Source organism: Cynocephalus volans, chromosome 5 (assembly GCF_027409185.1).
Source record: "Cynocephalus volans isolate mCynVol1 chromosome 5, mCynVol1.pri, whole genome shotgun sequence".
In the NCBI taxonomy this organism is placed as follows: Eukaryota; Metazoa; Chordata; class Mammalia; order Dermoptera; family Cynocephalidae; genus Cynocephalus; species Cynocephalus volans.
Window position 1 is genome coordinate 166,429,082 of NC_084464.1, and position 144,179 is coordinate 166,573,260.

The window sequence follows — 144,179 nt, forward strand, 5'->3', positions numbered from 1 at the left end:
GTTCAAGCAGACCTGGGAACTCTCCTACCACACTATTCCCAACCAGAAATTCGTTAGGCTTTTTTCCAAACTGGTGGTCGCAGAGATGGTATCTGCCTCCCAGTAACAGGAAGTTTACCGGGGCCGGAGTCCAGGGTGTGGTGGAGTGACAGTCGGCCCGCCCGTACTTCCTAGCCCTCCCAAAACTGGTCGGGACGCCCCACACCCCCAGCCCTGCCAGAGAACCGTGGAGGGAGTGGGAGAGGAGGTCAGCCCGCAGGGTCCGGAAAGCCCCGCGCCAGGCCAAGCAAATGGGCTCAGTGATGGCCGAGCAGGGCGGAGCTGCCCGCACCTGGGAAAATGGAGGCAGCACCGGGGCAGTGAGTGGCCTGGTGGTGCAGGCGGGAGCCGCGTGGGCATCCACCCCCCGAACAGAGCTTTGCCAGGGATCACTCACAGTGCTGTGCCAGGTCGGGCGCTTGCTCTGTCTCTGGTTTGTTGCCTTCCGTGTTCTCCGCGCTGCCGCCTCGGGCTGTTCAGTCGCGGCGCCGCTCGGGCGCTCCCAGGAGTCTTCTTTAATGCCGGCCTGAAACCTCGAATCCTGGATAGGGCAGCTGGCCGCCTTCAGTGCGGCCCCAGCCTCCGGGATCCTGGCTGCATCCACAGCAGCCCTGGCGCCGTGTTCCCTGTTTCAAGACTCGCTTTTGCAGCTAAGAATCAGTTCTTTTCCTGCTCCACACTTCAAAGCTGTTGCCTGTAAATGAGGCAGCCTCTCCTGCCGGGGGCAAAGTGGCGTTGAGCCCCCACGACCGGCCAGCAGCAGCAGTCCTCCCTTAAGAGATGGCCAGAGAAAGGTCCACAAGTTTCCCGGCTGCCTGAGGCCCAGTGGCCACCTTTTCCACCTCAGCTACTCCGCGCCAGCCGCCGCAGCCGCCGCCATCTTGAAACCCTCTGAATTTTAGTTTTGATCATAGAATCACAACACCCTCCACTTTTCTCGAGGTACATGTCACTAACATCCCGCAGGACAAGTTAGGGTCAGCTACTCTAGTGCAAATGCACTATGCTGTTCCTTAAAATGAGAGCTGGCTATGCAGTTTTTAAAATTTGTCAGGGTTTTTTTTTCATTTTAAAATGAAATTTTTAAAAAATAATTTATTTTAAATTTAAGGTTAAAAATTTTAGTTAAATTTAAAGGTGATTTAAAATAATTTTTATACTGACAATCTTTAAGAAATAAAAACAGTACATAAGGGCATTCACTGCAAAGTACTGCTTCCCACACCGTGTAGTTAGGGTTCCCCAGGAGCCAACACGGGGTGCAGGTATGTGTGCATGTGGATGTCTGTGCTTACAGAGATGCAGACAGAGACAGAGACAGAGATATGGAGGGAGAGAGGGAGACAGACACAAGGACACACAGAGGCAGAGACGGAGTGTGTTTAAGTTTTCAAAATATGATGAAAACAAAGCTTACAAATCCAAGTTGTTCAGCAAACCCAAAGCAGACTAAAAAGAAAACCACAGCAAGACATCTTATAATCAAATGCTGAGAACCAGTGATAAAGTGAAAGTCCCACAAGCGGCTAAAGAAGACAAACGCCATAAACAGACCGGAATGAGAGTGACAGCAGACTTGTCATAACGACTGTGTAAGCCAGAAACGACAAAGACACATCCTTAAAGGACAAGGGGCAGCTGGGGCCTGGGGGACTGTCAGAACAGAATTCTTTATCCAGTGAAAATACCATCCAGAACTGAAAATGAAGTAAAGACTTTTTTAGACAAACGAAAGCTGAGAGGACTTGGCAGACCTGCACTACAAGAACGTTAAAGGAAAATCTTTAAGTGGAAGGAGTATGATATAGATAAAAACGTGGATCTATACAAACGAAGAATGCCAGAAATAGTAAAGATGCAGATAAATAGAAAAGATATTTCTCTTAGTTTTAACCTTTTAAAAAGATAATTGATGTTAATATGGTGTGGTCATACTGTCTGTAATAGTGTCAAACAATAAAAATGAAGTTAAAAATAAGGCTAAAAAGGGATAATTGACTGTTTAAAGGAATAATAATAACAAACATTGCGGATGTTGCAGAACTTTGGGAGGTAACACATATGACAACAAAAATATAAAGGCAGGAGGTATTGAAACCGAGCATGCTCTTGTAAGGATCTTACTCCTAACCTGAACTCGTGGTGTATTATTACCAGAATGCAGACTGTGATACGTTAACGGTGAACACTGTGAACCCTGGAGCCACCAGTAAACGGGAAAACAGAGACATATAGCTAATAAGCAAATAGTGTATTTTTTAAAAAAGGAATTAAAAAAATGAAAAGGCTGACTTCTGATTACTAGCCCATCACTCCAACCCAATAAGTAAAAAGCTGAACAAGCTGAAAACAACAACAACTCCTCTTAAACACATCAGAAAAGTGAGGTCACAGGTCAAATCATTGACCCCCAAATTGGGAAAACAGGTAGGCAAGTATAGAGAATCATGTCTTACTGGAGCAGGAACTGTTGAGCTGAAACCTCCACAGAACCTGTGCTGGGTGGAGAAACCTGAACAGTAATCAGTGGATTGCTGGAGCTCATTGTGGACAAGTCTGCAAGTTAAAAACTCAGGGGGACCAGGTCATGGGGTCCCCACACTTTGTGAGTTTTTAACCTCTTGAAGCTCAACCAGGTTCCCACAGCAAATACTGGAGAAATATTCCCTCTTGCTTCTGGCAGGAGGAGGACAAAATAAGAACCATTCTGAAAGACACCAGAGCACTCTGTCCTTACCAAGGTCCGTCCTCAGGAGAAGCTGGTTACCCATAGCCTAAGTGTCCTGGGGGAAGGGAAATACCCTCCAGCCATCCTGCCCCACTTAAAGGGAGGAGAAAAAAGCTGAGAATCACTTGTGAATTTCACAGCCCTGAGACACAGGTTCATCAAAATGCTGACACTGGTCATAGGATCACAGAACACTTCCCCTCCCCACACCTCACCCCCACATCACCAAAGGCCTATTTACAGCAGTTCCTTTTACCCAGTAGATTATATCCAGATTTCCACAAAAAATTACAAGACATACTAAAAGGCAAAACAACAACAACAACAAAACAACAAAAAATCCCCCCACAGTGTAAAAAGACTGAACAAGTGTCAGAACCAGATCAAATATGATAGGAATGTTGGAATAATCAGATCAGGATGAGGGGGGGTGAACTATGATTAATATGCTAAGAATTTTAATAAAAAACATAAAAATTGGTAGATAATCTAAGCTAAGAGATGAAAATTCTAAGAGAGATTTAAAAACAAGTCCTAGGAATCAATAGCACTGTGACAGAAATGAAGGACACCTTTGATGATCTCCTAGTGACTGGACATGGCTGAGGAAAGAATCTCTGAGCTCAGGGTTCTGACAGTAGAAAGTGCAAAACTGAAAAGCAAAGAGAATAAAAGACTAAAAAACAAACAATAATAGCCAAAAACTGTGGGACAATTACATGAACATTCGCATGGTGGAAACACCAGAAGGTGAAGACAGCCACAAACAGAGAGACATTTGAAGCAGTAATGACTGAAAATTTCCCTAAATTAATGTCAGACCAAACACAAATACAGGCAGTTCAGAAAACACAATGCAGGATAAACACCAAAACCACTCCTAGGCATATTTTATTAAAACTAAAGAAAATCAAAGATAAAGAGAAGCAAAGATAAGAATTAGATCCAACTGTTCCTCGGAAACCATGCAAGCTGAAGAGAGTGGAGTGGAATATTTAGTGCTGAGAGGAAACAAAACGTAAACCCCACCAATCGAGAATTCTGAAACTGTAAAACTATCCTCTAAAATGAAGAATAAATAAAAACTTTCTTAGGCAAGTGAAAAATACAGAAATTTGTTGCCTGTAGACCCACCTTGCAAGAACTTGTTAAAAGAAGTTCTTCAGAGAGAGAGAAAATAATATAGATCAGAAACTAGATCTACATAAATAAAGAACACTGGAAAATAAATAAGTGAAGGTAAAAATGAGAACTTTTATTTTTTTATACTTAATGGGATAAGTTTGCTCACAATAATAATAACAATGAATTCAATTAGGTGTGCTTATTTACATGTGTGTGTGTATATCTGATTATACATACTTATGTATGCTTGTGTATAAGTGACATCAATGACAGCAATGATACAAGGAATGCAAGGGAGAAATCAGAATTATTTTGTTATTGTAAGGTATCTGCACAACCACTGAAGTGGTACAGTGTTACTTGAAAGTGGACTTGGATTAGTTGTAAATGTATAATGCAAACGCTAGGACAACCACCAAAAAAAGTTAAAGAAAGAAACGAACTCGGTAGGTTAAGTAAAGAGAGAAAATGGAATCATATTAAATGCTCAGTTAGAACAAAAAGACAAAAAAAGTGGAAGATGAAAATAGAAACAAAAAAGAGCAAAAAATAGAAAACAGTCACAAATATGGTAGATATTAGTCTAAGTATATCAATAACCGCTTTAGACATCAATGGTCTAAATAGACCAATTAAAAGACAGAAATTGTCAGAGTGGATAATAAAAACAAGACCAAACTGTATGTTGTCTGTGAGAATCCCACTTTCTATGTAGACACATATAGATTAAAAGTCAAGGGATGGAGAAAGATATACCAGGCTAACACTAATCAAAAGAAAGTGGGAGTAGCTATATTAATTACAGACAGAGCAGACTTCAGAACAAGGAAAGTTATCAGGGGTAAAGACGAGCATTACACAATGGCAAAGGGGTCAATTTTTCAGGAAGACATAACAATACTTAATGTGTATGTGCCTAAAAACAGAGTGTCAAAATGCATGCAGCAAAAACTGGCAGAACTGAAAGGAGAAATAGACAAATCCATTATTATAGTTGGACACTTCAACACCCCTCTCTCAGACATGGACAGATCAGCAGGCAGATAATCAGTAAGGACAATGCTGAACTCAACAAGACCAACAATCCGCTGGTCTGACTGGCATCTGAAGACCAAGATAGACCACATTCTGGATCGTAAAACATACCTCAAAAATTTGGAAGATTAGAAGTCATGCCAGGTCTGTTTTCAGACCACAGTGGAATTAAACTAGAAATTCATAACAGAAAGATAGCTGGGAAAAAAAAACTAAAATACTTGGAGATTTAACAGCACACTTCTTAATAACACCCAAGTCAAAGAAGAAATCTCAACTGAAATTAAAAATATTTTAAACTAAATGAAAATAAAAACACAACTTACAAAATTTGTGGGATACAGCAAAATCAGTGTTTAGAGGGAAACTTATAGCATTGAATGCATACATCAGAAGAGAAGAAATATCTAAAATCAATAATTAAAGTTTTCACCTTAGGAAACTAGAAAAAAAGACAAATTAAATGCAAAGTAAGAAAACGGAAATCAATAAAATTGAAAAGAGAAAATAAAGTCAACAAAACCAAAAGCTGATTCTTTGAAAACTTCGATAAAATTAATGAACCTATAGAAGGCTAAGGAAAACAAGAGAGAAGACATAAATTACTAACATCAGAAATAAAAAAAAGGGAACACCATTACAGATCCCATGAACATTGAAAGAGTAATAAAGCAATGTTATGAACAACTCTGTGCGCACAAGGTTGATGACCTAGATGAAATGCAATAATTCTGTGAAAGATACAGGTTGCCAAAACTCACACAAGAGGAAATAGACCATACGAATAGGTCTATGCGATGATACTTCAAAAAGTTCACGGAAAATGTAAATGAAAGATGATAAAAATCTTTCCAGAACTTTTTGAAATACCCTTGTACCTATTTTTAAAATTGAATCAATAATTAATAAACTTCCAAACTAGAAAGCAGGCCCAGACGGGTTCACTGGTGAATTCTAGCAAACATTGAAGGAAGAAATTACACCAATTCTGGGACAGTTGGGGAGGCACTAAACCTACAAGTGCCCAAAATGACCACAGCACCTCCCTGGTTTCATAAAATAGCATAATTTACCTCGTTCACCCACAGCCTTGGAAACACAGCTCCAGTTCTGTGTCTCCCGCGGGGTTTAGGGACGTCACACTGGGATGTCTGATAACAAGGATCGGGTCTGCTGAACTCCAGCTCTGTGCAGGTTGCCTGCTCCAGTCCCATCATCTGATGTCCGTGCCACCACTCCAGGCCTCGGGCAGGAAAATGGGGCAAATAAGACAACTGGGTTTTCGGAGATCTCCTTGAGTGCCAGATGGGTAAAAGGGTCTGAGTCTACTATCCGGGCCAGCTCACCCACTTTGAAGTCCCCTGCTGCCCACGGTTCTTGTTAGACGGGTGAACTGTGTGCCGCGAGGGCCTCGCTAGTGAACATAACATGCTGTGAGCACCACGGGAAAGAGCCAGAGTCTGTGTCATGCCGTTAGGAAACACAAAATGCACAAGAGGAGATAAAATCCTCTGAACAACCCTCAGAAACAGAGTAAGAACAAGAAGGGAAAACAAGATGAAGACCGCCACATGTCTCACGAGGCAGAACTGGACCAATGCCCCTGGTGACCAAGAGTCAGAGACTGAAAAGAGTCCAAACCATCTTGAAAAAGAACAAAGTTGCAACTGCAGAGATAAGCCCAAACGTTTATGGTCAACTGACTTTCGACAAAGGCACCAAGATAATTCGATGGAGAAAAGGACAGTCTTTCAACAAATGGTGCTAGGACAACTGAAGACCGACATGCAAAAGTGCGAAACGGGGCACCTCCCCAACACCATGCACAAAAATTACCTCAGCAACTCCATGGGAGAGCTGAAACCATAAAACCCTAGAGGAAAACTGGAATAAATCTCCATGACCTTGTATTAGGCAACGAATTCTTAGATATGATGCCAAAACAGTGAATAGCAATAGAAAAATGGGTACATTAGACTTCACCAAAATTAAAACCTTTTTTGCTTCAAAGTACGCCATCAAGAAAGTGAGAGGACAGCCTCCAGAATGCTAAAAAAATTTGCAAATTACATATCTGATGAGGGACTTGTATCTAGAATATATAAAGAACCCTTACAATTCAGCAATAAAATGACAAAAAACCCAATTACAAAATGAGTGAAGGATTTGAATAGGATTTTCTCCAGAGAAGATATGCAAATTGTCAATAAGCACATGGAAAGACGCTCAGCACCATTAGACATTAGGGTGACGCAAATCAAAGCCACAATGAGATATCACTTCACATACACGACAAGGACTGTACCAAAAAAGACAGAACACAGCATGCGTCATGAGGATGTGGAGGAATTGTTACTGATGGGAACGTAGGTAGTGCAGCCAGTTTGGAAAATTATACAAAATGTCAAACATAGAGGTACAGCATGGCCCAGAAACTCCACATCTAGGTAAATATCCAAGAGAAATGAAAACAAATTTCCACACAGAAACTTATACAGAAATGTGATGGTTTGGGTGTCATCCTGACGGGATCAAGGGTACCCAGATAGCTGGTAAAGCATCAACCATTCTCAATGCTTCAGTACACACTGAGCCAGGTAGGGCGAATTCCTGTTCTCTGTTCTAGAGGAGAGGAACCTTCTTCTCCTGCCCTTCGATGTGACAACCCCATGTTCTCTGGGACTAGGACTCAGAGATCCACCCTCACGTATTCCACCATCATGGTATCCACACAGCATTGCTTCTGACCAAGCACCTCACTTCACACTAAAGAAGTGCGGCCATGGGCTCGCGCTCATGGAAGTCACTGGTCTTACCCTGTTCCCCACCATCCTGAAGCAGCTGGTCTGACAGAATGGTGGAATGGGACTTTGAAGTCACAGTTACAGTGCCAGCTACCCCGCAGGGCTGGGGCAAGGTTCTCCAGAAGGCCATATATGCTCGAAATCAGCGCCCAATATATGGCACTGTTTCCCCATGCCAGGATTCACAGGTCCAGGAATCGAGGGGTGGAAACGGAAGTGGCACCACTTACCATTACCCCTACGGACCCACTAGCAAAATTTCTGCTTCCTGTCCCTATGACTTTATGCTCTCCTGGTCTAGAGGTCTTGGTTCCAGAGGGAGGACTGCTTCCATCAGGAGACACAAAACATGATCCCGTTGAACTGGAAGTTAAGGCTGCCACCAGCCACCTCAGACTCCTCATGCCTCTGAGTCAACAGGCTAAGAACGGAGTTACGGTGTTGGCTGGGGTGATTGACCCAGACTACCGAGGGGAAGCTGGACACTACTCCACAGTGGAGGTAGGGAAGACTGATGTCTGGAATACAGGAGATCCCTTAGGACGTCTCTCAGTACTACCATGCCCTGTGATTAACGCCAATGGAAGAATATGTATGTATATCAAGCCAATGTCTTTGTTTTCTTTCCTCTCTTATTCCTCCATCATGACAGAAGATGTATCGAGTTTACATCAGTATTGAAGTATTGTTAAATTTACATCATAGTATTTGAGGTACAGGATACCTGGAGAGGGGTAGACATCTCTCAGAGACTTTACCGCCTCTCCCAGGGAAGGGGTCAGTGCCTTGTTGGTTGTACACAGGACAGTTGTACCATGCTAGGCAGAACTATGACCTTGTTATTGTCTTTAGGGGAGATTAGGTATGGTTTGAGAAGATGAGTATGGTTGCCAAGTTGACTAGGGATGTACTCGCGATGGTTGATGTCGGGTGTCAGCATGACTGGATCAATGGTACCCAGACAGCTGGTAAAGCATTTCTTGCTCTGGGTGCTCCAGCAGACACTGAGCATGGCCTCTTCTGCTGGAAGAGACCCCTCGTGCCACTCAGTCAACAGGCTAAACAGGCTCAGTCATGCCACCCATCACCACAATCGCCATTTTAGCCTGTTGACCGAGAGGCATTGATTGGAGTGATTGGGCTGCTCTAGGATCTCTGTCATGGGGACTCTGGGACTCACCTGTGTCCCCCCAGACTCATGGGCCTTTGTCCTTGAACTAAACATTACACCATTGGCTCCCCTGGTTCTGAAGCCCTTGGACTTGGACTGACCCACCCTACCTGCTTCCCCAGCTCTCCAGCTTGCAGATGGCCTATCATGGGACTTTTCAGACTCCATAATCACATGAGCCAATTCCCCTAACAAATCCTTTCTCATATACGTATATCCATATCCATATCCTATTGGTTCTGTCTCTCTGGAAAGCTCTGATTAAAACAGGAAATGTCATATGGAACTATTCAAAATAAATAAAAAGTGGAAATAACCCAAATGTTCATTGACTGATGAATGGATATAAACAAAATGGGATACAAATACACACACACACACACACAGACACACACACACACAGAGAAATATCATTCAGCCATTGAAAAGGAATGATGTACTAGTACATGCTACATACATAAGCCTTAGAAACATTAGGCTAAGAATAATGAGTCATAAAAGTCCAAATATTGTATTATTCCTTTCATATAAAATGTCCAGAAAAGGCAAATCTACAGAGACACAAAGGGTGTTAGAGGCAGCAGGTGCTGAGGGGAGAAGGGAACAGGAAGTCCCCACTAAGGAGAGCAGGGTTTCTTTTGGAGGATGACAAAATGCTCTAAATGTAGATTCAGGTGATGATTGCACTAAAAGCCAGGGAATTGTACACTTTAAATGGGTGAATTTTATGGCATTTAAATTGTATCTCAATAAAGCTGTTTAAAACAACCTCATGGAATGGCATTTGTTAAATTCAAAAATATTTACAGACTGAAATTTCTATCACTGTGTTTTAAATAGAACAAGTGTTCCACCAAGTGTTAATATGGTTTTGCAAAGAAAGAACAGATCTGCATGCATAAAGCTTGGGAAGTGCTGGGTTAAGAATGACAAGCGTCTGTGGTACAATTGTGGAGAAGCGTTTGTCCTGCCCATGTGTCTGTGGCATCCAGGGCATGTGAGGGGAGGAGAGGTGGTGGTCTTGCTCTGCAGCACATAGTTTGGGACAGTTTTGTGCAATGACAGGAGTGCAAAGGGAGCCTGGACCAGGGGGCAGCTCTTTGCTTGGCTTTCACCCAGATGAACCTCCTGTTCTTTCCACAGAAGCATGTACAGGCTTAGAGATATGGATGCCAGGGACGAGAGCAAGCCCCTCAACAATACCCTGCCATCCTCTCTCAGGACAGGGATGGAGGTGCTGAGGACACAGGAAAAGAGTTTTGGGGTGGCACCAAGTGGGTGCAGAATGGAGCCAAGCCTTGGCTGTCCTGAGGGTACCCAGTGGTCTTAACCCCATTCAGCAGTAGCCATAGGGTCTCTGAAGCTTCACCAGCAGTTTCCAGGGCTGAGGGTGGCCTGTTGGGGACATCCATTTTTTGGTAAGATGACTCTCACATCCCTAGGAGAAGCCAGCTAACCAACAAACCACCCACCCAACCAACCAACCAATCAACCAACCAACAGACCAACCAACCAACAAATCAGCCAACCACCCAACAAATCAATCAACCAACAAATCAACCAACCACCCCACAAACCAATCAACAAGACTGTCCACCCCTTTTCTGCCCCTGCTCACCCTTCCAGCTGGGCCATGCTTAAGCACGGCCTCTTCACCTGTGTTCAGGTACTTCTGGTAGGCAGGTGACATTGGGACCACTTTTGTAGCTTATGCTGTTGAATTCAAATCTGGAAATCTGTTCCATGTGTTTTGAGTGGGTCCCTGCACTTTCTTTGCCTGAAGTCAGGATGCTGAGTAGCTGCTCTAGCGTGTGCCCACCTCTGAGAAAATCTGGTCATGAATACAGGAATGCAGATTCACCAAGCAGATGGTCCTGGAAGCTATCATTCAGCATGTTGCAAAATCATTTTCCTCTTCATTTTACTAAAAGGTTTTCTAAAACTCTGCTTTACAGGGACTTCTAAAGCTCCTAAATGTGTTCAGTTTCCAGACACGTGGGTGCTCCTTCCTTGGTGCTGGGTTGGAAGCCCTCAGGGTGCAAGGGCACTGATATCTCCTTGCAGGTCCGAGCCTGCCTGGCATGGTTCCCTGCGGGGCATCCTCCTCCTCTGGACAGCTGGGTCCCTGCCCACTCTTGCTCTCGGTCGGGTCCATCGTCCGCACTGCTGTCAGCGTGACCTCCCCAGGAGCAGGTGAAGCAGGTCCAGCTGCCTTGGAGTGCCCTGTGTCTGGGGGCTGTGGGCTCCCTCAGTTCTGTCCCCTCTCAGACAAGTCACCGAGCCTTTCTGGGTGGGAAGCAGGGATGCGTGGTGGCCTTTCTGTCTCCTCTTAGGGGAGCCTGGGGCTGGGGGCACTTGCGAGAGCTGCTGTCATTCGTCACCATTCAGGTGAGGCCCTGGCCCAGTGCAGGGCTCCCTGTGGCTCGGCCCGAGCACCCAGCTCCTCTCACCTGCTCATCGGGCTCACGCCTCTGCCGCCCTGGGCTCCTGATGCAGGCTGCCTCCTCACCCCAGGCCTTCCTTCCATTCCATCCTCCTGAGCTCCTTGTCCTCCAGTCCCAGCAGAATTGTCACATGCTCAGGCACCTTCCTGGGCTCACCTAAGGTCATTCCACCTACAGGCTCCCACGCACTGCACTGTCACACCCCCGACTGGGCGGGTTCTAGCAGATCTGAAGCCTGTTCCCACCCAGACTGCCCTAAAAGCAGGGGGGTCTGGCCGGCTCGGCCTGGTGCCTGCACACAGTAGCTGCTCAACAAACACTGGGTTGTGTTGCTCCTTGTGACCGGCTAGCACAGCCTGCACACTATTGAATCACCAATGCCCCCGGGGTGGGTGCAATCACTCCTGTATCCAGAGGTCCTGTTAAGTGAGTGACCGTCACTCCTCTTGCCTAAAGGCCCACGCTCAAGAAATGTGTCCTAAAGCAGTCAGTGTGATGCCGGCAGTCCCCCTAGACAGCTCAAGCCACTTAGTCAGCGCCTTCAGAGCAAACGTGCTCTTATCCCTCCTACAGCAAACCACGACAGTGCCCGGTCAACGCAGGTGCAGGTAGAATGCCGTGTACGTTACAGAAATGCAGTACAGGCCCAACATTGAAAACTGTGGAGAGCAAAGCCAATGAATGCCTGGAACATTCCGGAAAAAATACAGCAGCAGAATGGACACACCTCCCTGTAGCCAAAGGCACCCAAGCCCATGAGATGGCAGAAACCTCCTCGCAGGTACGCCTGCTGCAGAGAGAGGCCCCCAGAGGTGGCTGGGTTTAAGGGGCCGATTTGGTTCACGGTAGCTCCTTAGTAGCTGAAAGCTGTTTTGTTTTGTTTTCGGTGGGATTTGGCGGTAGAGGGAGGCTTGAGATGGTTAGTTGACTTGGAAGTTTTTCAGAAAGAAAAGATACTGCAGACAATTGGTTCTTTGAACTTGAAATATAACACAGTCATCTTTATATTACTTTTTCTTAGACAATTGAGATGGTAATAGCCCCTTTCAATTTTAAATTGAAACTTGAGTCATAGAAGAATCAAACAGACTATAATGGATAAGACCTGGGTCAGTCACACTCAGTAGGATGGTTACAATAAAAGAAGGAAGGAAGGAAGGAAGAAAAAAAGGAAGGAAGGAAGTGAGGGAGGGAGGTAGGGAGAACAGCAAGTGTTGACAAGGACGTGGAGAAATTTGGAGCTCTTGTGCATTGCTGGTGGGATGTAAAATGGAGTGACTGTGGTGGAAAACAGCATCGGGGCCCGCAGAAGTTAGATGTGGAAAACGGAATTACCACGTGATCCAGCAACATCATTCGTAGCATTGAAAACAGAGACTCAGATACTTGAATGTCACAGCAGCATGGCTCACAATGGCCGGAAGGTGACAACAGCCCACATATCCATCAGTAGATGAGTGGATAAGCCAAACGTGCAGTATCCACGCAATGTCATGCTGCTTAGCCTTAAGAAGGATGGAGCACGTGTGCTACCACACTACAGCATGGATGGACCTTGGAGACATGAGCTGCTGAAAGAAGCCAGAGGACACACAAGGGACTGCAGTGCGACGTTCTGTTTACAGAAATGTCCAGAACAGGCAGATGTACAGACACAAGGCAGACAAGTGCTTTCCGGGGTGTGCATGGGACGGGCAGCAGAAACACTACTGACGGGCGCCGAGTCTAACTCTGGAGTGATGGAAAGGTTTGGAACGAGGCAGAGGTGGTGGCTGCACGCACTGTGAATGTGCTAAATGCCACTGAGTTGTTCCCTTTAACATGGTTACTTTTATGGTGTGTGAATTTCACCTCAATATATTTTTATTATTTTCTAATGCCTGGGTCAAACCTCGGATTTGTTGCTCACTGACATGGTTTGCAGGGGGTCACTGAGATTTGACTGTGCTGGCCCCCTCCTCTGCGAAGTGGGAGGAAAAAGTCTTCCCCCAAGGAAGGCTCAGAAGACTGAGTCAAAGCGGGACCGTATCAGCAGAGGCCCGACATGCACCTGAGCACAGAACTGAGCACGAAACAGGTTCAGGAACATCCAGCCCCACATTCGCCAGCCCACGGGCTGTTACCTGCCGGAAGGGGTACCACGGGGCCCTCAGTTTTTTAAGAACTCAGCTCAGTGAACAGATCAGCCAACAACAGAGACAGCTTTTGAAGTCTGAGCACAGCCCTCCACAGGACAGCGTGTGGCAGCAGGAGCCTCGCAGCCCGCAGTGCGTTGTGGCAGACGCTTCGCGTCGGTCGCGTGGTCCCTCGCTCTCCCGCCTCCCCAGGTTCCTCCTGCATTTCTGAGCCCCTCGCTGGGCTCCCGCTGCTGTGCGCTGGTGCTGGGCTTAGCACGAACGCCGGGCGAGGTGACACTACCGGGCAGTGTCAGTGAGCTGGCTATAAATGACAGGCCTCCCACACAGCCTTCCTGTGGGAAGCCCACTAGGGTCACAGAGCCGTTTAGAGTCACAGAAAAGTGAAGGCTCCAGAAGAAGGCAGGAAACAGCAGCACTTAATCTTAGAGGAAGACACTTCTGTGAAAATCTTTTCATACAAAGGAGCAGCTGCAAGTCAGGTGGTGTGCGGTGGGAAAGGGGGCAGCTGGGTCCTGACCCCCTCCCGACAGGGAGGCCGGTCCAGGGCATGCCCAGCTTGCGGCATTGGGGAGGCCCCGGCTGCAGCCTCCGTCAAATAGTGAACGAGGCTTGCTTTAATTTTGTCCTTGAAATCACGGCAGTGAAGTTCAGCACGTTGTCACTCCTGCGTCTGAAGAACTGCAGTGACTGATTCCACCGTTTACTCACCACCAGTGAGGAAGAACCGCCAGTGCTGTTATTTCACGTTGCCTCATCTGAAAGCTCACGGCCCAGTGCCAAATGTCATCAAGGGAGGATCAAGGCCAGGTCCCTGGCCTCAGAGCCAGGACAAAAGTGACGTCATGGATGCTATGAAGCCTCACAGTCAGCTTAACATAAGAACGTCTGCCACTCCCTCCCCCGGCCCCACCTCGTCCTTCCTCGCAGGCTGCTGGAGCGTTATGATAAAAACATCTCACACAAAACAAACAAAAAGGACCTGCCAAGTGGTGACAGAACACTGAGTGCTCAGGCTCGCTGCCCAGCCCCCTCCCAGACAAACCCTACAAAGCCTCTGCTAGTCTGTACGAGGTGGGACACTGATCTGCCAGTTTCCCCTCCAGGCTCACTGGAGAAAACTCCTTGCTTGAAAATGTTTGGCTCGGAGTCTTTCATTCTGTTTTTCTCGCTGACCTAACAGATGTGACCATACAGCTTGTTCTGTGGAAGGATCTCTGTCCTGGTCCCTGTATCTCCGTGTCTGAACATGGTGCACACAAGCTGTGTGCTGCACACCTCCACGTGTTTTGTGAAGGACTCTCGATGATCCACTGTGTAGATTTTGTCTTCAGCTTTTGTTTGGAGGTGCCCCTGGGTCTCTTTCAGTCCCTAGCTACCAGCTCATAAGGACACTCGGGTGCCTTGGATAGGTCCACGCAGTGAGGACCTGAGCCTGCTGGCAGCCATGGGAGTGAGCCTGGAGCCTGGAGGGGCAGGAGAGGATTTGGGGGGTGAGGGAAACGTTTGCTACTTAGATCGTGGTGACGGTTTCTTGGAGGTATATGTACCACGTCAGTGGCCTGCAGTTGCTACTCTTCAGTCACCCACTGAGGAGGCTGCAGAAGTCGGAGAGGTGGCATAGGAGAGGAGCCAGCTCTGCAAACTGGGTAGGCGCCGGTATGGGAGACTTCGGAGCTCTATTTGGGGTCAGCTGTGCAGGGCGTTTTCCAGGTGGTGGAGAAGATGGCAGGAGCCACACCCGGCAAGGATCTGAGCAGACTTGCTTTGTGTTTGGATCGGCGCTTTGGCTGCACAGCTCGTAGATAGAGTGTTGTCCAGAATCATCACAGTGAAAAGTCAAAGGTTAAAAAGTAGACTAACTCGCCTTTTGGAAGATAGAAAGGGGCCCGGGCTTGCACACGCAGTCGGCAGGGAGAGGGAAAAAGGAGCGTTGAGGACACACAGGCAGAGAGCTGCTGGGATCCACGCCCAGGGCCCGTGCCGGGTGGATGGAGAGGGACCGGGGCATGCTGCGCCCCAGCCGTTGTTCTTCCTGGACCCACTTAGGAGGAGGCAAAGAAAGAGAGTGAGCGGAACGGCTGGGCCTCGTCTGGAAATGCTCCCCCAAGTGAGCCCAACTCTTCTTGTGCCACCGTGGACAGTGGCCGCCGAGCCCTGGTACTGCAGAGGACAGGCTGGTGGCACATGCTGCAGGGTGAGGCGGTGAGACTGGGCTGCCGCGTCTTCACCTCCTGTACATAGGACCAATCCACAGCCCGGCATACCCATCTGTCCCCAAGTCTGCAACAAAGCCGGGCCTGTGGCCTCCCGCATTTCTGCCCTGCAGTGTTCCTGTGACCCCTTGGGGACCACATTAAACTGTGTCCAACACACATATTGGAAGTTCCACTATCACGTGTAGGAGCCATTTGTATCGGTACTAAAAAGCTGCACTTTCCCACCTCGAAATCTGACTGCTGCTCCTTTTTTGGATTTTATAGAATACGGCGTGTGTTGTTACCGCTGAGCATTTATGCACAGTTGACAGGATGAACTTGGTTGCACTAGAATCCAAATATGCAAAACACAGAGCAATATCCCAGCTCCCAGAAAAAAGCAAAATCACTATTCACTAAAATAAATGAAAAGTTTTAGGCACAAGTAAAAACCCCTTTCAGAAGAACTTTGACTTCTAAAATTATCTGAGAAGAACGCTTGCCACTCAGGATTAGTTAAGAGACATTTCGTAGCTGGGAAAAATCAGCCTGGCTGTTACTGAGGAGAGAAAGGCCAGGCAGCGGAAGGAACCAAGTCAGCCATCACGGGCTGTGTGGCCTCGAGCTGGGTGCCCACCCTCTCTGTGCCCCACGGGCTGCTCGGAGGATCCAGGGAGGTCACCTGTGCACAGGACCCGCTGCATGCAGCCAGCTCAGTGAGTGCTTGTCATTTTTCTCTTAGCTCTACTTGCTGTTTCCCCTGCAACTTATCCAATTACATTTTGTTTTTAATTAATTAACATTAATGGTTATTTTTAATTTAAAACCATTTTCTCAGAATATGTTGAAAACTTTGAAGTCACTAACTACAGCTGCAGCTGATTTCTGATGGTTTTGAATGAGGACTGAGAATAGAAAATTGCCTTTTCTAACATGTTACCCTAAATCTGCTCCCCAAAACAGATGTCTTCTGCGTAGGGATGCTCCGGGGGGCTGGGTTATGTAGAGAGAAGTCGTGTAACACGATGCAGAAAAAAGGCATCTCTGGGCGTCAGCCAGGGGACCTGGTCTGTCCCTACCGCTTCCCTGAACTTCTTGGACCCTCAGTTTACCCATGCATAAAATGGAAGCCTGGAGCCCCCAACTGGAATTCCATTTCATCCTGTGACTCCAGGCGTCTTGGTCAGGCCCAGGCAGTGACGGTGTTAAAAACTGCTTTATTGCATGTTTTCTAAATTCTCTTGTCCAAACCAAAATATCAACAGTTGGACTTTTTGGAGGGAAGGACGGGAGTGGGGCTCTGGTTTATCTTAACACACATGCACATGTCCTTACTGTTCAAATTTCCTGAGATGAGTGGGCATCACCCTTGGGTCACTGGTGACAGAGAAGAGGAAGAGCAATCCAAGCTGTGCAGTGACACAAGCATGTGCGTGTTTGTGTGCACGTATGTGAGAATAGCATATGCCAATATAAGCAAATAAGTGGCAGTGTGTGCCATGTTCTTACGGGATTTGTCTCAGTTGTCATCCTTTGATGCTTCAGAAAAACCCTCTTGTCCCCTCCCCACACAAGAGGATGCTGCGGCCAAGCAGCAGGGGGCACCCAGCTCTGTCTGCGTGTCTGCCGTGTGAGGTTCTACCCGTCTTTCTGCACCTGCCCCTGTGGTGACTGACCTCGCAGTTAGTGCAAGCTGGGCAGAGCAGCTTTCAGGATCTGCTGTTAGTGGAGAGCATGGACCAGAGGCTTCTCTGCCCCTCAGTGAAGCTCTGATGGGTGAATATGTCCTGCTCCACGGGGAACAAAAAGCCCTCTGGGGAGCGTGCTGGCCTACTGGAAACGGCGTCCACTCTGGAGCTGGCAAATCTGGTCCAGGGTCCCAGCTCCATAGTTCACCAGTCGTGTGGCGTTTGGTAAACTCCTTAAGTTCTGTGAGTCTCCATTGAGATGTGTTCCCAGGAACTTCGTGGTAATAAATAAGGTTATTTAAGCATGGGGTTCTCGTCTCGGTACGGGGCAATTATTCACACCCGGTTTTCAAGCAACAGGCCCAGGCTCGCAAGACCATCTCTCTCCCTTGGTCTCTGCTGCCCCGTCCCCCATCTGTCTCATCTTTAATCCCTCACCAAATCCTGTCCATTCTGCTTCTGAACGTGCCCCAGCACTTGCGCTTCTGTCTCTGTGGCCTCCACGTTTTCCCAAGTGACTCTGACCACTCTCCGAATCTCTCTTAGAGAACCAGCTCTTCAGTAGTCTCCAAAGGGAGAGTCTCCCTCTCTCCCGTGTTCCCCTCCTGCAACCCATTGTCCGTGTGCAGTGAGGGTCCCTAAACGCTCAGGGCACAGTGGGTCTCTCCCCTCTGCGCTTGGAATAAAATCCAAGCTCCTGCATGGCCAACACCTGGGCCAGGCCGCCGTCTCCATCCTCGTGCCCGGACTCACACACTGGGTTTCCCTCCGTTTCTGCCACATGCCACGCTGTCCCCACTCAGAGACGCGTCGTCTGCCGGCTCCTCCGTCCTCGAGCTCCCCCGAGCGTGTCCACCCCCCACTCACTGAGCCTCCCAGGCCCGCCCGGTGCCCAGTGGCGCGCTCGTCCGCTCGGCTTGCTGCCTTCCTCTCTCACCCTGAGATCAGAAGCTCCAAGGGACTGCTCAGGTGCACACGGCCGTCCCTGTGCGTCCGGAGCCTCTGCGGGGTGTGGGCTTGGTCACGGCATGAGGACACCACAGAGCCACGGCTGCTTTCCCCTTTCAGTCTCTCTGGGAAAGGAGCAGCTGCGTGAAGTTCCCTGCAGCTTTAGGAAATGCTGCCCTTCTTGGGTCAAATCTCGAGGAAAGCAGACGTGCCACAGGTCAGTTCTTTAGAGACGCAAAGAACCTAATGAAGCTCTCTTCTCCTGCACGGCCACACGTTGTACTACACAAAGGCCCGACGCAGCCGGAGCAGGCGGGAGCCAAGAGCCACAGCCACGTGTGCTGAGAGCTCATGGCTCTGCACAGGCCCCCTCAGATCATCTCCAGACAGCCTGCGAGACTGAGCATAGTTACTCTTACTCAGATGCACCCTAAAGACGCGCAGTGAGGAGTGGGAGCTCGTGCATGTGTGTACTATCTGCAATCGCAGATGAAGAGAGACTTTCTGGTGGGAATTAGCTCTATGCCCCCCGCCGTGGCTGCGAGGCCGCGCTGCCGTGTGTGCTCCGTTACTGCTTATCAGGTCAATCTGAGTACAGACACATTAAAAGTGAATCTTGAAAGACACATTTGATGGCTTTGTACTCAAGTAGGCTTTGTACTCTATTTTTCTTCAAAGAAGATTGTTTGGCTACTTTCTCAGTGTCATGATAGAAAAATGGGTCACAGAGCAGCACTTGGAAAGCGCACTCAGTGGGGAAGATGACCGTGGGAGCAGACAGTTAAAGTGCAGGGCGGGAGGGTGTGCGGGAAAGGACACAGGCGGGCGGTCCCCAGAGTGCGTGGCCGCACCGTCCCCAGGGAGGCCAGGACTTGTACTCCCCGTTCTGAATTGACGCCCCTCCCTGTCCCCGCCTGAGGGCTGCTGCACTTGGCACTCGAGTGGAGTGGGGCATCCGCCGCGCCCATACCAGAGTCTGCCTGTGGTGGAGACGGGACCTCCAGGTGCCACACAGGGCGCTGTCAGATCCTGGTAGGAAAACAAAGTCTGCAACCAGCAGAGGAGAGTGGTGTGTGTCCAGGTGTCGCCCTCAGCAGATGGGAGCAGGGGACTAGCTCACACGATTATGGAGGCCGAGAAGTTCTGTGACAGGCCATGTGTAAGCCAGAGAACCAGAGAAGTTAGTAGGGTGGGCCAGTCTAAGTCCAAAGGCCTCGGACACAGGGGAGCTGATGCCATAACGCTCAGTTTAAGGCCAAAGGCCCACGAGCCCGGGGCCACAGGTGTGAGGCCTGGAGCCCAAAGGCCAGAGAAGAAGGGGGTCCCGGCTCCTGAGAAGACAGCGGGAATTCACCCTTGCCCACCTTTTTGTTCCATCCAGGACCCCAGCTCATGGGTGGTGCCCAGCCCCCTTGTGGGAGGATCGTCCCCACTCGGTCCACCAAGTCACATGCCAGTCTCCTCCAAACCCCCCTCTCAGACACACCTGGGGCAGCCCCGTCACTCCAATCAGTGCAACCACCAGCTCTTCCCGTTCAGCAGAAGAGGCCACACTCAGTGCCCGCGGAAGCCCTGAGAACAATGCATACTCTACGAGCTGTCTGGGTCCCCTTCATCTGGGCACGCTGACCCCAACATCAGCCATCACAATCCTCCTGCAAGGTTCTCTTCTCATTAGCCCTGGTTCCCCCAACAAGAAACACCCAAAGTTAGCCTAAATCCTTGGATGAGAAACTCCCATCGTAGACCCTAGATTCCCCCCAAAACTTTCCCGTCAAAAGTCTGGGTCCCCGAGAAGAAACGCCTGTTCTCAGCTCCTGGGCCAGTGGCTAGCTTGGACAAAGCACCTCAGGCCTGGGGCCTCCCGGTGCCTGCAGAGGCGGGGGCCCGTTCCCACTGTCCCACCTGTCTGGGGCGGCTGCCTTGGGGAGCCTCTGCTCCGTGTCTCTGAGGATGTGTGGGCTCAGCCCAGGTCCACCCCTCTGTGGTCAGTGCATTCATGGCTGTGCTGCAGACGGTGGCATCTCTCAGGGCTGCAGAGGGGAGGGGACGTGGCAGCAGGTGCAGGGCTGGGCCATGGGACCTCCTGGTGGCTGCTCTGGCCACCATTGCCCCGAGGGCTGGGCCCCATCCACACAGTCGCTGCAGATGCATTTGTACCGGCAGGGCCTGTGGAGGTGACGGTAGAACAGGAGCAGGGAAGGGGGCCCAAAACCACCAAGGCAAGAGCAGCCCCCAAACCGCAGCCACTTCACGTCCCCCTGTCATTGCTCTCCAGCGGCTGGCAGATCACTCCTGCCCGGCAGTCACAGGCCGCACCCCGTGCTCAGGATCCTGTCCTCACGATGCCTGCTGGGAGCACTTGTGCTCCAGCTCCATGGATTCCTCTGGGGGCAGGCAGAGGCCCCGTCCCCAGGGAGGGCTGAAGCACAGCCACCTGCCCACATCGCATGCCCTCGAGGCCACGTGAGGCGTCTCAGACTCTCCTGCCAGGCTGAGCCCCGCCTGCCCGGGGTCCCCACAGCACCGCTGGTCCCGCACACGCCTCGGCCCCCATGGGGCTTCCCCCTCCGCAGTGCAGATGAGCCCCTCCCCGTGAATTTTGGCCGAGTCTGGGGAGAATGGGGTCCGTGTGCTCCATCCCAGGCAGTCCCAGGACTGCGGCCGCCTCCCAGGGAAGCAAACGCTGGGCCCAGACCTGCCCTCTGCCGACTCTGTGGCCCCTGCCTGGGGCTGCCACTCCCTGGATTCGTCCCCGGCCCCACAACCCCAGCTCCTGGCTGGACGGAGGACTCAGCTCACATCTGTGAAGCTCCCAGCTCCTGTTCCCAGCCCTGAGCAAGTCCCCGATGGCATCTCGTCCCTCATCCCTGGTCCTTGTCCTCTCTGTCCCTCTCGCCCCCTCCCCTGCACAGGGTCCTCCCACAGACCCCTGACCTCTCTGCTCTCTGCCCATCATCAGCTTGTTACAATCCCACAGCAGACCTGGGCTGCCGGTTCCTGGACCCCCACAGTCTCCCGACACACGGAGCCCTCGCCGCGATGCCTCTGCAGAACCGGCGCAGGCCTGCTGGTTTGGCAATTCTCTGGGGTTAGCGCTGGGATGAAAGCGCCCTTTTCACTGGAGGAGACACTAGAGTGTCATTCTGGACAGGACATTCCTGAGCCCCGTGTGTGGCCTGGTGGGTCCCCAGCTATTCCACGTGTCCGCATTTCCGCACGGACACTCCATGTGTCTGCATGCTGCTCCGTCTGAATCCTCAGGCACATACGGCCTCAGGCCGGGACCCTTGAAAAGAAAGAAAAAGGGCAGACTGGCCAGGTGTGTGGGCTCCTCAGCAGCCACGCCTCACTGTTTGGGGGTTGTTTGTGTGTGTGTGAATTAAGGGAATTAGACTAATTCTTTCTGGCATGTGGACGTGGCCTAGCAGGGTCTAGGTGTCCCCAGCAGCTCTGGTTGGATGCGGTTCTGATCGTCACCGGGTTGGACGCTTCGCGGATGTGTCCACATCACCTTCTGCAGGGCCGACTAACCTTTCTGTACGGGGCCAGATAGTAAACCTGTCTGGCTTTGTGGGCTGTGCGGTCTCTGCCCCCAGCTCTCAGCTCTGCCGTTGCTGGGAAAAAGCAGCCATGGCGCATTTAGTGGAGGAGCGAGGCTTGTGCCGACAAAACTTTATTAAAGAAATCAAGCGGTGGTACCGATTGTCCCAGGACCGAGTCTGCTGACTGCTGTCCTGAAGGGACAAGGAGCACAGGCGCTCGGTGCCATGTGAGCGTGAAGCACCTTGTGGACACGATCCCATGTGAAGCGGCCATCAAGGCCCAGACAGTGACGACGTGTCCCTGGCGCTGGGGTGGCCGACGTCCAGGCTGAGCCCTGCTGGGGCCATCCTGGCAGTGTTTAGAGATGTTTTGGGGCACACTCAGCATTCTTGCCTCGTTTTGGTCTGTGGTGTGTGTGGATCCAGTGAGGGCACAGGGTCCCCATGTCAAGGCCATTTCTGCCTGTTCCACCCTCAGCTCGAGTCATGTTTCATTTCACACCCGTGTGCTTTGCACGTGTTGGGTGGGACCAGAGCCGCCCGCCCAGCCTGCTCAGCACGCAGGACATGCGGGTCGCAGACACTGTACAAATGTTGGCATAATCCTGGAAGGGGTCGCAGTGAGAGAACACAGTCTTGTCCCAAAGCTCGGGTTTGACTGGGAGCTGCTGGCCCGAAGGCCGGGCCCAGCGAGTGCCTGGTGTTCCTGTCCCCTCACGCCTCCTTGTGAGGGTGTGTCTGACCCAGCAAGAGAAGACACAGCTTGAAATAATTTTAAAATTATTTATCGAACCCCTCCAGGCTGGTTAGCTCAGTTGATCAGAGGGCAAGGTCATGACAGCAAGGTCAAGGGTTCGGATCCCCATACCGGCCAGGCTCCCAGATAAAGACAACAAGCCCTCCCTTCCCGTTCTGAAGCCGTCATGTTCCTGATTCACAAAACCACACGGGTTATTTAGTGGAGCGGACACAACAAAGGTCTCGCTCGGGTCTCATGGCGAGACGAGCTGTGTCAGGCTCGGGTCCTCCCCTGGGGAGCGGCCCTCGTTTCCCACCCCCTTAGACACAGAGTCCGCAGGACACGCACCACGGAGGGCAGGGGACAGCAGTGCGTGGGGAGCACAGAGGGCCGGGTGGGGCCTGGGGCCTGGGACGTGGTGCAGGGCAGGGGGCTGCGGGTGCCGCCTGCGCGGGGAGGAGCGTCCTGTCTGGGCCGTGGAGCGGGGTCTCCCTTCCCCACCGTGAGCTTCTGGCTCTGCCTCCCACGCAGAGGAAGACGCCTCCTTCGTGGTCTGATGTCCCTTTCAGGAGCAGTTGGGTGTTCACAGGTCAGACGCTGTTGTTATTATGCTTTTCCTCTGCCCTGATTGTGCCTTGACTGGAGCATCATTTCCTCCAGGGCTGGTCGGGGACGGGACAATCAGACAACGGGTCAGACGATGACATATTAGGGAAAATCTGACGTTGCTGAATGCCACGCATCACCTCACACAGTCCTGGAACAGCCCTGTCAGGAGGAAGTGGCCTCTGGACTCATTGGTTTTGTGTGAGTGGGACTTGTCCGGGGTCACCTGGAGCCCTGGCGAGTCTTAGCCGCTGTTCTGCCACTGAGTGTCCAGCTGCATCAGCAGGACGCTCCCACCAACCTGCCCACCGCCTTCCCCAAACGACAGGTCTTCTTGGTGCTGTGTCCAATGTCACTGTGTAGAGTATGTGTGTTCATGCATATCTGTGTAGGGGTGTTACAGTGTCACTGTGTAAGTGTGTGTCCAGTGTCACCGTGTAGAGTACATGTGTTCATGCACATCTGTGTAGGGGTGTTGCAGTGTCACTGTGTGTGTGTCCAGTGTCACCGTGTAGAGTACATGTGTTCATGCACATCTGTGTAGGGGTGTTGCAGTGTCACTGTGTAAGTGTGTGTCCAGTGTCACCGTGTAGAGTACGTGTGGTCATGCATATCTGTGTAGGGGTGTTGCAGTGTCACTGTGTAAGTGTGTGTCCAGTGTCACCGTGTAGAGTACGTGTGGTCATGCACATCTGTGTAGGGGTGTTGCAGTGTCACTGTGTAAGTGTGTGTCCAGTGTCACCGTGTAGAGTACATGTGTTCATGCACATCGGTGTAGGGGTGTTGCAGTGTCACTGTGTAAGTGTGTGTCCAGTGTCACCATGTAGAGTACATGTGTTCATGCATATCTGTGTAGGGGTGTTGCAGTGTTGTGTGTAGGAGAGTTGTGTTTATGTGTGGGTGTGCAGGTGTGCTCCAGTGCTAGCTGTAATTGTCTGTTTCCACCTGTGTGGGGTGGATTCTCCAATCTCCGGGGTCTGTCCTGCCTTTCAGCATTCAGGACCAACAGCAGTAACATTACGAAGGTCCTCAGGGGACCCAGTAGGTTGGTGACGGGGACTGGTCTCAGGCTGGGCTCTGCAGACCTTCCTCCCTGGACAGCCGTTGCTTTTCCACACAGAGACTGTTCTGTCCTCCAGGCCACAGCTGTGTCCTTGTGACAATTTTCCAAATGGGATGCTGTGCCTGACAGTGTTTGAAATGCTTTTAGCTGGTTCTTCGATTTGTTAAAACAGATCCACTGTCGAGAATTAAATATCGAGTCAAAGCATGAGGATTCGTTTCCTTTCTCCAACTCTGCTTCTGTGCTGGTTAGGTCCAGGACAAACTCTCAGTTGATGTTGTAAAGAGGTGTCATGCCTTCCTGGCACTCTGACACTTCTGCAGCCGTCAATCTCGCTGATAATCACTGTTCTGTTTTGTTTTTCTGTAGTTTGCTTTCTACTTGTGGAAAGATCTACGGAATCTACTAAAGATCTAGTTTTCTTTTTTATAATAATATAAGTTTAATTCTTAATATACATTCATTCAAGCGAAAATTGTGCTGCTAAAATTAAAACGCTGAATAAGTAGCGTTGAAGGGCAGAGGCCGGGCATGCAGGTGGTGCATCAGTGAGGGGACAATTCATTCCCACAAATCCTCCTTATGACCAGAGGGTGGCTGGGCAGTGCCTGGACCACCGCCCTGGCCTCTGCTGTTGTCCTCCATGTCCCGCAGTTATGCAGCCCCCACCATGCACAGTGCTGCACTTGTCTCTCCAGGAACGTCAGTTCCCTCAGAGTCAGCGAGTTTATGGGGTCATTTTGTGACTTGAGGAGCTGCAGGGACACTAGGAGATGGGGGTGGAGGCCCAGCAGCAGGTTGGGGTGGTGACTCCCTGTAGTGGATTGAATTACGTCCCCCCAAAACTCACTGAAGCTTGAGTTGTGTTTCCCAAGCTTTATGTATTAGAAGCTTGGCCCCCACTGTGACTGTTTAGAGGGTGGGAAATCCTATTATGGTCATTGAAAGGGGGAGCCTTGAACAGGTGACTGGATTGTAGGACCGTGCAGTAGTGAATGGGTTAAAAATGGTGGTCAGGGGCGTGGTTCTGAGGGCTTTAAAAGAAGAGGAGAGTCTGTCTGTCTGTCTCTCTGCTCTCTCTGCTTCCATCATCTTGCAATGTGAGACCCCTGGGTCACTGTCGCCACCACCAGATGGACTTTGGACTTCCCAGCCTCAGAAACTGTAAGCAATAAGTTTCATTTTCTTTATAAATTACCCAGTTTCAGGTGTTTCCGTTATAGCAAAGCAAAACGGACTGACACATCCCCACACCCAGAAGCTCCAGGTTCACTCAACGCCGTCAGTGCAGACAAGACTGGCTGCTCATGGACACGGAGACAAACAAGAATCTGGACCCAGTGATGCGTGGCTGGGCCAAAATCTCCATGTGACTCTCCCCCAAGATGAGGAAGCCCGTCTTAGGGTGGGGGAGCAGGAGAGGCGGGAGCACTGGGTGGCCCAGGGGAGAGGAAGTGGCTACCGCAGAGGGTGGCAACCCCAGACCCCTGCCGCCCGCCCAACCCGTGGCTGTGGTCATTCAGCAAAGCATAGGGCCTGACACTTCCCAGCATCTGTTTCTATAACTTGTTAGAATTCTGGGTCTCCGTCCCTGTGGAATTGCCCTGAGCAGGGCAGGCAGCCTCTGCCTCGGCACTTCTGTGGGATGTGATCAGAGCTGCTGCTCATCCCGTGCTGGTGTCAGCAGGGCCTGCGGCCCTCTCAACCTGTCAGCTGTGCACCCCGTGTCCTGAGAGCATGCTGCCCCTAAGAGCACGGCGGTGTCTCCTGGCTAGCCCAAACCTCTTCTCCAGACACTTCCAGGCCCGGGGGAGGAGAGAGAGAACAAAGAGATCTGTCTGTCCTTCTGCTGGCTGTTTGCATGTAATGGGGTTTTAATACAGACGTGCCCTGTGGCCCTGGGTTTACACAGGCACGCATGGGTGTGTACGCTTCAGACACATGCCAGACTGCAGTGAAATTCGTGCATCAATGCACATTTTTGAGCATCTACATGTCGGGTCCCTTTTCCAGATGGGCCTGGCCTGTGGTACTTGTGGGGTGAAGGTAAACACCCTTTCCTGGAGCCAGCAGGCTCCACTGTGGACACTGGCGATTTCCCGTGTCCCCTTCACTGCAGCCTGGATGTGCATGTGGAGACGCCAGGCTGAAAAAGAACAGCTTGAGACGTGCTGGGAAACCAGCACCAGGAAAGGGGACCGTGTGCTCCCCAGAGGGACCCCAGAGTCCATCAAATAGAATCGGAAGGTGCCCTGGCCAGAGATCCTCACACAGTCGCCAAGGACTGGCAAGTTCGTGGCAGTGCGCGCCCCACGCGGCCTCTGAGTCCATGCCACATATCCCGGACCCAACTCCAGGTGCAGGGAGGACACCTCCCCTGCTGGGAGACAGAAGAGCAACCCGAGGACGCAGGCCGCGCCGTTTCCTTTTCCACCGCGGCCAGTAGAGCACCCGCCTTGCCCTGAGAAAGAGCCACATTCTGAGAGGCCCACGCCACCGCGAAGCAGGTTTCCTCATGCCCAGGGCCCTGCCCAGCCCAGTGGAAGTTCCCCACCTCGCTCACCTGCCCGGGGAGTGGGGGCGGCCAGCTGTCCTTGTCACTGACTGCCTGTAAATCACAGGCGGGCCACCCCAGGGCGCGGCGGCCTCCCTGAGCCATGACTGCGGCGCTGCTGCCTGAACCTCTGAACCGCTCACAGGCTGAACGAGGCCAGGGACGGGGCGGAAGCCTCTGCAGACCCGAGGAGAAAGTCCTGTGAAGCCCCACGCCCCAGGGCACTCCCAGCAAAGCCACTGGCCTTTGGGTCTGAAGGATCCAGTTTCAAACTTGAAATTAAACTTGAAATTTTGAAGGCTTTTACGTTTTCCTTCTGGATCAACCCAGTCTGGGGTGGAAGCGAGCGGCAGGACTTCACATGTAGCTGCAAGTGGCCCCGAGAGAAGAGGGTTCAGCGGGGATGCGGCGGGTCCGGGGCCCTCCCAGCCAGCGGCCGGCCTGGGCTTTCCTGGGTTGGAGAAGCTGCCGTGAGAGCAGCGCCCGCTGGCAAGTCCGGTCCCCGAGGACCAGCTTCCTCCTCACCGAGCTTCAGCCGCCGTGCGCGGAGGCCAGCCCGGGCGGGGGAGCAAACGGGGATGTTGGTGGAAACAGAGGTGCTGCTGGGTCCCCCCAAACAGCAGACGCTGGTGCGCTGGCCAGGTAGCCCGGCCGCCTACTGGCTGGTGGGCACCTCGGTCTCTCCACCTGTGAAGTGGGAGCACAGGGCTCCCGTGTCCCTTTAGGGGTGCTTCAGGGTTAACCGGCTGGTTTCCACAAAGCTCTCTGAGGTCCGGGATGGAACGGCCCCTTCGCGGGAGGTGCCTTAGGCTCCTCATAACGCCGTCTGCTTGCTGTGTCTTTGTCCTCTCCATTAGCACTCAGGTGTGTTCCCTGAAGCCACAGGGTGCACACGCCCCAAGAGCAGTTGTGTAAGATGGAACACAGGTCCCCGTGGCTTCCCTGGTGGTGCACGATGGAATCCAGGGTTTCCTGCGTGAGCACATCTGTCCACCTGTCTAGCAAGTCCATCAGTTCAGTCACGGTGTCCCTGCGCGACAGGGCGAGGTGCTGGGACGGCAGCCCCTGGCCCAGCATGTGCGTTGTCCGGCAGAGGCAGTAAGTGTGCAGCTGTGAATTATAGGACGGAGTGAGAAAATGCCCACGGCGACAGACGACCCAACGCCGGGGAAACGAGGCGGAAGCATTCACCAGGCGACCTGTCCCCTGACCACTCTCTCCCCCGAGGCTCTTCCTAGCCCTTTCTCCTTTCACTGTGCTGATGGCAAGTGTTTCCTTCAGGAAAGGAAACGCCGCCTGTGCTCTTTGGGGTGTGGTGGAGCCTGGGGACACATCAGTTTTCGGATTCTGCAGATGACATCACAATGGCTCATCTGTGGGATGACTCGGGACTCATAAGTGAGCAACATGTTGCCCCGGGTGGTGAGTTACCAGAAGTCGTGTGGCCGTGTCCTCCGGTGCGTGGGTCGGAAACGTCAGATCAACACTCGTCTGCTTCTGTCCTCCCTGATCTCCTTCCTGCCTCCTCCTAATTCACTCCTCTCTTCCATTCAATAAACATTTTAAAAGTTCATGCCATGTACCAGGAACTGTCCTAGGGTCAAGGGATAAACAGGAATGCTGAGTTGGGGACGACTCAGCCTCTGGGGCTCAGTGTGCGGGGAAGACAAGCACCAGGCACTGCAGCGAGGCTGACGGATTCTGCACTCGGGGTGGGGTCAGAGGCGGCAGCACAGGTGGGCTGCGAGGGGCTCTGGGGCTGGGGCAGGAGGAGTCAGAAGGTTTAAGAAAAGAGACATGACAGCTGGAGCTGAGTTTCAGAAGGAGTCTGAAGTGGGAGGACCAGAAGTGAACCAGGTCGGTGACGTGCACACGCGTCTCTCATTTGGGAGGTTGTGGTTCAGGTGGCCAGATGGAGGTTGGCAGAGGAGCTGGCCAGGGTCACGGGCCCGAGGAGTCTGGACTGTATTCCTCAGAAAGCCACAGAGTGGTGTCATCAGGGGCAAGCATGATCAGAGTTTGCTTTCTAATGAGGTCAATGAAGGACGGGCCTGGGCAGAATGGGCAGCTGACAGAGAGTAGTGGCCAGCAGGGGACAGCGTGTCCCACCGTGGAGCCAGCTGCTAAAGGCCACCACCCACCCGGAGGCTTCCTGAATGGATGCTCTTTGTGGAAAGGGCCTGGCTGGTATGAGTAGGATCATGTGGGGCAAGTATCCAGGTGCCCGCGGTGGGGAGGTCACTTCTGAGAAACTTCGCCCCTCACCGTAGCAATCTGGGTCCCTGTGTAGAGTCCACGTGAGGGCCCTGAGTGCCAGACCATTAGCACCTAGACAAAAGAGGGGATCAGGAAACAGCCTGAGTGACGGAGTGAAATGTCCTACACAGCCCTGTCTCCGTGTTCATTAAAGTCAAGGACAGTTCAAGAAAAAACACTGCACGAAGTGATTGTGGTTGAATATGTGAAGTTGCTTCCCTGCGGGATCCCTTCTGTCATCCGACTTCTATTAAAGGGTTACTTAATTATTATTAAAAGTACTTCTTGAGAGGTATCAAGCTTTGGTTAGTTCACGGAAATTTAAATTTGTAAAGAATAAATAAAAATACTTACGAAGTAGTATTTCCATGTAACTACTGCTAGGTCCATTTAACTACAGCTGGATCTTTAGGAAAAAACATTTAAAAGAAAAAAACCACACAACCTTTAGCTTGAGGTTATATTGGAGCATCCCTGGGCAAGCAGAGGCAGGATGGCAGCAAAATCTGGAAATCTCACCTCCGAGTCCTGGTCTCGCCTGTGGCCTCAGGAGCAGAGGCTGATGATGCTGCCTCTTGGCCCTAAAAGTGGCTCCCTAGGGTCAGGGTTGCAGAACCCAGAGCCGGTGGCCTGCCCCGAGCCCTCTGCTAGTCCTGTTGTTCGTCGAATCTAAACACGTCTAAACGAGAATTTCTGGCTACCTCTTACTCACAAGGAGATGACTGTCATACTTTCCAGTTTGCAAATAATGTGCGTGTTTTCCTGGTGGTTTCATCTGTGCAGCATTTGGGAGGCAGATGCGTTTGTCTGGAGCACAGATCTAATCTGCAGTGTGGTTTGCTGGGGTGAAGGGCTCTGGAAGGTGACGTCCCCGGTGCTGGCTCAGGTGCTGTTTCCTGCTGCCCCGTTGCTGACCTGTCAGGGTTCTGGAATCATCTCTGTGTGTCCTCGGCAACCAAGTCCTGCCTCCCTCGGCCTCTCACTCACTGCATAGGCATTTCCCCTCCTTTTTTACTTTTACTGAAGCATTTTGATTGTACATATTTATGGGGTACAGAGTTATATGACAGGATCAAATCAGGGTAGTTAGCAATTTGATCATCACAAAAATTTGTCATTTCCTTGTGATGAGAACATTTGAGTTCCTCTTTTAGCCATTTGAGAACATACAATAAATTGCTGTTAAGTACAGGTGCCTGGGTCTACTGTATACCACCAGAGCTTATTTCTCCTGCGGAGTGGAATTCTGTGTCCATTAACCAGCCTATCATTATCCCCTCCCCCACCTTCCCACCTCTAGTGACCACAGTTCTATTCTCTACTTTTAAATATTCAACTTATTATTATCATTTTAGCTCCCACTTATGAGTGAGGACAGGCAGTATTTCTCTCTCTGTGACTGACTTTTTTCACTTAACATAATTTTCTCCAAGCTCATCTATGTTGCTGCAAATGGCAGCATTTCCTTCTTTTTCATGACAGAGTAGTATTCCATTGTGTAGATATACCACATTTTCTTTATCCACTCATCCAATGATGGACATTTGGGCTGGTTCCATTGACTGTGATGGCCAAGGACTGCAGGTATACCTTTGACATAATGATTTCCATTCCTTTGGGTATCTATCCAGTGGTGGGATCGCTGGATTGTATGGCAGTTCTATCTGTAGTTGAGAAACCTCCATACTGTTTTTCATAATGGCTGTACTAATTTTCAGTCCCACCAACAGTGTAAGAAGGTTCTCCTTTTCTCCACATCCTCACCGACATTTGTTATTCTCTCTCTTTTTGACAATAGCCAGTCTAACTGGGGTGAGATAATATCTCAGTGTGGTTTTGATTTTGCATTTCCCTAATGCTTAGTGATGCTGAGAATTTTTTCACATACATGTTGACCATTTGTATTTCTTCCTTTTGGAAATGTCTATTCAGCTTTTTTCCCCATTTTTTAATTGGATTATTTGCTTTTTTGACTGTTTGAGTTCCTTGTATATTCTGGACAGTAATCTCTGTCAGATGTATAGTTTGCAAATATTTTCTCCCATTCTGTAGGTTGTATTTTCACTCTATTGATTGTTTTATTTGCTGTGCAGAAGGTTTTTAGTTTGATATAATCCCATTTGATTATTTTTTCTTTTGTTGCTTGTGCTTTGGGGGTCTTATTTATAAAATCTTTTCCCAGTCCTACATCCTGAAGTGTTTCACCTGTTTTCTTCTAGGAGTTTTATAGTATCAGGTCTTATATTTAAGTTTTTAGTCCATTTTGAGTTGATTTTGGTATATGGAGAGAGGTACAGGTCTAGTCCATTCTTCTACTTACGGATGTCCAGTTTTCCTAGCACCATTTATTTAAAAAGACAGTCTTTTCCCCAGTGTGTGTTCTTGGTGCTTTTGTCAAAGATCAGTTGTCTGGAAGTACGTGGATTGATTTCTAGGTTCTCTAATTCTATTGCATTGGCCCATGTGTCTGTTTGTATGCCAGTACCATGCTGTTTTGGTTACTATAGCTTTGTAATATAATTTGAAGTCAGTAAATGTTTGCCTCTGGCCTTTTTTTTTTTTTTTTTTTTTTTGCTCAAGATTGCTTTGACTACTTAGGGTCTTTTGTGGTTCCATATGAATGTTAGGATTATTTTTTTCTATTTCTGTGTAGAATGTCATTGGCATTTTGATGGGGATTGCATTGAATCTGTAGACTGCTTTGGGCAGTATGGACATTTTCACAATGTTTATTCTTCCAATCCAAGAGCATGGAATGTCTTTCCATCTTTTTGTGTCCTCTTTAATTTCTTTCAACAGCAATTTGTAGTTCTCATTGTAGAGATCTTTCACCTCCTCAATTAAATTTGTTCCTAGGTATTTTATTTTTTGATGACTATTGTAAATTGCCTTGCTTTCTTGATTTCTTTTTCTGCTAGTTTGCTGTTGGAGTATAAAAACACTACTGATTTTTTTGTGTTGATTTGTATCATGTAAATTTACTGAAATCGTTTATCAGCTCTAAGAGGTTTTTTTTTTTTTGTAGTCTTTAAGCTTTTCTATATATAGGATCATGTCATTTGCAAATAGGGACAATTTAACTTTATCTTTTCCAATCTGGATGCCCTTTATTTCTTTCTCTTGCCTGATTGCTCTGGCTAGTGCTTCCAATACTATGTTAAGTAGGAGTGCTGAGAGTGGGTATCCTTGTCTTGTTCCCATTCTTAGAGGAAAATTTTTCAGCTTTTCTCCATTCAGGATGATATTGGCCATGGGTTTGTCATATATGGCATTTATTGTGTTGAGATACTTTCCTTCTATACCTAATTTTTTGAGAGTCTTTATCAGGAAGCAATATTGAATTCTGTCAAATTCTTTTTCTGCATCTATTGAGATAATCATATGGTTTTTATCCTTGATTTTGTTGATGCAGTTTATCATGTTTATTAACTTACATATGTTGAACCATTCTTGCATCCCTGGGATGAATCCTGCTTGATCATGAAATCTTTTTGATGTGCTGTTGTATTCTGTTTGCTATTTCTAGGTTTTCTGTTTCTTCTCGGTTCCGTCTTAGTGGTTTGTATGTGTCCAAACATTTATCTGTTTCCTCCAGGTTTTCAAATTTGTTGGCATATAGTTGCTCATAATAGTCTCTAATGCTTCTTTGTATTTCTGTGTTATCAGTTTTAATGTCTCCTTTTTCATTTCTGATTTTTTTTATGTAGGTCTTCTCTCTTCATTTTTTAGGTAGTCTAGCTAATTGTTTATCAATTTTGTTTATCTTCTCAAAAAGCCAACTTTTTGTTTTGTTGATTTTTTTGTCTCTATGTCATTTAGTTCTGCTCTGATCTTAATCATTTCTTTCTGTCTACAGATGTTGGGTTGGATTGTTCTTATATTCCTAGTTGTCTGAGGTGTAACATTAGTTTGTTTATTTCAAGTCTTTCTATTCTTGTGATGTAAACATTTATTGTAATAAACTTCCCTCTTAGTACTGCTTTTGCAGTATCCACAGGTTTTGGTATAATGTGTCTTTATTTTCACTAGTTTTAGAAATTTTTTGATTTCCTGCTTAATTTCTCATTGAACCCATAGGTCATTCAGGAGCATGTTATTTAATTTTCATGTATTTATATGGTTTCCAAAGTTTTGCTTATTATTGACTTCTAGTTTTAATCTGCTGTGGTCTGAAAAGATATTTGAAATAATTTCAATTTTTTATAATTTGTTGAGGTTTGACTTGTGACCTAACATGTAGAATATTCAATGTGCTGATGAGAAGAATGTGTATTATGTAGCTGTTGGATGGTATGTAGATGTCTGCCAAGTGCAATTGGCCTAATGTGTGATTTAAATCCTGTTTCTCTGTTGATTTGTTGCCTAGATGACCCATCCAATGTCAACAGAGAGGTGTTGAGGTCCCCAGTCATTATTGTATTAGAGTCTATCTCTTTCTTTATGTCTATTATTGTTTGCTTTATATATCTGGGTGCTCTGATGCAACAGATTGATTTCTATAATATTGTGTTTGAATGTGGATGTGCAAGTGTGTTTTATTGCTTTTTTCAAAAGAGTTGAGGGTGTTCAGTTTTCTGGACCCCAATTTCCTTGGGACTATCATGCTGGTCTGAGCTAGACTAGCTGCCTGCATAGTGACTTTTGCCTATTTATGGGCTTGACTTAGCTTGAGATATATATTTTCTGATTCGTATTACTGATCAGCATTAAAATATCTAGCCAGTCCAGATTAAATCTCAATTGCTCACTTTTCTTGAAAAAATGTGACAACATTGTATCCAAACTCTCACCTAGGGACAGCCCCCTTTTAGATGGGGCCTTTGCCTTCTTTGCCAAAGGCATCCATAGGGGCCTCTGGGCTGGTCTCACCCCTGTGTTAGTAGACACACAAGCCAAAGGCATTGTCCCCATAGGATGAAGGACAGGGAAAGATTGAGGCTTCTGGGTAGATGTCCCATGAGACACAGGGAAGGAAACTAGCAGGAAAGGAGGAATGGAGGGGGATGGAAAGAGAGACAGAGACAGAGATTCAGAGAGAGACAGAGGGAGAGACAGACACACACAAAGTGAGTCAGAGACAGAGACAGAGGGAGTCAGAGAGACAGAGACAGAGAGAGACAAAGGCAGAATGATGAAGAGAGACAGAAAGAGATGCAGAGAGAGAGTTAGAGGAAGAGAGAGAGAGAAACACAGGGATACAGAGGCAGGGAGAGGTAGAGACAGAGACAAAGATAGACAGAGACAGACACACAAAGAGAAAGAGAGTCTCTGTTGAGGGATGAAGAGGGAGACAGGGAGAGGGAGAAAAAGAAGCAGAGAGAGATAGAGACAGAAATACAGAGAGAGGAGAAACGGAGACACAGAGAGAGATACAGACAGAGACAGAAACAGGGAAGGCAGTGACAGAGATACAGAGAAAGAAGGAGAGAGACAGAAGGAGACAGAGAAAGATACAGAAAGAGACAGTGACAGGTAGATGAAGAGAGAGACAGAGAGATATGGAAGGAGAAAGGCATTCTAGATTTCTCCCTTTCCATCCTGGGTGTGGACTTGGGGTTTTCTGTAAGGTGCATTGTGCCCACAGACACTGCCGATAAGTGGTAATTCTTTATTTAAATGGCATTTAAGGCCTGCCCTCCTTCTTATGAAGGCATAGTTCCATTTCAAATGTCTTTACAATTCTCAAGGCAATGGGAGTTTACCACAGGCTGAGTAGGACCAAGTAGCTCCTAGAAACCCAGAGGCTGCATTTACCCTGAGGCTGTATTCAGTTGCATGGGCAGCCCCGTTGCACACATGGACAGCCCTGGCACACACAGGTAGCTCCATCATACACAGACAGTCCCAGCACATACAGGAAGCCCCATCATACACATAGGAATCCATGTTATACACACAGGCAGGCATATCACACGCACGAGTATCCCTGGCACAGACATGTAGCCCCACTGTACACACAAGACAGCCCTGGCACACACAGGCAGCCCCACTGCAGACACAGGCAGCCCCACTGTACACACAGGCAGCCCTACTGTATACACAGGCAGCCCTGCTGCACACACAGGCAGCCCCACTGTATACACACAGGCAGCCCTACTGCACGCACAGGTAGCCCCACTGTATACACAGGCAGCCCCACTGCAAACACAGGCACACTCGCTGCATTTCCAATTCAGTCTGCATGGTTTTGGAGCCATGGGCACAGCCGGGCTCTGCCCAGCCCCAGAAGACAGGGCCGAATGCACAGGCATCTGGAAGTGAGTGTCCTGGGGTGGGAGGCTGACAGCTGTTGAGTTCTGACCACCTCTGTGGCATCCGTCAGCCACGGGCGGGAGGTAAATCAGAAATCCCTAGGGTAAGACACGCCTTACATGTCCCCAGGATCCCGCAGCCCTCACCCCAGGGGAGGAAAGCAAACTCCGCATGTGTTGTCATCACTCAAAAGGCCCTGCAGGGAGAGGAAGGACAAGGACTGACCGCCCAGGGGCGGCAACAGGACACCACAGCAAGTGGCAGCTGAGTCCAGGCGGAATTTAGATCAAAGGCCTGCAGCTGCGACGGTGGTGGGGAGGGCGAGCCCTTCTTGAAGCCAGAGGCCCAGACCGGTGGCAGGGGCTGCTGAGGCTGTGCTTGGCCCGAGGAGACCCCAGAGGCCCCTCGCTGTATCTTCCCTCCCAGCCTCCCCCAAGCACAGCATGCGGGATTAGCTGCCTACGACTCCCTTCTCCTCCCCGCACAGGGGACGCTCTGAAATGCACCAGCCGTCTCAAGAACACGTTTGCAGTTCCAGGACCTCCTCACAGCCAGAAAAGGTGGTGCTTTTCTTCTGGGAAGGGCACGAGGGGACATAAGTCACTTCCCTCATGGCTGGGTTCCGGCCTCTGTGAAATCAGCTAATTGGAAAGTATCGAGTGACCACCTCTGCCTGCCCGAGTGTGGAAAGCCAGGCCTGTGGGCCCAGCCTGTAACCTCAGATGAGGCAGGGAGCCTGCCATGTCCCCCTGTCTGCAATGGGCTTGTGGCACTGCACAAGAATTAAGCAAGATCACATGCAGACGCGAAGCTTGTGCCAGGCTGCAAGCCTCAGCCAGGCTCAGGCAGGGGGCAGCTGAGGTTTCTGTTAGTGCCACGATGCCCAAGTCACAAAGCCGCTGGGCAGCAACTGACACATACTACAGCATGTGGGACACCTTGTCACGTGTGGACAATATCCATCCTGGATAGAAGGGGCCACCAGGACTGGGCATGAAAGAATGGAGTGCGGAGCTCCAGGTGGGGGCACCCTGTGTCTGTGTGCAGGGGACCTGTAGGCTGTGGGGACATTGGGCTGTGCCAGAGTCACCCACAGCCACATGCAGGGGAGGCAGAGGCCACAGGGAAACCCCTGCCCAGGTCTAGGGGGGCCGGGAGAGCTCAGGGCAGCAGCAAACTCCTGCCTGAGTGGATGTGAAGCCCCCGTCACAGACGCAGTATTGGGGACACGGCAGCCGTACTCTCTGAGCAGAGTCCACCTGCTTCCTCCAAAAGCTGCGGAGGCTGTGCAGTCTTGGTCCCATCCCAGCCTCCCTTTCAGAAGACAAAGACTGCGGCAACCCAGGGCAGTTCTGTGAGGTCGGTGATAAGAAAACAGCAGGAAATGATGGCTTGGGGTTTGGTTAGGTTGTTGCAGTAGTGACCGTGTTAGAAAACAAGGCCACTTTCAAGTGGCCAGCGTGTCCTAGGCTGCAGCAAGACAGAGTCGGGCTAGCTGTGGGTCAGCACTTCTCAGCAGAGCCATCGGTTGTAGGACACCAGGGACCTCGTTCTATGGACAACTCTGGAGGAGCCTCCCTCAGGACAAGGACAAGTCCATATGACTCATCTGATCCTGGCCAAGGATTTAAGATCCTCTAATCCCACGTCTTTGAAAGTCTCCTGAGTGCCTGGTTGAATAGGATGTGCACGTGAACTGCAGAGAGGTTCCAGACTCGCTGCTACTGAGATCACTTGCTTTGCAAATAGCTCCCGAGCTGACCCGACCACGCGAGCAGGAGGACGGCAGCATGGGATTTAAGACTGACACTAAAAAACCCAAATTTCAAGATGGCCCCAGGGGAGCTCAGCTCGACCGATGTAACCGGTCACCGAGTGGCCTCCAGCCAGCCACGCCCGCCTTGGAGGGGCTCCTCCCTGCTGTCTCCAGATGAGTCCAAAACTCAGTTTACCCACTTGCTGAGCGTTAGAAGGCTCCACTCGGCTCCCCTTGGCTTTCCAGAGGGCCCAGGGCAGTTTGCCCACAGCCGGGACTGAGGAATTCGTTGTTTCTGCACCAACTTCTCTTTGCATCTCAGCTCGTTCTGCCTGTGTCGACTGTCTGGAGGGACAGAGGGGATGGGCTCGAAACACCTCCCAGCAAGGTGACGTCCACCTTCATCACCCGCCTGTGGGACATTTGATTTGAATATGACTTTCTGAAATTTGGGACTTGAAAAGCTGTGTTATTATTGTTTTTATTATTTTTATTGTCATAGATCATCTCAGGGAGTGACACCCCAAGGTTCAGGGACCGGCCCCCTCCCAGCCTCCTCAATGAGGTCAGCTCCAGGCCAAAGGTCCCCACTTGGGCCTTGTGCAGCAGGCCTGGGGCAGTGGCGAGCCCCACACTTCCCACGGTTCCAAGTGTCTTGTGCTCTCGACAGGTGTCTCAGCGGAGGGTTTACCTCTTGCTGCTTCTGGGGCTTCTAGAGAGGTGTGGAGCCGCCTCTGATCAGCCCACATGAGCTAGAAAGGGCTCATGCCTTCCACAGTCTGCAAACAGACACCAGGAGGGGCGGGCCAGGGCTCCAGTCCTGGAGAATGGCTGCTACTGCTGGTCGACCGTGGGCAGTTGGTGACCCACCATCAGGATGGCACGTGGATGGCTATTTGCTGTCCTGGCCATCGTACTGCTGTTTCCCGCCCTTCCCCACAGCAGGAATAGACAAATGAGACCTCGCCAGACCGAGGAGAGGACGGCTCTGCTCTCGTCCTGCAGCCGTGTCACTTTAACTAAACCTTGAGCGCTTACAGGACACAAGTGCTCACACTCATCCCTTTTTCCTGCAGACCCTGGGGCCTGCAGGAGACCACGTGGCAGCCACCCAGATGTGAACTCAGGCTGCAGCTCCCGGCCCAGCCACCGACCGTCTTTCTCACCTGCACCACGGAGCTGCCTCCGGGCAGGCTCGGGCAGGGACTGGCTGTGGGATTCGGGGCCCTCCCAACGTGGCAGGCACAGGTGGTGCCCAATTCTGAGAAGACATTTCTGACTTTCACCCAACTTGAATCGAGGAAGAGAAAAGCACACCCAGGTTTACCTTTTTTCAGATCAGAAATGCTGTAGCTTTGAGCTTTTTCAGAGAACAAGGTTTCGCCTTGCTCTCCAGCTGCACCCCTGTGTGATCACGTTTGCCACACGGCCAAGGCCCATCCACTCTGCACCCGCCTCGGCCCTGTGCACCTGACAGATCCTGGCGCATGAGGTAGTCGGCGCATGTCTGTAAACGAGGACTAGAGCGAGCAGCCCTAGAACAGCTCTGCGGCACTCGCAGGGTGAAGAGGCGGGAAACAGGCACGACACAGACATCGACGTCCCCATGGGCGTCTCCTCCTTCTCCGCCCTGTGGCCTCTCACACCCAGGGGCCTCCTGTGGCCTTCCCCATACAAACCAGCCTTCTCCTCCCCCTGAGCCCAGACCTGTGTGTCTAGATGCTGCTGGATGTTGGTGTGCGTGTCACATAAACACCCCCCTGTGCACGCGGAACACTGAGGGCCTCTGTCTCATGCCCCGACCCTTCCCAGCCATCAACAACCCAGTAGGTTCTACATGAAAAACACAACCAGGGCCTGAGCTCCTCTCTATGAATCTCTACCCCTACTAGCATCTCTTGCAGGGATCAGTGCAACCCCCACCCCCGTGGCCCCTGCACGCTGGACAGCGTGACCCTTAACATAATGCAGATACGTTGTGTGGCAGCTCAAAGCTCCCCAAGGCCTCTCCTTTCACTCAGAGTAGAACCCAGACGTGTACACGCACCTGTGTACATGCACCCGTGTGTGCACACGAGTCTGGCCAGGATGTCATGTGGGGGCTTCCAGGAGGACATGCCATGGTGACCCATGCCCTGAGCTCAGCCTCAAATAGCCTGGCCGCACCGTAACATAAGCCACATGGCTACAACATAACAGCCAACAGGATCGCCCGCGCTGCACATACAGTGGAAACCAGAGACCCGAATCAGAATCAATAGACCCTGAAGAAAGATGGGCCAGAGGATCACCACTGTAGGGCCTCCAGACAGGCTGGGGCGTCACCACTGTAGGGCCTCTTGACAGGTTGTAGGATCACCACTGCAGGGTCTCTGGACAGGCCAGGGTCCCTACATTCCCCTCGAAACGGCCGACACAGTAGGGACAGACACAAATAGCCACATCTGGTCTCAGAACACGCTCGAGAGGCCTCCCCTGTCTGGTTCATACGTACAGGGTAGAATTTCAAACTCCAGATCTGATAGTTCTAGGAAAAGAGAGCAGCAATCCTAAGCTCCCTCTCAGCCCAGTGGCGATAGCATCAGTGGGAGGCGAGTCCCGCTCCTGAGACTGTGGCACCCTGCATGTGGCGGCCGTGGCAGGCCCTGGGGACAACCAGCTGTGCGGGAGGGTCTGTGTCCGGCCCCGCCTCTGGTCCCTGCTGCCCCCGGAGCTGTGCCCTGCAGTGGGCTCAGGTTTCCAGCTGCAGGGAGGCACAGGCCACTGCCCCTCCCCACGTCCCCACCTCCTGTCCCTCCTGCCACCTTCACAGTGCCCCGACCAGGCGCAGTGTCAGGAGAAGGCTGGGGAGGGGCTGCCCCATCAGAGCTGCCCCTGTGCTCAGCCAGTCACAGCAGCGAGTGGGAGTGACAAGGGTGGAGCCCAGGGCACCCCCAGCACAGAAACCCCAGGAGAAAGTGCAGGACACGCTTGGCAAGGACGCTGACGGCTGTGGGGACATTTAGCTGGTCACTGGCGACGTTCCAGGAGGAGGCTTCACATGGACTTTCTCCTGTCCCCTCTGCAGTGGGGGCCGGAAAAGGAGCCAGACTGGGCCTGTCTCCAAGGCAGCAGGGGGCGGCCACGGGAGGGAGCGGTCCAGGAAGCCCGACCCCAAGGCCGCCGAGCCTTGTGCAGCTCGGCTCTGCTTGGGGCAGCTCTGGGCTCCGGACGCTCAGTGCTGCGTGGCGCGGGGTTCTTGGGCTCGTCCACGCACTGGGCCTTTGTGTGGATCAGGTCCCTGTTTCTGTCTGTCCCTACAGTGTCGGCCATCTCGAGGGGAACGTGGGGACCCCGGACTGTCCAGTGGCCCTACAGTGCGGCGGGAAGCAGAGGGTTTTGTCAGCAGGTCAAGGAGCACACGCCTGGCGAGCACACGCCTGGCTGGCGGCTCTGGCTTTTCACCCTCCCAGAACTGGCTCTTTAGAGATGAAATGGGAATAAATACAGAGCAACAGCCCACTGTGGGCACCTTCTGACAGCATCGCGGGAGCCTCACATGCACCTGCCCTCTGGCCCTCGAGTCCCGGCCTCCACCCGGCCAGGGCCTGCCACGCCTGGCGCGGCTCCAACAGCCCCTCCACGTGGAGCCTTCCTCGATTCCCCTCCCGGGACCCTCACCAGCAGCCCTACTGGGTCCCCAGCCGCACCTGGGGGACTGGACTCCTCAGCCTCGGTGACGTATGAACCAACTCCCTCTTGCATGTGTGTGCGCGGGCCCTTCGAAAGGTCGGTGGAGAAACAGAACTGAAAGGTAATACACACCTTTCCACGACCTTTTTGAAAGACGCTTGTATGTCCTATTGGTTCTGATTCTCTGGAGAGCCCAGACTGATGCCGTGTCCGGTTCCTGCAGCATCCTCAGGGGCCCCATCGCTCATCTGTGCTCCCGCCGCAGCACAGGAGGCGGCACGGGTAGCCGGGAAGGGTACAGCACAGCACAGCAGTGGGCCGACCTGTGCCCTGCCGGCCACTGTGTGAACTTTGGGAAGCCTGATGGCCCTCCTGACCCTCCACCTGAGCAGCTGTAAAGTGGGATATTGACAGCAGCGTCCAGTTTGAGGGTCGCCATGGAAATCCACGACATGATCCTTCAGAGGCGCTTGGCCAGGGCCTTTAATACCCTTCAGCCCTTAAGCTCCCCGGAGTCAGCTGCAGGGAGCAGAGCCCTGAGCCGCAGAGCCCTGCCCCAGCCCCGAGGCCCTGCCGGATCAGACCGAGCTGGGGCGCTGGGCTCCCCAGCAGGTGTCTCTTTTTGCTCCCACAGCAAACCACCACCATTGTAGTGCTGCAAAGCCACACGCATGTGGTACCTTCCAGTGCTGGATCCCAACAGTCCACCCAGGTTGTAGGCGGCTGAAGTCGGGGTGGGCAGGGTGGCTCCTCCCAGGCTGGGGTGGGGTTGTTTCCTCACCTCCTCAGGGTCTGGAGGCCCCTGTCCGCTGTGGCTTGTGGCCGCAACTGTGTCCTCATCCTCCGTCTTCAGTGCCTTCTCACGGCAGCTCTCTGGCTCCCTCTCTGGACTCCTTCCTCCACTTTAAAGGACCCTGTGAGTGCCTTGAGCCCACCGGAATAATCCAGAACAGTCCTCCCAACCCAAGATCCTCGACTGCATCACGTCTGTGGGCGGCTGTGCCATGTGAGGTGATGCATTCACAGGCTCGGCGTGGCGGCGTGGGGGGCCAGTGCTCTGCCGACCGTGCCCAGGAGCCGCATTTTCACACAGATAGGCCTGAGGTCTCACAGGAGCAGGCACCTGATGGGGGAAGTCGGGGGACCCATCCCAGGGACACACCTGATTTTCAAAAGTGCTGAGAATTGTTTCTTATTCCCTTTTAAAGTTATTTTCTAGGGCTTTGTGCATTTCTTGGTAGTTTTTATTTTTTTGCCTTGAAGTCCATGCAACCAGGTTATTTCGAGACTGGGGTCACTTTTTGCAGGTGTCATTGGGGCAAACAGTAGCCCCCAGACCAGTGGCTGTGTGGGCGGCACATCCACCCAGGCGGTGTCTGGATTTGCTGACACCCTGAAGACAATGTCCTCTGTGTCTTGCATCCTCCCAGAAGACTTGAAAGAAAATCGATCCGGGCACAAATCACCTGGCTTCCAGGAAATGCAGGGAGGAAGGGACAATGAGTTATGGGAGTTAAGTTGAAATGCTAAATGCATAATTTATCTTTCTAGAGTGAAGAAATGGCCAGACTCTGAAGGCAAGGAGTTTACAAGCCCAGTCGGCCTCAGCTGCAAGGTGTTCCCACTCCCCTGACCACCCCAACTCTGTGCGTGAGGGGTGGCTCCCGTGGTGACAGGGGCAAGTGTGAGCTGTGCTGACATCAGGAAGTGGCAGCTCAGCTCAGCCCACCTGCCAACGGGAGGATGCGGGCCGGAGGAGCCGAGGGGTGGAGTGACAGCCAGAAGGACCCCAAGATGGCAGAGAACTGAGACTGCCACAGAGCCCAGTGTCACACACAGGTGGCCAGAGATCTAGCAGGGTGTGGGCCAGAATGTCAGGTCAGTCCAGGAGTGGTGCCAGCACTGGCCACATGGAGGTTGGTACAGGAGTAGAGGGGGTCTTCATGGGCAAGGGCACCCCCAGACTCTGCTGCAGGATTAAATCAAACAAATGTTTCCTGAAGGAGGAAAATCTCCATGGGGTCTTCCCTAATGACCTTCCTCCACCCATGGTCAGAGCCTCCCCACCGACCAGCTCTTCAAAAGACCTCTGGGGGGTCTTCCCACAGCCCCTAAGGGCCACTGAACCACAAGGCCTGGATATGGGATTCTGTTGGGTGGAACGGCTCCCTGCTGGTTTACTGATGTCTCTTTACAGAGCCTGTAAATAATTTTTATTTGAATCAGGCTTGTGTGGTGTGCTAAAGTATATTAACCTTTATTTATGTTGCAGTATTAAAAACAGATGAAACATCAATTAAGCCACTGGGGTGTCCTTTGAGGGGTTATAGACAAAATAATTTGAAAGCTCTTTTGTTAATGTTTTTTAATTAAAGCTCCAGATGGTGGTCAAAGACGTGTTGGAGGGGCTCTGTATAAATCAAAAGAAATAACAACAAAGGCACAACAACAACAGAAGACATGCGTGAATGAGTGTGTGTCAAGATTCATTTATTCAGTAAACTGATGCAGAGAGCATGGCTCTGCAGGCAGGAAAGCCCAGATGCACACCCAGACTCCGGAGACACTCGCTCTGGTGACCAGGAGGTCTCACCTGGTGAACCTCAGCTTTCTCCTTTGTAAAGTGGGGAAAACTGTTTCCTCTGCAGAGGCATTGGGGCACTCAAAGAGATAATGTCTACCTAAAAAGAAAGTTTTTATGTACAACATCAGACTAGAAATGATGTAAAAGAGCTCAGCACATAATACGTGTTCAATTAATATTATCTATTATTATTTCCAATAAGACCACTGCAAGTATTATGTTTGTTTAAAAAGTTGAGTGCCTGTTGAACCTCATAAACAAATTCAGCAAAGTTGCAGGATACAAAAACAACACACAAATATCAGTTGTATTTCTATATACTAGCAATGAACAATCCAAAAAGGAAATAAAGATATTCCTGTACAATAGCATTAAAAAGAAATAAAACACATAGAAATAAACTTAACCAAGGAGGCAAAAAACTTGCACACTGAAACTACAAAACATTGCTTAAAGAAGTCAACGAAGGCACAAACGAATGGAAAGACAGTCTGTGTTCATGGATCACGGGACTTAGCATTGCTCAGAGACCCCATACTCCCCGAAGCAACTTCTGGATTCCATGCAATGCCTATTAAAATCCCAATGGCGTTTTTGGAAGAAATAGGAAGATCCATCCTAACATTCATATGGAGTTTCAAGGGACCCTGAATAGCCCAAACAATATTGAAAAAGAGGAATGAAGCTGGAGGCTTGCACATCCTGATTTCAGAACAAACCACAAAGCTGCAGTCATTGAGACAGCGTGGTGCCAGCATAGAGGGACAGCAGAGCACCCAGAGACGAACCTCCACACATGCGGTCAAGTGATTCTTAAAAAGATGCCAAGACCACTCAGCAGGGAGCATCCCCTCCACAAATGGTGCTGGGAAAACACAGCACTCACGAGCAAAAGAGTGAAGTTGGACATCTACCGTATACTGTGTATGAAAATCAACTCAAATGGACCTAAGGCCTAAATGCAAGACCCAAAACTACAAATCTCTGAGAAGAAAACATCGGGGGAAATCTATCTGGGTTGTTTTGTTTTTGTTTTTGTTTTTGGTGACTAGCCAGTGTGGGGGTCTGGATCTGTGTCCTTGGTGTTTGTTAGAAGGCTGTGCTCTAACCAGCAGAGTTAACCAGCAACCCCCTCACAGGGAGAAATCTTAATAACATTGGATTTGGTAAGAATCTCCTGGACATGACACCAAAAGCAAAGGCAACAGAAGTGAGAATAAACAAATGAGACTATGTCAAAGTTGAAAAAACAGATTCCGTGCCTTGAAGGACGCAACCAAGAGAGCAAAAGGCAGCCTACAGCGTGTAAGGGGATATTTGTGAATCATGTGCCTGATGAGGTTAGTATCCAGAATACATCGAGAACTCCTGCACCTCAACAATAAAAAAACAGATAACCTGTTTAAAAGCTGGGCGAAGGGCTTGAACAGACGTTTCTGCAAAGATCACATACAGATGCCAGCAAGCACATGAAAAAATGCTCACCACCACTGATCATCAGGGAAATGCAAATCAAAGCCACCGTGAGATACCCCCTCACACCCGTTAGGATGGCTACTACTGAAATACAAAAAATTAACATCCATTGGCAAAGGTGTAGAGAAATTGGAGCCCGGCGCACCGTCAGTGGGAATGCAAATGGCACAGCCACTGCAGAAAACAGTACAGCAGCTCCTCAAAAATGAAACATAAAATACCGTATTATTCAGAAATCCCACATCTAAGTGTATACCCAAAAGAATTGAAAGCAGGGTCTCGAAGTGATATTTGTACAACCACGTTCACAGCAGCATCCTTCACAGTAGCTAAAACATGGAAACAACCCACGTGTCCGTGAGCAGCAGAACCGGTGAATGCAATATGGAATGTCTCTGTACAGTGGAATATTACTCAGCCTTCAAGAGCAAGAAAATTCTGACACATGCTTCCACATGGATGCACCTGGAGGACATCACGCTATGTGAAATAAGTCATCACAAAAGGACAAACACTGTAATTCCACTTCTGTGAGGAACCTAGAGCAGTCATATTCACAGAGACAGAGAGTAGAAGGTGGGGCCTGGGGCTGCAGGGAGGTGAGTCAGTGTTTAACAGGTGCAGAATTTCAATTTTACAAGATGGAAAACTTCTAGAGATTGGTTGCACAATAACATGAATATACTTAACGCTACTGAATGAACACTTAGGAAGGTTAAGGTGATAAACTTTATGTTAGACATTTTTCACCACAATAAAGATATCACTGAGTGCATGTGGTAGGCACTGGCATAGCATATGGATATAATGAAAAATCATTGTTGTCTTGAAGGAACTCACCCCGTAAGAAAGGTAAGCAGCAGGCGTGTTAGAATAAAGCACTGGTACTTTCTCTGAAGTCAACGTTTTCAAGCGTCATGGATCGTTCTGTATCAACTTCTCCTCACAGGTCTCCTCCCTTTTGTCCACAGGGGTAATGCAGTGCTGACAGACAGATGGACAGCCATCTCAGAACAACCCCTGAGAAGCTCTCTTGGCTAATCGTGTCTACGTGACTTGCTCAGCATGTGTTTCCAAACATAGTCAGGTGGGGACAAGGGGACTTTCAAAGATCCACCTAACTCCTTGGATTCAGGATTAGACATAGTCAGACACTGTGACATGCTGACGCTGTGAATATTCAGACACTTGGACATTCAGACGCTTGGACATTCAGACGCTTGGACATTCAGACGCTGTGGACATCGTCTCCTGAACCTCACGGCATCTCCAGACCTCGAGGAAGTCAGGGAGCCAGCCACATCATTCCACTGTCACGACAAATCATCTCCAGGAGTGAGAACACTTCTTCTTGGCTGGAGAGACTTTGGCTGGACAGAGAAAGTAGCTCTTGTCACTGTCGGGCCCTGAGTGGGTGGGACGCGGGAGCCGTGCTTGCTGGATCATGAGCAGCATGTGCACAGTGTGGACATCAGCTTCTCCTCCACCTGACTCTTCACCTGGGTCCTCAGCAATACCACGAGAACAACTTGGGTCACCAGCCCTTGGCCAGACTTCAAAGGCTTTGCCGAGGGGAGCCCCGGGGCAGGGACCATGTCTTTGCACAGTACCGTGCTTGCTCACCTCCTGGCCTGTGTTCAGTTACTAGCCAGTGACCCCTGAGGAAGCCCTGCACCTAGTGCCAGCTCACTCAAGCTCAGCCAAGAGCCCAGAGTAGCCTGTTCTAGCCAGACACATATTAAACCATTATCCACTTGAAAGTAGCTGTGATCTGTAGCAAGCGCTCAAAAAACTCTTCGATAGTGAGAGGACAGCATAGGAAGCGCATGCTGAGTGTGACACAGGAACTGGCTCCGCCAGAAACTGAGTGACGCGCCACTTCTCATTACTTCAGGTAAGCTGAAGGGAAAACCGCATGTCGTAGTTATATAAAGATCAGGTTTTGCAGAATGCACTCGTTCATTTATTCATTCATTAACCAAATAATTTTCCTGGGCTTATCCCTCGCCAGGCCTTGTGCTGGGTTAGGGGCACACAGAAATGAATCTGACGGGATCTTTCTTCCTCCGGCCCCCAGAAGTTGCAGAATAGGGTCATCATAACTGCAGAGCCAACTCAGCTTTAAATACACATTTCAACAGACAAGGCTGAAAATGTGGCCTTGAGTAGGTCACCTAACTGCAGGATTTGGGGTGGGAGATGAGATTGGATGTCCAGGAGAGAATATTTACGACCGGCACGTTTACGCCTCTGCAGGGCTGGGTCAGGCGGTCCTCAGCCCCCTCCTAGGGTGGTTCACCTCCCTTCTGGCGAGGCCAAGACAACACCCTTGCAGCAGCCTGATTAGTGACATATGAATCAGTGGGTTGGCACTGCATTTGTTTAAGTATTTAATTGAAAATCAAAAATGTGAACTTGGGAAAAGGAAATATGGCCAAGAGAAGTCCTGGAAGCTCAGTGTGGGTGGACACCCCGCTCCCCAGCAGCCACCAGGGCGGCCGAGCCCAGGGCGCACGGCCCCAGCCCCGAGCTGGACGTCCATCTGCACATGTGAACCGCTCTGCAGCAGTGTGACCTCACACACGCCCGAGGAGGGACACAGCCAGTCGGAAACACAGACAAAGGATGACCTCTGCCTGATGGCAATTTTGATTATTTGTGCTCTACTTTCTACTTTCTGTATTTTCTAGGATTTTTACGGTGTATCTTTACAATACAATTGGGAGGACATTACGAAAAAGGAATCATTAGATTTTTTTAAAAAAGAAGACAAAAAAGGTGTTCAAAGAAGTAACGCGCACGGCCCTTTTCTGTGTGAGGACAGACACGGCACATTTCTAAGTCATTGTCCCCCATGGGACCAAACAAAGGTTGTTAATTTATAAAAGGCAAAACTTATTTCTACTATTAGTATTTTTGTAGCTCTAATTTAAACTTTGTACTCTACCTAAAGCATGTAAAAATCACCATCTCTTGTTCTGAAGTGGCTGAAAGTTTGTGTTTCAGGGCCTTTAACATCCATGAAAAAACAGGACTCATACCCCACAAGTACAGACCATTTAACATTTACATTTTGAAAACTATTTTGAATCACTGCACTTGAGAATAAGGTGCCTCGGATTCCTCCTTGGCTGGCTCCGGGCCGACGCTGCGTGGTTTTGGAAGCTCTGCCTCAGGGTGACGTTAGGGCCTGGGCCCCCCTCTGCTGCTTTGGCTCCAAAATATCTCCTCACCGGAGCACCTCCCCTCAGGTTCCATGCAGACCCTGGGGACGCCAGAGCAAATCACCCACCGAGACCAGTCTGGTGACCCATGGTCCCCTCACACTTCCCAGTGTTCAATCCCTGCAGCAAGTTTCAGAAACAAATACAGATTCATGATGAGCTTTGGACACCCGCATGAGAAAGTAGAGGTGGTGTTCTATAAATAGCACGTGTCACAACCAGAGGTGCAGGAAACGCACAAATGTCGTGGGGTCGGCATGCATCATCCAGCTTTTGCTGTGCGTGGAAGTTTCCTGCTCCCTCTGCCTGGACTGTGAGGATGTCAGCCTTGCCCCTCTCTCCTAGAACATTCTTGGGGCAACAAAGCCACCGAGGTGGAGGTCAGCAAAAAGGGAAAAGGACAGTGGGAGGCCTTGCCTGGGTGCACCTGCCACCAGCCAACGACCACCTGCCCTGCAGCAGCCCAAGGCTGCCGTCCAACTGTGGCCCAGAGAGGCCTGGATGGGCACCCCCAGCCATGGGCTTCTCCCCAACCTCATTTCACATTTATCTCATCACGGCCAGACTCATGAGCACGAGGCCAGGCCTGAGGCAGTGACCGCTCTTCTGTGTGTCTCAGGTGTGTGAAAAGAAGCAGCAACTGGGCAGTTGCTCCAGTCCTGATGGGATCTGGTGCCTCAGACCCCCGGGCACGGCCTCCCCTTAGGGAGCTCTGCCAGGTCTTGCAGATAGCAGCCTGGACCCCGGCCCTGGCTGACCGACTCTGGCTTCCACGGGGACGGGGGGGGTCTCCAGATTGGTGGACCCCTTTAGGGGTAGGTTTCCATCAGAAACTGTCTTCTCCAGGGCTCTTGGTTTTCTGTCTCTGAGGCCACAGTTCTCTTGTATGAAGTCCCTGTGCCCACATCTAGCAATGGTTTAATCTTGCTTGCTCTGTTCTAGTGACCATGGTTTTTGTCTTTCGGCCTAATTTCTGCCCAGCTCTTCAGTGGAGACGATGAAAGGACAATCTGGCTTCATCTCTCTGCCAGGGCTCATCCATGTTTGAGGCATCTGCGTGATGGGCTTCTACACGTTTGCTGCCGTGCACCCTTCCCTGGCAAAGCTGGTGTGTGACAGGAGTCGAGAGGGCTGCGTGGGGGCCATGGGTTCTCCCTCGACTCTATCCTTGGGACAGAGCTTCACAGGTCCTGGGGCACATTTCTGTGGACTCATTTCTTCAGGCAGAGGCCACACAGGCCAGACCCTCCTTTGTGGGTCTGTGGAGAGACCCCAGAGGCCTCCCTGGTGACAAAACCACAGCACAGAGTGGCAGTGGAGGTGAGAGGCCACCCCTCACCACCCAGGCCTGGCTGCCCCAACTCTGCAGAGTGAGAGCTTGCACGGGCTTGTCCAGACCTTCACTGCAGGGGGAGGGGAGCGCCACACGAACGCCTTCGTAATCCTGGAGCAAGGGCCTGCACCCCACTTAGGCTCTGCAAATTGCGTAGCTGGTCCTGATCAGATTTCTTCTTCTGTGTCAGACAGAAAACTCCATTTGCTGGTGCAAGACTTCACAGAAAGAGCAGGCTGGTCCAATAGCTCTCCATGGGGAATTTTGCCCCTGGGGGACATTTGCCAATGTCTGAGGACATTCTTGGCTGTCAGAACTGGTGTTGAGTGGGTCAAGGCCAAAGAATATGAAACATGTTCCGCAACGTGCAGGACAGTCTCCCCCAACAAAGAATGATCCGGCCCTGGATGCCGGTAGTGCCGAGGCTGAGAGACCCTGGGCCAGGACGTTAAGTTGTCCAGGCAGCCCGAGGAGCTTCTTGTGAGTCTCACCACGGGAGCAGTGTCCTGAGCTTTCCTAGCAGGAGGGGAAGCTGAAAATTTACCAATCTGAGAGGAAAAAAAAAAACCTTACCATGACACCAAACATCTTAGCTTCCCTCCAGCAGAGCACAGGCTACAAAACAAATGAAACGCCTTCTGCAAAACGAAAGCCTCTCTGTGCCTGGGTGCGTGGCAGCGAGGCTGAGACACGGCTTGTCGGGGCAGCAGCCGCGCAGGAGAGGCTGTTCTGGAAGCGCCTCAGACAGAGGCCGCGAGGACCGGGGAGGAAAAACCACCATGTCTTGTGTCCTCCACGACGATTTCAGAAATCAACCCTTCATGCGTGTGGCTGGCAGATGGTCACAGCCGTGCGATGTGCCAGGTGTTTTAATGAGCCTCCTCCCGAGCCAGCGCTGCGTCAGGAGCCGCGCGTTCCTGGAGTTACCTAGGATACCCCATTAACCAGCAGCCGCCGCAGGTGAAAACCTCTGAAAGCTGCTCGTTAGCATGACAAAGCGCCAGCCACCTGGGGCACATTCCAGCGCCCTGCCGCCGCCGCTCAGGACGGCTGGTGCTGGGTTTTGGTTTGTTTTTTCTCTTACAGAACATCCAGAGTTTATGCTCAAAGTAGATGTTGTTTATAATTTGTCACCCCAGTTACCCGATTTCCCGAGTGATTTCTTTATAATACAAGCACGCGCGTGACTCCGGCCCTGCTCCTTGGAGGATAATGCGTGGCTGCCCCTGAGTGTCCCTCCCTGATGGCTGTTTATTGAGCTTCAGCACGGAGCAAAGCTGGCCTGTTTTCCTCTGCCTCTTCCACCATGCTGTGCATGTTAGTGGAGGAAAATGCTAGTTTACCCTGTGCAGGGTGAACCAGGAGGAGCAGAAAATGGCTGGGTGGGCTCGCTTCACAGAGGGTGGGACTGTGATAGGTGGTGCAGACGTGTTTAAACCCGGGTGGTGCGTTCCTGGAAAGGAGGCTGGTGTCTACAACACCAGGAGAGTCAGCGCCACGACCCTGTGGCCTCCTCTGCACAGTCTCCGCCAGCAGGGCCCCTCCAAACAACACAGATATGCCAGAAAAGGCGAGCCATTTCTTGGAAATATTTGTCCTCAAATGTTTTGTTCCTGTGACTGCCAGCTTGCTCACTCCAGGGTCAGGGCTGCCAAGAGACGAAGGGACTCCTTCGGCAGCTCAAAGTCCCTCCTTGGAACCCCTGGAAGGAAGCTCAGGGTGCTAACAGCAGAGACATTGGGACCCCACGTGTGGAACTGTGGTGACCCTATATCGAGCCACCCTAAGCTTCTATCACAAAGCAGGGGAGCTGAGAGCTTAGGAGATTTCAGTGTGGGGAGGATGTGACCGTTTACAGTTATAGTTCACTGGAATGTTGGGGGTTTCTGTCAGCTGAGTCACCAAGTCAGACTTTAAAGAGAGCGCTCACAGCTGTGGAGTTAGTGGGCGACGGGTGCGCTCAGGGTGCTTTAGAAAGCTGATATTCCTGGATATAAAAGGCCACAGAGAAGAAGCGACATCAGCTAATAGGGAATCAGAGCCAGTAGCAAAGAACAGTTCGCCCCTGCATTTACTAAATTTCTAGTAAAACGAAAGAAACGTCTGGAATTCTAGAGGTCAGAAAGGGCCTTGGAGGCCGCATGGTGACGCTGTCTTCAGCTTAGTTTTAGGAGCTGCCCTGGGAGAGGCAGAGTCCTCAGCTTGCCGGATCCCACCAGCCTGACGGGCAGGTCCCATTGCGGTTAAAACTCCCCTCCAGCTACCACCACCCCCTCCCCGGGCTATTGCTTTGATCTCTGAATGTGTGTTAGATATGGAATTAAAGTTCACCAAAGCAAACGTGTGTTAATGCATTGAATTCAGACCATAAGAAAAATTTCTTTTGAATTGGCTTAATGTGCCCCTGTTTTTTAGGTGAAGATTTAGCGATTTGGGGGAAATTTGAATGAAAGCTTTAGGTTAGAACAGGAGAATCAGCTCACAAACATGCAGTTGTGATCAAAGGAACCGATTTTTAAACTGATTTTCAAAAGTTATCTGTAAACAAAAATATTGTGGCACCAAACACATTTCTGTTCCTTGTAATCTGTATTACACGACCCCCGAAATGGCTGAATTTCTACCCCCCAGAATATAAGCTCCACGGGAACTAGAACTTTGTTGTTCTTACTCAGAGATGTGTTCTCGGGTCTGCAAACTCTGCTTGACACCTAAAAATTACTCAAGAAGTGTGTTGAATGAGTAACCGTATACGACCTGAACACACACACAAGCACACGCACTCATGAGCACACACACACAAGCACACACAAGCACCACACATGAGCACACACACACAAACACACTCCCCAGCACACACAAGCACACACACAAGCACACACACAAGCACACATGTGACATCTGCTCTTTTAACCATTCTGTTGCTTGTACAGCTTGGAAGGCGTAAAGAGTGAATGAACTCCCCCCAACACATTTTGTGTAGGTGTTTATGGAATATAGTGGTTTTGTTCCTAATTCTCAAATTTTTCCTAAAAGAAATGTAGATATAAAGTTGTTCACAATATTTTACCCCATGAAAAAATCAAGATGGCACAATGGGTATTATCCTATACTGGTTTAAAAACATAAACACACGCCCCCCCAAAACAGGGAGAATACATGTCCACGTGCTGGCAGTAAAGTTTTTTCTCCCAGTTCTTTATTTCCATGTTTATATTTTCTGATTTTTATCGGATGTGTGCACGGCCTTTGTATTAAGAAGCTGAAAGGCACTGAAGCCCTTTTCTGGGGAGCGTGTCTGGCGCTATAGCACTCAGCGCTACCGCGCAGACCTGAATCCCCGCTGCCAGCACCAGGTTCCACGTTCCCTCCCGGGACCTAATTTCCCCAGCCACAAATTCAGCTGCGTCCCAGCCCCGGCGCTCTGGAGGTTCTCAGGAGCTCCTGAAATACCTGCTCCAACCCACGGCCCTATCTCTGCGCGGCCTCCGCCTGCACCACCGCTCTGCAGACCCGGCCTCTCCCTCTCCGGGAGCCCCTAGCGCGGCTGTGCAAAGGGTGACGGTGCTGAAGGTAAGAACCTGCTGCTCCTCATCTGGTCTGGAGCCTGAAGCAAGAACACGGCCCAGCCATGGCGCAGGAGTCGTGAGAGCCACGTACACCTGGGGTAGTGTCCACCTGGCAGGTGCTGGGCGGACTCGCTGGCGCAGAGCCCTGGATGCCTCCCCCGAAGGCTGGGCTGCCCCTCCGTAGGAGGTCACCTCCTCCCGGGGTCTCTCCAGACCTCAGCACAGGGGACAGCCCTGCTGCGGGCCGTGGAGCCGCGGCTTCACCGACACTGGGCTCAGACCCGCTGCGCGTCCCCTGCAGTGCTGCCCACTGCGACAGGAGGAGGACGGGCCGAAGCTGTCCCTTCGCTCAGCTTGTGTGCGGGTGCCAGCCCCTGGGGTCGCAGCACCGAGAGGACAAGCGCCTGCCTCCGCGGAGAGCAGATGACCGCCGGTGCTCCTGACCGAGCGTTTAGCCGCAGCTGTGCCCAGCGCGACGGGGAGCGGCCGGGAGCGGGGCTGCGACGTGCCCCCCAGGAGCGCTTTCTGGGCCGAGAGGAGGCAGGACGGTCTGAGTGTGCTGCGGGGCTGATCTCTGCCTGCAGGAGCGTCCCCGAGAAGGAAAAGAACCCCCAGCTCAGCCCGTGAGCCCCGCAGCGCTGCCCAGCAAGGACGGCCGGCCGCACATGTGCCGTGACAGCGCTCCCCTGCCACTGCTGCTGGCGGGGCTCCAAGGCTGCACCAGGAAGCCAGCGGGTGAAGAGGTCACAGGGTGGCAGGGCGAGGTCCCAGCCGCCTTGCTGGAGGAAGCTGCTCCCTTCCAGGCGGGACTCTCCGAAGGACGCTGCCGGCTTGCTGCTGGCAGAGTGACAAGCTGCACACTGGTCCTGCCGGCTGGGACGAGGAAAGAGCCAGCTCCAATGACCAGGCCACACCGCGGTGGACGGGGAAGAGGACTCTGGTCCACACATTCCTTTACACAGTGAAGTGTGAGCCCTTGTCAGGCCAAAAATGCAGAGACGGGCAGAAGTGTCACAGCACGCGACAGCATCTTCCCACGCAGAGAGCAGCGGCAGCACAGGACTGAGAGGGGCTCGGGCCATCTGCCCCGTCAGCGGGCTGCATTGTCCCCTGAGGGTACCGTTGAGACACTGAGACATTGTAAATAGCAGTTCACATAATCGGGTTAAACACTTAGGAGGGCTCCCCGTAGTGTCAAATGTGGACGGGGGACAGGCAACCTCGGAGGCCACGAGGCCAGTCAGGAGCCTCCGAGCAGAGTCAGCAAGAGACGAGAGATGGAATAAGACGGTGTCCAGGCAGCTGTCACCCGCTCCGGCTGGACAGTTTCCACGTGAGTAGGAAGGAAGGACCCGTGGCCCGTGGAAAGTAGGAGTGAAATATGACTCTCAGGCTCCGTCTCTCGCACCGAGGCCGAAGTTGTCGCCGTCCACAAAGACAGAGAGCAGGAGGAGTGTGTGGAGGAAGACGGTCACTGGTGAAGACCACGAGCCGGGGGCACTGATCCAGCTCCATCGCCCAGACACCCCCGGGAACGACACAGCCGCGCTCAGCCCGCCCGCAGCCCGCGGCACAGCCCGTGTCTCCGGCGCTCTCGGGGCTCAGGCTGCAGCGCCGTGCGCCGTGCGCGGGTGAACTCCAGGCGACACAGAGCCAGTAGGTCCTTCGTGCCCGTGGAACTGCATCCACAGGCCACAGACAGCTGCTGGGGACGCATGGGGGGAAGGGGGCCGGTGGAGAAGAGCACGGAATGACAAGTGGACCGACGGTGACCCGTCGGAACGCGGAGCCGGCTTCGTGTGTGACCTTGGACATAAAACAGACACACGCCTTCACCCAGCTCGGAGCTCTCGCGCCTCCTGCCCGAGGCAAGGGTCCTCGGTTCAGTCACAACAGGGAATCTGAGGACCGACTTACTGCCTATTTTATTTTATTTTATTTTTTTCTTTTTTTTTAATTTTATTTTGTCAATATACATTTTGGCTGATTATTGCTCCCCATCACCAAAACCTCCCTCCCTTCTCCCTCCCCCCACCCCCCCAACAATGTCCTTTCTGTTTGCTTGTCGTATCAACTTCAAGTAATTGTGGTTGTTATATCTTCTTCCCCCCCCCTACCGTTTTGTGTGTGTGTGTGTGTGTGTGTGTGTGTGTGTTAATTTATATGTCAATTTTTAGCTCCCACCAATCAGTGAGAACATGTGGTATTTCTCTTTCTGTGCCTGACTTGTTTCACTTAATATAATTCTCTCGAGGTCCATCCATGTTGTTGCAAATGGCAGTATTTCATTCGTTTTTATAGCTGAGTAGTATTCCATTGTGTAGATGTACCACATTTTCCGTATCCACTCATCTGATGATGGACATTTGGGCTGGTTCCAACTCTTGGCTATTGTAAAGAGTGCTGCGATGAACATTGGGGAACAGGTATACCTTCGACTTGATGACTTCCATTCCTCTGGGTATATTCCCAACAGTGGGATAGCTGGGTCGTATGGTAGATCTATCTGCAATTGTTTGAGGAACCTCCATATCATTTTCCATAGAGGCTGCACCATTTTGCAGTCCCACCAACAATGTATGAGAGTTCCTTTTTCTCCGCAGCCTCGCCAGCATTTTATCGTTCAGAGTCTTTTGGATTTTAGCCATCCTAACTGGGGTTAGGTGGTATCTCAGTGTGGTTTTGATTTGCATTTCCCGGATGCTGAGTGATGTTGAGCATTTTTTCATATGTCTGCTGGCCATTTGTATATCTTCCTTAGAGAAATGCCTACTTAGCTCTTTGGCCCATTTTTTAATTGGGTTGCTTGTGTTCTTCTTGTAAAGTTGTTTGAGTTCCTTATATATTCTGGATATTAATCCTTTGTCAGATGTATATTTTGCAAATATTTCCTCCCACTCTGTTGGTGTCTTTTAACTCTGTTAATTGTTTCTTTTGCTGTGCAGAAGCTTTTTAGTTTGATATAATCCCATTTGTTTATTTTTCCTTTGGTTGCCCGTGCTTTTGGTGTCGTACTCATGAAGTCTGTGCCCAGTCCTATTTCCTGAAGTGTTTCTCCTATGTTTTCTTTAAGAAGTTTTATTGTTTCAGGGTGTATATTTAAATCCTTAATCCATTTTGAGTTGATTTTAGTATATGGTGAGAGGTATGGATCTAGTTTCATTCTCCTGCATATGGATATCCAGTTATCCCAGCACCATTTGCTGAAGAGGCAGTCCCTTCCCCAGTGAATAGGCTTGGTGCCTTTGTCAAAGATCAGATGGCAGTAAGTGTGTGGGTTGATTTCTGGATTCTCTATTCTATTCCATTGATCAGTGTGTCTGTTTTTATGTGAGTACCATACTGTTTTGGTTATTATAGCTTTGTAGTATAGCTTAAAGTCAGGTAGTGTTATGCCTCCAGCTTTATTTTTTTTGCTCAGCATTGCTTTGGCTATGCGTGGTCTTTTATTATTCCATATAAATGTCTGGATAGTTCTTTCCATTTCTGAGTAAAATGTCTTTGGAATTTTGATGGGGATTGCATTGAATTTGTATATTACTTTGGGTAGTATGGACATTTTCACTATGTTGATTCTTCCAATCCAAGAGCGTGGGATATCTTTCCATCTTCTTGTATCCTCTCTAATTTCTCTCAGCACTGGTTTGTAGTTCTCATTATAGAGATTTTTCACCTCCTTGGTTAACTCAATTCCTAAGTATTTTATTTTTTTGGTGGCTATTGTAAATGCGCAGGCTTTCTTGATTTCTCGTTCTGCATGTTCACTACTGGAGAAAAGAAATGCTACTAATTTTTGTGTGTTGATTTTGTATCCTGCTACTGTGCTGAAATCATTTATCAATTCCAAGAGTTTTTTTGTAGAGGTTTTAGGCTGTTCGATATATAGGATCATGTCATCTGCAAACAGGGACAGTTTGACTTCATCTTTTCCAATCTGGATGCCCTTTATTTCCTTCTCTTCTCTGATTGCTCTGGCTAGTACTTCCAACACTATGTTGAATAGGAGTGGTGAGAGTGGGCATCCTTGTCTAGTTCCTGTTCTTAAAGGAAAAGCTTTTAGCTTTTCCCCATTCAGGATGATATGGGCAGTGGGTTTGTCATATATGGCTTTAATTATGTTGAGATACTTTCCCTCTATACCTAACTTATAGAGGGTCTTTGTCAATGAATGAGTGCTGAATTTTATCAAATGCTTTTTCAGCATCTATAGAGATGATCATATGGTCCTTGTGTTTGACTTTATTAATATGGTGTATCACATTTATTGATTCGCGTATGTTGAACCAACCTTGCATCCCTGGGATGAATCCCACTTGATTGTGGTGAATAATTTTACGTATGTGTTGCTGTATTCTGTTTGCTAGTATTTTATCGAGGATTTTTGCATCTATATTCATCAAGGATATCAGCCTGTAGTTTTCTTTTTTGGTTATATCTTTACCTGGTTTTGGTATCAGGATGATGTTTGCTTCATAGAATGAGTTTGGGGGACTTGCGTCTGTTTCAATCTTTTGGAATAGTTTGTAAAGTATCGGTGTCAATTCCTCTTTGAATGTTTGGTAAAAGTCTGCTGTGAATCCATCTGGTCCTGGGCTTTTCTTTGTTGGGAGCCTTCTGATAACAGCTTCAATCTCCTTTATTGTTATTGGTCTGTTCAAATTTTCTACGTCTTCATGGTTCAGTTTTGGGAGCTTGTGTGTGTCCAGAAATTTATCCATTTCCTCCAGATTTTCAAATTTGTTGGCGTATAGTTGTTTATAATAGTTTCGAATGATTCCTTGTATTTCAGATGAATCAGTTGTAATATCGCCTTTTTCATTTCTAATTTTTGTTATTTGAGTCTTCTCTCTTCTTTTTTTAGTTAGCCATACTAATGGTTTGTCAATTTTATTTATCTTTTCAAAAAACCAACTTTTTGATTCATTGATCTTTTGAATTGTTTTTTTGGTTTCAATTTCATTCAGTTCTGCTCTGATCTTAATAATTTCTTTCCATCTGCTATCTTTAGGTTTGGATTGTTCTTGTTTCTCTAGTTCTTTAAGGTGAAGTGTTAGGTTGTTCACTTGCCATCTTTCCATTCTTCTGAGGTGAGCATTTAATGCAATAAATTTCCCTCTTAATACTGCTTTTGCAGTATCCCACAGGTTTTGGTATGATGTATCATTATTTTCATTAGTTTCAATAAATTTTTTGATTTCCTGCTTGATTTTTTCTTGGACCCATATGTCATTAAGTAGAATGCTGTTTAATTTCCATGTGTTTGTATAGTTTCCAGAGTTTCGTTTGTTATTAATTTCTAGTTTTAATCCATTGTGGTCTGAGAAAATACATGGGATAATTCCAATTTTTTTGAATTTATTGAGACTTGATTTGTGACCTAATATGTGATCTATCCTGGAGAATGATCCATGTGCTGATGAGAATAATGGATATTCTGAGGTTGTTGGATGGAATGTTCTGTAGATATCTGCCAATTCCAATTGGTCTAGAGTCTTGTTGAGATCTTGTGTTTCTCTACTGATTCTTTGCCTAGATGATCTATCTAATATTGACAGTGGGGTGTTCAGGTCCCCTGCTATTATGGTATTAATGTCTATTTCCTTCTTTAGGTCTAATAGAGTTTGTTTTATAAATCTGGCTGCTCCAACATTGGGTGCGTACATATTTATGATTGTTATGTCTTCTTGATGGATCAGTCCTTTTATCATTAAGTAGTGTCCCTCATTGTCTCTTTTTATGGTTTTTAGTTTAAAGTCTATTTTGTCAGATATAAGAATAGCTACTCCAGCTCGTTTTTCTTTTCTGTTTGCATGGTAAATCTTTTTCCATCCTTTCACTCTTAGTCTATGTGAATCTTTATGGGTGAGGTGGGTCTCTTGTAGGCAGCATATAGTTGGGTCCTGCTTTTTGATCCAGTCAGCCAGTCTGTGTCTTTTGATTGGGGAATTTAAGCCTTTTACATTAAGAGTTGTTATTGAAAGGTGTTGATTTATTCCTAGCATCTTATTGGTTGTTTGGTTGTCTTAGGTGTCTTTTGTTCCTTGCTCTCTGATTTACTGTTTGGTTTCTGTGTTTGTTGGTTCCTTAGGTTGTAGATAGCGTTTTTGTTTGTTTGTTTTCTCTTCATGAATGCCATTTTTATTATACTAGTGGGTTTTGACTTTTCTTGGGTTTTTATGGCAGTGGTAGTTATTTTTCAGGAACCAAACCCAGTACTCCCTTGAGCATTTCTTGTAAGGGTGGTCATGTGGTAGTGAACTCCCGCAGTTTTTGTTTGTCTGAGAAATATACTATTTGCCCCTCATTTCAGAAGGATAGCCTTGCAGGGTAGAGTATTCTTGGCTGGCAATCTTTGTCTTTTAGTATTTTGAAAATATCATTCCATTCCTTTCTAGCTTTTAGGGTTTGTGATGAGAAGTCTGATGTTAGCCTGATTGGGGCTCCCTTATAGGTGATTTGACGCTTCTCTCTTGCAGCTTTTAAGATTCTCTCTTTGTCTCTGAGTTTTGCCAATTTGACTATAACATGTCTTGGAGAAGGCCTTTTTGGGTTGAATACTTTTGGAGATCGTTGAGCTTCCTGGATCTGAAGATCTGTGATTTTTTCCTATACCTGGGAAGTTTTCTGCCACTATTTTGTTGAATATGTTTTCGATGCAATCTCCGTTTTCCTCCCCTTCTGGAATACCCATCACTCGGATATTTGAGCGCTTAAGGTCGTCTGATATCTCTCTCAGATTTTCTTCAATGTCTTTGATTCTTTTTTCTTTCTTTTTGTCTGCTTGTGTTATTTCAAACAGCCCATCTTCAAGTTCAGAGGTTCTCTCTTCAACTTCGGCAAGCCTGCTGGTTAAACTCTCCGTTGTGTTTTTTATTTCGCTGAATAACTTCTTCAGTTCAGCAAGTTCTGCTACATTTTTTTTCAGGACATTGATTTCCTTGTACATTTCCTCTTTCAGGTCCTGTATACTTTTCCTCATTTCATCATGATGTCTAGCTGAGTTTTCTTGTATCTCATTCAGTTTCCTTAGAATTATCACTCGAAATTCCTTGTCAGTCATTTCAAGGGCTTCTTGTTCTACAGGATCTAGAGTTAGAGATTTATTAACTTTTGGTGGTGTACTTTCTTGATTTTTTGTATTTCTGGTATCTTTTTTTTGATGTTTATTCATTGTGGCAGGGGGTTTCACAGTCCACCGGTTTGAGACTATTGATTAACTAGGATGTTGCTGTGGTTGCCAATTTGGTATGGCTACCTCCGTGACTGCTCAGTTGTCCTCTAGTGCCTTGTGTGTGTGGTTGCCTCAGGTCTTGGGCCTCTCCGGGGAGCCACCTCTCTGGTCAGCTTGGACTCTGCTGGGCTGGTGGATCACGTACCACAGGGTGTGCGATCACTGCTGAGCTTTCACTTCCTGTGCAGGACTTCTCCCTGTTCCATGTGCTCTGGCCCGGGCTGTTGGATCGTGCAGTGGAGACCCCACAGGGTGTGTGGTTTCTGTCGAGTCTCCGCCTCCCTTGCCGGACTTCTCCCCACTCTGTGCACACTGGGCTGGGCTGGGATGTGTCTTCTGCAACCCTCGTCTATCAGCTGGGCCTTCAAGACCCTGCTCGACACCGCCTTGCCCAGGAAGTCTACCAGGTTTCTGCTATGCACAGACGACCGGTCACTCTGGGTGCCTTTATAGCACTGTGTAGATCTTTCTCGGGACTTATCGCCTTCCTCCTGGTATCACGGTTATTTGTGTACTTGTCTTATCTCCCACACCAGAGCGTGAGCTCCTCAGGGGAGGAGCCCGCCGCACACTGTTTACCTTTGTAGCCCCCCCGGCACCGACCGAGTCCACTGCCCGCCTGCAGCCAGCTCTCCGGCAGGTTCAAGCGGACTTGGGAACTCTCCTACCACACTATTCCTAACCAGAAATTGGTTAGGCATTTTTCTGAACAGGTGGCCACAGAGATGGTATATGCCTCCCAGTAACAGGAAGTTTACCGGGGGCCGGAGTCCAGGGTGTGGTGGAGTGACAGTCGGCCCCGCCCATACTTCCTTGCCCTCCCAACACTGGCCGGGGATGCCCCACGCCACCAGCCCCGCCAGAGAACTGCAGAGGGAGTGGGAGAGGAGGCCGGCCCGCAGGCCCCGGGAAGCCTCATGCCCAGGCAAGCAAGTGGGAATGCTCAGTGAGGAGCCCAGCCAGGCGAGGAGGACAGGCTTGGCTGAGCCCCACCAGAGCTGCCACACCTGAGAAAATGGAGGCAGCCCCGGGGCGGTCAGTGGCCCGGTGATGCAGGCAGAAGCCAGGTGGGCGTCAGCCCCTGCGCAGGGCCCGGTCAGGGGTCACTCACAGTGCTGTGCCAGGTCGGCGCTCACTCTCTGCCTCTGGTTTTTCACCGTCCCCGTTCTCGGTTCCTGCTGCCTTGGGCTGCTCAGTCAGTCCCGCGGCGCAGCTCGGGCACTCCCAGGAATCTTCTTTTATGCCGGCCTGAAACCTCGAATCCTGAATAGGGCAGCTGGCCGCCTTCAGCGCGGCCCCGGCCTCCGGGATCCTGGCTGCATCCACAGCAGCCCTGGCGCCGTGTTCCCTGTTTAGAGACTCGCTTTTGCAGCTAAGAAACAGTTCTTTTCCTGCTCCACACTTCAAAGCTGTTGCCTGTAAATGAGGCAGCCTCTCCTGCCGGGGGCAAAGTGGTGGTCAGCTCCCACGACCGGCCAGTAGCAGCGGTCCTCCCTTAAGAGATGGCAAGAGGAAGGTCCACAAGTTTCCCGGCTGCCTGAGGCCCAGTGGCCGCCTTTTCCACCTCAGCTACTCCGCGCCAACCTCTGGAGCCACCGCTATCTTGAAAAACCTAACTGCCTATTTTAAACTACACATATTGTAGAACTCATTTTTTTTTCCATTGTCATTTTTGGGGATAGTAATAGGTAGGAAGAAAAACATGGCAAATTGGAGAATTCATGAATATATTTCAGCTCTGCCATGTCCTGGTCCCACCATGATTTTTCTACCAAAGGTTTTGAATGGATAGATAGATAGGTAGATGACAGCAAGATGACAGATATCAATCAAACCAGATCAAAGCCAGCACTAGTCCGTCCGCCCTTTGGCTACAACGAACACCCTGGGCAGGCTCCCTAGGCCAAGAAAGCTCGCCAGGCCTGGCCCGTTCCTGTACCAAGTGCACGCTGGGCTGCTGCTCTGCCAGGAGCCCCTTCAGTAAAACAGGCACAGGACATACCTTCCAGGGGCTATTTCTCAGCTTTCTAGTCTGATGAAGGTGCCTGGTCCTCCCGTACATGGAATTTGATTCTGTTATTGGTTTAAAAGTTATCAGTTTTGTAAAGTGATTCAACACCAAGAACTAGAAACTTCATAAGTACGTTATTGATTGTGATTAAAGCTAAAGTAGATTTAATGTTTTGGCAACCGGAAAAGAGCATTTGTAAGAAAAGCTAAGTGATCTGTGAATTGGCAGAGAACTAAAAAGAAAAAATGTTTAGATAATCCCAGATCAGCTTTCATGGACCTTAATAACCATAAAAGATTCTCCTTTTGCCTTGAGATTTTCTACTTATGTAAGTAAAAGGAACCAGTACTGTTCCTGTAGAAAATAATATTGAGTCTTATTAATCATTCAGAGGGTCACTTGTTTGCTGTCCTGGGAACCAAGCCTGCATTTCGGAAAGGCTGCCGTTCTTCCTCTGTGTTCGCCTTATAATGAATTACTCTGCTCTCACTGGGTAGGCTTAGGTTGATTTTAGGCTTAGTTTCTCTTGTGGTGCAGGGATCGTGTAGATTGTATTTCTGCCCACACAGTCATGTTGATTTACATGTATAAAATGCTTGTACATATAGAATCATAAGCCCTAGAAAAGGAGTGATCTAAAGAGCTTATTGCATCAGGATGGGCTGCGTTTGGCTGTGCTAACAAACAATTCCAGGATCTCAACTGATCCTGGAATCCTCCTCCTTCAGTAACTGTGGAGAAGATGGATCCTCCTGCTTCAGTAACTGTGGAGAAGATGGATCCTCTTCCTTCAGTAACTGTGGAGAAGATGGATCCTCCTCCTTCAGTAACAGTGGAGAAGATGGATCCTCCTGCTTCAGTAACTGTGGAGAAGATGGATCCTCCTGCTTCAGTAACTGTGGAGAAGATGGATCCTCTTCCTTCAGTAACTGTGGAGAAGATGGATCCTCCTGCTTCAGTAACTGTGGAGAAGATGGATCCTCCTGCTTCAGTAACTGTGGAGAAGATGGATCCTCTTCCTTCAGTAACTGTGGAGAAGATGGATCCTCTTCCTTCAGTAACTGTGGAGAAGATGGATCCTCCTGCTTCAGTAACCGTGGAGAAGATGGATCCTCTTCCTTCAGTAACTGTGGAGAAGATGGATCCTCCTGCTTCAGTAACTGTGGAGAAGATGGATCCTCTTGCTTCAGTAACTGTGGAGAAGATGGATCCTCTTCCTTCAGTAACTGTGGAGAAGATGGATCCTCCTGCTTCAGTAACTGTGGAGAAGATGGATCCTCTTGCTTCAGTAACTGTGGAGAAGATGGATCCTCTTCCTTCAGTAACTGTGGAGAAGATGGATCCTCCTGCTTCAGTAACCGTGGAGAAGATGGATCCTCTTCCTTCAGTAACTGTGGAGAAGATGGATCCTCCTGCTTCAGTAACTGTGGAGAAGATGGATCCTCCTGCTTCAGTAACTGTGGAGAAGATGGATCCTCCTGCTTCAGTAACTGTGGAGAAGATGGATCCTCTTCCTTCAGTAACTGTGGAGAAGATGGATCCTCTTCCTTCAGTAACTGTGGAGAAGATGGATCCTCTTGCTTCAGTAACTGTGGAGAAGATGGATCCTCCTGCTTCAGTAACTGTGGAGAAGATGGATCCTCTTGCTTCAGTAACTGTGGAGAAGATGGATCCTCCTGCTTCAGTAACCGTGGAGAAGATGGATCCTCCTGCTTCAGTAACTGTGGAGAAGATGGATCCTCTTCCTTCAGTAACTGTGGAGAAGATGGATCCTCCTGCTTCATAACTGTGCAGAAGGAGATATTTTCCTGCATCAGTAGCTTGAGGAGTCATAGGTTCTCCTACCTCAGGTACTAGGAACAGGAATGGGTTCCCCTGCCTGACTGTGGGAATAAATGACAGCTCCTGGTCAGACTGGTGTGCGCCAGGGCACAGCATGGCTCCCCGTCTGGGTGCCTCAGGACTTGGGAACATTTTTGTTTGGGGTAAAGATGTCTGGGTGCAGAGATTGGGCTGTGTTGGCTGTGGCTCTTGTGAGCTTCTCCAGAGGTGACAGGCACGTCCTGCCACTCCTCTTTCACAAATGATGCTATGACTGTGGTGTAAAGATATTCACTCACCTCAAATCCTTGTGGAGGCTGCATTTGAGGTGCCTATGAGGGAACAGGGGATAGCAACACCCCGTTTTCCCTGGCAGTGGAGTGCAACCTCTAGACACATGGGCAAGAATCATGACAATACTTTTAAAAAATACTAGGACCATGGTTGAAAATCACACCCCGGGAGAAGATATGGCAGCTTTGAATTGCGGCTAGCTGTGGAGGAGCTTGCTGGAGTTTCACTTCTGTCTCCAGAACTTACCAACTCTGTGACTTGGGTGAGTTAGTTAACATCTCTGTGGTTTCGATTTTCTCCTATTTAAAAGTGAGGTGATAAAGGTACCTGTGCAGTAGGCTTGTGGTGAGAAATAAATCGGAGAAAGCCTGCACTTAGAGCCATGCAGGGCACACAGCGGATTTGCAATCAGTGTGAGCTGTAAAAAACTCCTGTCCTGAAGAAAGTGTTGATTACATGGTGGTGGACCTAGAAATAAAGGCCCTTTTTTCTTATAAAGTGCCATTGGAGGCCCAGCCGTGGTTTCCAGCAAGCACAGCGGTGAGGCCCCTTGACTAGAGGTTTTTCTCTGCCATCGTGCAGGGCAGCTTACTGCCGAGTGTGGAAGCTTGAGGCAGCAACTTTGCCAAAAAGAAATCTTATTATCCCTTGTAATGCCAACCAGTTCCTACTTACTAATTCTGGGTTTTTAGGAAATTTCCTCAGAGACCCGGTGCCCTGTGTTTTTGGATTCCCTTCACTGAGCCATTGTATGGTGCTGTGTACTATATAAATTGTCATCGCTAAGTCCAAGACATCGTGCCACACAGGGGTCTCTTGTTTTCCTAAAGACTCAACAATCAAAAGGAGTAGAAAGTCATGTTTTCATCCAAAGTGCTCTTTTTTAGACCTGCCATAGCTCAGGTAATTTGTTGGGGACAGAGAACACAGACAAAGGTGTAGGTCGTCACCTCGAGGATTTTGCAGGGAAAGGCAGGAAAGTGACGTTAGGCTGTGCAGCACATGCCAGACCCACGGGCTCGCAGGCTTCAACCTGTGGACACAGAGCATGGAGATCACCTCCCAGCAGCCGTGAGACACTCCATGTGGCTGGAAGGTGGCTTCCCGTGGCAAGGCCCGAGGGCATTGGGGAGCCACTGAAGGTAATGCAGGCTGAGGAGAGAGGGGTCGGGTTTACATCAGGAGTGTCTGACAGGAGCAGCTGCTGCCCGTTGTTCCAGGCAGCAGATCAGGAGGCAGGGGACCAGACGCGACAGTGTTAGGTGGCTCTGGCCAGAGGTGGCAGAGACTGGACAGGCAGCAGGCAGTGAGACCAAGGTGAGGGGCAGAGTGAGTGGTCCTAGGGGCCAGAGGGACAGGCCTGGGTGACCCACAGACCCAACAGGGACATGTGGACAGCACCAAAGCCAGGAGCTGCAGGTTGGGCCTGTGACCATGGGTGCCTCTGTCACAGGCACACTGGCCTCTCCCAAGCCCACCCCGAGTGAAGACCCTCCCACTGTCTGGCTGGCTCCTGTGGCCAGGCCCACTCCCCTCACCTACCCTCACATCAGCTGCCGACCTGGGAACTCCAAACCACACAGCCACTGGGTGGCTGCAGACAGGGCTGAGTCTCGCGGCCCGACTCAGAGTCCCCAGAGCTACTTCCTGCCTCAAGGCCTTCCACGGTCTCCCCTTGCCTGAGGAGCACAGCCCTCAATTCCCCAACAGTTCGGGTCTCTGTAAACACCTCTTCTGCGAAAGGCCTTGCCCAATTGCCAAACCTAAATTAGGTCCTCCTATTATAACACCTCCTGCTGTAACATGTGCCCTCAGGGACTCGGGCGTGCGGTCATTTGCTCTATATTTGGCTTCCTACTAGACTGTGATCTCTACGGGGCCAGCATCCCATGCCCTGTGCCCAGGGCCAGCTCCCACAGGTGCATGGTGAACACTGGGGTGAAGTCGAGGCATAGCATCAGCAAGAGTGGGAAACGGGATGGGCTCCCAGGTGTCCTGTGGTCAGTGTCACCCAACGAAATTCCCAAGTCTGAGCGGGGTCTGGAGGGAAGGCACACGATGCGAGCAGGGGACGGGCAGCACATTTGCTTCTCAGCCAGCTGGATATGTCCCTCCTCCCCACCTACAAGGACCCCATGACCCAGATTAAATTCCTTGGCCAAGTCATCAAGCACAAAGTCGTGAGTGCCAGGGTGTGAGGAGCCCTGAGCCCCTGCAGACCTGAAACCACCCGCACAGATGAGAGACCTATGGCCAAGGGGCAAGCGAGTCTGACCCTCCCACAGAGCAGACCCACCAGGAGCCTTTTCCCACTGCGGGCCTCCTTAGAGAAGCACCTTGGAGAGGTCTGGGAGGCAAGAGTCATGAATCCATCTCCTGGGCCAGAGGCAGGTGTTGGGACAGGTGTCCTCAGCCAGCAGAGGTGCTGCCCACCCCAGGTGGAGACGTTGCTCTTGGTGCTGACCAGGAGCTCATGGGGGGCTGGCTTTGTGCCCACTGGGGGGCCGGGCGGCAGTCCTCTCCTGGCCGGTCCCTCCCCTCATCCCCAGCTCTCCTCTGGCATCTCCATCATTGTGTCATGTCCTCACCTGAAACTCTGTGGCCTCCACTACCCTCCAGCCAAAACCCACCCCACAGTCTGCTCCCAACTGCTCCAGCCAGAGCAGCCTCCGCTGCCCGAGGGCCGGTGACCTGCCCCATTCACTCAGGCCTGACCAGCCCCACCTTTCCCAGCGTCTGTGCCGCTTGTGGAGAGCGGGCACTACGGTGGGACCATAGGCCACACTGGCAAAACAGGCGGGAGGCTGACACAGTTAATGGTTCTATAACATTACGGTTCTGTGGCAACTGTGCACTTTCAAGGTATTTTCATGTTTATTGCTCTTTGTTAGCAATAGCTTCACTTTTTGAGCCACAGGACGGTACTGTGCTGACCTCTTGACAGGATTAGCTCAGCCTGGCAGGCTGGCATTGCTATTCTCAACTCACAGACAGGGAAGTCGGGGCTTAGAGCGGTCAAGCACGCAGATCCAGGTCAGACAGTTAATTCAGGTCCCTCTGACCCCGGAGCCCGCGCTCCGCGTACTGCACGGCCCTGCCTCCCTCGGTGCCTGCAGGAGGAGGAACAACAGCTCGCTCTGAGCATGGACCCACCCACGGACGGTGCTGTCAGGACGCCCTTTCAAGGTGACGAAGACTACACAAAGCAACACAGAGGCCAGCCTGGAATCCGTGAAGACGAAGTCACAATCTGGGATCTGTAAGTTCCCTTCCTTCCTTCCTGATACAGGTTTCGTCAATGAAAAACCTGCTGTACGCAAAGTATTGTTCAGTGAGGGACACCACGAAAGTCTTTCAGAATCCAACAAGCCGTCGGTATTTCCAGTTTTGCATGCGCGTGTTCGTGTGCATGTGTGTGTGAGAGTGTGAGTACATGGGTGTGTGCACGTGTGTGCGTGTGTGAGTGTGAGTGCGTGCATGTGCGTGTATGTGAGCGAGTGCACGTGTGCACATGCGCGCGCGTGTGTGTTTCTGCTGATTATCCTAATGTAGTAAAAACGAAGCACCTAAACAGGATTTTTAAAAACTGTCATATATTTTAAATATTTGCACTTATCATATGAATGATTTTACATATAGTTATGATATTCACATGATGACTGTAAGAATTATACACATAAATTTAGACTATTTTATTGGCAGTTTGGTCTGGTGATGAGGCTTGCATTTATAAAAGTATGTACCTTTAAAAAACCTAGTAAGAAAAATGTCTCGTAAAACTGTATTTGGAGATTGGAACACTGCAAATCAAAATATGAGGCTCTTCCTTGGTATTTGACAGAGGCCGGAGGACCTGGCTGCGCCCCACCTCTGCTAGCCCTGGGCCGGCTCGGGGGAGGCCGCCTCCACCCAGGGCTGTGTGCAGTCTGGCAGGTTCAGACAGTTGCTCACAGGGCACACAGCTGAGCATCCAGGGGGTTGTCACAGCTTCCCATGGGGGGCACATGCTGCCAGGGGGACAGTGTGTGGGGAGATGGCCTGGAAGCATGTGCAGGGCTTTGTCTAGGCGCTGCTGCCACCAACCCAGGCGGGGTTGAGCTGCAGAGCGTGGCTGGCACCTGTTGGGTGCAGAGGGCTAGAGATGCCCATGTGCTCGCGCTCTGCACACTGCAGTCCTCCTGGCTGCCGTCAGGCTGCTCTGACATGGAGAAACATGGAGTTTCTCTGCGCCTCAGTCTCCAAACGAAATAGTAACACAGCTCAGGGCTTGTGGGAGGATTTATGGAAATAATTCTATGTCTCTAGTGAACCTGAAATAGAAATAGCAAAAGGCACAAATGGGTGAGGACCCTGAGGTGGGCTGTGCCGTGCTACCACACAGCACCGCATCTAGGACACGGGGAAGTCAACAGACTTTGCAAGAGATTGCGACCCTCGCTTCAAACCCGCTCGAGAGGACAGTGAAACATGCCTTGATGGTCCAGTCCACTGCCTCAACCACCCCATCAAGCAGCATGTACCAGATCTTGTCCTTCAAGCCATCTATTCATCAGTGTGGCATCTACCCACTCACGTGCCAACCTACCTATCCATACATCCAGCTATCCGCACCTATGTCCACCTACCATACATCCATCTATCCATACCTATGTCCACCTACCATACACCCATCTATCCATACGTCCATCTACCCACATCTATGTCCATCTATCCATACGTCCAGCTGTCCACACCTGTGTCCATCTATCCATAGGTCCATCCGTCCACACCTGTGTCCATCTATCCATACATCCAGCTGTCCACACCTATGTCCATCTAGCCATACGTCCATCTGTCCACAACTGTGTCCATCTATCCATACGTCCATATGTCCACACCTGTGTCCATGTATCCATACGTCCATCTACCCACAGCTATGTCCATCTATTCATACGTCCATCTGTCCACACCCGTGTCCATCTCTCCATATGTCCATCTGTCCACACCCGTGTCCATCTCTCCATACGTCCAGCTGTCCACACCCGTGTCCATCTCTCCATACGTCCATCCGTCCACACCCGTGTCCATCTATCCATACGTCCATCCGTCCACACCCGTGTCCATCTATCCATACGTCCATCCGTCCACACCCGTGTCCATCTATCCATACGTCCATCCGTCCACACCCGTGTCCATCTATCCATACGTCCATCCGTCCACACCCGTGTCCATCTATCCATACGTCCATCCGTCCACACCCGTGTCCATCTATCCATACGTCCATCCGTCCACACCCGTGTCCATCTATCCATACGTCCATCCGTCCACACCCGTGTCCATCTATCCATACGTCCATCCGTCCACACCCGTGTCCATCTATCCATACGTCCATCTGTCCACACCCGTGTCCATCTATCCATACGTCCATCTGTCCACACCCGTGTCCATCTATCCATATGTCCGTCTATCCTCACCTGTGGCCATCTTCCATATGTCCGTCTATACTCCCCTATGTCCATCTGTCCATTCGTAAATCCCTTTGTCCATGTATCTATATATATTCATCTACCCCCTCCACACATTCCCCTGCCTATCCACACACCCATCTACCCATCCCTCCAGGAAGAAGTGTTGACAGCCTCTGCAGGTGATGCCTTAGACATGAGAGAGCGTGTGGCATGCTGTCCGGGCTGTCCCTGTCCCAGCCCCTCTCCCACCACCTTCTCAGATTGGGGGCAGAGGCCCATGAGCTGATCGTGGCTGGAGGAGCATCGTGAGGTTGGCCAAGGGAAGTGGTGCAGGTCGTCTCTTAGCGTTGAGGGTGGCCACTGGGCCAGCACTTTCCTGGAAATTGCTGTGTGCAAACCAAAGTTTGCAGCCGTCTACAGTAGACTCAGAGTCTTGGTGTCTATACCTTGCTAACGCAGTAGACCGTGGCTGCACACGCACCCACTCTGGCTGTTTGTCAGCACGGAGCACGCATCAGCACAGAGCATGCGGGGCAGCTGCCCGTAGTGACAGCGTGGAGAGCCACAGCTGGAAGTACAGGCACCACGTACACTCACCCAGACAGTCGCTGCAGCCAACAGGGCCAGCTGAGCCTCAGCAGAAGCACTGCTGTCATTCACGGGGCTTCAGGGGGCCCCAGGCAGGCAGGGGGAGCCCCTGACGGTGCAGGGTGGGGTCTTCAGTTCTTGTCTTTCCTTTGCATCATAGTTTACAAAATAACATTCATATTTGCTCAGTCACAAAAAATGTCACTTTATAGATCAAAAGATATTAAATACTGACAATTTAATATGGTTTTTATTGTTTTACCTAAGTGTGAAACTCTAGAGTTTACAAAGACCTTTCTGGTACAATATCTTTTTGCTTCAAAGATTCCAAACCTCAAATCAACCATGTAACCCGATCAGGGCAGGTATTTCTTTTTCCCACCTCACAGAAGGGAAAACCAATGCTCAGAGAGGCTAATTAAATTGCACAGAACCACTAATCCAACTTCCCGTGACAGATAAAAGTTTTTCTAATTCCAAACTAAAACTTCTTCTCTCAACTATAATGGATCAGGCTCTGGGCAGCCCTCTCCCTGCAGTGGACCTTGACATGTGACTCAGGTCTGGACAGCACCAGGCTCTAGAGCTGACTCAGCCCCAGCAGGAAGCCCTTTGAGTACTTGGCCTTGTTGATATGGCCTGACCACCCAGGACTGGCCTGAAGCTGGCCTGGTGCTCACATCTGGAGTTTGTCCTGGGACCCTTGGCCACAGAGTTCTACACACCCATCTGGATGCCTCTGCCCCTTTGTTGTGCGTCCTCAGCATCAAACTGTCTGCCTGGACTCAGGCTGTTCTGCTCCACACAGTGGCTCCTGGTCTTGCTGGCAGCTGGGCCTTTCCTCATGGCATACACTGGGGTCTGTCCTCTCGACGTGGCAGGGGCTCTCCTTCCAAGGACAGACCGTCCTCGATGCCTCGCCCCGCTCTGCAGTGAGCTGGGGCTGGCGGGATTCTGGAGCGATGCATCTCACATGTCTCTGCTCCATCTCTGCAAGCTCCACAGCAGCCGCTGTGTTTGGTGCTGTTTTCTCTGAATTCCCTCCTGCTGAGCCGTTACACTTCACTGTACATTTCACAAGCCATCCTGACCCAGGCTCTGTAATCTCTGGCTGGTGAAGACCCCCAGCCCTTCCACACAGCATCCTGTGCTGTGTGGTCTGAGGAAGAGACACTGTGAAGACCAGAGCAGTGGTTTTAGGAAGAACACAATGGGTCAGTGTGAGGGTGAGAGGAGGCCCTACACAGAAGGAGCATCCAGGACAGAGCTGATCAGAGCCTGTGTCACGTGGATGCAGGGGATGGACGTCGGAGGCCACAGCGCCACGGAGACTACCACCAGTCAGTGTAAAAGGGCAGGTCCAGGGGGTCCCCAGCCTCCCCAGATGCACTTCTCCTGTGTGCAGTGCCCCCTCCAAGGCACCCTGACACTTATCCGAGTTGGCTTCTTTAGGGCAGATGGGAGCAGAAGGTCCTGGGGTCACACTGGAAGGGTCCAGCTAAAACCAGCAAATACATCCAGATGTGCCTACTCTTGACCCTTGCTGTCTGGCCCAGGCAGCCATCAGTGACGGGTCACAACCCCTCCCAAAACCTGATAAGTGCTGAAAGTGACTTCTGCCCATTGGTCACCCTGGTCTCCTGAAGCCAGCATGGCCTCCGTGAGCTGCATGAGGAAACCTCACCCACTGCCCATGGACAGGAGCCCAGAAGACACAGAGTCCTGGACCCTGCCCTGGAACTCAGGCTTCAGAACTGGTGAAACCACAATCGAGAAGACCACGCCCGTATCACTCCGTTTCTGTTCCTTATACCAAAACACACACAACTGGGTGATTTATAAAAACAATGAAATTTATTGCTTACAGTTTCTGAAGCTGGGAAATCCAAAGTCCATCTGGTGGTAGCAACAGTCACCCTGGGGTCTCACATTGCAAGATGGTGGAAGCAGAGGGCAGAGAGAGAGAGACAGACAGACTCTCCTCTTCTTTTAAAGCCCTCAGAACCACGCCCCTGACCACCATTTTTAATCCATTCACTACTGCACGGTCCTATGATCCAATCACCTCTTCAAGGCCCCACCTTTCAATTATCGTCATAAGATTTCCCATCCTCTTAATAGTCATAGTGGGGGCTAAGTTTCTAATACATAAAACTTGGGGGACACAATTCAATGTTCAATGAGTTTTGGAGGTACATAATTCAATCCACTACAACACCCATGCCAGGCACCCCTACATAGTGCCCCAGACATGGTCCTGTGTGTTGCTTTCTGTTGCTTTGCCCCCCATGGATTTGTCACCCTTCTTCCCCTGGGTGACAAAGATGCAAAGGACTACTCAAAGCCCATCTCTTCTGAGCAGTGAGAGACCCCAAAGTGGTTAATTTCCTGCCAGGACCCTCAAGTGAGAGGCATCCCTTCCTTGGGAAATTGACCCCGAATTGGGCTTCTCTTCCTGCATTTATTTTCTAGACCAGGAAGTTACAGGAAGAGAACACAGGTGGGGTTATAATTTAACAGTATAGGCTGGTAACTTGCAGTGAAACAAGCCAGATGACATTCCAGTAGACAATTAAGTGACCTTACAGCAATTTCTCAGTATCTTTACATATCAATCAGTAACCAGTTTGTCTTTGAACCAGCAACCTTGCTGTGCCACAAATCTTTATCTTACACCAGAGACTTTATAGCCTGAGGAAAATTTCCAGTCTTCTGCAAGGTCAATATTTGAAACTGCAAGGCTTTGGAAACCAGGCCCTGTGAAGTACATTTGCTTTAAGAATCCTCTACATCTCCCCCCATTTTATTTATTTAAAAGAAAAAGCAAAAGCTATAGATCAGGTTGGCACAGATAAGACTAAAAGCATTTTGTTAAAGCAAAGTTGTATCATTTAGCATGGCAAGTCCTTTTAATTTACCTCAGGTGAGGACTGGTGATGTCATCATCTCAGAGTACCTGCAGCAGCATCATTCCAGGTGCTGTGAATTGGGTGTAATTACCAGTTGTTGAAACTGCAGAAAGGGATTTTGCTTCATATAGTAGTTGATTCTGAGTCCAGAGAGTTTGTTACTATTAGTTCACCTGTCCAGGACATTACTGATTCAAAGCATCTAGTCTTTTACAAAATTTTTGATCAATTACAAGTATTTTGTTTAAGAATAGGAGGTCTCATCCAAGTTACAAACACCCTCTTTAAGTCCAGGAAAATTTAGAGAACTGCTTTTGTGGAGAAGATGTTATTTCCCTCTTTATGATAAGGCACACCTCATAAAAGCATTGATGATCAATATATTGATCGAAAAGGTTTTACTTTTCTTTGTACAAATCTCTCGGTGTTGAGAAGGCTCTTTCCCTGGTGGTGATTGAAAGAAGCATCTTGGCTCACTTTCTCTCGGTGATCTGTCCCATGTCCGGGGGAAAGATGAACAGCCGGATGAAGCAGCAGTTTAGGCCAAATTACAGCAAACATGAAAGAAGGATCAGCAATTTGGAAGTGAGACATGCTATCTCATATCCAAAGTTTTAAATTATATCCTGTTATAAAGAGAGAGAGTGTTAATTTTCATTGAACTTATAAAAATAGCCACATTGCCATAATAATCATGAGGATACTTAAAGTTATTAAATTTGGGGGGGATCAAATAGGGAGAAAACAAATACTCTTACTTGTGTCTTAAATGACATTTTACCAAACTGTTGTTCGTTATAGATAGCTTAAGAGAGAGCGAGAGAGAGTTTTCTTACATTTGGAAAACATTAGGAGAACCAGCAGTGTTTTAAAATAAGGAAATTGTAATAACCCATAATTCTTTTTAATTAGTTCGCTAATTAACTTTTGTTGTCTTGACTTTTGTGAACACCTTCATAAACCCATCAGTTTCTTCACTAAAATTTTGGAACTTTAGTTTAAAGCTATGAACTCAAAGTTTGTTGGAAGCTGTACATATCAGAGTTTTTTCATGAAATATTTGAAGACATAACATTTTAAAATTACAATTAAACCAAGATTATGACTAGTAGCATTTATATCAAGACACAGATATTTAAGAACCTTACAAGATTTTGGAACACATATCCATAACACCTTCAGAACTGACAATGCTTTCACATATAGTCTAATTTATTTAATAAGCCAATTAATTTTGATACATCTTTTATACATCCTTTGAGAAACTCCAGGGCCCTTGGAATTCCTCAAAGTTAAATTTAAAATGTTGAGCTTTCAGAATTTGGTTTTGGAAAGTTTTGTTAAATAACAAAAAGCTTAAAACATTTAGTTGAATAAGATCACAAATTATTACAAAAAAGTAAAACCAAAGTGACAGAGGGCTTCAAAGGCACAAGAACTTATCATGAAATAAGTTTTTTAAACCAGTTATCTATGGGACAAAGAAAACCTTTTACAATTTTGCATCAAGAGCAGTTAAGTGAAAAGACCTCTAGTAATCCTGTTTGATTAGTCAACCCAGGCAATGATGTGAGCTGATAAGAACATTTTTATACATTCAAGTCAGTAAAAAGGCATCCATTTATCAGAGCAAATTACACAAAGCCCAGTTTGAGTTTTAGCTATATTTACCAAATATATATTTATGGTTTTTCAGCCAAAAACTTGGTATATTAGATCTATACCCTTATCAGTAAATGCTAACTAGGGCCCATGCAATATTTGGCATAGTTTTCCTTTCACTAGCCATTTCAGGTCCCAGGTTTCCACGTGGCATTTGGAGCCATGTGGAGCTTAAGACAGAGGGGGGTATATACATAAAAGATATTGCTTCTCCCAGCATGGCCAGGAGGCAGAGCTGAGATAACAAGGAGACATATTGACCTAGAGACAAATTTAGGTAAAAGGTTTGAATCAAATTTTGAAAATATATTTATCAAAACTTTAGAAGATTTAAGTTACGTGAACTTGAAAGGTATACTTATTTATTGAATGAGTGTGCATTAATTATAAGCCAATTTGGTACATTGTACATAACACAATAACACATACAGACATGAACATATGACATAACACACAGGTTATACACGCATATATGCAGACATAAACAAAAAGAACAAAGATCTTATAGGTTTTGTTCAAGATGTAATAAAAAGCTCACTAGTGAAAAAGACGGTCAGGTTTAGATTGTGTTTTTTTCCAAAAGACTCATTGATGAGGCCTCACCCTGCCTTGAAGAAAGCAAGATAACAAGTTTACATTGTAAAGCAAAGTATGCAAACCTTTTCAAGAAGATGCAGAGAAGACTTTCTTCCTTTAAGAAGATAGCATAGAATTCTACCATAGGATTTTATGAAGAAATACATAGATGTGACTAGAAGAGAATTTAGAAGTCTGTTTAAGATGCCAGAAAATTTGAGACCATCCAGTTAAACAGGTAGATTTTAGGTTACTTTTTGTTTCTTAAATGAGTTACTGAGCTCAAGAGCTGAGCCACCCATCAGAGATGAAACCATTTGACTTGAGGTTTCTAGGAGAAGAGCAGTAGACCCAAAAGGGGTCTGGTTGGCTCCATGGCTGCTTTTCCTCCTAAAACTCCAGAGTCTTCAGAGAAAAAGAGTGGCACAAGCAGTGAAGAAAAGAAGCACTGCTTTTAAGAGAAGAGAGAAGCATTGTGCAGATAAGAAAGAAAAACATGCTTAAATGTTGCCAACACTGTAAAGAAATATTAACTTCCTTTACTTTAGATTGTCCAATTTAAAGTTTTCCCAGTCACTGGCAAAGATTAAGTTTTATCCTTTTTTGGTGACATAAACATGTCTTTGCCTATTGCTGAGGTCTTGGATAGGTCTCAGAGTGACTTGACATAGATTCCTAGTTGTTAGGTGGGAAGCCTTAACGAGACCCATTGCATAATTAAGCAGTGACCAATTTGTTCCCACATTTTTATGTTAAGGATTCCTTCCTTGAGGTATCAAGGCCATGGTTGTTTAATATCCACTAACAGTAACATTGGAGTTGTAATGTATGTTCAGTCTCCCCTTTTGTTAATGAATTATCCATATTTTAAAAGTAAAAAGAAGGAAAAAAGTATCTCCAGGGTTGAAAAGACCTAACTTTGACCTGCAGCAGGTGTGTAATCACTAATTGAAAGCCACCTGTGAGTCCCTTACCAGGATGTTTCTCCCTTATTAGGGACTCCCTTACTGGGATGAATTGGACATCCTATTCCTCTCCAATGCTTGGCAGGTCAGTTTCTGATCGGTGGAGAACTTCCTCACATGGGGCACCATTTGGTTGCTTTCTGTTGCTTTACCCCCCGTGGATTTGTCACCCCGCTTCCCCTGGGTGATGGAGACACAAAGGATTACTCAAAGCTCATCCCTTCTGAGCAGTGAGAGACCCTGAAGTGATTAACTTCCCTTGGGAACGCTCAAGTGAGAAGCATCGCTTCCTTGGGAAATTAACCCTGAATTGGGGTTCTCTTGTAGTGTTTATTTTCCAGAGCAGGAAGTTACAAGAAGAGAACACAGGTGGGGTTGTAGTTTAACAATATAGGCTGGTAACTTTCAGTGAAAGGAGACAGATGACATTCCAGTAGACAATTAAGTGATCCACTGACAAAAGCTTGATCTAGCAAACATTCCTTCTCCCTCCAGCAATTTCCCACTATCTTTACATTTCAATCAGTAACTAGTCTGTCCTTGAGCCAGCAACCTTGCTGTCTTACAAATCTTTATCTTACCCCAGAGACTTTATAGCCTGAGGAAAATTTCCAGTCCTCTGCAAGGTCAATATTTGAAACTGCAAGGCTTTGGAAAACCAGGCCCTGTGAAGTACATTTGCATTAAGAATCCTCTACACCTGTGAGCCATGCTTCAAGGTCAGTCCATTTGCTGCTGCTTCTGTAAATCATTTTTGAATAGTAATAAAACAGCCTATTCAGAAAGAGTTCTGGAGAGAGACAGTGGTGATGACCTCACAACATGAATGTATCTAATGCCACCGAACTGTGCATTTAAAGTGGTTAAGATGCTAAATTTTGTGTTATGTATATTTTACCACAACAAAAAAATTGGAAAGAAAATAAATGCAGGCACACCTCAGAGATGTTCCAGGTTTGGTTCCAGACCATGGCAATAAAGAGAATACCGCAACATGAGTCACACAAATTTTTTGTTGTCCTTTGAAGTCAGGTATTGACTTCTCTCTAGCTATGAAAATCCTAGATTCATTTTCTTCCAATATGAGGCTCTTTTGTCGATGTTGAAAATCTGTTGTTTAGTGTAGCCGCTCTCACCAGTGATCTCAGCTAGATCTTCTGGGTCATTGGCTGCAGCTCCTGCATCAGCATCTGCTGCTGTGTCTTGCACTTTGTCTTTCTTCCTTTAAGCCTCATGAACCCATCTCTGCTAGCGTCAGACCTCTCTTCTGCAGCCTCCTCCCCTCTCAGCCTTCACAGAATGGAAGAGAGTTAGGGCCTTCGTTTGGATTTGTCTTTGGCTTAAGGGAGTGTTGTAGTGGTTTGATCCTGCATTCAGACCACTCAGACTTTCTCCACATGGGCAGCACGGCTGCTCCGGTTTCTCATTATTTGTGTGTTCACTGGAGCAGCACTTTTAATTTCCTTAAAAACGTTTCCTTCTCACTTAGGACTTGACTAGCAGTGTGGCGCGAGAAGCCCAGCCTTTCCGTCTGTCTCGGCTTCCGACGTGCCTTACTCCCTCAGCTCCATCGTCATTTCTAGATTTTGACTTCAAGTGAGAGATGGGTGACAGGCCATTGAAGGTTGTCAAGTGGCCTAATTTCAATATTGCTGTGTCTCAGGGAACAGGGAGGTCCGAGGAGAGAGACAGGGAACAGCTGGTCGGGGGAGAGGGCAGAACACACACAGCGTTTGTTGATGAAGTTCGCTTTCTTCTGTGGGAGTGGTTGGTGGCGCCCCAAAACAGTAGCAATAGTAACATCAAAGATCACTGGTCACCATAACAGACATAATAATAATAATAATAATAATAATAATAATAATAATAATAATAATAATAATAATAAAAGTTTGAAATATTGCAAGAATTACCAAAACGTGGCTCAGAGACACAAAGTGAGCACATGCTGTTAGAAGAATGGCACCGACAGACTTGCTGGATGCAGGGTCGCCACAGACCCTTGACTTGTAGAAAACGCAGAACCTGTGGATCGCGGTGACACAAGGCATGCTGCACCCCCTCTTAAGCACTTGGCTAGTCCTGAGGATATTTGCTTCGTGTGTCAATGTGGCAAATGGAATTTCAGAGTTGCCCAAAAGTCTTGGCCATTAACTAACTGTATGATTTTGAATAAGTGTCTGCGCCTCATTTCTCATGCTCTATAGTGGCAATGAGAAGAACATGGTCTACTGGGATGTGAGGACGAGTGACAAGGACAGCACGTGCACGTCTGCTGGGTACCTGCCACGTATGTGCAGAAGCCAGCAGCAGCAGCACAGCAGCCCACGCCTCTGGCTGCTCACCCCACCTCCCCTCGGAAGATTCACTGCAAGAATTGGACTCTGGGGTAACAGACACGGGACGGCTGCGTGGGGCGTCAGCCGAGAAACGCGGCTCGTCATGCGAGAGCCGCCAGGTGGGCAGGCCTGGGAGAGCGCCAAACGCTCAGAGGGCGACCACTGTGGTCCTCAGTGGCCACCAGCAGGTGCTGCAGATTTCTGCGTGTTCTCCTGTTTCCTGTGCCCGTGCAGTGAAGAGTCGAGAACTCCAGCCCCCCCCAGCTGACCTGAGTCCGTGCAACCTCTGCACAGCTGTCACCAGAGCAGACGCACACTCTTGGAGCGGCTGGAGGTTCCAGCCACCTCAGCTCCATCTGGCTCTATCTGGCTCTGTGGCCAGTCACAGAGCAGCAGTCCCACCATGGCAGGGCTGGGGGGAGGCAGGCTCAAGTGACTCAGAGTGGCAGTGGCAGTTCTCTCTGTAAATTGGGACCCTCAGGGACCTCAAGGGCCTCTGCTCTAAGGGCCAAACAAGACAGGAGCTGCAAGGTGTCATCGTGTAGATTAATTCTGCATAGTCGAGAGCAGTGAGGTGCGGGGTGGGCTGGCTTCTCTGACTTTCTGTCCTCTCAGGATGGGCAGCCCTGACCACGATGGGTCCGGGGAAGCAGAGGGGTGCAAGGGAGAACAGGGGAGCTCTGCCTGGAATTCTGGTGAAATGGAGCCTCAGGGGCAGGACTTTGAGGCTGTTTACTTCGAGGCTGGAACCTGAATGCCAGCGTCCCTTCAGAGAAGCAGGAAGATGCATTCCTGGGTGAAGGTCTGGACAGTAACGGGACCTGCCCAGGCGGCCCGTGGCTCTGCCCTGCCTCCTCCTCCTCAGCATGGGGCTCCTGGCGCCTGGCTGCTGAGTCATTTCTGTAGAGCTGGATTCCACAGCGGCATGTGGCACTGAACACCTGGCTCCTGGACCTGTCCGTTCAGGTGGAGGTGCCCAGGTGTGTTCATGTGCAAGTAGGGGCGGGCAGCTTGCTGTGTGTGCGTGAGCACAGCAGCACACGTGATAACGTGTGTGCACACACTTGGCACGTGGGCGGGCAGGTCATGGCCTCCTAACAGAAGGATGCCCACACTCACCACATTTTAACTTTTCACAGCTCTGTCATGTTGTCACCCCACAATCCCATGGCCCACCCGTGCCTTTCCCTCTGCCAAGCTCCAGGAGGGCCTTCTCCTGTGTGACTGACAGGCCCACTGCACCCACGTGGTAAAGAAGGTTGTTCTCTTTCTTTGGACCTTTGAGGAAATGGGGACCCCAGAGCGTGAGCAGCACCTCAGGGCCAGCAGCCGGGACATGTCCACACAATTGGGATGTGACCACACAGCTGGGATGTGACCACGCAGCCGGGACATGTCCACGCAGCTGGGATGTGACCACGCAGCCGGGATGGGTCCACGCAGCCAGGACGGGATGTGTCCAAGCAGCCAGATATGTCCACGTAGCTGGACGTGCACACCAGCTGGGGTGTGCCCCATGCATCTGGGGTGTGCCCCATGCATCTGGGGTGTCCAATACAGCTGTTCCCACCAGCTGCTGACCTGGCGACCAGCCCCATCCTCCATCGTGTTACAAACTTCAAACCATCTCCTTAGCTCTGGTCACAACCAGATCTTGCACACAGATCTTATCCGTCCAGACGAATCTCTTGAGAGATGGGCAGATGTGTTGCTGTAAGGAACACACCCATGAATATCCATGCATGCTGGTGGGTGTAGGAGAGATTTGTCTTTACTTGAGAAGATCTGCGGCTGAGTTGAGGTGAACGTCTCTGCTGCACACAGCAGGGGTGTCCTCAATTAACATGCATTTCCCAGTTTTACCAGGGACTCTCACGTCCATGAGCACTTGAACTTAAGATCAAATTATATACGAATAACTTACATTCTGTTTACATTCCAAGCAAATTACTGTTCACTACTCAGCTATCAGTGCCATTATTGCAGGCCGTTGATGGAGTTAAGTTAATGAAAAGGACTGAATTCCACAGAACTTAGATTCTATTCCAGGGCTTTGCCTCAATCAACATGTTATGCAGAAGATTGAGACAGGAAGCTGATCTTGTGCAAACTAAGATTAATACATTTTTGTCACATTTCTTTTCAATTGGCACATGAGTTGGTGGTTGTTATACACAATTACACACTTATAGAGTACAGACTCATTAAACAGGAAACTCATAACTAACTGGAAGGCAGTTAGAGCCCCAACCTCCTCGAGGGCTCCCCACGGCTTCCAGGGCTGCTGAGTCAGAGACACGGGCACTGGGCAGGGAGGGCAGGGGGCGGAGACAGAGGCAGAGACATACAGAGATGGCAACGCAGACAGAGAGAGACAGAGGCACAGAGAGAAAGCGCGAGCAGGGGCCGCCCTCCTGAGCCTGGTGAAAAACCAACCACATAGACCTCAATCATTTGCTTTCCCCAGGGCCATGGCCGCCCTTTGGGTGCAGGGACCAGGAAGCAGCTGTCTGGCACCCCTAGGCCACAGTCTTGGGGAGACAGGATGTGGCTTGGTGGCAGAGAGGACCCTGGAAGAGGCATGACCCTGCAGGGGCTGCCCTTCATCCATCTACCCAGTCCCCGGCATCAGCCTGAAAGCAGCCTCCACCCCAAGGGACTCAGAGCAACCAACAGCTGGGCCCCGCGGGGACAGCTCTCTGTGGGGTCTCTCGGTGCGCCCCTGGAAACGATGCCTGACAAGGAGAGGCAGCGTCCAGCACGGACACTGAAGTGGAGGATCCGGGCTCCCTCAGGCTTGTCATCAGCACCAGCTCCTCTAAACTGGGGTCCAAATAATGTTTTCGAGTGAACTGTCTATAAACAGCAGGAAAACTGTTGTAGACCTAAGTGACAATGGCCAAGGAGGCCAGCTGGGTGAGCCGGAGCAGGTCTGCAGACGCTGGCTCCAGGAAGGGGCCACGGGTCTCGTGGTTGTACCAGAGGTGGCAGGCCAGGGCCTTCATGGAAGGACAGCCATGCCCCTTCTCATGGCCCCAAACGATGGGCTGCCACTGCCCAGTCATGCCCCAAGCTGACGCCTAAGTGGCCTCTAAAACCCAGCACTGTTTCTCTGCTGGAAACGCGACAGAGGTCTTTGTTGTACGCTGGAATCTTTTGTGGAGATTTCTAAAATGCCCACACCAGGCATCGCCCCAGAAATTTAGATATAACTGGTGACGGCTGGTGTCCAGACATTGTTCAAGCCCCAGGATATTCCAGCACGGCCAGAGTGGGGACCACAACGGGGGTCCCTCCTCCGTGATCTCCTGCAAGACCCCTGAGCTAACCCAGCTGTCTCCCTAAAACAAAAATGAGAAAAAGATGCCCCCACAGGTCCAGCAGCACCACAGCCACCAAGCTGGTGCACACCCCTGTCCTGGATGCATCCCCCAGTCGCCCACATGGAAAACACTTCAACGCTGGCTGCCGAGTTCCTTCCCAGGTCTCCCTGTGAGGCGCCATCTGAAGTTCATGCTGAGATGATGTGTCAGTGTGTGTGTCTCTCTATTGACGCGCCTCAGGCTCCTCACCTCCTGGGCTGATTTGCCTCTGCTCATGCAGCGTGGGCCCCTTGCACAGCGCAAAGAGCCCGCACCCCTGGTACTGCGCAGCACACTCACATGGACATGCATGCACGCACCTGTTTACACATCTGCACACATCCACCCGCCATCACATGTCTGTTGCTGTTGGCACCTGAGGGGTTAGAATCCCCAAGGTCACGTGTGATGTCTTAAAGCAAAATGCCTCTGCGTCTCCTCCCCGAGAAAAGACCCAGATCCATGGGAAACGCCCATGCCCACAAGTACCGCCCTGTCCACTCACTGCCTCCTCCCCGTGACCCGCCTGGTCTGGTCACAGGCTTAGCAGAAGGTGGCCTCCCTGTTCCCAGAGGTCAGGGTGAGCGGTCCAGGGTGCTGCTCATGTCCTCAGTCTCACTCCCTGGAGAGGACATGCAGACGTGCTCGTGAAACGGGCAGCGCAGAGGCTTCAGGTGTCATAACCAGGACCACGGCGGAGTCCCACTGCCCTGGGACCATTCTGCACAGTGCACACAGCCCTCACGGGGAAGGCAGCTCTTCCCCCACGTCCTTCCTGGGCCGGGGTCCCTCTGGGAGGCTGGGGGGTGTCCTCCCAGTCTCTTTCCACCCCGAGCAAGCCTGGCCCAGCCCTCTCACTCCTGCAGCTGCAAAGGAGGGACCCTGAGTGGGGCCGGCCCCTCCACCAGACCCTGGCTCCATCCGCCTCTGACACCGAGTTTCTAGGAACTTGCCAGCTTGTTTTCTAGCTTGTTTTGTGGTGTGGCAGCAGCCCCTCGTCTCAGCAGCCTGGACAGCCCAGCAAATATTTACACAAACCTGGGGCTGGCCCTCTGCTCTGTGCACTGGCCCTGCTGGGGGTGGGGGCCGCAGCCCAGGCCCAACTCACCACAGATGGCCGCTCCAGCATGTGGCTCCTGCAACACAGCCATGGGCTTTAGAAGCCTGTGACAGCCCATGGCCGCTGCTGGCTGGGGCTCAGAGGCCCAGCATTTGTGCATGTGTGCTGGGAGCACCCCGAGTTTGCTTTCTCTGAACAGCAACAATCGCAACAGAAGATGTCACCAGAGAACAAATATAAACACACGTAAGTACAAGGTAGCTCCCTGAAGTCCTCAGAATGCTCTAGACCCGGGCAGCCTCTCCTGGCTGGGCTCTGGTGCTCTGGAAATCAGGAACGGTCTCCTGGGTGGCGCATTCCCCTGTTGCTAAACATTTTCACTTTTAGGTTGTTAACAACCACACAGTCATTGCCGGTCACAGCAGCAAGACACCTGGAGTCTGTCATATGAGGAGCCACCGTTCCTGCCAAGGGGCCTGTGCTACTGTCTCCCCCACCCCTCCTCCAGCACGTCCTCCGAGCCCCCGACTTCAGACTCAGAGAATAAAGAGCCCAGTCCTTGGCCCATGGTCTTGGCTCGAGGCACAACCTGCCTGTGTGTTTAGGGGCGCCCTAAAGCACTACAGGCGCTTGCAGGACAAAAACACACAGCAGACCTGTGGGCACAGATGTCGTCATGGTGAGGGGATGGACCCAGGCATCCCAGAATACCCCAGGCCCAGTCACCAGAGCAGGACAATGTCACAGGCATGGCCCGCGTGTGTGCACCTGACCAGCCAAGCTCTGACCTCCACACAAGTGATGGTGTATGGCCTTGGGGGTGGGGCTCAATGGAGACAGGCATTTGGGGACAAACGGGAGAGAGCCTGCCACTTCTCTGATGAGAGGGAGGTCCTTCTGAGCTAGACTCCCCTCGTCGGGGACATTGGGTCCCTTGCCTAGTGAGCAGATGGGGGCTGCGAGGCGCCTGCCCTCCCACAAGAGGCGGCAGGTGGCACACAGGGAGGCAGGGGTCAGGAGCAGGAGCACTGAGGACAGCCTGGCCTCTGTGCAATCCCGACCTCGCATCTCCAGCACACGGGAGCCTCAGCGGGCACACAGGCCCAGCCACGGGTGCATCCGGAAGTCTAGAGCAGCAGCTGCGAGGCCAAGGTCGCCGCCGCTCCTGGGCTCCGGGCTGTCCAGAGAGACCGGGAGGGCTGCCTCCGGGCCCCAACCACGTGTTACTTTTTCTCTCCTCTGTTCCCAATTTAGAACAAGTACACATGGAAAAGAAGAAAAGAAGTGACACTCCCCGTGCGGCTGCCCCACGCCGCCGGCCCCGGGGACACTCCCTGGGCACAGGCAGAGGTCCATCCCAGGCGCTCGTCTCCTCGCCCGACCTTCCCCTCCCTTAAGTAAGTCACGCCCGGCTCACGAAGCGACAGGTGGTGTGGGCATTGCGATGCCAGCGAGATGCACGGAGAGCACATGGAGTGCGCAGCGTCCCTACCGCTCACGGCCGGGGCTGCTCCGGGCCAGCCGCGTGGTTCTGCACGTCCCCGAGTCTACAGCGCCGAGGCCTTTCTGACACCCCAGATGGCCGGTGTTCAGTGGGATTTCTGTGTGTGAGAAACATTGCTGGAGCCGCTGAAGCTGCAGAGAATTACAGCTACTCCTCCGGGGGGCCCTTCCAGGTCATCCTGCCAGTGCCTGTGAGACCCGTGCATCCCCCGCAGGCACTGACCGCAGGCCACCCAGGCAAACCCGGGGAGGCCAGCTCGGGCTTCGACAGCGTCTGCCTCCCACCCGTCCTCTGCTGTCCTGTATCTTCCCAACTTCCTGTGAGTGTCTCCTCCAGACATCCCACCAGCACTTAAGGCTCACTTTCCAACACTTGATTTTGAGTTCCCCAAATCTTACTTCCTCCCTGGTCCCTGATTTGGAGCTGGCACCCCCAGCCGCAGGCGACCTGGGTCACCCCGAACCCCTCCCTCACTCTAATGCTCCTGCGCAAACCTCTGTGACGTCATGTCACAAATTATCTCCCCAAATCACCACTTTTCCCTCCTCCCACCCCAGCCCCCTGGGGAAGCTTCTGTTCACCTAGCACACGATGCCCACCCCGCCCACTTTGGCCAGTCCCTCTGGCATGGTGTCACCAGTGGTGTTTCCTGAAGCAAGAGCTTCTATACCTGCTCGAGAGACCGGCACAGTAAAGTCCCTTCCTTCTTGGGGTCCCAGCCCAACCCCCAGCGGACCCTCTCTTCTTATGTCCCAGACACATGACATGCCCCATGGCCTGCTCAGACATTCTGCTCCTGAAGGGACCTGTCCCCCACCTGCGCATGTGCGACTTGCCCTTCCACATCACATCTGCAGTGAAGCCTTTCAGAGCCGGGCCTGCGGGAAGTCACCTCTCCTCACGTGGCATCGATCAGTTTCTGCCTTCTAGACCGTAGCATCCACCGGCATTGGGACAGCATCCAGCACACAGTTGTCACCCAGCAAGTATCTGAGTGAATGAACTGGTCACTTACAGGCAGCTCTGCCTGTTACAAAGTTCTCCCATCCTGCCGGCTCGGCTCCCTCGTCCCTCCTCTGCCCCGTCTGTGGGTCTGGAAGCCTGATGTGCTTCTGTCTGACACGTCCCCACCGCCACGGCAGCTGTCAGAGACTGCCCGGGTCACGTGTGCCCGTGGGCTGCAGTCCCTGCCGTGCACCTCCCACGTTCACCCGCGCAACCCTCCCAGAAGGCCAGTGGGGACCCACGTGTGCTCATGTCCAGGTCGGTGCATGAAGCCCACAGAACCTCTCAGTGCACACGAGAAGAACGCGGCCGTGCAAGCTGCTCGGGAGCCCGCAGGGCCATGACTGCTTCACGCAGAAGAGACCAGGAGTCATGCCGGACACAGGGTCCCCGCAGGCTGCTATCCACCCTGTGTGGACGCGATTTCTGCCACCGAGCTCCCATGGCCCCGCATCGTGCTGAGTCGCAGCTCATCAGAGAGAAGCCGTGTCAGCAGCCTCGGAGGTACATGGATGAGGGCTGTTCTGGGAGCGTTTTAGAATCGTGGTAACAGCTCAGCCCCTGACACCCTCATCACAGAACGCTGGGCACGTAGGAGCAGGAAGGTCTGAACGGAAAGTTCCAGAGAGCCTGGGGCACTTCCCGGAGCCCGGGGCAGGCTCTAGAGCTCCCTGTCCACCAGCTGCCTCGTCACACAGCTCGGCTTTTCCACGCTGGTCAGGGGCCTGGCGCCCTGGCGTGCTCCCCGCAGCCCGCACAGGGCAGGGTGGAGGGGAGCTCCGGCCCGACGGGGCAGGTGAAGCCCTGGCTGTCGGCTCATGGTGGACTTGGGCGACCTTCTGAACTTCCCTCTGCCTCAACCTCCTCGTCTGCGCGTCACCACAATCGCGCACTATTTGTGGACGGCGCAGGGAGCTCCCGAGCGGTGCTGGGGAGACAGAGGCTGGAGCACGGCTCGTCTTGCTCCTGCCGCCTCAGCCCGGGGGACATCGTCTCTGGGCCCTGCTCAGACCGGGCAGGAAGCAATTGCCCCCGAGGACACACAGGCTGGGGGCAAGCCAGCTCTGCCGCTGACAGTTGGGTCTTCCTTATCAGGAGATGTGGGCCACGTTGAGCCCGACCCTGTCTTTACATGGCCTGTGAACTAAGAACAACTTTTACATTTTTAAATGCTGGAAAAAAAACAAACAAAAGAGGGATAATACTTTGTGGCACATGAGAATCGTTTGTCACTGAGATTTCGGTATTCAAGAATAAAGCCTTGCTGGAGCACAGCCCCGCGTGTCCATGTACTGAGGGGCAGTGTCTGCTCCACACTGGCAGCAGAGGTGACTGGTGGCAGCACGGACAACAGGGCTTCTCTGGCGCTCCAGGAAAATGCCTGCAGACATCTAACAAGTCTGTCAAGGAGCCGGCTGAGCGGGTCCCCCGCCCCCTCCACCACTCAGACCACCAGCATGGAGAGCAGAGACAGGAACAGGAGGGGAGTTTAAGATGCACGTGTCCTCCCCAGGCCCCACGTTGATGCTGCCCCCCGTGCAGCTGCATTTGGAGACGGGACCTTTAGGGAGTAACTGAGGTTGGATGAGGCTGTGACTGGCATCCTTACAAGGACAGGAAGAGACCAGAGGCCTCTGTCTGCACCTGCGCAGGGAAAGGCCACGTGGGACACCAGAGAGAGGCCTCTCTGGACCAACCCGCTGCACCCCGACCTCAGACGTCCAGGCTCAGAACTGTGAGAGACGATTGCCATTTAAGCAGCCCGGTCTGTGGTGCTTTGTCACAGCAGCCCAGGCTGACCAAGAGGAGTGAGCACTGCTGGAAAACAAACTTACAAACATTTTTGTGGCCTTGGGCCTGGGCGGGGGGCAGAGGCTGGAAACAGACGTCAAGGGCGATTGTGGTGAGGACAGCCAGGAGGAGGCTTCTGTCCTGCAGCACACGGCAGCAATCATGAGCAGAGTGCGGTGGACACGGCTGAGTGCTGAAGGAGCTAAAAGTCTAGCAGCGTGAAAACAGACGCCTGCAGAACACAGCAGCCTGCGATCCACTCTGCCTCACCGTGGGGACAGAGAGCCCCGCGGGTCAGGCCGGGAAGCGGCCCACGGACTCCGTGCTGGAAACCACCTGCCCTGATGAGTAACATGTGACTGTCATAGAAACCTTTTACAGGTGTGTGAGGGGAAGACGAGCCCGTGGCCATGTTGGCCCACTGCACGGCAGCCCAGAGTGGGAAGCCTGGCACGAGTTCCGATCGACAGCCGCTGCGGGTGCCAGTGTGGGAGGCACGCGGAGGCCCTCGCGCCAGCCCCTGCTGGGGGGAGAACTCGTCAACATGTCGGCTATTTCTAGATTTTTAAGTGGAGAGTGAAGGAGTCACCCCTACCTCTTTTAAGCACTGTGGTCCCCTCTCACACGCACAAATACATCAGTCTCCCCCCGAGCTCCCTGAGCCTCACAGAGCCCTGTAGGGAAACGTGTGTCTGTTTCATCTTTATCAGAGTTTATGTCTGGTGCTGGGATCCGGGTGCCATGCGTGTGAGATGAAGGGACACCTGCGGAACCTCCCCCAGGACATTCCAAATCTCCAGGCATCTCCACTGAGAACTCCAGGCCCCGTGGCCTCCATCAGAGTGCGAGTCCCCTTCACACCCTCAGGGTCAGATCCTGTCGGCCTCTCTTACCTGCCCTAGGCCCTGGGGCCACGGCGGGTGTCCCAGGCCCCCGCCACCCCGGCCGTCCTCGGCTCCTGCACAGGCCTCCTTTCAGTCTTGGGTTTCTGAGGGTCCATCCTCCACGCTTCTCAGTCTCCTCATGTCCCAGCAGATGAGACGTGATGAAAAGTCTTGTTTCTCCTAGCTAAGCATCTCAATTAAACATTCCATTCCAGAAACACGACGCAGCCTTCGGCACCTTTGCAGCTGCACGAAACAGCTGGTGGACGGTCCCATCCTCAGCAGCTGCCAGGAAGCCGCTGCCCCCTCGCTGCATGGGCAGGGCAGGCACGGACTGGAGCCAGCGCCTCTCTCCGTGAGGGGTAGGGCAGCCGTGGAGCTGCCGGGGCTGCCCAAGGTGCAGCCCACAGGTGAGCCTCAGGACAGGCCTCACTTTCAGTCCCGAGACCGTCTAGTGCTGGGAACTGTCCTGCGGACCAGGCTCGGCCCTCCGAGTTCACACATGGAGGCAAAACGTTCTGTCTGTCTCTGCTCGGGAGCTTTCGCTGGAAGGGGTCTCTGTGCGAAACCCTGGAGGTATGAGACAAGGCAGCCGCTGCACGCAGGCGCTGCTGCAGGCCACGGTCAGAGGTCTTCACGGTGCCGCGTGGCTCCTGCTGTGCAACTGAGGCCGGAGGAGTGGGGCAGGTGGGGAAGGGTCTCATGGGTCAAACTGAAGCATCTGGGCTTTGTCTCAGGAACGACAGGGAGGATGGACTAAGAATCTCTTGGCAAAGGTCACTCTGTCTGCAGTCTGGAGGTTGCTGGACATGGAGGCCCTGGGGTGCCACACAGGGGGTAGGACAGGATGGTGCATTAGGATTCAGCACATGGTGAGAGGGCAGAGCCAGGGCCCCTTGAAGATGTGAGTGGTGAAGGGGACCCAGGGCTGGGAGGTGGGGGCTGGCGGGGTGGGGATACCCCAGATGGTGAGAACCGGCACCACAGAAACAGTGGAGACGGAGACACTGGGGGGTTCCAGATGCGACCCCGGGGGCTAAGTGCTGTCAGTGGAAAAGGAGGCTCCAAAGGTCAGAAGAGAATGGGAAACCAAGAGGGAGTCTCATAGGAGCCCAAGGGAGAGAGCCCCCCAGGAATCCATGGCCGTAAGACACCAAGCAGGGGGACAGCCTGGCCGGGGGTTTAGTGGTGGACAGAGCTGACATGGATGGTCACCGCACCGTCTTGGCTGTGAAGGACAGCTGCTGCACAGCTGTCGCTGCTGTGGAGTGAGGCAGAATTAAAGCAGGTGTGCTGGGGCGGGGGGCAGTGGCACCCATGTCAGCAAACCCAGCCCCAGAATTTGCCCACACCATGGGCAGCACCCGCGCCTCAGGTATGTGTTGGAGGGTTGGTGCCCACTCGCCTCTGACCTGGTGCCCTTTCCCATCATAGTCGCACTCCTGAAAACAGTGTGTCACCCCCATCCTGAGGTTAAAGTGCTGTTCTGAACGTGTCGAAGAAATTGACAAGTTATTCTCCAGCAAATTTTCTTGGCACTAAGTCATGTTTTATAGAGCACGCTCCTCTGTGTCACCTCAGGAGTCTCACAGACATGTGGACGCACGATCCCAGAGGACCTGTCACTGTGGGTCTGGGGGGGTGCTGGGGGAGGCTCGGTGGCCCTGTCTGAAGGCCTCTGCCAGTCACCCCCACGGCGTCGGACCAGGCCGCACACTCGCCACCGCGGGCTCTGCAGTTGGTGTGTCGTGAGTCAGGCTGACGTGTGGAGACACGGGAGGGACTTCCCGTCACTGCCAGGCTGGGTGGGGAGTTGTGAGTGTCTTTCAGTTTCCAGTTAACATGGGAACTGTTCTGAATGATGCAACACATGACCTTTACTTTCAACTTTTTATTTTTAACTAATTTTAGTCTCATAGAAGAGTCACAAGACAACACAGGGCACTTCCCCACCCCGGGCGCCCAGCTTCCCGACGTTAGCACCTCACGGAGCCACAGCACAGCTGTGAGAACTAGGAAGCTGAAATTCACACAGTAATACCGGGGAGACGCGAGACCTCACGCGACCTCCACGAGACCTCACGCGACCTCCACGAGGTCCTCCTCCTGCTCCCAGGTCCCACGGGATCCATGCTGCGCTCAGCTGTCCTGGGCCTTGGTGTTCTCCAGTCTGACCTTCCTTGTCTTCCAGACTCAACACTTTGAAGAGCTCTGATCAGTTATTTTATTGAATTTCTGATCCTGTCTGACTGGACTCAAGTTACACATTTTGTCAAGAATGCCACAGAAATGACATGTGGCCATGGTGCACTGTACCTGGGGGCATGTGGTGTTGTGTGTGACACAGTCCTGTGACTCTGTCACCTGCCAGGTATTGGTCCTGCCATGTGTCTCTCCACCGTAGAATCACAAAGTAGGTGATAACTATCTCTGAGCCAACTACCTATCACACATATGCATATTCAGGATTTAAAAGCTCAAATTAAATATCTCGCCAGGTATGAAAACAGCCACCCACTTCTACCTCCTGCAAGTGGGTGATTTCATCAAAAGACTCTGATTGGCGAGATTGGAAAAGGTGGCTGCTGGACGTCCCCGAGTCCCTTCTCTCTGGTCATCCAGTTGGAGTGACTGCCCATGTGCTCCAGAACATTGATCTGATCTTAGGTTGAAGTGCTTTGGGGACAAGTCATCTGTAAATAAATATGTAAGCAAAAATATGGATCAAATCCCCATTTGACATGTGCCCAGACGGGATGGAAGTGCAATGGCAGATGACAGCCTCAGAAACAGTGGCAGAACCACTTCGGTCCTGGGAAAAAGAGGGTGACAAGCTGTCCAGCCCACAGGCCTGTGGCCTCCAAAGACTCATTTCCCAGGGGAAGGTATGGCCATTCAGGAAAAAAGGAAAGAAGAGCTATTTCCCCTTGGACAGCAAAGCTACAGGTTCCTTTCTTTGCTCTGATTAACCAGCCCAGAGCCCACCCTCTGGCCACCAGAGAGATTCAACAGATAAAAGTGTCCAGGGTCAGTGGAGGCCCAGTGGGCAGGGGGCTCAGCTCTCGCGTTAGCAAAAACACCAGAGTCCTCGTTGTGCTATTGAAGCCTGCCCACAGCACATGGTGCCTGCTGGAAACGCAGGGTCTCAAGCCCCTCTGCAGGCACAGGAATCAAAACTATCATTTCAGCAAGGCCCGCAGTCAGTCCTGCGCACAGGAGAGTGTGGGACACACCAGGGATCGGCACACTTTTTCTGCAGAGGGCCAGAGAGAGAGCACTTGAGGCTTTGTGGGCCGTGCTTCCCAATCCTGCTAGTGTAGCGTGGACACAGCCGTGGACCGTGTAGGAACAGTGGGCCTGGCTGTTCCAATAAAGCTTTGCTCGCAAAGACGGTGGGATGGGTCTGCCAAGCCCCGATCCCGTCGGCCCCAGCTGGAAGCAACCCCATTTCACTTGCAGGTTCAGAAAGGAGAGGTCGTGCTTCTGAACACAGAGCACGGCGTGCCATCGTTGAGTGCACTGGGAAATCTGATTTGCATGTCATCGGTTCACAGGACACTAAAACCTGCGGGTGTAGGAGCGCAGCAACGGCGATTACGCACAGGCTGCGCCAGGCCCTCGCACGGCCCCGAGACGCGCCTGTCATTTCCTCTTCTTCTCAGACAAGGAAGTTCATGCCTGGGAGAGTTAAACTACTTGCCCAAATTCACATGTTTTAATAAGTAGGACTGGGATTTAACCCTAAGACCTTTTCAATGGCAAAGACACTAAAGTGTCAGAACGATCACAAACGTGAAGCAGGTAATGAGCCCGGGGACAACTTTAGGAGTTTGTTCTCACTCTCAGCTCCTCCTCTTAGGGCTATGCTGCTTTGATTTTATAATAAGCCAAAATATTGAGATGAAATGTCTGCTTTTCATAGTGTGTGAATTTTAGACTTCACTTGGTACAACTAAAAATCTCAGTAATTTCTACCAAAGAAGAAAAGGTACTTGAAATTCACGGAAGACTTGGTTCAGTTCAGTCCTATTCACCCGTGCCAGGCAGCACCTGGGCTGGGGGATGACAAAGAAGAGGGACTCTGAGCCACGGTCACTGCTGAGCCACAATCTCTGCTGAGCCACGGTCACTGCTGAGCCACGGTCACTGCTGAGCTACAATCACTGCTGAGCCACAGTCACTGCTGAGTTATGGTCACTGCTGAGCCACAGTCACCATGTGGTCAGAAGCTCCCATAAGAGAGGACAGTCCGATGTGCCCTCGGTGCTAGGATGGCAGAGGTCGGATGGCCTGATTTCCTTTATTGACATATTTGTCAAATCAGCCAGCCTGTGAGACGGTGTCACTGAGCAAATGTCAAGATAGGTGGTGACAGCACAGCTGGAATGGTGACTCCACAGTCCCATGGCTAAGATGCTGACCTGAGGTCAAGGATGGATGAACACTGGTGGGCCCAGCCTCACGTGTCACCGATTGGGACCCATTGCTCCTCTTGTGTGTTCATTCAGGTGCCACTCACTTTCCCCAAATCTCCCCCGCGCACGTCCAGACAGCCCAGCCTCACATGACTGCACACGGGTCTGGCGTAGGCCCGCTAGACTGAGGGACAGCTTGGAGGAGGCCGGCGTGTCATCCCTGCGGGGAGTATTCATACCACAGAGGGCAGGAGTGAGGCTGTGGATGGCCCTCGGGAGACACTGCCCCCTTCCCCTTGGCAAAGCCACCTGGGAAACAGTCTCATGGTGACTTATCCCAAAGGCAGCGTCCCCACGGTCAGCTCGGCCACTCTGCACTGGCTGCCTTGTTTGGGGGTCAGAGTTTGAGCTTCACGTGGGTATGACCTCACTGCACTTCATTTGTGGCTAAACAATCGGTTCCAAATTGGTGGGCATCTTCACGTTGACAAGAACAGCCTAGGTGAGAGTGTCCATGCCGCACAGACTCACAGCGCAGCAACAGGAGGCGGTGCTGGCGATAGAGCCCAGCTCTGCACAGGCCAGTCGCTCAGGAAGCGCAGGAGTCCACCCGAGCACTGCGCAAGTTGCGAGTTGCACAGCTGAAGACATTCACGATGACAATGAACCCGGGTCAGGGAGCCACCTGGAGCCACACACTCCAGGTCATATGGGAAGGGAGGGCCCCGGGGCCTGGCCCTGCACGTTATCCAGTCAAGCCTTTTGTGCAGAAGGCTCTAGCAATGGCCAGGGTTGGGCAAAGATGAGGGAGGCCAGAGGAGCCCCTGGCCAGGGGTTTAAGGTGAGGAAGCTGGATGCATACACCTGGCAACAGGAAGTAGCTATAGCCCTAACTACAGCCAGATGCACATCCCCAGTGGAAAGGTGGCCACTGTGGCTGAGTGGGAGAGTGGCCCACATTCCACATAGTGTGCATCCATGAACCTGAGTCCATGGAGCCTGTGTTCTCGGAGCCATACATCCCACCAAGCCCCATGTTCCGGGGGGCTCATGGTCCACAGAGCCTGTGTTCTGGAGGGCCACGTTCCACAGAGTCTGCAACCATGGAGGCCCTCATTCCACAGAGGCTATGTTCCGGGGAGACCCACATTCCACTGGGCCTGTGTTTAGGGGGCCCGTGGTCCACTTCCCCTCTGCCTCTTCTTCCTGGTACCCAAAGTGTTTCCTTCAGACCTGCCTGGTACTGTGGTGGCTGCTGGGGGACTCTGGACTCCCTGCCTCGGTGAGAGCCTTATCTTCCCTGCTGGTTTAGTGGAAAAGAGCCCTGAGCATGGCTAGGAAGAAGGCAGTGACATGCCAGGAATTCAAGTGACACTGACTGGCTGACTCTCAACTCCCAACACTAAACAAACTCAGGAACTTGAAGTGATCCAAAAACCACAGTGGGCATCCGAGTGGCAGAGACGGATGCTGGGCTGTCAGCATTCGGCCGAGTTGTCTTCTTTGGTGTTTGTGATGCCTGGAGAGGGTCTGCTCTCTGGAGCCTTAACCCCAGGGATAGCGAGAGAAGAGAGCAGCCCTGGATCAGTACCCCTCGGCTCTGCTGGCCAGCACCTGAGTTCAGGTTCCTAAACTTTGCCATAGCATGCAGGTCTGCAGCATCTACGAGAGAACCAGGCCATCCAAGTTTGCAGAGACCTTGGCACAGCCGTGTTTACACAGGAGCATAAAGCCCCTGAAGGTGAACTGAGGCGACTTGGAGCGCTGGCTTGTGCAAACCCAAACATGGCATTTCAGCGTGGCTTCTGTCTGGTCTTGGACACGCTGAGCAGGTTTCTGCTCCTGACACCCATGAAATGGTCTCGGCTACTTCCCTGTTCACGTGACAGTGGCGTGATGTGGGCCCACCTCATCCTGGAAGCCCAGGGATGTCTCCTGGGTACACGGCTTCTATCTCACCTACAGCTGCAGATGGCAGGTTCCACCAGGCCGGTATGGCAGCCCGTGGCGTGGGGTCACCCTGCAGTGGACGGTGTCCTCCTCCTGTGCTCTGGCTTCTGCAAGATCTAAGCTAACGAGAGCTCCCTGGGCTCATCCCTGAGTCTCTTTCCATCCGAGACATGCTCTTGGTCTCCATCTGGACTCTGAATGTGCACTTGCCAAAGTGCTCGTCAGACAGGGCTGAAGCTGACGCTCCTGGGGCGCAGCACGCCGGCCTCCCTGCACACCTCCACGGGGCTCCGGCTCACGCTGCAGAGATGCTTCTGCTGCAGGGGCAGGATGGCTGGGGCAAGGAGACCTCAGACAGCAGGAAGCCCAGTCACCGCAGCTCCACATGCGACCCAAAATGATCGGCGAGTCCTGGCTGGCCATACAGTCTCCAGTTTGGGATCGGGCAAAGGTTGCCGCTGTGAATACACGATTCACTAGTCCCGTTGGAACGTGGCGGCACAGATCCGCTGGTGCCCCATGTCACACGGATCGCAGAGAAGAGGTTCGTTTGTCCCTTTCTGCATCGCTGTGTTGTGATCAGAGAGAAGCTGTGCATAGCCGGAAGGAAGGAGGGAGCGAGGGAGCGGGGAGGGAAGCAGAAAATCAGAAAGAAAAGAAAACAAAGCAAGAAAATTACTAAAGTGGCTCAGGGAAAGAATCCCAACCTGAAGACCGTGATGAGCGCCACAGGCCACCAGTCGGCAGGCGGGTGGAGGGGACCCTGGGACCGGCACCGCGGAAGCCCTGCTCTCTGAGGAAGGGTCTGCTGGGGCAGTGTCGAGTGCTGGGGTGCAGTCTTGAGACCGACTCCGACATGCATTTTACATTTTCACAAGAACTCGTGCTGACGATTTTTTATTATTACAAAAAATGTCCTTTGCAGAAAAACAAAATGACACAGATCAACAAAGAAGGGCATTGAAAACATCCCGTGACCGTACCACACAGGGTACCTGCAGTGGATATCTTCCTAGACCTTTCCTCTGTCCGCCTATATTGTCCCACGTATCTGATCTCCTAATGTACACGGATGAGTGTGTGGCCTTTTAAAACACAGTTAGACGCTCCATTTGATGGACTGAGTTTCCATTCCGTGAAGTGTAGCAGCAGCTCGCAGTGTGTGGGGGGCACCGTTCTGCATGCTGTGCACCTGCTGAGCAATCACAGCCGCCTGCCTGCAAGGCAGGTGCAGTGACTATGCCTGTGTGGCCAATGAGGGGCCTGCAACACAGAGAGGTTATGTGACTCTCCCAAGGCCACACAGAGCTGAGCGTCAGGGCGGGCCCTGGAGGCCAGGCAGTTGGCTTCTGGGGTCTTCACCAGGCAGGAGGCTCTTCTCATGGAACGTCATGACATTTTAGTGACCCTCATGTTTTGTCATATCACTGTGCCATAATTTATTTAAATATTTCCTTTTGTTGTTCCAAAACGTTCCCTCTCGTGGAGCGCACTGCAGTGGGTATCCTGCCGCCAAGCCTCTGTGTACACACTTGTTTCCTCACACCCTCCCTGACCTCTCAATTCCATACACCTGTCACGGTGGGAAAAGGGCTGACAAATTGCTTCCCAGAGAGGGGGTCCCCCACCGCAGCAGGTCAAGAGGCTCCCACACTCTTGCTGACTTTGGGAATATTGTCGCTAAAGGGAAATATTTGCCAGTTTGTAGATGCTGTGGTTTGAATGACGGTGTCCCCTCCAAAATTCATGGTGTAACTTAGCCCCCAGCATGACAGCCTCAGGAGGGGGACCTTCGGGAGACAAGTGGACCATGAAGGCACCACCTTCGTGAAAACGTCCGCTTGAAGGGGCTCTGTCGCCCTTCTGCCTCCCGCCGTGTGAGGACTCAGCAAGAAAGCCCTCCCCAGACACCACATGCCAGAGCCCCGACCTTGGGCTGCCCACCTGCAGGACAGAGAGAATCAGTTTCTGTTCTTTACGAATTACCTCGTCTCGGGCATTTTGTTATAGCAGCACGGGACAGACTAGGACAGCAGGTAAAAACTGTCCTTTCTGCTCTAAAATCCTGGCCTTCTAGCCTGGCCTTCTGCGGAGCCTGCCTGGAGACAGGCATGGTTCCAGTCATTTCTCGGCATCTCTGCCAGTAACATAATCCTGCAATGCAATAACTTCAGTTAACACTTCGACAGAGTTCTCTGTTAACAGTCTGAGTTTAGCTGAATTGTGAAGCTAAGTGAAGATTCAAGACAGAGTTTAGAATTTTTCTGCCTCCACTGCAGGTATTTATTGATTTAACACATAGGCTCTGTTAGGGCATCATGAAAACCCCAGGGGGCCTCAAGGAGCTTGTGCCCACAAAAGAGCTGCCTCAGACGGGGAGGTGAACTCAGGGTGGGGGCCTCAGAAGAGCTTTTCAAAACTGTGGGATTTGCATGTGGTGGGCAGGAGGGCGAAGTGCTCAGAAACTCAGGGCCTGGCGGAGTCTCCGCTCTGCCCTTCTGCCCAGGAGCCCTGAGACGTGGCCCTGTGGGGCCTCAGTTTCCTTACCTGCAAAGGGGAATCACAGCGCTCACAGCACTTGCTTTGGAGGTGCAGTGCGGGGCAAGCTCACACACGTGGTTAGATTAGTGCCCGGACAGCCCGACACGCCGCAGTGTTTGGCTCTTTCTACTGGTGTCTGCAATCCTGTACAGCACTTCGGCACCTCTCACCAGACTGAGGCGCCGAATTACAGTGCGCCCCTGGACACCGAGGGGCTGCATTAGCCCCGTTAAGGCCCCTTTAGGTGAGGAAGACATGGCACAACCAAAGCTTTGTGGGGGGTGTGGGTCTGCGCTGGGGAAGGAGCTTTGGCATCATGGGGGACGAGGCAGCAGGGTCTGGAGGGCCAGCTGGGGGGTCTCTGCTTATACCCACCCAACCTAAGAAGCAGCATGAGCCACCCCGAAATGCCACCCCAGCCTCCTCCTTCCAGGAAGAAGAAAAGACCACTATGTCCCAGGTCTCTCCAGCTGACTCAGCTGATTATGCAATGCCAGGGAGAAGCCGCTTACGTCTCCAGGATCCCACAGGGTCCCGCGCCTTGTTGGGCAGACCCTGCACAGCTCGAAGGTCTCCTCTGAGTGCTGGGCAGTGCAGACAAAGCCACAGTCCCCCCACCTGGCAGCCAGGGGCCCCGTGCTCCAGACACACGCGTCTCAGCTGCTGGCATGGGAGGGGCCGAGTTGAACGCGGGCCAGACCCTGCACATCTGCAAGCTTCAATCCCCTTCTCTGTGACGTGGGCCATAAACAACCCGCTGTACGGGCCGTTGTGAGGATGGAAGGGGACAGTGCACGCAGAGACTAACCCGCATCTAGAACGCTTAAAGTGCTTACTGATGACACCCGTCACGGGAGTCTTAAATGACCTACTACTTCAGAAAATGAACACGAGGCCTGTCTGCAGGACCGTGTTCTCAGAACGCAGTCTTGTCTCCCGTTCAAGCAGAAAACCCCTCTGCCTCAGCAGCATCTCCTGCCTGCGCCAGCTGAATCCTCACCTGTCTCTGAACCCAACGCTAGCTCCGGCCGGCCACAGACCCGCCCTTCCTGTCCTCAGCAGACACGTGGGGAGCTTCAGACACTCCTGCGCATGTGTTTGGTCTGGCTCAGACTCCCAGGAATGCCCTCTATGGTTCTGTTTCCGTTTTTGAGTTTATCTTCTCTGTAAATGGGGCATGGCTGTCTGCCAGGCAGGAGAGTCGTGCCTGGCACAGGGAGGGACCGGGTCGTCTTCCTGCTGGTGTCACACCTCTGGTGCCGTGCTGGATCGCGGAGGGTGTGCATGTGGACACTCAGTGCTCAGGACAGGCGATTCCATGCTGGATTTTCTCGGAAGCCAGAGAGCAGAACATCCTCTGGTGACTTCCCAGAAGCGTCCTGCCCCTCGCCGCTGCTTGAGGAAGATGACTAGGAGGGAAGTCGTGGGCCCCGTGAGCCCCAGCGCCGTGTGTCTTGTGCTGACTGCTGCAGATCGCCGGGTCGGCTCAGGCTTTTGCGCATCTGGAAGGTTTTAGGGCTGCAGTGGGCTTGGCTGCGCTTTGTGTTTGTACACAGAATCGTTTCATCTGACAGGCTCTGCGAGCGCCCTCAGATGTGGCGGAATTTCGGGTTTTACCCTCTTGGCTAATTCCTCATGCCTTGCTTAATTGAATCAGGGTTTTCCTTCACAAAAAATGAGTGTTTCTCAAATTTGACCGATTACCAGAGCCATCTGGGCCCTGGTCGTAAACACAGATGTTCCAGCCCCACCCTGGAGGCTCCCACCCAGCAGGCCTGGCCACTCCAAGGACCCAGAGTTGTCATGAGATGGACACGGCAGCCTCGCCCCACAGACCTCGACCTCATGAGCTTGCTCGTGAATTCCCGCACCCCCGAGATGGAATCCGAGAAGTAAGGAACAGCCGGGTCCTCGATAAGGCCCCTGGTTCCTCTGTCACCCAACCCTGTCGTAGGACACACACCTGACTTAGAAACTGTCCTGGCCACAAACAGATGCATGCTGTGGACCCATCCTCGGACCCTTGGCCCCCTCTTTCAGGGACTCAGTTAATGAGTCAACCCAGGACCTGTTCCCTTGGTGCCCTCTGACCCATGCTGAGCCCCTCATCTGTACCCCCCACAAGGTAAGCACAGACATTTCTGGAAGTGAAAATGTTGCTTCTCTTGATACGGCTCAGCACAGGGAAAAGGCCACAACACCCATGAATTTTGGCACATTGTGAGTCCAGCCTGAGCCCACGAGTGATGTCAGGTCAGGCCTAGCCTCACAAGCCACCGTGGACTGCACACACACTGCTCCCTAGCAGGCACCTCTGGACCAGCCCTAGTCTGACACTCCACGGTCCTGGGGTCCTGGCAGGGGAGGTGGCCAGGAGCCTGCCTTCAGGGCCCGCACTGGAGGGTGCACTCAGAAGACACGGGAGACCGTGGAAAGAGGAAGACACAGGACCCAGTGTTGGAGCTTCCTGCACACAGTGGGGGGAAGGGTCCTCAGGATGAGGTGCAGCCACCACTGCCCAGCTGTGGCAGGACCAGGGGCATCAGGGACGTCTCAGCCAAGCAGGCCTCGCATGGGAACATCTGAGGAGTCCATGTAGACATCAACAAATGGCTGGATGAGCAAATAAGCAGATGGGGGAGAAGAGACAGACCCCACAGAAGACCTCCAGACGGTCTGCGCAGAGGACACGTGGAGGTGGAGGCACTGGTGGCTGGTGACAGCGTGGCCTCTGCATGGGACATGGGTGGGGCAGGAGAGGTCTGGAGCCTCACCACAGCTGTAGACCGTTTTCTCGCTTTCAAACTTTATAACAAGCCCATTAAGAAGTTCAAAAATACCTTCAAAGAGTTCCTCCAGATAGGCCGTTTGCACCATTCGATGAGTGCTCGTGAAAGAAAGAAGCTTCAAAAAAATCTGAAATGCCTTTTCAAGACGCTGGAGTGATTAAGCTGGGGACAGGTGTTGGTCTGCGCGGCCACGCAGGGCGGCCCCCAGCCACCCCACAAAAACAAGACCAGTCCCTGCTCCTCAGGCTTGCTGGGGTTGTTACGAGGGTCTCGCCGCTGCCCGGCTCTGCCCGGAAAGCCGCCCTCCCCTGGCAGAGGCAAGCGGACGCCCCCTCCTCTCCAGCCAGCACCCACCAGGCCGGCAGCTGCTCCCGGCGCGTGGGGGCTGCGTTTCTCGCCTGTGCTGGTCCTGACAGCAGGAGGCTTATGAGAATGACAGAGGTCTTCGAACAGCCCCTCTTCCCAGCAGCCGCATGGGACAGGTCCGCGGGAGTGCACTTCTGAACCGTGCACATGACCTATTTTGGGTCTTCTTGTGCTTCTGAGACATCATCTCTGAAACCACAGGAAGGAGCCCCGGGCCCTGGCACTTGGCTTTGGCTGGCGACCGAGGGTCTCGGCTGAGCAGGCGGCCCTGAGATCTGCCCCGCCTGCCTCTCATCACCCACTGCACAGACCTGCGCATGGCTCTGTGCCCAGCACACCACACCCTGTGACAGTGCAGGGCAGGCCTCCCGCAGCCCACGTCTGCCCTTCAAGAACCGGGCTTCTCTCTTGTTCTCTCCTACCTGAAAGCACCCGCCAAGCAAGTGTCAAGGTCTGCCCGAGTACTGAATAATGCTGACCGCTTCACAACCCTGTGCACTGGGACTTAGTCACCCAATAATCATAGATGACATTCCATAGAGTCATACGTACCCCTGAAAATCCCTTAAAACATCTGCAGCTCACAGCAGGATGACATATCTCAACAACTACACCAGGTCAGTTTTTTCTCCAGTCTGGGACAAACCTCTGCCTCTTAGGGCACATGTTCCATGGAAAAGGTGCCCCTTCACACTCTGCATCCAGACGTGAGAGGAAGGTGCGGGACGGGCGTGGCCAGGCCTGCCCAGGACAACGCAGCTTGACCCGCCCCGCCATCAGCATGCTGAGCCAAAAGGAAAGGACAGCAGGGCATTTTGCCCACGTCAGTGTGACCAGGAATTCAGAATAAATTGCCACCTCCTGCCATCTGCAGCCACACAAGAGGGTCATCAGGAGTTGGTGACAGGTGATGGTTATGTCAGCCAAATCTGCATCAACTCAGGTCAGGGCACTCTGATGTTTGGGCTGGACAGTCTTGGTCTGGAGCCGACCTGCACATTGTAGGGGGATCTCTGCCCACTAGACACCAAGAGCACCCTCCAACTGTGATGACCAATGGTGTCCCCAAACCTGGCTGGTGTCTCAGGGCCACATGTCCCCTGAGGCCACTATACGGGGTCCTGTGTCACTGGGGCCCTGCCACCCCGGGTGCATCCCAGCCTGCTCTGTCGATTCCTGCTGGCTCCTCCCAGCCCTGATGTCCCACCTGCAGCCCAGGTCACACCCTCCACACGCCAGGAGAGCCCGTCTCCAGGCACAGCCTCTGGACAAACAGCACCTGGCACACTCCCAAACTGTGACCTCTGACTCCAGAGCCCTTCCCTGCACTGGGGCCCCCAGGCAGCCTCCCCCCTTGTGTCCTCGGAAGCCGCGTCCCCACACGCCTGCCCCGTCCTGTGCTGCTGGAAGCACGAGCGCGAGTGCGGCCCGTGACCCTTCATCAGGGCTAGAAGTGGGAATGATTAAACGGGAGATTTTAGATAAAAACACGATGCAAGTGTTTGTATCTTTGTATTTGGTCGTGTTAAAAAACCAGCTTAACAAAATAATTGCCTTGGAAGTTAATCAACCTAAATAATTACTCTCAGGAATTTTTATTTTTCAGGGACTTGAAACAAAGGTGGAATTTATTCCTCTTCTACCACCCCCACTCCTGTCCCCTCTGGGTCTTTATTTTTGCCCCAAGTTTTTCTCTTTTCCTGTTTTGTTTCTTCTCTGCTCTGAGCAGGACATCTGCTAACAGCTTTCTCTCCCCATCTCTGTCTCTCTCCCTGGTGTGTCTCTACGTCTGTCTGTCTCTGTCTCTGTGTCTCTCTGAGACTGTCTCTGTGTCTCTCTCTCTGACTGTGTCCCTCTGTCTCTGTCTCTGTGTCTCTTTCTCTCTGTGTCTGTCTTTCTCTCTCTGTCTCTCTCTCTGAGTGTGTCTTTCTCAGAGTGTGTCTCTCTGTCTCTCTCTCTGTCTCTGTCTCTGTCTCCCTCTCTCTCTCTCTCTCTCTGTCTCTCTCTCTGAGTGTGTCTCTCTGTCTCTCTCTCTCTGTCTCTCTGTCTCTGTCTCCCTCTGTCTCTCTGTCTCTCTGTCTCTCTCTCTTTCTGTCTCTCAGAGTGTGTCTCTCTGTCTCTCTCTGAGTGTGTCTCTCTCTCAAAGTGTGTCTCTCTGTCTCTCTCTCTCTGAGTGTGTCTCTCTGTCTCTCTCTCTGTCTCTCTGTCTCTGTCTCCCTCTGTCTCTCTCTCTCTCTGTCTCTCTGTCTCTGTCTCCCTCTGTCTCTCTGTCTCTCTGTCTCTGTCTCTCTCTGTCTCTCTCTCTGTCTCTCTCTCAGAGTGTGTCTCTCTGTCTCTGAGTGTGTCTCTCTGTCTCTCTCTGAGTGTGTCTCTCTGTCTCTCTCTCTGTCTCTCTGTCTCTGTCTCCCTCTGTCTCTCTGTCTCTCTGTCTCTCTCTCTCTCTGTCTCTCTCTGAGTGTGTCTTTCTGTCTCTCTCTCTCTGTCTCTGTCTCTGTCTCTGTCTCGCTCTCTGCCTCCGTCTCTCTCATCCCCCATCCCTGGCTCTCCAGCAGGCCCGTGGTCTCCCCTCGGGGCTCGTAGCCACCCTGCTGCGGGGAGGCCTCCTATGCCCAGCTCTGCCCTAATCCTGAGGGTCTCCTTGAACGCTGAGGTTCGGCTCTTCTCCCAGACTTCCGCCTCTCGGAGAAGAGCTGGCGTATGTGGAAATCCAGTTTCCTGGACGTTGGATTAGTTGATGATTAAATTGCCATTCACCACTTCAGCACACTTCTCTGTGCGGCTTTGTCTGTGCTCCTTAATGAGCCTCTGTCACTGGCAGTGCTTAGGCCTGAATGAATCATGGACAGTGACTTAAAGGCCATGCCCAAAATAGCTACCTCCGCACTGTCTGTCGATGGCGTTCATGAGCCCTGAAGCAAACCGCCTGAGAAGTGCGGATTCTTCCCAAGACACAGGACACTCCCATGGATGCAAAATGAGAAGGACACAGCTGGTAATGGCCCCAGACTGTGAGCAACGCTTCACTGCTCTGCCCCAACAGCTCCCACCTGGCCGGATGAGAACCAGGGACCAGGATAAGTGTCCCACAGACTCTGCCAGCACGAGAGCCCCAGGAGCAGGACGGGCCCCGTGCACAGGTGTGCAGAGAAGAGTGGCCCAAGTCCTCCCATCCCCGTCAGTGTGTAAATAAAGGAGCAAACACACCTGTGAGTGTTTCAGACCAAAGAAAGGGAGAGCACGTCCCAGAATAAGGGGACTGTCCACACCACTGTCCACGCCAACAAGAAGACACGCAGATGACGGAAAACGCGGGTGCTCCGGGCCGGCTGCCCCGGCGCAGAAGGCGCTGAGTGGACTGCTCCTGCGGCAGGTGTGTGACCCTCACCCCGTGTGCCCTGGGCTGTCATGCAATTGTCGTTCCTGAGCGGGCCCAGCCCGGCGCTGCTGGAAGACACAGAAATGTTCAGGGCGGGCAGGACTCAAATCTCACCATGGACAACGATACAGTAGATCATTTTCGTCCGTAGAATCAAAAGCCGGCTGCACCCAAAAGCCCAGCTGGTGGAGGCAGCAGAGGCGGCTGCATGTGGCATTTAGAACGGTGCGTGTGGCACACACAGACACACTCCCCCTCACGGACGAGGCACACGCATCCAACGCTGCATACGACGAGCGTGAAAACCCCGCGAGGGCGCTGAACGTGGCGTTGTCACCGTGTTTTCCACACGAGGCCGTTCATGCTCAGGGTCAGGCGACCCGTTCCCAGTGACGGAGCGAGTGAGCGATGAGGACGGGCTGCTCCGGGCACTCGCCGGGCTCTGCCCTCACGAGGCACTTGCCTGTCCCTCCGCCCTGCACCGTCCACTTCGCCCGCTGTCCTCCCATCCCTGTCTTTCCTGTGTCGGGCCAGGAGCCTGGACCCTCCCTCCCAGGACAGGTCTCTGCAGGTTCCACTTCCCCCCGGCCTCCGCCCTTGGACCTTCCTGCTCTTTCTCCAGGCTCCCCCCCGCAGGGGACCCTCCTGAGCGCAAGTCCCAACGCCAGCCACCTAGAGTTGGTGGCGGCTGCGAACACCATCTCATCCTGTTCCCAAGCCCTGGCCTTGACCACTGCGCCCCATCGCAGGTCGTTCAGCCCAGGAGCCCATGGTCACTCCAGACCTCTGCCCGCCCTCCACAGTGACCGTCAGAAAGCCCCCAAATCACCACCTCCCTTGCTGGGTGACTGCACACACGCCAGCACTGCCCTCTGGAGACCCCTCCCCGGGAGCTTTTGTCCATTTTTCATGAGTGACCAGGGAGCCCCTCCCAAAACTCCAGGCGGATTATGGCTTCTCCCAGACAAGGTCTGCACCACCTGCCCCTGCCCGTCCTGCTCAAGCTCCTGGGCGGCTGCCCGCTCCCCCCAGCCCACCCCTGTCCCTGCAAGTGCAACTTCACCCCCACGTGCAGTGTCTGTCCCAAGGAGGGCAGTGGGTGGCCTCAGGGTCTCTCACCTCCCCTGCCCTCTGCTCAGACGGTGTCGTCTGCACGCGAGGTGCTCACGCTGGCCCCACCCGGCTCAGGCCCAGCTGTCCAGTCCTCACAGCACATCCCTCCTCCGTGGCAGCCTGGGCTCGGAGGCCGCCAGCCAGCGTCCTGCCCTCCATGGCAGCGGGGGGCACGTCGGCAGCTGGCTGGCTGTCTCACTCGGTCCAAGGCTTCGGAGGGAGCCTGCTGTCCTCACATTGTCCCAGGGTGATGACCCAACTGCAGAACACGCCCCACCGGGAGCCCAGAGACTGCACGCTGCACCAACTCTCCCAGAACCAAGTCCCTGTGATGCCAGAGAGACTTTGCAGACCTCTGCTGTGCCCCAGTCCTGACTTTCCAGGTGGGAACAGCCGGGCCTCCCACGTCATCCCTTCTGCTGCCACCCATCCTGCAGCCCCAGCCCTCAGGGACTAATAATGTATATTAGTTCTTAAAACTGAGAAATTGAGACCCAGAGTGGCATCGCTCGTGCAGTAGCACCAAAGTAACCACCCGCAAGCCTTCCAGAATGGCGTGAGACTAGCTGGGAGCCACAGAGAGCCCTCGGAGGGCACCGCGTTGGGGGCTCTTGCTTCCATGTTAAGCCTTTTTTAATTATTTTCACTTTTACCATGACAGTTTATTTACTTGCTTAAGATTTTTTTAAAAGGTATAAATTATTTAAAAGTAAAATATATATAATGCATATTTTTAGATTGCCAGACTAGTTCAATGTTTAAACCTGCTGTTGGACTAGATCTCCATCAGGATGCTTCAAGTTCTCTGAGGCTCAAACAGCTGGACCTTGGCAAGGGGCTGTCCAGCAGCTCCGAGCAGGACCCAACGGGTCCCCTCTTCAGCCCAGCAGGAGGGCGCAGGCCTCACACCTGCCCGGCTGGCCTGAAACCCAGCCTGGCCCCATGGGTGAGCCCTCCTCAGGAGCCTCCCTGCACTTGCCCACCTTCTGTCCTGCCAGGATGGCCCTGGTGCCCACAGGAGCACCACACCAAGGCGCGAGGTGTGGAGCTAGCACAGGCTCCACCATGGCCTTGTCTATCCCCTCGCACACTCCACACAGCCAACAGCCTGGGGGTCTGTAGGACCTGGGGCCTGGAAGGGGGCAGCTCCATCTGCAAGCAGGCGTAGCCGCCATCCAGTGGGCACCCTGCTGTTGGCTGGCGTGCCTGTCCCCGTGCACCGTAGGTTTCTGTTTTCTCTGTATTTTCATGCCTCTTTCGTCCTCTCTCCTCACAGCATTACTTGGTCTTACGGGGAGGGGACCAGGCAGTGAAGAACGTCAGAGCCCCCTGACCACGAGAGAGGTCCAGCCTGACCAAGGCCCCCGTGTCCGCACTGCACCTGGTGGCAGCACTTCAGGCTCCACTGTCTCAGGCCTATGAGTGCCAGGCTTGGTCTAAATCCATCACTGACCCTCCAGTTCTCACAGCAACCCATGAGGCCAAAGTCACTGGTGCCAACCTGCTGGTGAAACTGAGGCCTAGGACTCCTGCCAGTGGAAGGGACCGCCATCATAGGTCACACTAAATGTCACTACGAGTCACACTGGGAGCAGAGCCGCCACACAAAGCCTGGGAGATATGTCAGAAACGCTTACTCTCCGAGGCTCCAGCACCACAGAAAAGTGGCTCCGCTCAAGCATTTTTCTGAATTTACTATTTCTAGCCTCTGGTACGCAGGGGCATCTGGTGTGTATGTGTCCGAGGGGAGGTCAGTGGCCGCGGTCTCTCGAGGTGTGGTCTCACTCGGGGTGACAAAGAACTTACTGAGAGGTGGAAAAAATGCAGGTCAGGATGCGGAAGACGTGGTCCTGCAGCCAAAGCCTCGACCTGAGCTGCTCAGGAGCCTCGGGCCCAGCCCACCCACCCCTTCCCCTGGCCCAGAGGGGCCAGGCCGTGGAAAAGAGGACCAGGGTGACCCTGGTGGCCACGGCAAAGCTCGTAAATTTGCCAGCACCATGACAGGCGGCCAGGACGGGGCTAAGACACTCTGTGATCCTTCTCTGTGCTCCTCCCCAGACGGCCCTACTGAGAGGGCCACAGCCCCCCGACCTGCATCACAGCAGACAACGACCCCAGAGCCAGGGGTCCGAGAGGTGGAGTGGGCCTGGGCACAGGCGTGCTCAGAACGGAGGCTGTCCAGGCTGCTGGGGACAGAGCCTGTGCCCCCCGGGCCTCTCTGCAGCCAGACTCACTGCCCCCAGTCCCTGGCCCCTGCCAGTCACTGCCACTAGCTAGAAATGCCAGAAATCACTGTGAAGATAACGACTCAAACAAGGAAAAGGCCTTTTTTTTTTTCTGTTTCCATTGGGATCCTGTCGAAACTTGGGAACTGATGTGCACTCAGGAGTGCTGGCTCCAGGGTCAGACAGCTTCTGGGGGGCCCGGGACACAGTTCTGGGGGCTATGTCCACCTCGCTGGGCTGTTGGTGGGCCCTGCGCCAGGGCGCCACTTTAAGGCAGGAATGAAGCAACCCACGGAAAAGGGGCCAGAGGCACGTGCTGCACGCATGCTCTTGTCCTCTGCTCTCATGTGGCCCCTGGAAACTGGCCCAAATGGCCCCTGCTGTCCCATGGGCCCCAAAGCTCTGGAAAGCAAGCCCACAACCGCAGCTGACACCTGCACCCCTGCCCCAGGCCCTTCCCGTGGTCCTCTCTCCTTGCTGGGAGTCTCTCTCGGTGGCCTCTGTGCAGCCCCCAGCATATTTGGCAGGGAGCGGAGGCTGCCGCCCCCAACAGCACACAGCGTGACCACCCACCAGTGGCTCTCGGGGTCTCAGCCCCCCTCGGACAGTGCTTTGCGGCTCCGGCAGAGGCAAGCCCCGGCACCCGCTTCTCACCCCCTGACAGGCTGCTGGCCCACAGCCCAGCCTCCCCCCAACCCGGGCCGCGGGGTCAGCCCGTCCGCATCCCCCCGTGCGGAGATGGCCTGGGAAGGGCGTGCAGAAGGAGCGCCGCGTCCTCAGCAAAGCCGAGGAGCGGGGCCTGAGGACTAGAGTCCAGAAGCACGTGCTCATTTGCGCCAACTCCGAAGCCTCGGAGTTTGCTCGAGGGGTGTCCTCGAGAAGGCAGCAGGAGGAGGCCTTGCGGGAGGCGTTCGGAGGGCAGAGACGAGAGCGAGGGGCGAGGCCTCCCGGAGGAGGCACGTGGGCTCAGGCAAGGTGGCCTTCGTCCTGAAAGGACCCGTGGCGTCCATGGAACGATCAGCACGTTGAGAAATCAGATGTTCTCCTGTCCCTGGGCAGCACAAAACGCTTTTCCACTGCGTTTACGGAGTGAAGGGCCCCAGCTGCCAGGCCCGCTGTCCCCTCCACGCCGCTCCTTCCTGGGCGTCGGAGGGGTCCACAGGTCTGAGGGAAACCCACCCTGGAGGAGGCTGGCTGGAGACTCCTGGATTCTGGGGCTGCAGGAATCTGGCCACCAGTGGACGGACAGATGGCGGGGACAGCCAGCCCCACGCCCTCCTCACGGGCAGCATCAGCCATGCTCGGGAACCCTCTGCACTCTCCCGGACTCTGTGCCCCAGGCTGGCCCCCGAGTTCTACAGGAGGGGACAGACCACAGGCGCAGGCTGAGCCCAAGCAAAGCTCTGCAGCACACATAACAGCCACTCGGCACGGTTTGCAACACCCAACCTTGTGTGTCTTCCCTGCACACAGTGTAACTGGGTTTCAAAGACAAAAACCCAGCACCCAGGTGTTCACTGGGTTGTCAGCAGGAGAGGCGGAGGCCTTCGGTGTGGAAGGGGCTGGGGCTCCATATCCAGATCGAGCCCCCACGCGGTGATTCCACCGAAGCTGTTATCTGGGTGTCATCACTTCTGACTGATGGGAAAAGAATCCTGACCCCAGCAGCTGCTAATGTGCTTGCCGGCCCAGCCCAACCGCAGCCTTCCTCTCCGTCACCTGTGTTTTTCCACATCATGGACACTGACCCCTCGAAGCCTGCAGCAGCCCCCCCGTGGATGGAGGCCCCTGGGCCTGGACTGAGCAGGTGAGGGGGGCGCTTTGTGGCAGGGCTGGGAGGGGCTGGCTGCAGGAGAGGCCAGTGCTGGGCACACGTGAGCACCTTGAATGCAGGGGCAGGGGTGATGCCCACAGGCACTGAGCACCTACTGTGTGCCCTGATTTCACGGGATCTGGTCACTTGTTTGAAGTGAATTTTTACTGTCCCCACATTGCAGACTGTGAGCAGCAGTTTGCGAATGTTAATGACCAGGCCCAGGGTCACCCGAACATGAGCTGCAGACCCAAGGCTGATTGCCACATGCTCCCTGTATGGCAAGTCCCCGAGTCCATACGAGTCTCACCCGCCATCCACGTGCACACGTACACATGGTCCCATCCGAGAATCTGCCGTCTACTCAGAGTGCGCAGGTCGGGCCTCCCTTCGCAAGGCAGCATCCACCTCTGGTCCAGTCTGGTTGGGAGTTCCATGGCTCGCACAGTGTCCAGCTCAGCCTCTGAGATGCCTCAGCAGCATTGCCCAATTCAGCGGATTGAAAACTGACTGGAGCGGGGCGGGAAGACTTGACCAGAGGGCCACGTTGAGATCGTTCACGCCGAGCCAGGACCACATTTGATTCTGGGAGCCCATGAATGAACCAGGACAGACAGCAGGGCTAGAACCATCCCTGGTGATGCCGGGATGGTGTGCTGCAGGCCCTGGGGGAGGACAGGCCACAGCAGGTCCAGCTGCATGGTCTGTAGTTCTTCCTCCTCCGCACACGGCAGAGCATGGGCAGGGTCACACAGCCCAGCACCCTATCGAGGACAAGGAGCCATGTGTACCATGGCTATTCAAGCATCAACAGACTGAGAATGTCCTGAGGCCGACAGTGGACTGCAACTAGCTCTACAACATGTGCCTCGTTCCAGGGGTCAGTTAAGAAAACTCCAAGGACACGTAGAGATGAAGAACCAGATGCTCAGTTAATCACACCAACACTGCTGCAGCCTTCCAGGCCCACCACAATAGAGGTGACAGGGAGAGGTAGTGCCCAGGCTGGCCAATCTTCCTCCCACGCTCTACAACCATCCCGACCGCTACAGCGATCGCCATCCCTACATCAGTCATCCCTACAGTCATCCGCATCCTACATCATCCACATCCCTACAATCATCCCCATCCCTGCAGTCATCCCCATCCCTACAGTCCTCCCCATCCCTACAGTCATCCGCATCCCTACAGTCATCCGCATCCCTACAGTCCTCCCCATCCCTACAGTCATCCCCATCCCTACAGTCATCCCCATCCCTACAGTCATCCGCATCCCTACATTCATCCCCATCCCTACAGTCATCCCCATCCCTACAGTCATCCCCATCCCTACAGTCATCCACATCCCTACAGTCATCCGCATCCCTACAGTCATCCCCATCCCTACAGTCATCCCCATCCCTAAAGTCATCCACATCCCTACAGTCATCTGAATCCCTACAGTCATCCCCATCCCTACAGTCATCCGCATCCCTACATTCATCCCCATCCCTACAGTCATCCCCATCCCTACAGTCATCCCCATCCCTACAGTCATCCCCATCCCTACAGTCATCCGCATCCCTACAGTCATCTGAATCCCTACAGTCATCCCCATCCCTGCAGTCATCCCCATCCCTACAGTCATCCCCATCCCTACAGTCATCCCCATCCCTAAAGTCATCCGCATCCCTACAGTCATCTGAATCCCTACAGTCATCCCCATCCCTGCAGTCATCCCCATCCCTACAGTCATCCCCATCCCTACAGTCATCTGCATCCCTACATTCATCCCTATCCCTACAGTCATCCACATCCCTACACCATCCCCATCCCTACACCACTCCCATCCCTACAGTCATCCCCATCCCTACACCATCCCCCATCCCTACATTCATCCCCCATCCCTACACCATCCCCCATCTCTACAGACATCCCCATCCCTTACCCTGTCGCCTTCCCTACAACCGCTTCCTAATCATGCTCACCTTGCCCACTCACCTCTCCTACCTCGTCTCCTTCTCTGTGTGTTGTTGACCCAAGACCCCACCATGCCACAGCAGAAACTCACCCTGCCTGGGCCCCGTATCCTCCTTTCTTTCCTGTGACTTGCAGAACTCTCTTCAGAGCTCCTTCCTTGAGGCTGACCATGTTCCTCTTATACCTGGCATGGTCAGGACATCGTGGCCCACCGTGGACGTGAGCAGCCCCTCTCGTTTGAATCTCACACCTAGCCAGACCTCCACCCTGTCCATGACCTTTCTTCCTGAGAAGCGTGTACTTGGATCAAGGGTCTTCAGAATGGCAGGGTCTCTGTTGCCCTGTACGCAGCCACCAAGGATTGATGTACTCTTGGTGAGTCTCTCAGCCCTGCTAAGGAGATTAGACTGGACGTCCTTACCCACACCGTGACTCCTGGTACATGTCCCGGGCTCTACAGATTAGGAGACTCATTTAATCTCAAACCCTCCGCTGTGCATCTCACTTCCATCTCTGCCCTGGCCCCACCCTCAGTGTATGTACAGCTATGCTGTTCTGTGTGACTGTCCCTCCCACCGGGGCTAGGGCCTGTCACCTGCAACTTGGGAAGGACACGGTCAGGCTGGGACACAGCCATCGAGTTTGGGATGCTGTAGCCAGCTGGCCAGAGCCACAGCCCTGTGAGGGTGGGGGCTCACAGCAGTCGAAGGCTGACAGCAAGACCCCAGCTGGACCCAGCCCTCATCAGGCAGCTCTCCTCTAGACTCTGTCTAATGCCCACAGCCACGGCAGTGCCTCTGAACTAGGCCCCACCAGCCACATGAGGCACACTGCAGGGCACGTGTTCATTAATGCTACATTAGCACCTGCACCGGGGAAGCCCAGCCCCAAGCAGCTGGCCCTGAGTGGTCTGTGAGCTCTAGAGCTTCAGGAGCCATAGCCCGTGTTGGCTGAAGGCATGTCCTGCCAATGGGATTTGTGTCTGAGCAGAGGCTGTGTGGAAATGACAAAGCCTCATTTCAGACATCACGTCCATAAATGGCACTGCAGAGCCCTTTATCATGACCGGCACTGAAGCCAGTGAGACTGCCGGGCTCATCCGTTTTCTTTATGACTCCAAAGCTCTTTGCCAGCACAGAAGCATTTATTTTCCCCAAAGGACACGTCTCATGTATCATGACTCATCCCATAACAAGCAGAGAGAAGCATCATTGTCAGACCCCTGGCCCTGGGTGGCCTGTGAGCCTCTCCTGGCCCCACTCAGACAAAGGCCACCCTGTGGTCTATGTGCAGATGCTGCTTCAGGCCACCACAGAGGGGGCTGTCTCTGTCCTGCCGGTCACTCTCTGAAGGTGGGGCAGATGTTCATAGTGACCGGCGTTCCTGAGACCTCTGTGACGGGCCACCTGCTGGAGCTGCATGCTTTTGTGCCTCGTCTGCCCTCCCAGCTGCAAGGCCCCAGGCACGTGTGTGGGCTGCAGAGGGTGGCCCTCAGCATGCAGACATCCCGTGGCGGATGTGACCTGTGGTCACTGCTGAATCTGGCCCTGCCTTCAGTGTGCAGGTCAGATGAGGCCTAGAGGCGATTCCAGAACACCGAGGACCTCGGGACCAGCCCCTGCCGCACAGACCTGCGGGTTACCCCAGAGCCTCTGCAGCGAGTTGACCAGTGTCCCACAAATCCACGTCCTTCCCAGAACCTCAGAATATGTCTTTGTTTGGAAATAGGGTCTTTGTGGATGTAACTACTTCAGATGAGGTCATCTTGGGGCAGGTGGCCCTTCATCCACGTGTGGCGTCCTTGTAAGAAGAGTGCAGACCCGCGGGAGGAGCCATGTGAAGAGGAGGCAACGTGCAGTGGTGCGGCCATAAGCCAAGGAGTGCCAAGGGTTGCCGGCACCACCAGAAGCAGGGAGAGAGGCAGAAGCAGCTCTCCCCAGAACCTTCCGGGGGAGCCTGGCCCTGTCCATACTGTAGTCTGGGCCTTATGGCTTCAGAGCTATGGGGAAAGACATCAGCATGTGAGCCGCCCCCGCAGTGGTCCTGTGTTTCTGCAGCCCCAGGAAGCCGGTTCAGCCCCTGGGTTTCTCTACCCTCTACGGAAAATCCTTGGAGAGTCCCCTGCTGTGGCCGCAGTTCTGCCCCATCCAGGGTTTCTTGTCTGTTAGATTTCCCTCTGCAGATTGGCCCCCAGTGGACCACGGAGGCAGCACAGCGGGACCCAGGCACCAGAGACGAGGTCTGAAATGAGACCCGCAGCAGATCTGAGATGATTTCCTGGAGCTGAACGAGATCCTGGGTTTTACTGGGTGTTTAGCAGCGTGGTGGCCAGTTCTGACCGGCTGAGGCAGGATGGCGTGGAGGCAAGAGGCGGGAGTCAGGCTGCCTCAGTCCCAGTCTCCACCACACGCTTGCTGTGTGACTTGGGCACGTGGCTCAAACTCTGAGCCTCAGTTTCATGACATTCCTCTTTAAAAGCAGCTTCACTGAGCTGCTTTTTAGTAATTGACATACAATAATCCACACATATTTAAAGTGTAAAATCTAATGGATTTTGACACATGTGTATAACCTATAAATCCATGACCACAATCACGACATTGAACCCACGCACTGTCCACAGTTCATCTTTTGATATCTCCACCCCGCCCTCCTTCCCTATACCCTCTCCTCTCCATCACTGTAAAGTAGTTTACATTTCACAGAATTTTACCCAGGTGGGATCCTGCAGAATATACTCTTTTTTACCCACCTTCTTTCACTCGGCATCATTATTTTGGGGCGAACGGTGCTGTCATATGCATCAGTCGCTGATCCCTTGTCATACTGACTGGCATTCCACTGAGTGGATGTACCACAGCCTGTTCACTGCTTCACCTACTGAGGAGCCTTTCAGTTGTTTCAAGCTTTTACTGACCATAAATAAAGTTGCCATGAGCATCCAGGTGCACTTCTTTTTATAGACATGCACTTTAATTTATCTTAAATAAGCGCCTGTGAGTCAAACAGCTGGGTCATACGGTAGGTGGATGTTTGAGGCACTGACGAAACGTGTGGAGTGTTTGTGTCATCTTACATCCCCAGCCGAGTGTGGGTCCTGCCCCTCCACATCCCTGCAGCATTTGGCAGCATCAGGCTGTGAGTCCAGCGATTCCAACAGATGTGTAGTGGTATCTCATTGTGGTTTTAATTTGCATTTCCATAATGATTAATCATGCTGAGCATCTACTGATGTGTTTATTTGACATTTTTATATCTTCTTAGATGAAGTGTCTGTTCAAATATTTTGTTTAATTATATTTGGTTGTTTTATCACTGAGTTTTAAGAGATGTACATTCTGTATGCTTTCTGGATACAAGGCTTTTTATCAAATGTGTGATTTAAAGGTGTTTTCTCTCAATCTATAGCTTACTTTTTCAGTTTATCAATAGTATATATCACAGAGCAGAAATTCTTAATTTGATGAGCTCCAGTTCACTTTTATTTATGAATCGTGCTTTTGGTGTTGTATTTAAGAAATCTTTGCTAAACCAGTGTCACAAAATTTTCTCTTATGTTTTCTTCTAAAAGCTTTATAGTTTTATGCTTTACATTTACGTCTCTGACCCACTTTGATTTCATTTATGTATATTAAGTTGATGTTCATTTCGTGCATATGGAGATCCAGTTTTTCAGAACCATTTGTTAACGAGACCATCCTTTCTCTACTGAAATGCCTTTGCAGCTTTGTCAAAAATCAATTGGCCATCAACGTCAGTGTTTATTCTGGGCTCTCAATTATATTCTGTTATATTCTAGGATTTATTTGTCTATCAGGGTGCCAATGCTTCTCTGTCTTGGTTACTGTACCTCTATGGTAGGTCTTAAAATTGGTCACGTGACTCCTCTAGCTTCATTTTTTTCTTCAAAGTCATTTCGGCTATTCTAGGCCTTTTGCATTTTCATGTGAATTCTAGAATAGGCTTGTCAACCTCTACTTAAAAAAAGCCTGCTGAGATTTTTACAGAAACTGTGTTGAATCTACAAATCCATTTAGGAGAACGGAATTTTCTGATCCATGAACTCAACGTATTTCTCCCTTTACTTGGAACGTCTTTTATTTCTCTCAGTGATGTTTCGTAATTTTTAGTCTTTCACATCTTTTATCAGATTGGCCCTTAAGTATTTTGCATGTTTATACTATTACAAATGGTACTGTGCTTTTAATTTAAACTTATGATTATTTGTTGCAAGTATATAGAAACACAGTTAATTTTTAGATATCAGCCTTTTATTTTGCACACTTAAGAAACTCATTTATTGATTCTGGTAGCTTTTTTATAGATTGCATCAGATTTTCCACATAGACAATCATGTCTCCTGCAAATAAAAACAGTTTGACTTTCTCCTTTCCAACTTGGATGCCTTTTATTTCTTTTTCTTGCCTTCGTGCACTGGCTGGAGCCTCCAGTGTGATGCTGGAGAGAAGTGGTGAGAACCAGCACCCTTACCTTGCTGCAGTCGTACAGGAAAGACATCCTATCTTTCACAACTAATTAATAGTAGTTGTAGGTTTTCACAGATGTCCTTTACCAATGTGCTGAAAACTTTTATCAGGAATAGATGACAGATTTTATCAAATGCTTTTCCTGCATCAACTTTGATGATTGTATGGTTTTTCTTAATTTTTTAACACGGTGAATTATTCTGAGTACTCTTGATTAGGTCAATCTTGCATTCCTGAGATAAACCTCACTTCATCAAATGTAATATTACTTTTACATAGTGTTGGATTTGATTTTACAGGATTTTGCATTTATGTTTATGAAGGGTATTGCTGTATCGTTTTATTTTCATATGTCGTATTTTTACATCGGAGTGACGCTGCTCTGATGGAGTAAGTTGGGAAGTATTTTTTCCTCTTCAATTTTCTGGATGACTTTGTATAAAATTTGTATTATTTCTTCCTAAAATGTTTAGAGCAATTCACTAGTGAAGCCATCTGAACCTGGGGTTTTCTTTGGGGGATATTTTTAATTAAAAACTTAATTCCCTTTGTAGATATAGGGCTACCATGTCTTTCTGAATGAGTTTTGGTAGTTTGTGTCTTTTAAGTAATTTGTCCATTTCAACGAAGTTGTTGAATTTACCAACATAATTAGTTAATTGGCAGCTTTATCCCAGGTAATATTTTTGCTTTGAAATCTACAGTCTACTTTGTCTACTATCAGGTTGTTCATGACAGTCCCTCATCATCCTTTTGACATCCGTGCCACCTGTGATGACGTTACCTTCGTCATCCCTGGTAGTGATACCTTGTGTCTTCTCCCTTTTGTCCCTGATTAGTTTGACTAAAGATTAACCAAGTTTATTGATCTTTTCAAATACTTAGCTTCCGGGGGCTTTTTGTTTTGTTTTGTCTTTTCACTTCCGTTGATTCCGTCTGCAGACTTTGCCGTTTCCTTTATCCTGCCTGCAGTGATTCGATTTTCTCTTCGTCTGGTGTCTCGACTGCCTCGGTTCTGCTCCCATCCTGCTTCCTCCGTCGTTCCCATCTCCACTAGCAGAACGTGCCAAAACACGCCATTTGCTGGCGCCCCAACCCCAAGGCTTGAACCAGATTCTTCTTTCCCTCAGGTTCTTCTTGGAATCCGTGAGCAGAGCAGAGCCTGGCTCCACGTGCTGGACCTCCCAGCCCGGCCGCGGCCGCTGGCCCTCCTCTTCCTGCTGCTTGGCTCCCACACTCTACCCTCAACACAGCATCCAGAGAGCAATTTTAAAAACATCAATCAGAGAACGCCCACTCTCGGAGCCCAGAGCCCTGACGTCAGAAAACCAGCCAGGCTTCGGCCGCCCTGCCGGGAAGAAGTCCCCACCTGGACACCCATGCCGGCCTCCGGGCCACGGTCCCAGGCAGGCCCCAGCCTTACTCCAGCCCCAGACCCGTGGAGCAGAAACAGGACATCCCCTGCCAGGCCTGGTCCAGGTTCCTGACACAGAATCTATGTGGTTGTCTAAAAAACAAACTATAAATTATATCACACGGTACCCCTGCTTAAAATTTCATAATAACAGCCTGCCAGTTACTGAAAGGTTAAATGTAGAGTCACCAAGTGACCCAGAAATAAACTTGTAGGGATACACCCAAGAGAAATGAAAATGTACATACACACAAAAACGTGCACACAAATGTTCATAGCAGCATGATATATAGCAGCCAAAAAAGTGCAAACAACCCAAATATTCACCAACTAACGAGCAGATACACAGAATGGAGTAGATCCAAACAATGGAATATTATTTGACAATAAAAAGAAATGAAGTGCTGACACGTGCCACCCCCTGAACCTTGAAAACCTTATGCTCAATGAGAGAAGCCAGACTCAGAAGGCCACACGTCACATGACTGCACTTACATGAAGTGTCCAGAAGACACAGAGACAGAGAGTGTCTTGCTCACTGTCTAGGGCTGGGGTGAAATGCGGAGTGATCGGTAACACGTACAGGTTTCTTGGGAGTGCTGAAAATATTCTAAAATTAGATTGCAGTGATGGTTTCACAGCTTTGTAACTGCGAAACAGTCATTGAATCACACACTTTACATAGGTGGACTGTGTGGTATGTGAATTACACCTCAATAAAGTTATTATAAAACATCTTGTAATTGATCCCTACAGCCTGTGAAGTCTTTCTTGTGCTGACTCGCTCCGTGCACGTGGCCCCGTTTGCCCCTTGAGCTCGGCTCCTCCTCCAAGTGTCCTGCTCCAGCTCCGTGGCCTCGCATCTGGGAGCATCCCTCGGTCACCCACCATCAGGGCTTTAGGCTTGCTCTGCTCTGCCCAGAGTTCTCCTGGTCTCGCACATGGCTTCATGCAAGTCTTGATCAAATACTGCTTTTGTGGAGAGCCCTTCCCGGGATATCTTTACTGAAAACCCCCATCTCTCTGGGCACCTACCTGCTCTTCTGGGCACGTGCTGTGTCTCCACCTGCATCTACACGGATCGCACAGGCCAGCCGCATGCCCTCCCTGCTCAAGCAAAACCTCTGCAGCAGCAGCAGCCTCGCCTGCCATCTCCACAGCTCTGGGGTCAGCGCGGGCACACGGCAGCGCTGGTGATATTCACACACATGAGCACTGTCCCCTCTCCTTGCGGGAAACCTCCCGGTCGTCCGGTTCTCACGCAACTGTGCGCGAAGCTTGATGCTTCTCGAGGCGGAGGCAGGTGCCCGGCTTCTGGGGAAGCGCCGTGTGTGGCGCTCTGGGTCCAGGGTGGCGGCGGGACAGCCCTGCACGAACCACCAGGCGGGAGAAGTGGCAGCTGTGGATCCGGTACCATCTTGCCACTGCTCCTGAACGCGCTTCCGTTCAGCTTTCAAAGGCTGTCAGGGCGCTGCTCAATGGACAGCAGACGGTTATTAAAAACATATATTGTAAGGATTGGCCACTGCGTGACTAGACACGTCTCTTTTGCAGAGAAAAACCTCAAGAAATATGTTTCTCATAAGCAATTCATATTGGTTCAGCAGCACAATTACTGTGGTACTGAATTAAAATGTCACACGCACTTTGGACACTTTCCGGCCTCTCTGGAGCAGGGGCCAGGCTGTGGGATGGCGGCAGAACTGGCCCACAGGCCACTCCTGCGTGGCCCCGCGGACAGTCTGAGAGAGCTGCCGGCCCTGCTCGGGACATCGGCACAGAGAAAATCCGTCGTGTTTCAGTGCCCTCCTGTCCACCGCCCCTGCGGTTCACACGCAAGGAAGGCGGCTAAGGCGGGGGCCGTGCTGCTCCTCGGCCACCCCGTGCTCGGGCCGTCCTTGCTGGGATCAAAGTGTCTCATGCAGAAAGAGAGACTGTGCGTCGGACTCTCAAGAAGCCGCCTCTGCTGGGCCTCGGGAAATGACTTTCCTCCACCCGATTCCTTCACGGGCTGCTCCCTTCAGCAGCGGACGCCGCATCAGATGCCACAGAACCCGCCAAACACACACACACACCTGTGCATGTGCATTTCCACACGCCACATAGCACACACACGCCACATGTGCTTACACACGCCACACAGTTACACAGATTTCCACACCACACGTTTACACACACCACAGGCACTCCCACATAGCACACACACTCACACAGTTATACACACATTTACATAACACATACATTTCCACACACCACACACGTTTACACACACTGCATAGTACACACACACCACACATATTTACGTACCGCACAGTTACCATTTATATAACACACGTGCACACGCCACACACATTTACACACACCATGCATATTTACACACACCACAGAGTTGCACACACACTTACACACCACATAGTGCACACATTTATATACACCACACATATTTACACATACACCACACATTTATGTATGCCACATGCCATATACACACAGGTGGACTAGTGGGTACATGCAGGCACATGCGAGAACCTCATCCTGGTGACAGATGTTGGGCCCGTTGTTCTGTGGACACACTGTGACCCTCAGCCCTCTGTCCAGTTCTGAGGGTCAGGCTGCTTCCTGCTGCCATCCCCTGTGGTCAGGCCGGTGCCATATTATCCCCCAGAATAACCTCTCCCAGCTACAGTACCTAATCGTTATTGAGCACCTGCCTCAGGCTAGACAACGTTGTAATAAGTCCATGTGCGTCATTTCACTTGATTGTCCCAGTGACTCTTAAGAAGAGGGCACCAGCATTGTGGCAATTTACAGACCAAGAAACCAGGATCAGGAATGGCAAGCAGCTTGTCTGGCATCCCACCCCTCAGTGGTTCCGCGCTGGGTCTCACGTTTAGTCCAGACCTGCTCACCTGCTCAGCGCCACACCTGAGCTCCTAACCCTGGACCACTGCCTTCCGGGACAGCCGGCCGCTGCAACTCCCAGGATCAGTCGAGGCACTGCCTTTATGAACGGCGATGGAGGAATGTCCACTTCGAACATCTCCTCCACTCTCCTCTGATTTTGCATAAGTGAGAGGTTTGATCGTTCAGTTCTGGCTTCCTAGTTTGGGAAGAATCCATGGCTTTCCTGCTGACACCCCCCAGGGTGGACTCACTACTCATCAGCAACCCAGAGGTGGTGCAGGGACACTTGAGGGGTCACGTGTCTGCCACAGTCCAGAGGGATAGAAAACCTGAAATCCATGTCTTTCATTGTCGGGTTTAGATTTAACTGCAACTTGAACATAAATTGCCAGTACTGGCTACTGAAGAAGTGAAGACGAATTTGCAAATAGAACATCTATTGCTTCTTTGTAGTTAAAAGTTAAATGTGACTATACTGGGATTGCTAAAATTTTCTTTAAAATCTCTCCTTCCATTCCCATCAACTTACTGGTTAATGAGGCTGGTTTCTCTACTACGGCTGTTAATAAAACAAAGCAAGGAATAGTGTAGGTCTACGTCACCTGCCCCCTCCGTGTCCTCACACAGCAGACAGAGAGGACACTCTGGTCCCTCTTCTCACAAGAGCACTAATCCACCTTCATGACCTCATATAAACCTAATCGCTTCCCAAAGGTCCTATCCTAAAATACCATCACATTGGGAATTAGGGCTTTCTATATGAATTTGGGGGGACAGCTCTGTCCATAGCAGTGAGATGGCAGTTCACGATAATAATTGCTGTGGTCTCAATGTGTGTCCCCTGCAAAGCCCACGTGGAAGCTTGATACCCAGTGTGGCAGTGCTGAGAGGTGGGGCCTTTGGGAGGTGGTTGGATCACGAGGGATATGCCCTCATGAGTGAACTAACCCTCTCAGGGACTCACGGATCTGTGGGTTAATGACAAGTGGGTTATCACAGGAGTGTCACTGCCGGCTTTATAAGGAGAGTGACGGAGCACTAGCTTGCCCAGACCTCACATGCGATTGCCTGCATCACCTCAGGACTCTGCAGGGAGTTCCTGCCAAGAAGGCCCTCACCAGATGTGCCCCCCAATCTTGGACCCCCAGTGTCCAAAACTGTAACGTAAATTTCATTTTTTTAAAAGTTACCCAGTTTCAGGTATTTGTTGTTAAGTGATGAAAAATGGACTAATAAAATAATCACATATGTAGGCACACTCATAGCAAACAATATGTGGAGTTCATGTAATTCTTTTCTATTTTCCTATTTTACTTTAGTTCCAATGTTACTATTTAAAACATAATATGATGTTTGTTGGCTATAATAATAAAATTTGGGGCTTCTATTATTATGTCTTTGTACTTTTAATTTTGTTTCTTTATAATTCATTTTTGTCACATTTTACAAAAATATTAACACACAGGAGATTGAAATGTTCAAAGGCCCTTCATCACCAATAGCCCTTCGTTATTACCAATGTTCAATGGTCCTTTACCACCAATGGCCCTTCATCATCACTGGCCCTTCATCACCAGTGGCCCTTCATCACCAGTGGCCCTGCATGATCTCCAGTGTTCAGTGGCCCTTCATCACCAGTGACCCTTCATCATCACTGGCCCTTCATCACCAGTGGCCCTTCATCACCAATGGCCCTTCATGATCTCCAGTGTTCAGTGGCCCTTCATCACCAGTGACCCTTCATCATCACTGGCCCTTCATCACCAGTGGCCCTTCATCACCAGTGGCCCTGCATGATCACCAGTTGTTCAATGATTCTTTGTCAATAGCCCTTCATCATCACCGGTGTTTCATGGTTCTGCATCATCAATGGTCCTCAGCATGATTGATCTTCATCATCTATTGCCCTTTGTCATCAATGGTCTTTCATCATCACCGTTCAATGGTCCTTCATCACAGGTAGTGGTGAACAGGTCAAAGGAAGCTTCAGGACAAAGGAGGCAGCTGCTTTCTGAGAAAGTCTGGAGTCAGGAGAGGAAAGAAAGTTGAAGGGGCAGCACAGAGTTCTGGCCAGAGTTTCAGGACACAGGAGGGGCAAAGCAGGAAGTATTCTGAGAACTTGAAGAACAGCTTCTCCTTCCTTCTTGGTGACACTTTTGGCCTCTGGCTCCCAGGAAGCAATGCCAAGTTCCTCTGTGGTCTCTACCCAGACCACAGTCACTTCTCCCAGATGGATGCACCTCGACTGACCCGCCTTTTTAAACCTGAACCATAATAAGACCTCCGACCCAGGTGAAAGCTGGAGCGACTGTCTCTCACCTGTGCCACCGTCCAGTGGCCACTCCTGGGAGACAGGCTCTGTCCCAGCTAGGAGGTCCAGGATGGATGCCAGATCACATATGCTTCCTCTCTAACTGCTGTCTGGACCATGGACACCCACGCAGTTTCCCTGGGGAAGCACAGACCTACCTGAGGCCTGAGCCCCAGAAACAGCCCTGCATGGCCAGGGGTGTGGTGTGGTGGGGCAGAGCTGCCACTGTCTTTTGCTTAGACTGCCTCTGTGGGCACAGAAACCTAGGACTGCACCCTGGAGAATGACAAGGACATTCTGAATGAGGGAGAGAGGGAGAGAGAGAAGCCACTTGCATGATAAATTCCATCGGCCTTAGAGCCTGGACTATTTGGAGGCCCCGAGGCTACCACCATCTGGACGGATGGCCCTTTAAAAGCAAACAGGAATCCTGCCATGAACAGCACAGGCCCAGTGCCCGGTGCCTGTGTCCAGCCTGGCACGGGCTCAGGGCTGGGCAGAGCTCAGACTGCACTGTCTCCGCTTCAGAGGCCATGAGGGCCTTGTTGGCTCGAGGACGCAGCTCCCTGACGTCGAGGCTTTAATGAAGTCCCCGTGAGAGATGGTGGGCCAGCCTCACCGCACAGATGGCTCTTTGTCCCCACTGACACCTGCCATCTGCTTGTTTGTCTAAATGATGCTGCCGGGGCAGGGGGCTCCCGATCTGCTGCCTGGGCCCCGCCCACCCGCAGCGACCTCCTGACCCCTGGGCCAGACGGGTCCACAGAGTTTGTTCTTGCAGCACAGTCAGCCCCGTCCTCCCCCCCAGCCTCTGCCCAGCATCGGCAGGCGGGAGGGGTAGGGGCGGCCCCCACGGCACAAGGGGGACCCGGAGCAGCAGCTGCCGCCTGCACCGGGCGTGGTCCTCCTGCTGCAGGAGCCAGGCTGGAGGCTCGCGTTTCCAAAGCTCAGCCCTCACACCTGTTCCCACAGAGAATGTCACATAAAAGAGAGGCCGGGAGGGGAGAAGCCCCCGAGCAAATGCGCCGCGCCTCTGGACCAGATGACAGCAGCCACGCAGACGTGAATCGCTCTCTCCCTTTCCCTTAACAAATCAGGGAGGTGAGGAGAGAAAAGTCCACTTTTAAAGGTGGAGAAATGAAACAAAGATGTAAATATTTGCACTTCGGTCACCTTGGGGAGCACTTCCAAAAGGGGGATGCTGGTGTTGGTGGGGAGCTGTTTCCTGAGGGCTTCTCAACTACATATGTGTCATCCCAGCTAATCTCCAGAAGCCCCCAGGGTTGGCGCCATCACACCACGAGCAGGACGCAGTGGAGCCAGGCTCAGGCCTCCAGGTCCCGTGAGAGCTCCACAAGGTCTGTGACCACAAAGCGCAGGCTCCAGAGGCCCCACGAGGTGGCCATGGTAACTCCCTGCTCGGTCACTATTGAACAGGCCGTGAACTGTCTCTAAAAACAGCAGTGCTTTACAAGAAGCAGCGCAACTTCATAAAAACATGCAGAATCTTTTGTGCCGTCGTCTGAACGTGTCCCCGACATTCACATGTTGGAAACTTCATCCCCAATGCAACAGAGCTGGGGGTGGGACCTTTAAGAGGTGATTAGGTCATGAGGGCTCTGCCCTCACAAATGGATTAACGCTGCTATCGCAGGAGGGGAGTGGGTTTGTTAGCACGAGAGTGGGCTTGACACGAAAGCAACTTTGGCCCCCTTTCTCTGTCTCTGTCTCTCTGTCTCTCTGTGGGATTCTGTTCCAGCAGCAGAAGACAGACAGAGACGCCTGTTAAGAAACAACTCAGAACCACTGTGGTGTCCCCCAAGAGCAGTGGCTTGTCCTGACTGAGAAGGTGGGGAGGGTCAAGGCCTCAGGAGCCCCCTCCTGACCCACCAGCCCGGAGGCGAATCTTTGGTCAGCCAGAGCCTCCCGCTCAGGTCTGCCCAGAGAAAGCACGTGTGCGCGACACCCACAGATTCTAAAATCACTGAGGAGTGAGACACTGACTCCACCGCCTGCCGGGCCACCTCACACTCCCATGACAGCCACAGGCCCTAATTTCACTTCAGCTGAATAAAAGCCAAAATCTAAGCAGTTGGGAGAAGAAGTTAAAGACTGACAACTATTATAACACTGGCCCTGAGACTAACAGATACTTACGGGAGAAGCACAGCAGCTCAAGTTCACCGCAGACGCTCAGCCTTGCAGATCTGGTCAGGGCCACAGACCTGTCTGGGACCGCTAGTTCCAAGAGCTAGCACCACACCAGGCTTTAGGTGGGACGACTCACTGAGTCCTCTCGATGGCCCGTGACATGTGCATTGCTGCCTTCCTGGGTTGCCAGCTGAGGCAGCAGAAGGTAACTTGCCCAGAGCCAGACCCGAGTCGCCAGGCCGGGGCTCACTGCTCTGCTGTGCGTGGTGCCCGGCGAGATGCGACAGGGACCCACCAGCCCCCTCCCCAGAGAGGCACGATCGTTTCACCAAGCACTCTTACTGGAACATTCATTCACCCTCTCTTCTTCAGTCATTGGACTAAAGGGTCTGTTGGATTTATGTTTAAATTCTACCTTTCCTGTCAATTTTTATGGAAGTGTGTTTACACAGCGTGTAAGTACTCTGCAGAGCATTTGAGCCACGGGCCTCTGCAAACAGGACGATCAACCCAGCCCACGCTGAGCAGGCCCCTCCTGGGCACCCACAGGCCTTTTTAGAGACGGGTGGAGACCCCAAAACAGTGACCATTTCTACAAATGTGAAGTTTACCTGAAAAAGTTAATGTAATACTGATATTGTACAACCTGTGGTGTTTGTGTCATGGGGATTTGATGGAAACTGTTTTGAGTGGACATTTGATTTATCGTGTTTATCTTACAGGATTTCTTATTTTGAGTTGTCAGGGACCTAGAACCTCTGAGAAGGGGTCAGTCTGACAGTTTGTTGGCAGCCAGCAACCATCTGGTTTAAATGCTGAATTAAAGGGGAGTTTCCTCCCACAGAATAGATTAAAATTTAAATAAGATGAGAACCGCATGGCTTAATACCAGTCCACAGCATCCTCCGGGTCATTTCAAGGGTGGGTTGCCAACCTCAGTGGGTGGTACTGAGATTTTGTTGTTACAAGGCAAGCAGGGGAGTCCCTGTGATTCAAGTGATCACTACAGGAAAAGTACTTTAGAGGCTGAAACTGTGAAATAGTCAGGAAGGAACACCTCCAATTGCAAATCAACACATTTAGACCAGGGTGGATCTTCTGTGTCCTTAAATGCCCATATTCTACTGTCACTAATCGTAAGTCACTAGAAAAAGGAGCAGATGCCTCATTTTCTGTCCGCAGCACCCATATAGTGTCTGGCACGTGAAAGCAGCAAACCATTTTTTTACTGAATTAATTAGTGGATTGAAAAAATGAATTGCAAGTAATGTTTTGCTTATGCAACATTTGGATTATCTGCAAAGTAAGACCTACCACGTACCACGGGTCAAGAGCTATCTAATGCCTTACATGCCTTAACTCATTCGACCCCCCAAAACCCTATGAGGCAGGTCCAGCCATCTCCCAATCTTAGAGGTAGAGAGACCGAGACACATAAGAGGAAGGAGCTCGCTAAGAGTCGCACAGGCCAGGGAAGAGCTGGGACTCGCATCTGGGGAGTCGGCCAGCACAAGTCACCACACCCCCAGCTCGTGTGCCTCTCGGTGTGCTCGGGGCAGTCGTAATTCATAGCATGTCACTACGGGGCTGTGTGATAGAAAACAGTTGGGGTTGGAGAACTGGATTGGGCAACACGGCCACTGGAGAAATAACAAGGAAAAGCAGAGGACTTAATGGATGCCATGTGACTCTCCAGGCACCTGAGTCAGGGAGGAGAGGCAGGGGGTGGCCTCAGCTCAGGTCTCATGGAAAATGGGCTAGGAGGCGCCACCAGCCTACGGTTCCCTGGGCGGCAGGGGTGACAGCGTTCAGGGTGGGGTTACGGTGACAGAGAGCAGAGAGGCCATGCATTTACGACAAAGCCTACAGAGCTTCCCTGGAAGCTTCACGAAGCGGAGCGTTAGAAATAAGTGTCTGAATCCGGGAGTAAACGCAGCCCGAGAGGCACGTCTCCCCAGAACGAACATGGAACACGACTCATTTCAGGAACGGTAAACAGATCGTGCGGTGAGTAACCCAGAAAGCTTCGGTGTTCACGGAAGGCCCCAGACTTAAATGTTTATGTATGTCTTACGTGGTAGTTTCAGTTAATTACACATCTTAAAATAACTTTGTATTTCCAACAGTCTCAGAAGTTCTGGGAAGGGAGAATACACCGATTAACAATGTCACCAGCAGCCTGTGGGAACCGCCTCCCGCAGGAAGATGCGGGGCATCTGCTCCCCTGCCCGCTGCCAGCGGTTGGGGGTGACTCTAAACACTTCTTTGCAAATGACCCTTCAGAGTTTGGCTCTTTCACTAGCTGAGGTCTGGTGTTTACCAAAACCATTTGTGGCGTATCAGCTAGTCTTCAAGAAGCGTCCTGCTTTCTGCCTCTGTTGAGGGTTTCGGGTGCAGCCGGCCTGTGTGGGTCGTCTGGAGCAGCGCAGCACAAATGACAGCCTGCCACGTTCCCCGTCGTGGGAACAAAGAGGCTATTTTGGGGAAGGCAGTTGGGTTCCTATTCGTTCTGTTTCCGAGCTCTCTTTCGGTAAACACAGACTCTGGAGAAGATGCTTTGCTGTGTTTGGCAGTTCCTACATATAAACATGAAATCATAAATCTACTTAGAGGGAACCCAGGATAGGGAAACACCCAGAAAGCTTGGGGGTCTTGCCAGCTCCTTCTCAGCTGCGAGCCTGCACCCTGATGCCTCTGGGGCTGGACCCCGCCAGCCTCTGTCACCCTGCACACTCATCTGGGCGGCCCTGCCCACACTTATGGGCAAATTCTACCCGTGAGAGGACCCCAGCAGGCTGGGGGCTTTCTGTCACCCCCCAGAGTCCTCTCCACCCTCGGCTCCCACAGCTTGAACATTCTCCCTCTAACACAATGTCCATTGTCTCTGTCCCCTGTCTGTTCCATCCCCAACCGCAGCGCTCTTTTCTCAGGAGCCAGGACCCTGTTCAGTACCCAGTGCCTGGCACATTCAATAAATATGCGCCGAACACAAGAATTAAGCAATGACTCAATAGCCTTTCCTTGCCTCTTTTTATGAACACGTTTTTTAAATCCAAGAATAAAAGACATTGGATTAAAATGTTTTTTTGAGTTTTTCCATGCCTGGTCTCTTGCAAGATCATTGTGCTGGATTTCAAATGACCTGCTTTTTCAAGAGGCTGTCGTGGCAGCACGGCCATGAGTTAATCTTTCCATGTTCTGAAAATTGAATGTGACTTAAATAAAATTTTTAAAAAATTGCTGGTGACTGGGACAATATCATTAATCTTATTTGCATTTTTCGATTAAGTGTTTCCAACTCTGTGATAATTACTTATATTTATAGAGCGTCGTAAAGGGGACATCTCACATGGAAAATTTCAGAAAGCAGTCTTTGCCCCAGCCTGTGGAAGGGGACAAGGGAGAGGGTCGCTCTGCACGTAAGGTGGCAGCGAGAGGCCAGCCGCTTAGAACGGGCTGCAGGAGCGAGGGTCAAGGCCGAGAGCACAGGGAAGGGCAATGGAGGGACAGTGGGCGGGACGTGCGCAGGGCCACCTGAGGACGCAGCCGTCCAAGGTGGGAAGACAGAAAACTCCATGTGGCTCTGCAAACCCGGAGCAAGAAACCCCTGCCTCCTCCCTCACGGGCATGGGCTGGGTCAACACTGATTCGGAGTTTCAGCCTCTTGGAAGAACGGACTGTTGTGATCCACACCCAACCAACAGTGCGCGTTCCCCTCACCACCCGCTCCATCGGGAAGCTGGCCCTGAACACCTGCCGCGGGCTCAGGACGATGCTGAGCACGAGAAAGCCCACGGTCCGGGTCTGCTCCTCCCTAGGAAGCTCCCTGTCTCGCCAGAAAGGTGGGATAAAAATGCAATAAGCCACTCGGCACGTAACCAAATGCTCAACTGTGCATGAGGAGCCTGCCGTCGCAGGGTCAGGGCAAGTCAGTGGTCAGAAGAGGCTGAAGGAAGAGGTAGGACTGCAGCTAGACCCCGAGTGTGACATGCGGATGGCCACGGTCAGGCGCCCAGGTTGGAGAAACAGCGCGGGCAACAGCGCATCGACGGGCCTGGAGCTGGGAGGACAGAAGGACGACTGCACCAGGACGCAGGACGCTCAGTGTTGGGGGCAGTGGGGAGAATGTGAAATCGGGGGAGGCTGGTGCAGGAGCTGTCTTACTGGTGGGGACTCGGATGGCGATCCTGGAGCTGGAGCCAAGCATGCGGGGACCCAGGAGGTGGCACAAGGACTTGAGACAGAGCTGGAGAGAGATGGCACTCGAGAGAGTCCAAGCAGCTACAGGAGCAGCTAGAGAGGGGACGCAGCTGGGATCTGGATGTGACCGTGGCAGGGAGTCCTGGTGGGAACTGGCCAAGCACGGAGAGTAAGGACAGACAGAGGACAAAGATCCGAGCTCTGAGCCTCGGGGAAGGAGAGGAGCTCGTCCACAGAAAAGGAAGGAGCTGCTGAAACCCGGGGGACAGATTGCACACGGTGACCTCCCCACCAGCCCGGCCCCCAAAATGGGGCATAGGTCTGCCATGGGAGAATCAGCCTGTGAGTTTTTAAAAAAACAGATTTGCAGGCCCCCTCCCAATAGAGTGTACACAACTGTGTCAACACTAACTCACCCCAGGAGCCATGCACAGGGCAAGACCTGCTTCACCCCAAAGCCCCAGCCAACTGCGTGGCCAGAACCAAAAGGCTCGCAGGCCCCTGGTGAGACCCATGGGCCTGCGGCCTCAGCTGGGCCCGTCATCTCTGCAGGCATTCACGGTGGTCCCCCTCCAGGCAGGGCAGGGCAGGTCCCCGTGTGGGCCATGGATGGAGGCCGCTCAGTCATTCCCATGAGGCACACACATGGCACACCACAGAGACCGTGTGTGAGGGCAGAGCCCGCCACCCCGAGCCTCCTCCTGAGCTGGCCGTGAGGAATCCCCTCAGCCCTCACTCGGTGGCCGTTTCCACTTGGGTCTGGAGTCCCGATGGCCTCAGCAGGAGGGCCCAGCCTCTCCGTTCCTCCTGGGCCCCACGCAGCACAGGGCGGGGCTGCTGGTGTCCTCTCCTCTGAGGACACACGCCCAAGCCCTCCTGGACACACGCCCAACCCGCTGCTCCCAGCAATCTGCAAGGAGGGCACCTGCGCAGCCGCACTGTCACAGTGGAGCTCGTCCCGCGCAGGGGCACGAGCAGTGCCTGTCACTGCAGTGGCCCATTTCCACCTCCATTTCCCAAAGCTGTATTCAAAGGGAGTATTGCAGAACTGTGACCTAACAAGCAGCTGCAAAACAGGTTTTTATCTTTCTCTACCTCATCTTCTGAAAACAAAGTTAACTTACATCTTCCCCTAATAATAGTAGGCTCGAATGCCATTTTCAGATAGAGACTTTTATAAACATTTGCCATCTTAAGTGACTCTTTGAGTAATTGCAGTGGATTCTGTTGAGGACATTGCTTCAGCCCCACCAGGAGACCATCAGGCCGTGATTGTTTGGGGACACAGCTGTCCCCCGTGCGCCTTGTTCTGGAGCCCTGAGCTCTGCAGTCTGCCAGGACCTGGGCCTCCACCTCGTGCCGCACCTGGCCTCACCCAGGGCCCAGTCTTTCCTTTGAGCTAATTTTAATGTCACCACTGGGCAGGTCACAATCCGTCTCCACCTCTACTTCCAAATCTCGGTCAGTATTCTCGCATTTTGCTCCCTTTGGATTTTATCTGAATACATTGTTGCTGTAAAAAAACAAAACATAACAACAAACGAAAGCTCAGGCCTCCTATGACCACCACCCCTGGGCCCTCATCCCCCCAAACTCTGCTCTGTTTTCAGATCCACACGTCTCACTCCATCCCCTCTGGAATCTTCTGTGCGTGACCGTCACGCTCTGATCCACGTTGCCGGGCAGTGCTCCGGGCGCGTCTCTCAGCGGCGCAGGTGCCTTTGCTGTAGACTCTCACGGACACTTTGCTTGCTGTCCACATCCCTGGAATACTGAAAAGAGGAACTGACGGATCAGAGTAGGTCCGACTTACACTTCACCACTATAATAACCCTGCCCCAATCACCGCTTCTGACGCGCTCGCCCTCCACGACTATTTGCAAGAAGCTTCGCGTGCACCAGCCCCCAGTGCCTGACCACAAACGTCGCCCTCTCTTCTAATCCCGTAGCAGGAACATCGTGCTATTTTCCATGCAGAGTCCCTGGTCTCTTGTGAGACTGAGCAATTTTTACACATTCATTGGCCGTTTGCATTCTGCTTTTGTGAACTGTTCATCTTTCTTTGGCCATTTCTTCTCGGTTGTGCATTTCTTCTCCCCGCAACGTAGGAAGCCCCTTTCTCTTGCTCCTGTCAGGGGTGTTTTCCGCACCCTCCGCCCTAAGCCTGCCCGTCACCCCCGCTGCCAGTCTCGCTCTGCTTTGCCTGCACAGCCTCCGACACTAAATCATCCCTGTCTCTGGGTGAGGGCTGTGGCTGGCGCCACCACTGCTCGGCAGCAAATGTGTGACCACCCGTCATTGGTGCCACCTCCGTGCTCTCCCTGGCACCTTCACCGCCTCTGCAGTCCGGCCCGCCGGCTGCCTGCCCAGCTTGCTGAGCCTGCCCCGGCACCCCACACTGAGCCAGACCTGGACCACCCACCCTCCCCGTCTCCACAGGCCTGGGGTGGGGCCAAGTGCAAGAGCATCTGCCCCACCCTCCCAGGGGAGACGCATGTGAAGTGCAGGGGACTTTCAGACTAGAGTGTTGGGTGCACACCCTCCCGACCCCGAGGTCCCCTGCAGGAAGTCCCCAGAACAAAACTGAAACAACACAACACTTAGCATGAAGCCATGTGCCCGCCCCCCGTTCCCTGGGGAACTGCCCAGCTGGCGGCTACTGAACATGGCGCCTACTTGCTCACAGGCACCTAGGGCACCTCCTGCCTTTTGTAGGAAACATCCCTGGGCAGATTTGCAGGGTCTACCCCATCCCTAGTTCCTGCCGCCGCTCACGGTGGGGGGTGGATAGAAGCGAAGTGGGCACTCGATTAGAAGCAACAGCAGCACGTTATCATGAAGCCAGACGACAGTGGCCCTGCAGGGTGGTGGCAGAGACCGCGGAGCCAGCATGGTAGTTCTCTCCCCTCCGACAGGCTGTGCGTGGACATCGGGCGCACTGCCCGCCAGCCCTGCCATGGAAGCTGGTGTGTGGACTGATGCACTGGACACGTGCACTGATCGTCTCATCCCCTGAGGGGCTGCCCCTCAACGGGATGTCTGGGGGTCTCAGGCACTTGACCCTAACCCATATGGATTGTGCTGTCGGGTGCCCACATGAAGCCAAATAGCCTCGTGCCCCCCGCACCAGGAGGGAAAGAGAAGCCAACTCCACATAAGCCAGACACCCGGTGGGCCTGAACGGGCAAGCCCAGGCTGCTCCCGGGAACCTGTCTTCCTCCAGATGTCCCCCCAGGGACCGGGGACTCTGCCAGGCCTCCCTGGGAAGACCTGGCCGTGTCCAGCCCCTGCCCCTGCTGGCCTCACTCTGCCTCGTGAGTTCCCGCTCCCCCACTCACGCTCCGCCTCCCCCGAAACTGGCCTCACTTCCCACAACCACTGGTGCCAAAGTGGCCGTGTCCAAACTGGGCTGGCCCAGGATGGTGCCCCCAGCAGCCCAGCTCATGGAAGCCAACACGCAACCAGGGTCCCTATTCCAGGCTCTCCCCTCTTCCCACCTAAACCCCAACCACCTTTCAGATCATGCAGAGGGCACCACGTGCAGCGGTGAACGTTGTCATGGCTCATACCCTGGCAGGACACCCACTGGGCCGTGGTGCCGACATTCACCTGTTTCCACCAGCATCAGCAGCTGTGAGGACCTGGTGTGGGAGCAAGATCACAGGGGAGAGATCGTTCCCTCAGCGCTGGAACAGCTCATGGGGGGCAAGGAGTCCTTCAGGGGCCTGACCCTCCACACACAGTCTCCTGTGCCGTTTCTGCCAGGAGGAGGTGGGGGAAAGGCCAGCAGCCAAAGGCCTCCTCTTTGTCATGTCAGGAAACGCGCCCTGCGTGGGGTCACTGCCCGCTGGGCTTCGACCGGGCCATAGACACCGATGCTCACTGTTCCCGAGAGCGTTGTTTCTGCCCCCACATCCATCTGAAGGTGTTTATGCTCATTTTTCTCTATCTGTGGAGCTCTAAATGTCAGCGCATAATGTAGCGGGTGCCTTTGCTAATCGACCTTTTTCTGTGCAATTTCTACATCAGCTGCTGGCGTCGCGGAACTGCCCAGCACGGGGCCTTGCACACTTTGAGGATGGTTCTCCACCTCGGCCTCCTTTTTCCACTTTCCACATCGTTGTCCTTTAGGACTCTGTTCTGAAAAGATGGCACCTGCTTTAAAAAACAAAAAATACCAAGATGGGTCATACTCAGCTCAATCCTCAGTCCCAGGACAAAGTTGAGGGGAGCTTTGGGACTAGCAGTGAGGTCACTTGAGCCATTTAACATCTCTCAGAGCAGAAGCCGAAAAAGAAAAGAAACTCAAGGATGCAGCTCGGTGGGAAGAGGAGGTTCAGTTGGGTGTCGCAGACGGAACCGGGGAGGGAGAGGCGGCCTCATAGATGCTAACCTGCCTCGCCCGTGACCTTGTGTTTGGCAGGTTCTTTCCACCCCAGCAGACTGAGCTCAGGAGGCAAGCTGGGACTGTGTTCATTCACCTTCTATCCTGGAAACAGTCCCAGTCCTGGCGCATTACCTGGTCAGTAAAAGTTTGCTGCATTGAAATGAGCAGAACTGACTCGCACTATCAGACTGTGGACAAGTGGCTCATGTTTTTCAGGATCAGCAGACTCGCCAGCGTGCTGGGGCAGGGGCAGGATGCAGACGGAGCGCCACGGTCCACTCAGCGGGACGGCCGCAGGGCAGGGGTCAGGTGCTGCCTTTGAGACAAGAGAAGCAAGTGACCCTCTTCCCTCCAGAATGACAAATGAGGGGGGCAGGAGGGAGTTAAAGCTAGTCTGAAATTCGTGGAGCACACGGACACCACTTTGCTTACGCTGGAGGACCCCTCCCAGGTAACATCGCTGCACGGAGCTCTGCAAATGGCAGTGTCTGCTTAACTGCATATTGAAAATCATTACAGGAGTTCAAGAATGACAGAGTACAATGGACATTTAAGGAAAATTGGGGTCCTTTGGGGTTCCCCCTATTGAGATTCACATAATACTGTTCTTGACACCTGACTTAGCTTTCTATTTTGTGTAGCAAATCCCCACACTTAGTGGATTAAACAATGCACGTTAATCCTCTCAGTTTCCATGGTTTGGGGTATGAGCACAGCTTGGCTGGTCCTCTGCTAAGGGTCTCACAGCCACTGTGAAGGTGTCGGCCTGGCCGCATTCTCCTGGGGTCGGCCGGGGCTGTGTCTGTTGCCCAGCTCCCCCAGGTTGTCAGCAGAACCCATTTCCTGCAGCTGGAGGGCAAGGCCCCTCTGGCTTTGTGCTGGCTGCAGGCTAGAGGCTGCCCCCACCTCCCACCACAGGCTTCCCCACCATGGCCACTTGCTTCCTGGAGGAGACTGGAGGGTCTGCACAGGGAGAGACTGCCAGGCATAGTCACACGCACAGTGACATAGCGACCAGTCTGCAGAGGAGACATGAGTTGGGGTCATGCCCACACTTAAGGGAAGGAGTCCTACAGGTCCTGACACAGAGCAGGATCAGGGAGACCTGCCAGGGCCTCGGTCAGAGCCTCAGATCTGGAGTGGACTCTGGAAGACCTGGTCTTGCACCTGCGGAATCCTGGGGGTGCTTTGCTGAGGGGTTGTCTGCAGTTTCCAAACCAGGAGCTCTGGGATGCCTTCGACCTGCATGTCTGTCTCTGCCAGAAGATGAACATCTGCAGCTGCCCAAGAGGCCACAATTTTCCTCTAAATCTTTAATTCTCCATTCCATATAAGGCGTCTCAGTGGAAGCTCAGTCTTAGAAACTGTGGAAGGAGAGCTGCTCGGAACCCTGGCTTCTCCCGGCCCAGGCTCAGCCCCCCCATCTATGCAGCACTTTCCTCTCCCCACCCCCACGTTGCCAGGGCTCTGCTTGGGCGCAGCTTTCCGATTTGTTCTGCAATCTCAACATTTGCGAGTCCCCCCTCCCAGCACTTCCTGCCACGATTTCTCCAGCCAATCTTTGTGTTCAAACATTAATTATTCTGTTCTCTAAATTGCTCAGCATTGTTATCGTGACTTCACAGCCTACAGAATGTAATTTTTCCAGCTCGCCTGCTCTGCTGATTGTCCTGGGCAGGAAGTAGACTTTCTTACTCTTTCGTTATCTGCCTTGCCATCACCCTGGTCTTTTTCCTGTTCTAAACAAAATTTACCACATCTCCACTGCCCCTTTGCAAAGTTCATTGCAACCTTTAACATCAAACAGTCTGAAAAAACACACTTCTTCGTGTTCTATTCCACCACGTCCGTACTTCTCTGTAAAAATATTACAGCGACTTAGCTCCCGTCTTCTCTCTCCTGGTGCTGGCGGCCAGGGGGCTGGGGCTGCCCACACGCTCCTCCTTTTCTTGGGTGCCATGTCTTCCCCGTGGCAGGACTCTTTCCGGCTAACAGGCCATTTCCTAAAACCAACCAAGCACCCAGTAAACAGCTGCTGCCGTCAGCAGGTGGTGTCAGCTCTCAGGAGCGGGCATGCAGGTGGTAAGCACAGGACATCTGTATCGGGGACAACGCTCAGGAAAAACAGCAGTGAAGCTGGGGAGCAGGATTGGGCCGATCCCCGGTGCCGCTGGGAGGGAAGCCTCTGGCTGGTCTCAGCGCTGAGGCCGGGGGTGGGAGGCCCCTGCGCTCTCGGGGGCTCTGCCCGCTCGGGAGGCCCTGGGCTCGGTGAAGTTCGTTTCTGTTGGCCGAGACACTGGGCTCCCGAGGGCCCGGGTGCACCTGCCGGTGGCTTCTCAGCCTCGGGTCTCTTTCCAGGAACCAACTTGCATGGGCATGACGGTCGTGCTGCAGGCTCCTGTGTTCTATCCCAGGCATGGGACTAAGCTGGCGACATTGTCTTGTTTAATCCTTTCACGGCTCTGACATGTTACTGCCCCACTTTAGAGATCAGACATCTGAAGCTTGAACAGCCTCTGTGACTTTTCAGATCGTCTTATTAACAAAACAGCCAAGGCTCAGCGCTCAGCCCCAAGTGCCCTGGCCAAACCCTGCTGTGACCTCACTGCCCCTCTGCATGACCTCCAGGACCCGGGCCTGAATCATGGGGCTGCCTCCCTTCCGGGATGGCGCTTTGGCGGCACGTCTCTCCGCAAGGGCTGCAAAGCTTCAACGGCTCAGGAGAAAACACACATTGCTGTGGTCGGTTCTGCCACGGGCAGCGACAAACCGAAACTGTCCTGAGTTCATACCCAGATTGTCTGAAGCTCATCCTTCCAACCTGCCCCCTCGGGAGCCGTGGCCTGAAGTTCCCTGCTGGCTGCAGGGCGACGTGTGTCCCGAGCTGGGGCCGGGCTGCGCTGCGAGCTCAGGTCTGCGAGTGGCTGCTGGGTGTTTCCTTGCATGTGCGAGGGGAGGGCCCACCTCGGCCCCCCGAGAGCAGCCGGGCCTCACGCTTCACGTCCCTCTGGGCTGCCCACTGTGGCGGATCGAGTATTTTTTAATAGTTTGAGAAAAGAATGAGCACAACGCACCTCCCACAGCCCTTGGAGTGTGTCCTTGGTCTCAGCTCCCGTTGAGGGCTGGGGTCCACCTGTGCGTCTCAAGGTCAGGGATCTGCCCCCCGGGAAACGTGATTTCCTCTGGGCGTCCCAACCAAATCATCGGGAGTGGATTGACCGCTGGTGGCTGGGGACCTCCCTTTGCCGTTAGCCCTCCATCCCCGCTCCATCCTCGAGTGGACCAGCTCCAAGAGGCCGGTCACGGAGGGACAGTTCTCCCTTCTTCCAGGAGGCTCGATGACAGCCTGGTGGCCTGTTGCTGCAGCCTCCGAGGGTCACGCAAACCCCGCATCACCAGATGAACAGAAAACCACTGATGACAGAGAGACCCTATTTATGGGCTAATTCCAGCAAATGATTCCCCAGTTTGGGGGCCCTGGTGTTCCCCAAGATTCCAGTAGAGCCCTCAGGTGACTGAAGGGGATAGAGGGGTGTGTGCGCATCACAGAAAGGAAATCTGCCTGGTGAGGACATGCTGTGTGCCAGGCACTGGCTGGCTGCTTTCCACACATTGCCCATTTAATCACCCATCCGTCCTTGTCGGTGGATATTAAGACACAGGTGTCAGTCAGGTGCCTCATTTTATGCACAAGGTCCAAAAGCTAAGGATCACGCAGCTCGTACACAGTAAGCCTGGACGTCCCTGCTGCTGTCTGCTCTGCTGGCAGATGCCGCCTTCTACAGCTTCTCACTCTTATTTAAAACCACAGATTCAGGTTGCTCTGACAAAATCACGGCAAGAACTGTCTCGATTGGAATCTCCCCAACATGTCTACGATCTCTCAAGTCCCCCAGAAGAAGCAAGCCCACCCAAAACACTCTGACTCGGGGAATGCAGACCAGCCCTGCTGGATACAGCAGGCACCTCGGAGACACAGAGCCCCAGCATCCAGAGATGGTGAGCAGGGGGCTGCAGGAGGCCTGGACAAAGGGAGGGGACACAAAGAGGGAGTGACAGGAGGGTGACTTGCGGCCTGGGGCTGAGATGGGCCAAGCCAGCTGCTGGGACAGTGAGGGGGTGTTGTCCTTTCCAGAGAGCCTGCTGGAGTTTGGGGGGTGGATGGAGACTGGGCGGGACTTCAGTGCATGTGGCCTAGGTGAGACTGCATGGGGGACATTGCTACTCTGATGTTGATCTGTCCTCACATCCAGTGGCTCAAGGTGTGCAGCGATCACTGAAGCAGATTCGAATGCCCAGGGGTCTGGCCTCTGTCTCACGAGCACTGAGCTGTGGCCCGTGGAAAGGCAGCAGTGGGTTGTCCTTGCAACAGTGGTGACTTGAGACCTTCTCTGACCCCAAGGCTGGGCATGGTCGACAGCCCTGTCGCTTGCTGGTTGTGAAATCTCGGGCAAGGCCTCTCACGTGCACAGGCTTCCCATACCCGTTGATGAAGAGGACCCCCGCCCAGCACTGCAGACATCACGCGGGGACAAAGGGCACACCCGGGCCCTGCAAGGTCGATGCCCAGCAGTCAGCCACCCCAGCACCCTCAGCCGCAGCCACGGCCTGCGGCGTCACCCACACGTCCTGGGCCCCGTGCAGCGGGACGGGCCCTGGCAGCCCTCTGCTCAGCAAGTTCCTCCTCGGGACAGGCCTTTGCAGACCCAGACGCTCCCGTCTCCCCACGCTGGCTCACCTGCTCTTCTTTCTTTCTCACCAGAGAGCTAAAGAGACTTAAAATACTTCTGTCTTCAAGCAAGAAAGAAGAGTTAGACACGGGAACAGGAGCTGCCCAGAGCAGGCAGCATGGGGCACCCCACGGAGACGTCCCCTGCCCCCTCCCTCCGGTGCAAGCCTCTGAAGGGCCCTGCCACCTGCCCTCCTGTCGGGGCAGTGCTGGAAGTGGCTCGGGGACAGCTGTGCCTCCCGCCACACTGCATTCTCTGTTCCTTCGGTGTCAGAAGCACCTCCAAGAGCTCCTCCAAGGGGACGTCGGCGTGGCACCGGTACCCACTCTGGCTCCTCCTCGGCTGCGCGCCATGCTCGCCGCGGTCAGCTCCCCTCTGTGGCTCCCTTCACGTTCTGCTTGAATTTCACGTCCAGTTTTGACTCTTCTCTGCTGCACCTCTACCTCCGCAGGCCTGTGTCATCTTATGAGGACTCCTGTGTAAGATGCCACATGGGCTGTCTCGGGGACACACCTTTACTGCCTGTGGACTGAGTGCATACGCACCACGGCAGCACCAGTGCCGAGGGGGCCACGGGTCACTGTGTGCACCCGCCGTGGACACGGTGACTGTGGAAGGACAGCCGCAGCCAAGCGTGCACTTGCTGCGGTTACTCACAGTCAGCACGCCAGGGCGCTCGACCAAACCCGGGCAGCTGGGCTCTGAGAACCAGAACCAGGCACAGCAGGGGCTGCCTGCTCCCATCACTCCCAGGCAGGAGGCGCAGGCAGGGCCGCCACTGGGGGATGGAAATGCCAGGCCAGAAGGGAGCAGGGTTTGCTCTGAGGGGACACACCTGCAGCCAGCCTTTGACACACTCTCTGCCTGCCCAGCAGCCAGCCCTAGAGTCCAGGTGCGCCTGCAGCAGGGGTCAGCCACGCCACACAGAAAGACAAGCTTGCCAGGCAGGTGGGGTCCTGCTGAATGACTGTCCCCCAGACCGTGGGCGCTGCCTGGGAAGGGGCCTTGGAAGGCCCCAGGGGAACGGATGCTGTGTGGGGAGGGTGTGCCTCTCTGGGTTATATGCTCGGTCCCCGCCATGGAGGCTGTGGCCATCCCACCTTCTGGATCGTACCCTCCTCCTGTGCCCACTCTTCTCACTGTCCTGGTCCTGTGGAAACCACCTAAGGCCTGCTCAGCCCCTCCCTCTCTGTGGCCCCTCAGGTCTCCTGAAGGCTTCATTTTTGTCCTACAGTCAGAGTCCACAGGTGACTCCCACCCGGCCCACAGGTGCCTCTGCGACTGCATGGCAAGGGCAGGGATCTTACGCTGGCCTACTGTCCCTTCGAGGCCAGGCACGTCTTGGGCCAGGGGCAGGCTCCTCCTGGAGGACCTGCAATCTCTACCCAATCTGGCCTAGGTCCCATGCAGGCCCTAGAGGTGAGCAGGGTCAGGAGCTGGGGCGTGAAAGGCGGTCCAGGAGGGGGACATGGACCCCTGTTCTGCACTGCGGTCAGGACAAGGTTCCCCTGTGTGTGCACCGTGACGCCAACTCTGGCCCGCCCTCTCTGGGGTGAGAAGTGGACGTGGTGCAATTTTGATCACTTACGACTCTCACCTGGCCCGTTGCTCACACAGATCTTGCCTCTCCGTGCAGGGGGATGCGTCCGTTTGGGAGTGGCTTGAACTCCACAGCAGGGGCAGGGAGAGAAGCCCAACACTCATCCAGTGCCCACGGAGCCATTTCCAGGCCTCTCCTGCAGGAACCCCGGCTCTCCAGACCTGCGCCCCCACCCCCAAGTGGAGTCCCAGGAGGGCGGCGGCAACCCCCGAGGCACAGCTCCTGCCATGGACGTGTCTGGGTTTTCCTTTACATGTCCCCTTCACAGCTCTCCTTTTGACTGGGACTGGGATGCTCTCCCATGCTTTCATCAGGAAGCCTAGGCTTTAATCTGGGGACAATCACAGAGGCCCCCTTGGACACACGGCCTCCACAGTGACTGGCAGCACGGCCCGCGTCGCGTCCTGATCAGAGCGCGTTTCCTGTGGGACCTCCCGTCCCGTTCTCTACCGTACATGTGGACAGACGCACGCTGGGTAAGGCGGGCCCCCCAGGGGCACTTATGCCCCCGGGTGCAGGTTAATCTCCCCCCAAGCAGGACAGGATGGTCTCCAGTGCTCTGTTCTCCAGGAACCTGGGCTGCAGACCTAACCACACTCACAGAAAGCTGAACAGTCGCGTGTTTGAAGGAACCCTGTCATCAACCAGCGGATGTGAATTCGGCGTTTATGACTAAATGACTGCTTAAATCGCAAAGCTCTAATCATGACCATTTGCATGCTAAAAATAACTGTCTCTCCTCCTCTCTCCAACCTGCTGAGGCTGGGAGGAGTCACCCGGCAACGCCTCCTTAACCCCTTCCTGGCTGCAAACCAGCCCCACGTGCTTGTCCACCTGGGTCGCAGTGTATCTTCCGCGGGAGACAAAAGTGAGCCTAAAGCACAATGTCTGTGCACACGTCGTCTCAGACGAGGGCCGGGGCCAGCTCCTTCAAGACGTGCAGAATGAAGGAGAAATAGAACAGGGCAAAAGTGCTTCCAGGACACTCACAGGGCCTTCCTGGGCCTCAGTTTCTCCACATGCAAAACGAGGTTCTGGGTGACTCTGCTACGCACGTTTTCCCTGTCCCAGTGGAAAGTATTCCCACAGCCCTGCCACGCCAGCTTCAGGAGGGTGGACTTGGTTCGGGCAGCCACCTTGGGTGCTGGTCTGTCACTCGTGGGAACGGCACCCCATGAGGATGAAGGGGAGGCTTTCCCTGCGCCTGAAGCTGCTCCCCAGAGCCTGTGGAGGGAAGGACACACACGCCGTCCTCACGGTGCTTTTCCTCGTCCTGGCAGCAGTCTTGGGGTTGGGCATCAGCCTTTCCCAGGACAGGGTAGAGCGCTGACTCAGCAGAGCAGCTCCACCAGCATCCGGAGCGGCTCGCACAGAGGCTGCATCTTGCCGGCACTGTGGAGGAAGACCAGGGGCGTTCCCCTTGGACTGGCCCCCAACCGACAGAGCCCCCAGGGTGAGGGTGGGGCCACTAGGGAAGGACACAGGACCCACTGTGAGTGAGCGGCAGGGCAGGAAAGGGCAGGGCAGCGAGGGCGGAGGTCAGGCCCAGCAGCCGCTGCATGTCCTCCAGCTGCACAGAGCAGCTCCCCCAGTGAGCGACACAGAGATGAGGGCCAGTCTCCCTAGGAAGCCTCAGGACTAAGCAGGAGAACCAGGACACCTCCTTCCCTATACAGCAGCAGAGGAGCAGGGCCCTGGCACAGTAATAAGCTGCAGGGCATCTGGTGGCCTGTCCTGGCCCAAAAGTGGAGCTGCAGGATCCTCACCAGTAACTGCGTGCAGTTACCAGTGGGAATGATACTGCTCTTTTGACCCATCTTGGAACTTCAGACAGCTACTGCCCAGAAATGTGAGGTCTGAGCTTTTACCCTACCCACAAGCTGGCTAGAAAGCCTGCCCCACGCTGAGACTGCAGCTGTGCCCTTGTGCCAGCTCCAAGTGCAGTTCCCACAGGGCACACAGAGGGGCCAGGCGACACCTGCACACAGCAGGTGTGTTACAGGAGAGGACCCAAGCTCAGGGAGCCTGGACCTTGTATAACGTGCGGTAGCACAGCTCATACCATGGCAGCCCACCTGTCCACTGCTCCCAAGGAAGGCATGAGCCCTCGAAGCCTGCCTGCTGCACAGCCTTGAAAAGAAGGTGGCTGGCACCTCTGCTTGCAAGATGTGCAGAAACGTAAATAACTGTCTCCCGACTCTGCAATGATCTTTATATTCCTGTTTCCACCTCGTGGTGAAATGATGGAAAGAGCCCTGCCAGCACAGCATGGGGAGATGGCTGGACCCTAAACACACCAGCGACGGAGGGTTGTGTGTACAGCCACCTAAAACCATGGTGCAAAGTGTATCTAATGACCTGTAAAATAATCCACATATATCCTCAAGTTAAAATGGGTTGCAGGTTTATAAAACAGATTTCCATTTGTAAACACAAGCACAGGAGACAAACAAAATGGATGGTAACCGTAATTATTTTGAGGAATGGGTTTCTGAGTGATTTCTATCCTTTCTTTTGCTTTTCTATATATTATGTTCTAGTAAATGCACTATAATTTTTGGAAAAATAAGTAAATAAGTTGATACTTTTAAAGACAGGACTGCTGGTTCTGGCACAGTGCAGAGTGGTTGCCCTGGGCTCGGGGAGGTCAGGCCGGGGCTGCACTCTGGGCCTCCCTGCCTTCTGGCCGGCTGCACATTCCAGTCGTCAAATATGCCAGAAAATTCTGTGTTTTCCACCTCTTCTTGTGGTCTCTGACACAGTCACCTTAAGGTGGTTTCTGCCGCAGAAGATCAGATCACCCCTGGCCCAGAGCTCCCCCGGAAAGGAGGTGGCCGTGTGCTCCTCCAAGCAGCCGAGCCAGTCTGCCAAGTTCCTGGCGAGTGGGGACAGAACGGCCCAGTGTCTGATTTTCCTTCTGTTCACAACTGCCCTTTGTCCTAGTGCCAGTAAGAGCTTTAGCTAACCCCAGAAACACAGACCCAGGATTTAGAAGAAATTGTCCTGAAATTAGAAGGGAGAAAAGAAGAACTTTACTGAGTAATCCTAGGAATATTCACTAGTGTTGAAAATACCACCCAGAATACGACTAAGGAGAGACTCTAATTCAGACTAAGACTGCAAAACCCCCACTTTTACCTGCTACGAGACTCTTTTCTGAACATATAATTAGCCCCTTTTCGTACTGGAGCATCTGACGACAGTCTCGCCGTTTCCTGTGTCCACCACGTGGACGACCCGCCCGTGGTGACCTTCCTTCTATGGAGCCTCCTGCTGCAGTGACCACAGCAGGCAGGAGACACACACAGATGGACTGTGTTAGCCATTGTCAGTGGCTCCAGAAAAGGCTTGACATGGGAGGAGCATGGGATTATCAACTAACACAAGGTGTCGAGCTCTTTTACCTGCCTGTAATCCTGCCGACTGGGCCATTTGTTGAGCTCCCAGACCCCTCAAGCCCGTTCACAGACTGGGTCACAAACCCTTCACATGCCAGCCTGGGTCACCAGGCCCCTCACACGCAGGTCCACGAGCTGGGTAACTGGCAAAAAGGTCCTTGGAGCATGGCTGCACCAGACAGATGCCTGAGGCACTAGGCGCTGGCCAAGCCGTGGCACCGTGCAGGTGCACTAACTCCACCCCCCCCCCACACACACAATTTGCTTACAAAGAAGGCACCGCACCACCCCCAGCCGTACCTAAGGTGAGCGGGCCCAACTAAACTATTCTATTTTCCCAACACAAGGTTTGCACATTTCTTAAAGTTACGTGTGAACAATCTGAAGTACTGACAAGCTGTGAAGCAGTGAGCAGTCTCACAATCACTGGAGAAACCATAAAATGACACAAGCACGTTGAAAAAAGTTGTGGCAGTTTCTTAACGAAAATAAATATACACCTCTTCTATGACCCAATAATTCCAATCCTTTGTGTTTACCCAAGGGAAATAAAAATATACGTCCACAGAAAGACTTGTACAAGAATGTTCATTGCAGCCTTATTCATAGCAGCCTACAACTGGAGTCAGCCGTGGCACCTCCCAGGGAGGGTGGACGTCCGTGCTGCAGAGGCTGCTCCCCAGCACACAGGGTCGGATGCTTCACACAGCAGAGACCAACCTCAGAAACACGGAGCTCCCGCACTTAAGACCACACACTCTGCATCGCTGTTCATAAGAAGTTCTAGAGCAATTAAAAACTAGCCCGGGGTGGGAGAGAGGACGGGACTGAGCAGGGACGGACAAGGCAGGAGAGCACGTGGGGCTCCCCCAGCCCCTGCCCTTCTCGTGTTCCTCCCTGAGGTCAGCCAGGGAGTGCCACGGTTGCAGGGAAAGCGCCACAGGAGGCGCAACCTGTGGTCCATCTGCAGGTGGCCTCGGTTTAATTTTCGTGGTAGGCGAGGGTCCCGGGCAGGGACTCTTGAACGTGTTTTGTTGTTACAATCTTCCTGCTGCCCAGGGGTGAAAGGAAGGGGCCACCTCTCCTTAGAATTCACACTCCAAGCCCACCCTTCCTCCACATCGGCTCGTGAATTGAGCTGTGGACCCAGCAACGCAGTCTCTGAGCCACTCCTGAGACGGACCCAGGTGGGTTTGGCTCTGCTCAGGAGGCCGCGCTTCATCTGCAACGTGGGCTCAGCCAGGGAAGCCGTTCCTGTCAACAAAATGTGAGCAGCAAGTTGGGCCCGGCCCACTCCACAGAACCTCCACATGCCAACAGGCGGTTCCTCATCCTGCTCCCTCCGCAGCAGTGGCTGTGGCATCCAGATGAAGGCTGCTCCAGCAGGCCAGATCCGGATGAAGCACGGGCCACGGCCGTGGGTGTGCGCATGGGTATTGTAAATAACAGAGATGGGGTCACTAGACATGACAGCATAGCCCAGCCTATCCAGACCGATGCTCGGCCTCACAGGGAAAGCCGTGTCTGTGTGCACGTGTGTGTACGTGGAGGTGGGGAGGCCTGCTGAAACCATGGGATATAGGGACCAACCAGTGGCAAAAGGCTCAAAATAAATTTGCCAGAATTGCCTTTTCTGTTCTAATTTATCTCCTGTAAT